The following is a 144,179-nucleotide window of genomic DNA, read 5'->3' as shown; positions in this document are numbered from 1 at the left end:
GTCGCTGTCGAAATCCGGTAAAAAAAATAAAAAAAAGACAGCAGTTGGCTGTTTTGTATTTACCAGTGCGGTATCTTATTAGGATTAATTTGTTTTATCGAAATTTGTGAAGCGTTTGATAAGTGACCTGATAGAATTACATGTTCCTGGAGACATATGAGACTCAACTTTATCTTTCATAAGGCCAGAAGCTAAAATACATCTTTGACGATATGTTCTTCATGTAATTACCTTACCTTCTGATGAATTCACCCTTAGACGTGACGAAACCTGGTCAAGGTCTATAGGAAACCTATGCAACCGATTGGCAGATTTTTACATATTTTTCAAAAATTAAAATTTGTGCCAAGGCTGGGACTTGAACCCAGGTCTCCTGCTCAGTACGCAGATGTGCTTACCACTACATCGCCGTGCCATTATAGCTACCACATTTGGACAGACTGCTGCAGTCCAGTTACCTTCCTAACACAAACTTAATTCACGCTTGCAACCCATTTCCTCTTTTTAAATCATCAGTATTGCCGAGGATCTCCGACATTAATTCATTACTTCAGTTCATGAGAAAGCGATAACTTCACACCATTCATTCTCGAATCGTGGCATTTGACTATTTAAAAGTCGTCCAACCGTAGTCAAAATCCTTGCAGAAAATTCTGGTTTTCGAATTGCGGCCTGTAGCACAGCAACGATTCATGCACATGACGAAGCATTTGACTACCTTAAGAACGTCCGATCACCTTTCAAATCTTACAGCTGATTCAGAGTGACTCAGCGTATTTTCAAATCTAAGCCTGTAGTGTGGCATCCATTAATGTCATTAACGAGGCATTTGGCTATCTTAAGATAGTCAGATGGCCGACAGATCATTACAGAAAATTCCAAGTGTGTCACCATCTTGAACATTTCATGTTGAAAGACTCGAAATTGCGGCCTACATCGAGGTAGCCATTCATACACGTGGCGAGGCATTTGGCTACGCCGATTATGAAATGCCCCCAAGAAAAACATTCACTGATATATTAGAAAGTTTATCCCATACTGTGTATATAGCTTATGAGACACAAAATAGCAATAGGTGGAACATATTGCTTTGACAACGGATATCTGGATGTCAGACAATAAAAAAGATGTTCTCATTTTGACCGACATTTCCATATAAGAAACAAAATTGCAATCCAACTAGTTCACACACTGTGCAGACTAACGAGAGAAATGACCGCTGTAACAATTTTCCTACCAACTCGCGTTGCTTGACTGACTTGAAACAGTCGCGAGTGAGAGAATGATGTTGAATGTTATCTTAGTTTTTTCGTCCCAACTCGGTTTGAACTCGGTTTACACAAACTTTCAACTCTGTTTGCGGAAAACCCGAGTTGATGCTTCGGTAAGCAGTAGACGGTTCCTTGTAGTATTTGATAGTCGGCTCTGATACGCCAACAAATCGTAAAACTTCATTCAAGTACGTTCGTTTCTGCCATTCTATTGCGTCAACAAATCGACCGATCTTACCGCACTGATTCCATAGAGCTGAATGGCACTTACACACAATCTGACTGTTATGATTTACGTCATGGTGGAGGTCACATGACCACTTTGTACCAATTCTACATCGTCTGCAGCGGCCCAAAGCAACCAGTGAGCTCTTTTAAATGGGATCACTACTATTTTGTCCAGTGATCTTAATAACTGCTGCCTCATATTCGTAAAAATGGATAACAGTGATATTCTACTTTTTTATTTTGGTCATCAGTCTACTGACTGGTTTGATGCGGCCCGCCACGAATTCCTTTCCTGTGCTAACCTCTTCATCTCAGAGTAGCACTTGCAACTTACGTCAATTATTTGCTTGACGTATTCCAATCTCTGTCTTCCTCTACAGTTTTTGCCCTCTACAGCTCCCTCTAGTACCATGGAAGTCATTCCCTCATGTCTTAGCAGATGTCCTATCATCCTGTCCCTTCTCCTTATCAGTGTTTTCCACATACTCCTTTTCTCTCCGATTCTGCGTAGAACCTCCTCATTCCTTACCTTATCAGTCCACCTAATTTTCAACATTCGTCTATAGCACCACATCTCAAATGCTTCGATTCTCTTCTGTTCCGGTTTTCCCACAGTCCATGTTTCACTGCCATACAACGCTGTACTCCAGACGTACATCCTCAGAAATTTCTTCCTCAAATTAAGGCTGGTATTTGATATTAGTAGACTTCTCTTGGCCAGAAATGCCTTTTTTGCCATAACGAGTCTGCTTTTGATGTCCTCCTTGCCCCGTCCGTAATTGGTTATTTTACTGCCTAGGTAGCAGAATTCCTTAACTTCATTGACTTCGTGACCATCAATCCTGATGTTAGTTTCTCGCAGTTCTCATTTCTACTACTTCTCATTACCTTCGTCTTTTCATCTCGTGGTCGTGCGGTAGCGTTCTCGCTTCCCACGCCCGGGTTCCCGGGTTCGATTCCCGGCGGGGTCAGGGATTTTCTCTGCCTCGTGATGGCTGGGTGTTGTGTGATGTCCTTAGGTTACTTAGGTTTAAGTAGTTCTAAGTTCTAGGGGACTGATGACCATAGATGTTAAGTCCCATAGTGCTCAGATCCTTCGTCTTTCTCCGATTTACTCTCAAACCATACTGTGTACTCATTAGACTGTCCATTCCGTTCAGCAGATCATTTAATTCTTCTTCACTTTCACTCAGGATAGCAATGTCATCAGCGAATCGTATCATTGATATCCTTTCACCTTGTATTTTAATTCCACTCCTGAACCTTTCTTTTGTTTCCATCATTGCTTCCTCGATGTACAGATTGAAGAGTAGGGGCGAAAGGCTACAGCCTTGTCTTACACCCTTCTTAATACGAGCACTTCGTTCTTGATCGTCCACTCTTATTATTCCCTCTTGGTTGTTGTACATATTGTATATGACCCGTCTCTCCCTATAGCTTACCCCTACTTTTTTCAGAATCTCGAACAGCTTGCACCATTTTATATTGTCGAACGCTTTTTCCAGGTCGACAAATCCTATGAAAGTGTCTTGATTTTTCTTTAGCCTTGCTTCCATTATTAGCCGTAACGTCAGAATTGCCTCTCTCGTCCCTTTACTTTTCCTAAAGCCAAACTGATCGTCACCTAGCGCATTCTCAATTTTCTTTTCCATTCTTCTGTATATTATTCTTGTAAGCAGCTTCGATGCATGAGCTGTTAAGCTGATTGTGCGATAATTCTCGCACTTGTCAGCTCTTGCCGTCTTCGGAATTGTGTGGATGATGCTTTTCCGAAAGTCAAATGGTATATCGCCAGACATATATTCTACACACCAACGTGAATAGTCGTTTTGTTGCCACTTCCCCCAATGATTTTAGAAATTCTGATGGAATGTTATCTATCCCTTCTGCCTTATTTGACCGTAAGTCCTCCAAAGCTCTTTTAAATTCCGATTCTAATACTGGATCCCCTATCTCTTCTAAATCGACTCCTGTTTCTTCTTCTATCACATCACACAAATCTTCCCCCTCATAGAGGCTTTCAATGTATTCTTTCCACCTATCTGCTCTCTCCTCTGCATTTAACAGTGGAATTCCCGTTGCACTCTTAATGTTACCACCGTTGCTTTTAATGTCACCAAAGGTTGTTTTGACTTTCCTGTATGCTGAGTCTGTCCTTCCGACAATCATTTCTTTTTCGATGTCTTCACATTTTTCCTGCAGCCATTTCGTCTTAGCTTCCCTGCACTTCCTATTTATTTCAATCCTCAGCGACTTGTATTTCTGTATTCCTGATTTTCCCGGAACATGTTTGTACTTCCTCCTTTCATCAATCAACTGAAGTATTTCTCCTGTTACCCATGGTTTCTTCGCAGCTACCTTCTTTGTACCTATGTTTTCCTTCCCAACTTCTGTGATGGCCCTTTTTTAGAGATGTCCATTCCTCTTCAACTGTACTGCTTACTGCGCTATTCCTTATTGCTGTATCTATAGCGCTAGAGAACTTCAAACGTATCTCATCATTCCTTAGTACTTCCGTATCCCACTTCTTTGCTGATTGATTCTTCCTGACTAATGACTTGAACTTCAGCCTACTCTTCATCACTACTATATTGTGATCTGAGTCTGTATCTGCTCCTGGGTACGCCTTACAATCCAGTATCTGATTTCGGAATCTCTGTCTGACCATGATGTAATCTAATTGAAATCTTCCCGTATCTCCCGGCCTTTTCCAAGTATACCTACTCCTCTTGTGATTCTTGATCAGGGTATTCGCTATTACTAGCTACTATGGGTTATCAAAGGAATATTGACAGAGGGAATGGAGATGAAATCACAACATACCGATCAGATCTTCCACTAACTCCAAAAGACCTGTGTATGTAGTGCAACAATAGATTCAGCCCCCAAATTACAGACCATCTTTCAAATTCCTTTGTCACTTAATTCTTGAGCACATTCTGAATTCGGATATAGTAAATTTCCTTGAGACAACAAAGCTTCTGTCCACCAATCAGCATGCACGTAGAAATCATACCTCTAAATTCAGACTGCCCTTTCCCCACACAATATCCTGTGAACCATAGATGAAGGGCAACTTGCGGATTCCATACACCTAGATTTCTGGAAAGCGTTTGACACAATGCTGCTCTACAGATAAATAACGAAGATCAGACAGTAGTAGGTGAAAGGGAGAATAAGCATAATTTGTTTGTGCAGATTGCATACATTCAGGGGCAAACTTATGGTTATGCTAAGTGATTTATAACTCCCTCTAGATCGAGTTATGACCCTCTGTCTGTCTTCTTGCTTTGTTCCCAAAACCACAGATTCATCAGCAGGTCAGTGGAAGCAGCTGCTCTATGTTCACACCCTACTCTGAGAGACTAGCGGAGTCAGTTCACCTGCAGAGGATGGTGGAAGAAGCAATCTCCCAACCAATCATCCCTCCAACTTCTCCTCTCCCTCTCGTCACTGTAGTTATTTCCTGTCGGACTCCTTTTACAGATTTTCCTTGTATTCTGTTCGAGAATATTTGCACAGTTAAGTCGTTTGGTGGGAAATCTATTACGTTGGAGGTAGCTGAAAATAATAGTGAGAAATTCAAATTTCAGCTCAAATGCGTTATGTCCTTAAAATTTGCAGGCGACAGCACAGGAGTTTCATTGGAGTGTGTGAATAATACCATTATCACAGACAAGAAACTGATTAATTGAGAATTTGATGTCGCAATTGGAAGCAGTACTGTATAAAATGATAGTTGCAATTTCAAATTTTTTCGGGAATTTATACTCTCACATGTGTGTAATGCCCAACCACCTACAGGTCCGTCAACTGCATTTTCTAAAGCGCTATAGAATTTCCAAGTTGGTTCTTCTGCTATAGAAGAACAAGGGGGAAGTTCTACCGTGTGATAGGATAGTAACAACAGCAAATGCACCTTTGTTTAAACAAATACTACTCCACCTTTCCACTGCAAGGCAGAGTCCACTGGGATGTATTGAGAAGCACTCAATGCAACACATAACAGCGGTCGTCACCTGGACAGGGCTTTTCTAAACACATTCACTTAAACCACAATCCATTCCATAGTAGCTGCCACAATTATATGCCATAGACCGCAGAAACATCTCTAGGCCGCCACCAACACAATTTGACCATGCCCACAGCTGAGCACTCATCTCCCGGCATCCACATTTCAGTCGTTCCAGATGTTCAGAGTTTGGAGAGAGTGCCACCACGACTACCCAGCCATCAACCAGTCAGTTTACGGGGGGAGAATAATAGTCCATCACAAACACTCACCATGTTCAGTCTTCTGAAATTTACACACAAAAAACCAGAGATTCTTCACAATATACGCTATCATGAAGGCTCACCAATGCCTACTGACAAGGGAACCTCCCCATCGCACCCCCCTCAGATTTAGTTATAAGTTGGCACAGTGGATAGGCCTTGATAAACTGAACACAGATCAATTGAGAAAACAGGAAGAAGTTGCGTGGAACTGTGAAAAAATAAGCAAAATATACAAACTGAGTAGTCCATGGGCCACATAGGCAACATCATGGACAATGTGAGCTCAGGAGCGCCGTGGTCTCGTGGTAGCGTGAGCAGCTGCAGAACAAAAGGTCCTTGGTTCAAGTCTTCCCTCCAGTGAGACTTTTACTTTCTTTATTTTTACATCGTTATTATCTGTCCGTTCGTTCATTGACGTCTCTGTTCACTGTAATAAGTTTAGTGTCTGTGTCTTGCGACCGCATCGCTAAACCGTGCGATTAGTAGACGAAAGGACGTGCCTCTCCAATGGGAACCGAAAACATTTGATCGCAAGGTCATAGGTCAACCGATTCCTCCACAGAAAAACACATCTGATATATTCTATACGACACTGGTAACGGCATGTGCGTCACATGACAGGAATATGTTGTCGACCCACCTAACTTGTACACTTGGCGAATGGGTAAAAAGATTCTTCTACCTTGCCCGATTTAGGTTTTCTTGTGGATGTGATAATCACTCCCAAAAAAGTGATGAAAACACAATAGTTTGTCACATAAACTGAAAATAAAAAAATTAAACTTTTCACTCGATGGAGGATTTGAACCAAGGACCTCTCGTTCCGCAGCTGCTCACGTTACCACGAGACCACGGCGCTCCTGTGTTCTTTAAGCCCTTGATGTCGCCTATCTTACCATGAACTACTCAGTTTCGCAGTGGTAAGACACTGGACTCGCATTCGTGAGGACGACGGTTCAATCCCGCGTCCGGCCATCCTGATTTAGGTTTTCCGTGATTTCCCTAAATCACTCCAGGCAAATGCCCGGATGGTTCCTCTGAAAGGGCACGGCCGACTTCCTTCCCCATCCTTCCGTAATCCGATGAGACCGATGACCACGCTGTCTGGTCTCCTTCCCCAAAACCAACCAACCAACCAACTACACAGTTCCACACAACTTCTTCCTGTTTTCTCAATTGATCTGTGTTAAGTTTTTCAAGGCCTATCCACTGTGCCAACTTATAACTAAATCTGAGGGGGGTGCGATGGGGAGGTTCCCTTGTGAGTAACATATTTATCAGTTAATTAAATTAAATATTACGATTGCAGCGCCAATCTGGTGACATGTGACAATGAGTGAAATATCGGAAATACGTCCCCCTGACGACTGTGGCTCTAGAAATATCACTTTCCCTTGTAAATTAATATCCTCCTTATAACTGGACAAAATTTATCATGCAAAATATTTTATACCTTTTACGGTTATCAGTGCGTTGAAATCACAATTCTCCATGTGAAATCAATACTTTCCCATTACGACTAGACATAGTCCCACCCACGTCATTTTCTTTGCACATGTAACAACACTGACCACAGTAGTAACTTTACTCTCCAACACATACACATTTGAGACAAGTAGAGCAATTACCGTTTATATGTGCACAGAATAAGAAAAAATTATGATATGTCATCACTCACACTGGCTATGTGTCTCAGTTCCCCTCAGTTCTAGGAAATGATGTAACATTTTTTTAGTCAGCGCTTCTGGAAGGTGCTGCATCCCACAAAGACAATCTCAAACAAGTGTTGTAAAGCACAGGTATCTGGCAGTATGCAATAATCAGCAGCGCTCGTGCAAATGGAAGGGTTGGAAAGATAAAACCAACATGGGTTGCTGTATTGTGATACACATAGCAGTCGATGTTGTGACATAGAACATGTGAAGATCTGTTTATTGGAGCCGGTGAGACGGCGTTGTAAGTATCCGTTATGTTACAGACGCATTGCCCTCCATGTTTGTACGCTATAGCAGATCCAGTTGACACTTGCATTGCTATAGTGTGCAGGTGTTTACGAAATTAACCTATCATCCCTTACGATCGGATATACTCGTCAATGCGATGAAATCAGAATTCCGCACGTCAAATCAATCATCCCATTACCCCTAGGCGCATGTAATTTTTTGCAGGAATAGTAGCGTGATCACGCACTTTTGCTCATATGTCGGAATGCTATCCACAGTAACGTTACGGTCCAATAACGTAACATACCCGACAAGCCGGGTGATTGTCATATGCTTGTATATAACGTCCAAGAAATTACGGTTTGTCCTCTCACACCAGCTGTATGTTGTTTCGCACGGCCTATCATGGCTTCCCAGTGGCAAAAATCCGCCGCCACATTGTCATTATCAAGTATTTGTCGTGGAACAAAGGGCCTAATTACAATCAAAACGCCCTCGCGCCTTTTGATTGTGTTACGTAGTTTCTCACACGATAGTCAGCGTTTGCCAGAGCAGGAATAACTCAAACATTTAATGGAGAAAGAGTAAGGCAGAAAGGTCCAGCTAACTTCTACGACATCATCATATCAGCCCTCCCAGATGCCTCAGCCCCACGATATATCTCGATTTCGTCACTTCTACGAAATGATTTAACATAAAGGTCTTCCAACCAATCAAAATAGAGAACATACTGTAGGTAGTCTGCTCTTGGGATGTCGTAAATAAATGGATCAGTCTCCAGATTTCACCATGAGTGCAGAGTCATCATAAATTCTCATCCACTCTGGCGTTGCGGTATAGTTGGTGTGATCCACGGTTCAATTGATGGTGTATATGCTTGAGTCCAGTAAAAAGTACGAACACGGTCTACAACACTTGTTGTCGATGACAGATAAGCAAACTGCCGAGGTCGGAGCTCTACACGACTCATTTTTGTCGTAGTTTTCCTCATGTAGGTACGAAAGGAGGGTTACTATACTTCCAGCTACACAGTTTCGCCTACTTTTCAAGGTCATCAAACTACCCACTATCTGGATCCGAAATAAATGCTCGTAGATCATAGTAAACATGAAAATTGTTGGCATTTTTATTAGATTAGCCAATAAGACAAGCAAATATTCCAGTAAAAAACTTTATTAATTTCCACACGTACTTTTACACGCAGAATACAACCCATGATTTATGCTTGTTTCCTGCAGTTTTAATAACATCCAGTTTAGTTTTTAAATTATAATTTATATCTACATTGGACTCTTCGAATTCTTTCTCCAGCCAGTAATCTGACAGGTACAAAGAAGGTAAGTTCTCGAATTCCAATAAATGCCTAGCTTTTTTTCCTGTTAAGTATCAGCTTCATGGCTTTAACAATTAGTTCTGTTCCCTCTAGCAGTTCTCCTAGACGACATCATTCGATAACCTTGTTCTTACTTCTTGCGTAACAGTTTGGCTATAACACTCCACGTCCTCCTGGGTGTACACTGCCACCTCTCCTGCTGCACATTCTTGTGGAATTTCTGTATAGATTTTAAGTTTACAACTTTTGCAAAAGAATTATCATTAAATATTGTTACTTCCTCAATTTAAGCACTGAAACGGTTAGTCCATTGCTAGGTGCACAACACCCAGTCCAACACACTTAGATACAATGTAACCATCCCTTTTAAGCAGATCCAGGTGAGAATGAAGCCTTAAAAGAGATTTTTTTCTGTTCCTCTAATGTGGTAAATGTTCTCCAATCCGTTTCGGCCAGGACTCCAATATATGGCCACTTACCATTTCTATTAACAGTAAATGTAGATATTTTGTATTTCCCAGTTGCAGCCTTCGCAATCGTGTGTGTTACAAGTATTCTCCGATTTTTCAAGGAAATTTGAGAAGATTCAATATGGCGTGCGTTTGCGCTGGATTATTATCCCCCACCTTAAAAAGATCGGTTGGTGGCTGGGCAGTCACAGTGGCACTCTCCCAGACCTCTGAGACTCCGGAACGGCCAGTTTGTAGATGCCGGGAAATGAGCATGGCCAATGCGTGGAGGTGCCTGACGGAAGTTTCCGCGATCTCTGACATCTAACTGTGACACTTTCTATGGAATGGACTGTGATTTAAATGAATATATTTAAAAAAGCTCTGTCTTTGTGGTGACCACTGCTATGTGTTGCGTTGAGTGCTTCTCAATGCATCCCAGTGGACTCTGCCTTGCAGCAGAAAGGTGGAGTAGTATTTGTTTAAATAAAGGTGCATTTGTCGTGGTTGCTATCCTATAACATGGCAGACCTTCCCCTACTTCTTCTGTAGCAGAAGAACCAACTTGGGAATTGTATAGTGCTAAAGAAAATGCAGTTAGCAAACCTGTAGGTGTTTGGTGTTTGGGAATTACACATCCGTGACGGCATAAATTCTCCCAAAAATTTGAAATTACAACTATCATTTTATACAGTACTGCTTCCAATCGCGAGGTCAACTCTGCGATAATTCAGTTAATTTTTTGCAATAGTGGTACTGTGAGCACATTCCTGTGAAACCACCTCACCTGCAAATTGTTTAAGGACATAGCGCAACCGAGCTAAAATTTGAAATTCTCACTACCATTCCAGCTACCTCCTACGTAATGGATTTTCCGCCAAACGACCTAACTGTGCCAGTATCCACCAATAGGGTGCGAGAAGAGCCCAGAAGGAGAGGAGAGTACGGTTTGGAAACCACGCGACTGCGTTGTCGAATCCTGGACAGCCCCAGAATTTCCCACTAAATATGCCATAGTATCTACCAATAGGAAAAACTGTCCCACACATAGGGTTCCGATTTAATTAATTAATCAGTCAATTTGATTGAATGGGTACAGCAGAAATGGACTATTTCCAAGAGATCATCAGCCCAGGATTTTGGAGAGGGCTGGGACTTTATCTGATATCCGCTACTTTATCGGACAAAATAGGGGTTAATGTGCTTTCCGAGAGGGAGAGGGGGAGAGGGAGAGAGAGAGAGAGAGAGAGAGAGAGAGAGAGAGAGAGAGAGAGAGAGAGAGACAGAGGCAGACAGACAGCATGTGTTTCTCCCCCAGGGGATCCACAACTCTTTTGTGGATACGTGCGTAGCGAGCACGGGACCCCGAGCTGCTGTGGCCTTCCTTCCTTTCCGGGCTGCATACCTTCCCTTTCCGCATCCTTCCCCATCCCCCATCTTCGCCCCCCCCCTTCACCTCTGGCTCTTTCTTTCACTTTCTCCCCCTCTGGGGTTATGGTTTGTGCCTACGTCCGGAGACGGACGCTTGTAAATATACTACATTCTTCGCCTTCCTTGATTGTAAGCCTTCATCCTTCCTTTGTCCTTCTCTTTTCCTTACCTCTTCTCTCTACCCTTTTCTCCGCTGCGGCGTTTGAGACCTCTCTTCTTTCCTTTCCCTTTCTCTTTCTTCCTCCCTGTGCGTGTCTGAAGGCCAACCCACGCACTTCCATGCGTAGCCGGTGACGGGGTAACGCGTAATTCCCCGCCCCGGGTAGACAGGTAGGACACGTACGTACCCCCTGGTAACGACCAGGCCCAGGGAGGGGTGATTACCCGAGCTGATACCTTCCTAAAGTGCCGATTGGTCCCTCCGTCCGTTTGTCGGGAGGTGTGACCTGAGGTGTGAACAATCACCTAAGGCGGGAGTGCCCTCAGAGAGGGCCCCCACAAGGGAGGAGCGCGCCATCGGAGACGCCGGTAATCATGGGGGATTCTTCCGCAATGGTTTCCTCACCTTCCACTATGTCTGCTTACAAACGTAAGTTCACTGAGTCTCAACCACAGTCAGTTCTTCCATCGTTGCCACAGTTCCTTGTTGTTTCTCGGTCTGACGAAGGTCACGACTTCTCCACGGTCAACCCTTTCATTATTCAGAAAGGTGTCGACGCAATTGCAGGTCCAGTAAAGTCTTGTTCCAGATTACGGAATGGCACCCCTGTTGTTAGAAACAGTCAGTGCCCTCCAGGCCCAAAAATTGCTGCGTACCTCACTACTACACACTTTCCCTGTCCGGGTGGAACCGCACCGTACCTTAAATTCCTCGCGTGGAGTCGTTTATACACGCTCCATCGATGGACTGTCTGACGAAGAAATTCAGTACTACCTGTCTGACCAGGGTGTAACGGCTGTTCATAGGGTTATGAAAAGGGTTGACACGAACATCATTCCAACCCGCACTGTCTTCTTGACATTTGACAAAGTTCAACTCCCATCGAAAATCAAAGCAGGCTATGAGATAATTTCCGTTCGCCCTTATGTCCCAAACCCTACGCGTTGCTATCGGTGCCAGCGGTTCAATCACACCAGCCAGTCCTGTTCCAATCCGGCCAAAAGTGTTACGTGTGGCAAGGATGCCCATGAGGGTGCTTGTCCACCTCCATCCCCTCGCTGCATCAACTGTATGGGTGACCACGCTGCTTCCTCTCGAGATTTTCCCGTTTTTAAGGACGAAAAGCTCATCCAGGAAATTAGAGTAAAGGAAAAGGTGTCGACCTTTGCTGCTCGAAAATTATTCGCCAGTCGACAGCCCACCGTGCCTCAGAAAGGAAAATACAGCGCTGTCCTTGCTTCTCATCGGCCAGCAAAGGAGGCGGCCACGCAGACATGCGACCTCACCATTAGTGCCACGGTCGTCAGATCGGCCAGCGCAAAGATCGCACGTTCAACCTCACCACTTTCGCCTGCCCACTCTTTGGCTCACCCTTCGTCGAGTTCTGCTAAATCTCGAGCCCAAAAGTCAGACACCAAGACTTCGAAAAAAGAGCATACTCGTGAAGAGTTTTTATGTACGGCAACTTCCCAACCATCGGTTCCTCCTTCCTCTAAACATCATACTTCCAAGAAGGCTACAAAGAAACCCAGTTCCTCTCCTTCTCCGCCAAGGCGTGTCCCATCTACAGCACCACCTGGCGGAAATCGCCCTCGGCCGTCTTCTGTGTCGCCGAGGCGCACTGCTGGCGGCCGATCAACCGGCCGGTCGCTGGTGGCAGGAGCTGCTCCTGACCAACCTATGGATCAGGATCTTCTGCCTTCGGCTGAATGCCATTCCATGCTGTCGGTCGCAAGCTCAGAGCAGTCGTTGAGTTTACAGCGACCTTGGTCACATTCCTCCATTTTCTGTTTACCCTATGTCCATTATCCACTGGAATATCCGCGGTATTCGAGCCAATCGGGATGAATTGTCGATCCTCTTACAATCCTACTCGCCGGTCATCTTCTGTCTTCAGGAAACAAAGCTGCGTCCCCATGACCGCATTGTTCTCCCTCATTTTCAGTCCGTCCGATATGATCTCCCCTCTGTTGAAGGCACTCCAGCACATGGAGGACTCATGATTCTTCTCCATGAAACTCTCCATTATCACCCAATCCATTTAAACACTTCCTTCCAAGCTGTCGCCGTCCGTCTTTCCCTTTCCGGATACACGTTCTCTCTTTGCACTGTATACATTCCATCGTCCACACCAATGGCACGAGCTGATCTCCTTCATCTTCTTGGTCAGCTTCCACCCCCATATTTGCTGGTTGGGGACTTCAATGCCCACCACCCGCTTTGGGGATCTCCACATCCTTGTCCACGTGGCTCATTATTGCTAGACGTCTTCCACCAAGCAGATCTAGTTTGCCTCAACACTGGGGTCCCTACGTTTTTGTCTGCCTCCACGACAAATTTATCTCATTTGGACCTTGCGGTCGGTACTGTTCCGCTAGCTCGGCGCTTCGAATGGTTCGCCCTTGATGATACACACTCGAGTGACCACTTTCCATGTGTCCTTAGACTGCAGCCTCAACAGCCATATATGCGCCAGCGACGCTGGAAGTTTGCCCAAGCCGATTGGACACTTTTTTCGTCTCTAGCGACATTCGATGACCGTCACTTACCCAGCGTCGACGATGAGGTCACACATATTACCGACGTTATTCTTACAGCTGCGGAACATTCAATACCACGCACCTCCGAATTGCCCCGGCGCCCCCCAGTTCCTTGGTGGAATGAGGCATGCCGTGATGCACTACGTGAGCGGCGACGTGCTCTCCGCGTTTTCCGCCACCATCCTACTTTGGCCAACTGTATCCGCTATAAGCAGCTCCGAGCGCGATGCCGTCGTGTCATCCGCGATAGCAAGAAGGCAAGCTGGAAATTCTTTATTAGCTCATTTAACACCTTCACTCCCTCCTCGGAAATTTGGAGTCGGCTTCGACGGTTCTCAGGCGCGCCTAGTTTCTCCCCGGTCTCTGGGCTCACTGTCGCGCATGACACATTAGTGGACCCCGTCGCAATTTCTAACTCGTTGGGTCAGCACTTTGCCGAGATTTCGAGCTCTTCAAATTACCCGCCAGCGTTTCTCCCGACGAAAAGTGCAGCGGAAGTGCGACATCTTGCTTTCTCCTCTCAAAATCGCGAAAGCTACAATACTGTTTTCTCCTTGCGGGAACTCCAACATGCACTCTCTTGTTCTCGCTCCTCCGCCCCAGGACCGGATGGTATCCACGTCCAAATGTTGCTGCATTTATCAACCCATAGTCTGCGTTACCTCCTTCGCCTTTATAATCGAATTTGGACCGACAGTACTTTTCCCAGACGATGGCGGGAAGCTATCGTCGTTCCTGTTCCGAAACCTGGAAAGGACAAACATCTCCCCTCTAGCTATCGCCCCATTTCTCTCACGAGTAGTGTCTGTAAGGTTTCGGAGCGTATGGTGAATTACCGTTTAGCGTGGTGGCTGGAATCCCGCAGTCTTTTAACACCTGCCCAATGCGGATTCCGAAAGCATCGTTCTGCAGTTGACCATCTTGTTGCTCTCTCCACTTATATCATGAACAATTTTCTCCGGAAACGCCAAACGGTAGCAATATTTTTTGATCTGGAGAGAGCATACGATACCTGTTGGAGGACAGGCATCCTCCGCACACTGTTCTCTTGGGGCTTTCGAGGCCGGTTGCCCCTTTTTCTTCGCGAATTTATGGCAGAGCGCACATTTAGGGTGCAGGTGAACACCACTCTCTCCCGCACTTTCTCCCAAGAAAACGGGGTACCCCAGGGCTCCGTGCTGAGTGTTGTACTGTTTGCCATCGCTATAAATCCAATTATGGATTGTCTCCTTCCTGATGTCTCGGGCTCCCTCTTTGTGGATGATTTTGCGATCTACTACAGCTCTCAACGGACCAGCCTTCTTGAACGACGTCTTCAAGGATGTCTCGATCGCCTCCACTCTTGGAGCATCGAAACAGGCTTCCGTTTCTCTCCCAGTAAGACCGTTTGTGTTAATTTTTGGCGACGTAAGGAGTTTCTTCCGCCCTCCTTACATCTAGGACCTGTCAACCTTCCGTTTTCAGACGTCGCTAAATTCTTGGGTCTTATGTTTGACAGAAAACTGTGCTGGTCCTCCCACGTTTCCTATCTTTCGGCTCGCTGTCTGCGATCGCTTAACACCCTCCGTGTCCTGAATGGTACCTCCTGGGGAGCGGACCGAGTGGTCCTTCTCCGCCTCTATCGCGCCTTAGTGCGCTCGAAATTGGATTATGGAAGCATAGTCTACTCCTCTGCTCGGCCGTCTATTCTTCGGCGTCTCGACTCTATCCACCACCGTGGATTACGTTTAGTGTCTGGAGCTTTTTACACTAGCCCTGTGGAAAGCCTTTATGCTGAGACTGCTGAACCTCCGCTGTCCAATCGGCGAGCAGTCCTTCTAAGTCGTTATGCTAGCCATCTGTCTTCCATGCCTGCTAATCCAGCCCATGACCTTTTTTTCGACGCCTCCTTTGATGTAGGGTATGCAGGCCGCTCCTCCTCCCTACTACCCCCGGGAGTCCGCTTCCGTCAACTGCTCCATTCTCTTTCCTTCCGCTTTCCTAAAACCTTCTTGACAACTTGGGGTACAGCACCGCCTTGGCTCCGTCCCCGGATCTGCCTGCTCCGTGACCTTTGTCGATTTCCCAAGGATGGTACCCCTACACTTGTTTATCGTCGGGCATTTGCTGCTCTATGTGCACAAATGACGGACGCCACATTTATTTACACCGACGGCTCGAAAACATCGTTAGGTGTAGGGAGTGCCTATATTGTTGGCGACACCCCAAATCAATTTCGGCTTCCCGACCAGTGTTCGGTGTATACTGCGGAGCTTTACGCTGTTCTCCAGGCTGTCCACTACATCTGCCGCTATCGGCGGATACAGTACGTTATCTGCTCAGATTCTCTCAGCTCTCTCCTCAGTCTCCAAGCTCTTTACCCTGTGCACCCTCTGGTCCACCGGATTCAGGACTGTCTATGCTTGCTCCACCTGGGGGGCGTCTCGGTGGCGTTCCTCTGGCTCCCGGGACACGCTGGTATCTGTGGGAATGAGGCGGCCGATATAGCGGCCAAGGCTGCAGTCTCTCTTCCTCGGCCAGCTATTCAGTCGCTTCCCTTCACCGATCTACGGAGCGGTTTATGTTGCAAAGTTGCTCATTTATGGCATGCGCATTGGTCAACACTTCCCCATAATAAATTGCGGGAAGTGAAAGCCCTTCCTTGCGCTTGGACCTCTTCCTCCCGAACGCGTCGTCGGGAGGAGGTGATTTTAGCTAGACTCCGGATAGGGCACTGTCTTTTTAGCCATCGACATCTTTTAAGCGGCGATCCTCCCCCACTCTGTCCCCACTGCTCTCAGCTGTGGACGGTAAGACACCTTTTAATTGAATGCCCCTATTTTAATCCGTTACGCTCCCGTCTACAGCTATCGCCTGATCTCTCGTCGATTTTAGCAGATGACACGCGCTCAGCCGACCGCGTTCTCCAGTTTATTAGTGACAGTGAAATGACGTCAGTCATTTGAAGCCTTTTTTGGGGACAACCAACCCCTTTCTGTAGTGGATTTTTAAGCATTCCTTCTGCTTTTAGTTTCTCCAATTTTATGACCTTGTTCCCATTGCTGCTGGTTTTCAATTTCGGTTTTTTACTGTTTCCTAAGTCACGGGCTGGGCGCTAATGACCATAGAAGTTTTGCGCCCTAAAACCAAAAACAAAAAAAAACAAAAAAAGCATGTGTTTCAAGAGGAATTTTCCAGGTTCAATATGAAAGACTTGCTATCATCTGATGCTTTGTTCGGCAGGCAGTAACTGGAATAGTGGGAAGGGGGAGGGGAAGGATGGGTTGGAGGGATGATGTGTGGGGAGGCTGCTTCTCCAAGGGTCCTCCGTTTGTGGTGTTGTGAACTAACTCAGCCAGTATCTGCCCAGCAGGCGAGCACATAGAACAGCTGTTTCCACTGACATGGTGTGGATCGTATGTGTGTTTGGGAACAAAACAGGAAGTGAGTCCGGAAGTAAATTTAAAAGGAAGTCGATGTCCAGTATAACACATTCCTCTGCATGCAACCAGTACCTCACAGTTCACCATTCTGGCCTCAAAGAGTTGCTGGCAGTCCAGCGTGTGTGGGGTGATGTGATGCATGCAAAGACTTGAACAGGAGGTTTTTGCCAGATATGTTTATCACGATCTGCAACAGTGTAATTACGTGTGGTGAGTGTTTTATGTTAATGTCGATTTCATGGTGGTATTTCTTGCATGATCAGAAAAGAGCAAACTAGTTATGTACTTAATTACTTCTTTTCAGTGTAGTTTACAGCACCAGCATCTCCCAAAATTAAATAAACACCAGAGAAAGATGAGCTTTTCCTGAGAGATCCAACCCCTGGACATTGGTATCCAAATTGAATTTTGTAAATAAGTAATATATTATTATGCCCTCTGCAATGTAGTTGAATTTCCTGTCATAGTATGTTTCCAGGCCATCGGCAGAGCGTGGACTGAGCAATTTTTCTGATCTTTTTTTTTTGTGGGAGGTGTTGGGGAGGGTAGGAGCGAATATGGAGAGTGGGAGGCCGTTGGTTAGTTGATTTATGGGAGGGGACCAAACAGCAAAGTCATTGGACCCATTGGATTATTGAAGGAAGTTGGCCACAACCTTTCAGAGGGACCATCCCAGAATTTTCCTGAAGCAATTTGGGGAAGTCACAGAAATCCTAAATCAGGATGGCTGCATGTGGGTTTCAACTGTTCTCCTCCAAAATAGGGACCATCCCAGCATTTTCCTGAAGCAATTTGGGGAAGTCACAGAAATCCTAAATCAGGATGGCTGCATGTGGGTTTCAACCGTTCTCCTCCAAAATGCGTGTCCAGAGTGCTAAACACGTGCCATCTCGCTCAGCTGGGTGGGAGATTGGGTGTCCTCTGGTGGTGGCATTGTGCATTAGTTCAGTCGGTCCCTGCATGTCAAGGTGAGAACACACATGAAATTTTGCCAACAAGACAACACATCCAATCTGCAACAGTGTAATTACTTAATTAGAATATCTAGTATCAGGGCAGACTAAGCGTTTTCCCATCATTTTTCGTGGTGGGTGGAGGAGAGGGGACGAGGGGACGAGGGGAGGGGAGGGGCGGAGCTTTTCCCGCCAATTTCCAACAGGGTAGCATCCAGAATAAAGAAAATAAACTACCCTCAACACAGACTAAGTCTTCTTGCCCACAATTTCCAGGTGGTGTCAGGGAGAGGGTGTATGGGAGGGGAGGGGAAGGCTGGGAATTTCCCTGAGGGGGAGGGGTTGATTAATTGACCAACTTAATTAATTAGTCAATTAATATGATATGAAAAGTATGCTTGTATTGAAGAGGTGAAGGGGGAGGGGTTCGGGATTTCCCAGAGGGATGGGGGAAGAGAACAGTGAGGGGGAGGAGGGAGGGATTCCTTAGAAGGACAGATTATACCCAGGGGGTCGTAAATCAACCCCTAGGGAACATAAATCAATTAGCATAACTATAGGTTTACCCCTGAATGTATGCTTGCCCCTGAATGTGTTAACCCATACAAACAAATTGTGTTCATTCTCTCTGTACCCTAGTACTTCCAACCGTATGGGATAGTTTCTCAGTGACATGAGCAGCTCGAAGACTTCGTAAGTAACAGAACCCAGTACGTATTCCTGGAAGGCGAGTGTTCAGTAAAGACAAGGGTATCGTTAGCTGTGCCTCATGGAAGTGTGATAGGATCGCTTTTGTTGCCTATACAGGTTGAGTCAGGAGGAAAGATACATCTTTTGGGTGGTAATAGTATTAATGATGCTCAACAAAAATTTCATGTGAAAATATGTCCTGTTCTTAACAGTTTCCGAGGAAACGAATGAAAATAGTGCGAAACAGGACAAATGCATGAGATAGCATATGAAACTTCATTATTTCATGTTTTGTTTAATAGCGTACGTTTTCTTGCAAAAGATGGTCACACTGTCCACAATCAACAGCAATGCATTTTGCGGATTTTATAGGTAGTCTGTGTCACTGATATGAGCTCTTTCGTACAGTCCTTTACTTGAGTATACGTAAAATACGAACGAGAACTTTCTCCTTTGTGTCCGCGATGCGCTTGAAGACTCGCTCTTAACCCTAGCATTACCAACGTATTTTTTGTTACATGTAATACCAACGGGGGGGGGGGGGGCCTCAAAGGCCCATAAAGAATACCACAATTTATTTTATCATAAATCAAGTTTATTTACTTCTGATACCTCTAATAACAATTCAAAATGCTTAGACATTGTTTTTGTATACTGGATAATAAAAGATGTTATTATAATAGGAATAAAATGAACAAATCACGAGATTCAGTTTAAATATTTTTTGGAATAATGTTTCAAAATAGTGTTTTCTTATAAAAACGACTTTTTTAATTCGATACCATACATGATGCAAACAAAATTTACTGTCTCATTCTGCAACGCATTTTTCACACAACACTGTCTTCCTGCAGTGTTTCCCACAGACGTGTTTGTGGCACTGAGAGCAGGTAACAGTTGACTTTCCCAGCTTGTTGTACTTGATCTTTTTAGATGCAGCTTCTTGGCAGCATAGGTGGCACCGTCCACGTGTTCCTGGTTCTGCTGTTGAGGATGATGGTTCTACAGAGCAGCTGAGCTTCCGTTGTGTGATGCTTTCCATTGCCATTATTACTGGCTTCTGAAGTCCATACAAATTTTGTGCCCGTTTATCGACTTGAGATCTTATTAGTTCGAGACCTAAGTTAGTGATAAAAACTCTTCTGCGGTTTAGCAAATTCTTTTTCCAATTCGGAAAGTTGAGGAGGAAGAGTGAATATGCATTTATTGCTGCTATGTCAATGAGTGTGTAGAAGAGGGACAAAGGCCATCTTCTTGTTCCTCTCTTTGTGCTGTAGTGTCTTGCCATCTGGTCTATGGTGTCCACGCCTCCCTTTGTAGAATTATAAAAAAGATTTATGTTAGTCTTTTTTGAGTCTTCATTCAACACCCCTTCTGAGTGATAAGTTGAAAGCATCAACAGCAGTCGTTTTGGCTTCTCGCGGACTAGCGTTGATGCAAGAGTAACTGGTGGCCTCTGTGTCTGAGAGTCAGTATAAGCAAAGATGGAAGAGTGTAAACTGCGGCCAGTTGTAGTCTTCAGCTCTTCAGGTATGTGTCGTCTGTTAGACTGTAGGGTGCCAACAAGTGTGAGGTGAAAATCAGTGGAGCTTGCTGAGACTCTATGGAATGAAGTATAGTACCGATCTGTGGTAACATTACGGCCTGATTTTTCAATAGGTTTTATTAGTCTCTTTACAATTTCCATCGGTCCATTTGAATGCTGTGTATTTCCTGACTTGCCTGTAAAGATGTCCAGGCTGATCACATATCTAGTCTCAGAATCAGACAGCATTCGAATTAGAATGCCGTATTTTCCAGGTTTTTCTTTTAGAAACACCTTGAATGGACAGCGACCACGGAACAAAGACAACATCTCATCCACTGTTGTATGTAGACCAGGAATGAAATACAATGGAAGTGAAGAATTGAAGCTTTCAAAAATTTCCCTCATTGGACCAAACTTGTCAGTCTGGCGACGAATTTCTCTTGTGTTCTTATCATCAAACCTCAATATTTTAGTCAATTCGAAAAATCGGGTCCGACTCATTGATCCATAGTACACTTGTCGGCCCTGAAGCAAAGACCATAAATCTTGGACAGGTATCTTATTGTTATCTTATTGTCATGATTTGAACCCATGATTAGTAAGAGTCCTATATAACAAAATAACTCATCTTCATCTGTGTGCTGAATACCTAGTCGAGAAGCCTCTTCATTTGAGTGTAGTTTTATTAGATTCATAATTTGAGGTGTAAAAAAGAGCTCTATAGCCTCTTTCGGAGACGCAATTCTTCCTTGTTGTCCTAGCCCCATTCTTTCTCGCACTATATTTTGTACAGAACGCCGATATTGTCGAGATGGCTTCGTAATATACTCTCGTCCACTTTTTGCAATGAATTTATCACATTCCGTATCATTATCATCTGGTGGATTGGCTTCAACCTCATCTTCATTCTCAGACGATGAATCAGTTCTAATTTCTTCCACATCATCATCCACTTCACTTTCCTCTAAATCTGATTCGTTCAAAACTTCTTCTAGCACTCTTTCAATGGAACTATCACGTAAACGATGTCTACTCATGTTGCTGGTTCAGCAGCAGCAGAAACACTGAAAATAACAATGGTCCGCTTCATAATAATATGTCTGAAGGCAACAATGCCAAAATTCGTTTCATGGTAAGAATTTGAAACGAGAGACTCAACCTCGTAAATCTTTCCTTGCTATTACCAACGGGTGGGCTTCTAAGGCCCACAGAGAATTAAATCAAGTAAATGAATTTTAATTACATTTTTATTCCGAAATTCTGTAATGACTCAATAGTACATTCAATAACGAACAATTACCTTTGCTTTCAAGTTCATATATCAAAGGGTGTGGATACAACATAGAAAAACTGAGTCAGTGAGCCTACGAGGCCCCCCCGTTGGTAATGCTAGGGTTAAGGACAGATGAAGAGTAAAACTGCGAGAAATTTCGATTTTTTAACTGCTTAATTTAAGAATAACATTGTGAATTTCGTAATCGAATTCTGGCTAGAAATGTTTTAAAAAAGTTCGTTTGGGCGCACCCACTCTTTCTGTGCTGTGACCCACACCTTTTCTGCGCTAGACATTTATTGTGCGTTCATTTCTCGTTCAGACAATCGAACAGCAGATGAGTCTAGAATGCTGCGAGAAACATTATCTTTGCTTGTTCCTTTGTTTATAACGTCCTTCTTTAATAGTACATGCTACAAACTTATTTCAGTTTTTAGTTTTACGTATGTCAACCTGTTTTGCTCGAAATGGGTGGCAACAGTGGACACATATTCAAAAAATTGAGGAAATGTAGAATTCCACATGTGAAAGCTACAGGAAATTTCAATAACAGTGTTACAGATTCTGCTTCTAAGTTTGAAAAAAATTTTCGACAAAGCCACTGACTTCATCGAGGAAGAAAATCAGTGAAGGAATTGATGATGCTGTGTACGGTGTGAAAGACGTGTTTTCCAGTGGATTTAGGTTAACTAGCTTGGAAATACTTGGTCATGTGATAAATGTTTCATGAGCGCGTGGTAATTTTGGGTCAAAGCGCCTTAGACTGCATGATGACAGAGACAGAATTGGTAACGTAGATAATACACATATTTTGTTTTAAGTTTGTAAATATGGTGTTCAGTTCAAGACTTCTACTCTCCATGGGAAGATGTATGAGACGAATACAAGACTGTGTTACGCCATGAGACGCTAGGGTGTAGGTAGACAAGGCGCAAATTTTGTTGTGTGTGTCTAAAATCAGTGATTACGGTAAACACACCTCAGTGCTGAAGTGAAGACAGATCTGTGTGTTTCTTGTGATGGAACCTGGATGAAGAAGGACTATACATCACTTCATCGTGTATCATCTGTGATTAGTGTGGATACAGGAAAAATCTTAGACTTCCAAATAACGAACAAATACTGCTATCAGTGTGACACAAGAAAGAACAATGATGGCAGTGATGAGGAAAGTTGGCAACAGGAACACAAGAAAGTGTGCAGCGAGAATTATAAGAGGACAAATGATTAAATAGAAGCAGCTGGGATGAAAGTAATATTCCAAAGGTCAGTTGAACAATATGGTGTTAGGAATGTGAAGTATCTAGGTGATGTAGATTCCAGTGCTTTTAAGACTGTTTCAGAGAGCAATCCTTATAGCTCACAAACTAAAATTGAAAAACTGTTGTGTGTTGGGCGTGTCCAAAAGCGAATGGGAGGTAGACTTCTCAGATTGAAGAAAGAAATGAAAGATATTAGAATACTGAAAGCCCCTGGTAGGTATTAACGGACTGACAGACAATGAAATTCACACTTTACAAATATATTGTTGGAAAGCTATCAAGGATAACTAACATAGTGTGAAAACAATGCCTCAAGCTGTGTGGGCGATATTCTTTCACAAACATTCCACAGATAATTCTCAGCATTCGCTTTGTGACATATCGTGGTGCAAATATCTTTTGACAGAAGCCTGTGGAAAGCCATACACTCAAAAACATGATTTGCCACTTGCTTCTAGATGTTATAAAACCAACTTTCAGGTACCTAGTAATTCCTGAATGTTGAAAAAAATATGTACATTGGAAAACAAAGAATACAAATGTGAGCTACAATCACCTTATATGAATGCATTGTCCAAAAACAATATTTGTGTCCTTAATTGTTGTGAAGATAGCTGCATGTGATACCTGCCTAGAGTTCAGTAGTGGAAGTGAAGATAAGATTAAGGGCCTGCAGAGACTAGACTTCCATCTAGGTGTATTCGCACTGAAGATACTCAGAAGCATCGATGGAGTGCGACTGGACAAAGTCAGGCACCAGAAGAAAAAAATGCAAAAGTTTGCTAGGCAAAGGAGTCAGGGGAAGAAATTACTCGAGGAAGAGGATAGAGATTATGGATATGGGCAGCATTAGTCACTGAAGGTATAGCAATATTGTCAGAAATTGAAATCATCATCATCATTTAAGACTAATTATGCCTTTCAGCGTTCAGTCTGGAGCATAGTCCCCCTTATAAAATTCCTCCATGACCACCTATTCAGAGCTAACATTGGTGCCTCTTCTGATGTTAAGCCTATTACTTCAAAATCATTCTTAACCGAATCCAGGTACCTTCTCCTTGGTCTACCCCGACTCCTCCTACCCTCTACTGCTGAACCCATGAGTCTCTTGGGTAACTTTGCTTCTCCCATGCATGGAACATGACCCCACCATCTAAGCCTGTTCGCCCTGACTGCTACATCTATAGAGTTCCCTCCCAGTTTTTCTTTGATTTCCTCATTGTGGACACCCTCCTGCCATTGTTCCCATCTACTAGTACCTGCAGTCATCCTAGCTACTTTCATATCCGTAACCTCAACCTTATTGATAAGGTAACCTGAATCCACCCGGCTTTCGCTCCCATACAACAAAGTTGGTCGAAAGATTGAACGGTGCACAGATAATTTAGTCTTGGTACTGACTTCCTTCTTGCAGAAGACAGAAGGTCGTAGCTGAGCGCTCACTGCATTAGCTTTGCTACACCTCGCTTCCAGTTCTTTCACTATGTTGCCATCCTGTGAGAATATGCATCCTAAGTATTTGAAACCGTCCACCTGTTCTTAGTTCCTCCTATTTGGCACTCAATCCTTTATATCTCTTTCCCACTGACATTACTTTCGTTTTGGAGATGCTAATCTTCATACCATAGTCCTTACATTTCTGATTTAGCTCTGAAATATTACTTTCCAAATTTCAATCGAATCTGCCATCACAACTAAGTCATCCACATATGCAAGGCTGCTTATTTTGTGTTCACATATCTTAATCTCACCCAGCCAGTCTACTGTTTTCAACATATGATCCATAAATAATATGAACAACAATGGAGACAGGTTGCAGCCTTGTCTTACCCCTGAAACTACTCTGAACCATGAACTCAATTTACCGTCAACTCTAACTGCTGCCTGACTATCTATGTAAAGACCTTTAATTGCTTGCAAAAGTTTGCCTTCTATTCCATAATCTCGTAGAACAGACAATAACTTCCTCCTAGGAACCCAGTCATATGCCTTTTCTAGATCTATAAAGCATAGATATAATTCCCTGTTCCACTCGTAACACTTCTCCATTATTTGCCGTAAGCTAAAGATCTGGTCCTGACAACCTCTAAGAGGTCTAAACCCACACTGATTTTCATCCAATTTGTCCTCACATAATAGTCGCACTTTCCTTTCAACAATACCTGAGAAGATTTTACCCACAATGCTGATTAAAGAGATACCTCTGTAGTTGTTACAATCTTTTCTGTTTCCATGTTTATAGATTGGTGTGATTACTGCTTTCGTCCAGTCTGATGGAACCTGTCCCGACTCCCACGCCATTTCAATTAATCTGTGTAGCCATTTAAGACCTGACATTCCACTGCATTTGATGAGTTCCGACTTAATTTCATCCACCCCAGCCGCTTTATTGCACTGCAATCTCTTGACCATGTTCTCCACTTCCTCAAATGTGATCCTATTTCCATCATCATTCCTATCCCATTGTACATCGAAATCTGAAACATTACAAAGCGTATTTTCAGCTACATTGAGCAACTCTTCAAAATATTCCCTCCATCTGCCCAAGGCATCAACAGGATTCACCAGCAGTTTTCCTGACCTGTCCAAAATACTTGTCATTTCCTTCTTACCTCCCTTTCGAAGACTGCTAATTACACTCCAGAATGGTTTTCCAGCAGCTTGACCCAAAGTCTCCAACCTGTTTCCAAAGTCTTCCCAAGATTTCTTCTTGGATGCTGCAATTATCTGTTTGGCTTTGTTTCTTTCTTCAACATAACTTTCTCTGTCTACCTGAGTTCTTGTATGTAGCCATTTCTGATACGCCTTCTTTTTCCTTTTACAGGCTGCCTTGACTGTGTCATTCCACCAAGCTGTTTGCTTCATCCTACCTTTACACATTACTGTTCCAAGACATTCTTTAGCCACTTCTAGTACTGTGTCCCTGTACCTTGTCCATTCCTTTTCCAATGACTGTAATTGACTACATTCAACTAACTGGAATCTTTCTGAGATGGCTGTTATGTACTTGTGCCTGATTTCCTTATCCTGAAGTTTCTCCACTCTTATCCTCCTACATATGGACCTGACCTCCTGCACTTTCCGCCTCACAATACCAATTTCACTGCAGATTAAATAGTGATCAGTGTCATCAAATAATCCCCTGAATACACGTGTGTCCCTCACAGTCTTCCTGAATTCCTGATCTGTTATTATATAGTCAATGACAGATCTGGTTCCCCTGCCTTCCCAAGTATACCGGTGAATGTTCTTATGTTTAAAAAAGGAGTTTGTGATTACTAAGCCCATACTGGCACAGAAATCCAAGAGTTGTTTCCCATTCCTGTTGGCCTCCGTATCCTCTCCAAATTTACCCATAACCTTTTCATATCCTTCTGTTCGAGTTCCAATCCTGGCATCAAAATCGCCCATGAGCAGAACACTGTCCTTGTCCTTTACTCTACCAACTACATCACTGAGTATGTCATGAAAACTATGCATCTTATCTTGATCTGTCCCTTCACAATGCGAATATACTGACGCAATCCTAATTTTCTTGCTAGACACTGTCAAATCTATCCCCATCAGTCGTTCATTTACATACCATATTGTCCGCAGCTCGTGGTCGTGCGGTAGCGTTCTCGCTTCCCACGCCCGGGTTCCCGGGTTCGATTCCCGGCGGGGTCAGGGATTTTCTCTGCCTCGTGATGACTGGGTGTTGTGTGCTGTCCTTAGGTTAGTTAGGTTTAAGTAGTTCTAAGTTCTAGGGGACTGATGACCGTAGATGTTAAGTCCCATAGTGCTCAGAGCCATTTGAACCAACATACCTTATTGCAACTACGCTGGGTTCCATTTCTTTCCTGGTGTAAAGCCCTACACCCCATTGTGCTTTTCCTGCTTTGACTCCTGACAGGTAGACCTTGTATTCTTCCACTTCCTCTTCTTTCTCACCCCTTACCTGAACGTCACTAACGGCTAAAATGTCCAACTCCATCTTACTTGCAGCCTCTGCGAACTCTACCTTTTTCCCAAAGTAGCCCCCATTGATATTAATAGCTCCCCATCTCGTTACCATTCGTTTGCCGAGTCGTATCTTAGGAGTCTCTGGTTTGTCAATTAGAGGTGGGACTCCGTCACATCCAAAGATCCGAAGCATTTTGCTCTGATTGTTGCCAGAAATTGAAATAAAAACTTTAAATGCAAATTGCCATAAACTGACTTTTTTGAGCTAAAATGTACTTCTCCACAGGAACTATAAAAGCTAACATCCTGTAATTAGGTATAGTTCTTAAGAATTACTTACTAAATAATACTGTGCAGCACTTTTCCGTTACCTTTTCTCTGAAAAAAGTTCTCCCTTAAAATTTAAGAAAAACCGAGCTGAAAAATTAATTTCATAGCAATTATGACCTTAAACAAGAATCTTTTCCACACGTTTTATTATTAGACTCTGATGCAGATGTTAACTGTGAAATTCCAGTTTTATTGCTAGATTAGTTTACTAGAAAAGGTACATTATAGAAACAATGGTAATTAAAAATTCAAGTCCTTATAAAACGTACGTCGAGATGCATTTTCTAATAAAAGTTGCACGGAATATCCAGCATTATGTGATTTCGTAGACTTTCCCGGCGTAATAACTGCTGATATTCTTCACGGGTTTGCAGACGGATCATGTCGTCGTCCAGACACAATATTTCGGCGGACCAGCTGGCCGCCATCTTCAGGTGAGTTAATGCTAGTGCACTGCCTCGCCGGACCTGAATTCCAGCCACAACGACGGAAACCTGTATACACCACGGACAGAGGACCGCGCGTGCGCGAGATGGTGGGCAGCGCCTCCTGGCGGCAAGTAGACACGCAGCGCCCCGGTGGGAGAAGACGGCGGAAACGACAAATCGCAGCAGCACTAGTTGGAAGAACCCAATCATCGAAAAGAAGACCGTTGTTGTTTAATGTCGCACAAAATCGGATTCCATATCTTACTTAGAGAAAAACCTTTATCCCTGTTAATAATATTACTGGATAATCTAATTTCAATGGATTCTTTAAGAACACATTCCCAATAGCGAGAAGCAGGAGAGATCAATTGTGTCTTGTCATACATCATCCTGTGTCCTTCGTGAAGGCACTGTTCCGCCACTGCCGACTTCTCAGGCTGGAACAACCGAGTGTGCCAATGATGTTCCAAGCACCGGTCCTGAATAGTTCGAATAGTTTGACCAATATACTTCTTTCCACAGTGACACGGAATTTCATAAGCCCCGGGCCTCCTCAAGCCCAAATTATCTTTAACTGAGCCAAGAAGGGCTCCAGTCTTGGCCACCGGCGTAAAAACACTTTTAATATTATATTTTCTTAAAATTCTTGAAAATTTGGATGATATACTTCCCGCAAAGGGTAAATAAGCAACAGCTTCAAAAGTATCCTCTATTGGCTCGCGTGACGGACCAAACTGAAGAGCATGCCGTATCTGTTGATCCGTATATCCATTCTGTTTAAAAACAATCTTCAAATAAAGTTCTTCTTTCAAATGTTCCTCGTCAAAAATGGCATAAGCTATTTTGACGAGAGTCCGCAAAACTCCACTACGTTGGTGTGGTGGATGACAGCTGGTCGTATGGAGATAGCGGCCAGTATGAGTTTCCGGTACACACTATGTCCGAAAGTCCCATCATCCTTTCTTTGAACTAAAACATCAAGAAATGGAAGTTTACAATCACTATCAATTTCCATGGTAAATTGAATACTTGGATGTAGACAATTAAAATGATCTAACAAGCGATTCAAATCATCAATTCCATGTGGCCAAACCCTAATTCCTGGAGTGCGTGAAAAATACGAATCCCTGATTCCTGGGGAGGGGGGAATGGCGGGAAGACAACACTCTTTTCGCGAAACGAAAGTGCCAGAACTTAGAGAACTGCCAATGTACATCTCGGGTAAGACAACGATGATAAGAGAAATTAGGACTAGTATGAAGGCATATAGACGGTAGTTTTTGCCTCACTCATTTGTGAGTGGAACACGAAAGCGAATGACAAGTAGTGGTGCAAGGTAAACTCCGCCGTCTATGTAGATGTACGAGGGGCGTTCAATAAGTAATACAACACGTTTTTTCCGAAAGCAGGTTGGTTTTATTCAGGATTTCAATACACTTTATTATTCCCCACTCTTCTGGCTGAAAAACTCTTTTTTTTAAAAAAAAAAATCTTTTTTCAATGCGAGACCTTACTCCACCTTACTAGAAGGATCTGTGTGCCCGCATGGAACCATTGTACTAGTCAACGTGGAAGCCAACGTCTTGCCGTATCAATAGCCTTCTCGTTATCCACTTACTTCTTCCCGCTGAGTACATCCGTCACTGGGCCAAACAGATGGCTGTCGGAAGGTGAGACATCCAGGCTGTTGGGTACATGACAAGAACAGTCCGAAGAAGTTTCGTGAGCTCCTCTCGTGTGCGCAGAATCGTGTGAGGCCTTGCGTTGTCATGGAGAGGGAGAAGTTAGTTTCCATTTTTGTGGTGACGATCACGCTGAATTCGTTTCTTCTGTAAGTAGGCTGTTTAGGTTTTTATGTTGGTAACGCCACGTAGCGCTCTGTATGAAAATCACTGACTGTGCCATGTGCAGTCTGTGGCTGGTTGGACTCATTGTTGGAATATTCGCTTGTGTAGTGTTGGGCAGTTGGATGTGAACAGCGCGTAGCGTCGGGCAGTTGGAGGTGAGCCGCCAGCAGTGGTGGATGTGGAGAGAGAGAGATGCCAGAGTTTTGAGAGGTTACTATGAGCGGACGATCTGGACGTGTGTCCGCCAGAAAAAGGAAATTTGTAAAGATGGTTGCCATGAATTGATATATACGATGATTTTTGAACACTATTAAGGTAAATACATTGTTTGTACTCTATCAAATTCTTTCATTTCCTAACTATGCCTATCAGTAGTCAGTGGCTTCAGTAGTTAGAATCTTTTATTTAGCTGGCAGTATTGGCGCTCGCTGTATTGCAGTAGTTCGAGTAACGAAAATTTTTGTGAGGTAAGTGATTCATGAAACAGAATACCCCTTCAGAATCCCAGAAGACCGTCGCCGAGAGAGCAGCTTTGGAGTTTTCTTCGGAGAAGAAATGATGTGACGCCACTCCATGTATTGCCGTTTTGTTTCCAGTTCTAAGTGGAAAAAAAGTTTTTACAAACTGCCCAGTAACGCGCAATCAATTCCGCACGGATGGTCCTTTGTTGCACCTTATGGGCTTCGTGGTCTTGTGTTAGGAAGCGAGGAACCCAGCGGGAAGTAGCCAAACAGATGGACGACTGTGCCAGCAGTACTAACAGAAACGTCCCGTTGTGCACAAAGCTCTTTGATTGTGACCTGTCGATCACGTCGAATGACTGTGTCCGCTCGTTCCAACATTGCAGGTGTCACAGCTGTGTGTGTGTGGAAGATCGGACACGTTTGCGCCACCTCGTTGCGATGACGACATACGCGCCGCCCAACGACTCTTAAGTGCTTTTGTTGAGTGCCAGGTCTCCATAGACATTCTGCATGCACGTATGAATATCTACGATGCCCTGGTTTCCGCCAAAAGAAAGTAAATGACAGTTCATTGCTTAGAATGCACTTCCGCTACATACGCTGTTTTGAAGGCTACATATTGGGTCGCCACCTACCGGAACTTCATGAAACTATAGGGTGCGGGCTTTCACACAAAATTATGAGTGGTGTCATGGCCCTCAACTACTCAAAGTTCAAATATTAAAAGTATGTGCTGGTTTCGTTGTCTAGGGGCTGGGACACGTAGTTGCCGCATTACAAAACAAATACTTCTGAGTCTACACTATACAATATGAATATACACATGAATCGAATGGTCGAAGGTTCCTATCACTCGGCAATTGCGAATTTTGAATGTAACCTATAAATTTATAAAAGAAAGACTGCAATTAAACAAAATCTGCAGGTACTATTTTTAACGACTTTAAATGATAAGTACGATAGCAGAAGTACCTTTAAGAATGCCGTTTATTACTACAAACACTTATTCGTGTCGATGGTCCGGCAGTTAAATGAAATATAAGTTGACAGGGAAACAATACATTCCTACTTCATGTAATTACACTCCTGGAAATGGAAAAAAGAACACATTGACACCGGTCTGTCAGACCCACCATACTTGCTCCGGACACTGCGAGAGGGCTGTACAAGCAATGATCACACGCACGGCACAGCGGACACACCAGGAACCGCGGTGTTGGCCGTCGAATGGCGCTAGCTGCGTAGCATTTGTGCACCGCCGCCGTCAGTGTCAGCCAGTTTGCCGTGGCATACGGAGCTCCATCGCAGTCTTTAACACTGGTAGCATGCCGCGACAGCGTGGACGTGAACCGTATGTGCAGTTGACGGACTTTGAGCGAGGGCGTATAGTGGGCATGCGGGAGGCCGGGTGGACGTACCGCCGAATTGCTCAACACGTGGGGCGTGAGGTCTCCACAGTACATCGATGTTGTCGCCAGTGGTCGGCGGAAGGTGCACGTGCCCGTCGACCTGGGACCGGACCGCAGCGACGCACGGATGCACGCTAAGACCGTAGGATCCTACGCAGTGCCGTAGGGGACCGCGCCGCCACTTCCCAGCAAATTAGGGACACTGTTGCTCCTGCGGTATCGGCGAGGACCATTCGCAACCGTCTCCATGAAGCTGGGCCACGGTCCCGCACACCGTTAGGCCGTCTTCCGCTCACGCCCCAACATCGTGCAGCCCGCATCCAGTGGTGTCGCGACAGGCGTGAATGGAGGGACGAATGGAGACGTGTCGCTTCTGCCTTGGTGCCAATGATGGTCGTATGCGTGTTTGGCGCCGTGCAGGTAAGCGCCACAATCAGTACTGCATACGACCGAGGCACACAGGGCCAACACCCGGCATCATGGTGTGGGGAGCGATCTCCTACACTGGCCGTACACCACTGGTGATCGTCGAGGGGACACTGAATAGTGCACGGTACATCCAAACCGTCATCGAACCCATCGTTCTACCATTCCTAGACCGGCAAGGGAACTTGCTGTTCCAACAGGACAATGCACGTCCGCATGTATCCCGTGCCACCCAACGTGCTCTAGAAGGTGTAAGTCAACTACCCTGGCCAGCAAGATCTCCGGATCTGTCCCCCATTGAGCATGTTTGGGACTGGATGAAGCGTCGTCTCACGCGGTCTGCACGTCCAGCACGAACGCTGGTCCAACTGAGGCGCCAGGTGGAAATGGCATGGCAAGCCGTTCCATAGGACTACATCCAGCATCTCTACGATCGTCTCCATGGGAGAATAGCAGCCTGCATTGCTGCGAAAGGTGGATATACACTGTACTAGTGCCGACATTGTGCATGCTCTGTTGCCTGTGTCTATGTGCCTGTGGTTCTGTCAGTGTGATCATGTGATGTATCTGACCCCAGGAATGTGTCAATAAAGTTTCCCCTTCCTGGGACAATGAATTGACGGTGTTCTTATTTCAATTTCCAGGAGTGTAGTTATGAACAACAATATAACTCGCGAGATATTCACTTCTAAACGCATACTAAGACTTCGCTGCAGAAGCCACGGAAGTCTCACAAGTGCACAAGTAGGCACTACGAAATATTTCTATCTCCCGCATACACAAGCAAACCGCTCCACACTCTCCAAGTCTCTCCTGCGACCGTGCGTCCGTCGTGCCGTACTGCCCAGAAATCTCTCGAAACGATGCCCCTGCCCCACCTCCATACGTCTCTCCAAGTGTCCTTTTTGGAAACGATCGCTGTGATTGGCTAGAGCGCTCCCGCCATGTCTCCAAGCCAACACACACTGACAGACATATTGAAACACATACGAAATACTGGATTTACTTTTAAATACCTTGAAATTGAATAAATATCCCTATGGCTGGACCATAAACACGCTCTAGCACACATTATTAAATACATAAACAAATTAAATAAACGTTTTTACGTTACAAAATGTATCTCTATTTAAAGCAGATAAATATATAACTTCATCCTGTTGTTATTATTAATGCTTACGTTATGCCTCAATCAGCTGCATCACAATTTCACGTGTCTAATTTTGAATGTACAGTAGCCTAGTTGTTTTCTGCGGCTACTAGATGGCGCTCGTAGCAACACCATGTTTACTTGCCCACACTTTCTAAAGTGGGCACCTCAGTCTTGTTGCAACCCTTGTTCACAGTACGAGCAGCCCTTAGCGGCTCGAAGTCTCACAAGTATTCATGACGTCGCCTTTCCAGCTTGGATCTTTTTTAATATGTGACTTGTAAGTACTGCATCTTTTCGAGTCAGTGCAAACTTTAATTTTATTAATGTACTATATACCTAATGTTTTAGTACAGTTAGTCTAATTCTGGAGACGACGCTCACAGTAGCGTCGAAACCAGGTCAATTTTGACTTAATATTTGTGACCGAGGGCTTATTTGTTCCAATATAATTCTGACACGGTCACTGAACCTTAGCAGCTATGTTCAAAGTTTTAAATGAACATATTTCAGAGGAATAGAACAGAAGGAAGCCAGTAGCCTAATGTCTCTGTGCTTTCTAAAACACAGTAAATAATTGACCAATTTCTTCAAAAAAAAAAAATGGCTCTGAGCACTATGGGACTTAACTGCTGTGGTCATCATGAAACGTCCCCTTTTAACAATTTTACATGACTGTGCTTAACCTGACACACAATATTTATAGCGCAACGCAATCTGACTTTCAAAATTCCCTACAAAAGAATGGCCCTGACTAACATTAAACTATACCTTTCACAAATCACTTACCTCACAAAAATCTTCGCTGCTCAAGCTACTGCAATACAGCGAGCGCCACTACTGCCAGCTAAATAAAAGATTCAAACTATGGAAGGCACTAACTACTGATAGAGATAGTTAGCAAATGAAAGATATTAATAGAGAACAAACAATGTATTTACCTTTATATCATCATTTATAAATGTAGCAGTTCATGACAAATTACAAAGCTCCGCCATCTCTCTCCCCACATCCACCACTGCTGGCGGCTCACCTCCAACTGCCCAACGCTACGCGCTGTTCACAGCCAGCTGCCTAACACTACAATGGTTGAGTATTACAACAATGCAAAGCAGCCACAGACTGCACACGGCACAGCCAGTGATTTTTATACAGAGGTGGAGTTACCAATAAAAAAAACCTAAACAGCCTACTTACATAGCCCCCATGCTCTCCACAAAAAATTTTACAAATTTTGTTGGGCACTGGCCAATACATATTTGTTAAAATTTTTTTCACAATTACAATAACAAAGAAATCAAATGCACACACTTATTGATACAATGTTGGTCAAAAGCTAAAATTTTCTCACAGTCCATAAAGACAGTCCTAATCGTTCATCACAGTAAAATATCAGTGTTTTTCTCAAAGTCTGAGCAGTAAAAGACAATGCTCATAGACGTAGTGGATTTCCATGCAGTCTTGAAGAAGTAGTGTTGCCCTTCCAACGGAAAGACAGTGCTGGCTCTTGACATGCTGACAGGTAATGGGCGACAACAGAGCAAACCCACAGCCGAGTCATTCGACGTTTTGAAGAGTATCGTTTGGTAGCTCATCACAGAGCAGACCCACTGTAGTCCTGGTAGAGATTACGGTATTGGTGGGCCACCAGAGGCGCAGACCCACTGCAGTCCCCTTTTAACAATTTTACAGGACTGATGAAACGTCCCCTTTAAACAAATTTTACACGACTGTGCTTAACCTGACACACAATATTTATAGCGCAACGCAATCTGACTTTCAAAATTCCCTACAAAAGAATGGCCCTGACTAACATTAAACTATACCTTTCACAAATCACTTACCTCACAAAAATCTTCGCTGCTCAAGCTACTGCAATACAGCGAGCGCCACTACTGCCAGCTAAATAAAAGATTCAAACTATGGAAGGCACTAACTACTGATAGGGATAGTTAGAAAATGAAAGATATTAATAGAGAACAAACAATGTATTTACCTTTATATCATCATTTATAAATGTAGCAGTTCATGACAAATTACAAAGCTCCGCCATCTCTCTCCCCACATCCACCACTGCTGGCGGCTCACCTCCAACTGCCCAACGCTACGCGCTGTTCACAGCCAGCTGCCTAACACTACAATGGTTGAGTATTACAACAACGCAAAGCAGCCACAGACTGCACACGGCACAGCCAGTGATTTTTATACAGAGGTGGAGTTACCAATAAAAAAAACCTAAACAGCCTACTTACAATCAGTCCCCTAGAACTTAGAACTACTTAAACCTAACTAACCCAAGGACATCACACACATCCATGCCCGAGGCAGGATTCGAACCTGCGACCGCAGCAGTCGCGCGGTTTCAGACTGTAGCGCCTAGAACCGCTCGGCCACTCCGGCCGGCACCAATTTCTTCATGAATAGTATATATCGGATATAAACAAAGACATAGATAAATAAATATGCTGCTACAGTTTTTTCGTGTAATTGTGGAGTACTTATGACCTCACGCGATCGATAGTAATCGGCCACTTTGACCTTCAATAACTCATGTACTATTGAAGTGAGCCGCGCATGGCTCGTGTTCATACCATTTATTGTTTATCATCTTCTATTACCGTACAGCCGCCTCGTTTTCTTATTCCATTTACGGGTGCCACTAACTTCCTGCCTCAATTGCCCGTGACCGGCAGCAGCAGCGCGTATCGATAAGTGCACTGTCGTGCCATCTCTGGAGCAACTGATAGTATTTCCGGGTCGTCGTGTGTCTAGCAGTCAGATCGAGACGGACCAGCAGGGAAGTCAGGACGCAGCAGCAGTGAAGTCGGGGATGGAGCGCCGGTGAGGCGCCGACAGCCAGTGCTCGCCGACCGCTGGCGACACACATGAACTGTCCGACGGAGGGAGATTGGAGCGGTACGACCGTTAGTTGGTCGTTATCTCATCGGCCGACGTATATTTGGTCCTTTCACCGTTTCCGGACCTGGGCAGTTTGTCGGTTGGCGTGGAGCAGCGAGGAAATCCCCGCAGCGCGTAGTTTTGGCCGAGGCCGCTGGCGGCGTCCACGCGCGGTCGGAGTGTGAGGTGCTGTTCCCATTGCTACGAGATCCGTGGCTCACCGATCCTGGACGCGAAAGTTGAGTTTTGACTTAATCTACCAGCAAGTCACGACTGTTCACATTGTGTCGTTTGGATTTCGTTGTCGGCTGTAGGGACATTCCCGAGAGCAACAACGTGTATGAAACTTCCTGGCAGGTTAAAACTGTGTGCCCGACCGAGACTCGAACTCGGGACCTTTGCCTTTCGCGGGCAAGTGCTCTACCAACTGAGCAACCGAAGCACGACTCACGGCCGGTACTCACAGCCTTACTTCTGCACGAAATATATCCAGCGGCAACGTTAGGTGACTCACCCTGTATACAGGGTGTTACAAAAAGGCACGGCCAAACTTTCAGGAAACATTCCTCACACACAAAGAAAGAAAATATGTTATGTAGACATGTGTCCGGAAACGCTTACATTCCATGTTAGAGCTCATTTTATTACTTCTCTTCAAATCACATTAATCATGGAATGGAAACACACAGCAACAGAACGTACCAGCGTGACTTCAAACACTTTGTTACAGGAAATGTTCAAAACGTCCTCCGTTAGCGAGCATACATGCATCCACCCTCCGTCGCATGGAATCCCTGATGCGCTGATGCAGGCCTGGAGAATGGCGTATTGTAGCACAGCCGTCCACAATACGAGCACGAAGAGTCTCTACATTTGGTACCGGGGTTGCGTAGACAAGAGCTTTCAAATGCCAACATAAATGAAAGTCAAGAGGGTTGAGGTCAGGAGAGCGTGGAGGCCATGGAATTGGTCCGCCTCTACCAATCCATCGGTCACCGAATCTGTTGTTGAGAAGCGTACGAACATTTCGACTGAAATGTGCAGGAGTTCCATCGTGCATGGACCACATGTTGTGTCGTACTTGTAAAGGCACATGTTCTAGCAGCACAGGTAGAGTATCCCGTATGAAATCATGATAACGTGCTCCATTGAGCGTAGGTGGAAGAACATGGGGCCCAATCAAGACATCACCACAATGCCTGCCCAAACGTTCACAGAAAATCTGTGTTGATGACGTGATTGCACAATTGCGTGCGGATTCTCGTCAGTCCACACATGTTGATTGTGAAAATTTACAATTTGATCACGTTGGAATGAAGCCTCATCCGTAAAGAGAACATTTGCACTCAAATGAGAGGATTGACACATTGTTGGATGAACCATTCACAGAAGTGTACCCGTGGAGGCCAATCAGCTGCTGATAGTGCCTGCACACGCTGTACACGGTACGGAAACAACTGGTTCTCCCGTAGCACTCTGCATACAGTGACGTGGTCAACGTTACCTTGTACAGCAGCAACTTCTCTGACGCTGACATTAGGGTTATCGTCAACTGCACGAAGAATTGCCTCGTCCATTGCAGGTGCCCTCGTCGTTCTAGGTCTTCCTCAGTCGCGAGTCATAGGCTGGAATGTTCCGTGCTCCCTAAGACGCCGATCAATTGCTTCGAACGTCTTCCTGTCTGGACACCTTCGTTCTGGAAATCTGTCTCGATACAAACGTACCGCGCCACGGCTATTGCCGCGTGCTAATCCGTACATCAAATGGGCATCTGCCAACTCCGCATTTGTAAACATTGCACTGACTGCAAAGCCACGTTCGTGATGAACACTAACCTGGTGATGCTACGTACTGATGTGCTCGGTGCTAGTACTGTGGAGCAATGAGTCGCATGTCAACACAAGCACGGAAGTCAACACTACCTTCCTTCAATTGGGCCACCTGGCGGTGAATAGAGGAAGTACAGTACGTACTGACGAAACTAAGATGAGCTCTAACATGGAAATTAAGCGTTTCCGGACACATGTCCACATAACATCTTTTCTTTATTTGTGTGTGAGGAATGTTTCCTGAAAGTCTGGCCGTACCTTTTTGTAACACCCTGTATATTGTGAGACTACAGTGAAGATTTCTAGCTCTTTAAATGTCTGCAAGATGATCTTGGATGAGCGCCAGCAATTATTCTGATTACATGCTTTTGTGCAATGAACACTCTTTTATTGAATGATTAGTTACCCTAGAATATGATGTCATACGAAAGCAGAGAATGAAAATAGGCGTGGTAAGCTAATTTACTCAGATGTATATCGCCAAAATTTGCAATGACCCTAATAGCATAAGTAGCTGAACTCAAACGTTTCTGCAGATCCTCAGTGTGTTTTTTCCACTTCAACCCCTCTTCAATGCATATACCTAGAAATTTTGAATATTCTACCTTAGCTACCGATTTCTGATCGAAGTCTACATATATTAATGGGGTCATTCCATTTACTGTGTGGAACTGTATATACTGTGTTTTGTCAAAGTTTAATGAGAACCCATTTGCAGAGAACCACTTAATGATTTTCTGATAAACATCGTTTACAATTTCACCAGTTAATTCTTGTCTGTTGGGTGTGATAGCTATACTTGTATCATTGGCAAAAAGTACCAGCTTTGCATCTTCGTGAATATAGAATGGCGAGTCATTAATAAATATTAAGAACAGCAGAGGACCCAAGACCGAGCCTTGCGGCACCCCATTCTTGATTGTTCCCCAGTTTGAGAAATCACCAACTCCGAACTTAGAATATTTTCAGGGCGCCACAACACACCTGTTACATCACAAGGGGCGAAAATATTTCAGGATGTCCCAAACAAAGTTCGCATTTTGTCAAGCGAAACTGACCGAGAAAAAAGTCTATTGCATTACTTATTGGACGTCCCTCGTAGCCAATGGAAATGGTGAAAGAGTCTGTAAAAATTTCCGCAGTCAGGAAAGCTGATGTGGGAGGGATTCGTACGGGATTTTTCCGCGGAGTATCTGCTCCCTGGCCGGAACACGGGGCAAGCGGACTGCTCCCTCGCACGCGGCTATCGCCACTCGCGACCTGGAACGTCCGCAGGCGACGCCGCCGTCAGGCGAGGCCCGCGTGCCGCCGCGGCGCTGGTGCGGTGGTCTGGCCACCTCGCCCCTATCTGGGGTCAGGCCCCAGGGTCCGGCCGCCGGCGCTCCGGCGCCACTGCCCGCTGCTGCCGCCTTACAAAACACGGCGCCGCCTGCCGGCGCAGCCACTGTACCACTTGCCGCGGCAGCCGCCACATCAGCCGCGAAACAACTGCAACACGCGGCGGCCGCTCAGACCGCGACACGACCCCGGAAGCGCGTCCTCCAACTGTCCGCTGCACGGAACACCAGGTGCCACGCTGCGTCATTTCGGCCATTGGAGACGTCTTTCGAGTACCTGCTATCTGAAACGGGAACGTCAGTGCAGGCTTCCAGTTCTCATCCTACCAGTTGAAGAGCTTCCTCCGAGCTACCTAACACGCAGCTGCCGTGTACTGTACAGGTCAGTTCAATAAAATTATTTTAGATAATCATCGTTATCATCCCACATCTGCATTCTACCTGTTACATTCCTGTTGTACACCTCCATGTGCATTACGTATGGGTTCATATGGCTCTCAGCACTATGCGTCTTAACATCTGAGGTCATCAGTCCCCTAGAACTTAGAACTACTTAAACATAACTAACCTAAGGACATCACACACATCCATGCCCGAGGGAGGATTCGAACCTGCGACCGTAGCGGTCGCGCGGTTCCAGACTGAATCGCCTAGAACCGCTCGGCCACAGCGGCCGGCCAAGTGCATTACAGATTTCGCCTACATCGACATACATACTCCGCTGCCCCCTATACGGTGCATGGTGAAGGGTACCTTCCACCACTGCTACTCGTTCACTTCCCAGTTCCACCCGCAAATGGAGCGAGCGGAAAACGACTATCTATACGCCTCCGCACGAACGCTAATTTCTCGTATCTTCGTGGTCCTTACGAGAAATGTACTTTGGCGACAGTAGATTCGTTCTGCAATCTACCGAAAACGCCGTTTCTCTTAATTTTCCCAATATCGTTTCGCGAAAAGAACAGGGATTCTCATTTGAGTCTTCGAAACATCTCCGTAACACTTGCACGTTGGTCGCATCTACCGGCTACTGATCTAGCAACACGCCCCTGAGTTCCTCTGATGTCTTCCTTTAATCCCAATTAATCGAGTAGACCTTTTATATATAAGAGGTGGAGCCCCTCCACGCCCACACCGGCATGATGGCCAACTCAACAGGTTTACTGCCATCTCTGCATAAAGGTTAGTTTTCACTAAAGTGAGGTGTCGCAGGATGTAGGTACTGCGATGTTTGCGTACGTCTGGCTAAGGTTAACCATTAATATGCGCTCATCTGGAGATAGGTTGGGTCGAAGTCGAACGAAGGGTAGCGGTTTGCAGGGCAGAGGAAAAAAAGTGCCAAGGGAAGAAAACCTCTGCGACAGTTAGGTCGGGTGGTAAGAGCAGTAGCGGATGTCTTGCTGCCTGCGATAGGTTGTACAAGGGTAGGTTTTGTTAGTAGTGGCTATCATGCATGTCGATACCTTTGACGTTGTGCGGTTGTGTTGTTCGGAGGCTGGCGCTGTGTGCCGGTGTAGAGCTCTCGTTCAACGTCAGCAGCCTGCGACAGTTAGGTTTACTATCGTTTTTGTGCCCGATAGGTCATATATCGGATGCATAGTGTAGGGTGATGTTGGCGGTTTGTTTGTGCGTCAGTGGGCGAGCTCGTCGGTGTCCATGCTGTGGCCTGTTGGTCGGTAGTACTCTATACACGGTCTCCTTCATAGACGAGCTACAGTTTCCTAGCATTCTTCCAATAAAGCGAATTCAACCGTACGCCTTCCACACTGCCGACCCTACGTGCTTGTTCCATTTCAAATCGCTTTGCAGCGTTACGCCGAGATATTTAATCGACGTAGCTGTGTCAAGTAGCACACCACTAATACAGCATTCGAGCAATATAGGTTTTTCCCGCTCATCTACATTAACTTACAACTTTTTACATTTAGAGCTAGCCGCTATTCATTATGTCCAACATAAATTCTCTCTTAATCATTCTGTATCCTCCTACAGTCAAACAGAAGACACTTTCCCGTACACTACAGCGTCATCAACAAAAGGCCACAGATTGCTACTCATTTTATCGGTCACGTCGTTTATATATACACTACTGGCCATTAAAACTGCTACACCACGAAGATGACGTGCTACAGACGCGAAATTTAACCGACAGGAAGAAGATGCTGTGATATGCAAATGATTAGCTTTTCAGGGCATTCACACAAGGATCTACATCTACATCTACGTCCATACTCCGCAAGCCACCTGACGGTGTGTGGCGGAGGTCACCTTGAGTACCTCTTTCGGTTCTCCCTTCTATTCCAGTCTCGTATTGTTCGTGGAATGAAGGATTGTCCGTATGCCTCTATGTGGGCTCTAATCTCTCTGATTTTATCCTCATGGTCTCTTCGCGATATATATGTAGGAGGGACCAATATACTGCTTGACTCTTCCGTGAAGGTACGTTCTCGAAACTTCAACAAAAGCCCGTACCGAGCTACTGAGCGTCTCTCCTGCAGAGTCTTCCACTGGAGTTCATCTATCATCTCCGTAACGCTTTCGCGTTTACTAAATGATCTTGTAACGAAGCGCGCAGCTCTCCGTTGGATCTTCTACCTGTTACATTTCTGTTGTACACGTCCAAGTTCGCCTTCACGCATCTACATCGACATACATACTCGCTGCCCCCTATACGGTGCATGGTGAAGGGTACCATGCGCCACTGCTAGTCGTTCACTTCCCAGTTCCACTCGCAAATGGAGCGACGGGGAAACGACTCCGCACGAACCCTAATTTCTATCATCTTCGTTGTCCTTACGCGGAATGTACGTTGGCGACAGTAGACTCGTTCTGCAGTCAACCGAAAACGCCGTTTCTCTTAATTTTCTCAATATCGTTTCGCGAAAAGAACAGCGATTCCCATTTGATTTTTCGAAACATCTCTGTAACACTTGGACGTCGGTCGCATCTACCGGCTACAAATCTAGCAGCACGTCTCTGAATTCCTCTGATGTCTTCCTTTAATCCCAGCCACTCTACCAGTACACTCTATGCGGTCTCCTTTATAGACGAGCTACATTTTCCTAGCATTCGTCCAATAAACCGAATTCGACCGTTCCCCTTCCATACTGCCGACGCTACATGCTTGCTGCATTTCAAATCGCTTTGCAGGGTTACACCTATATATTTAATCGACGTAGCTGTGTCAAGTAGCACACCACTAATACAGCATTCGAACAACACAAAATTGTTTTTCCTACTCATCTACATGAAGTTACAACTTTACACGTTTAGAGCTAGTCGCCATTCATTATGTTAAACAGAAATTCTCTCTAAATCATTCTGTATCCCCCTATAGCCACTCAGAAGACAGTTTTCGGTACTCTACAGTGTCAACAACAAAAAGTCGCAGATAGCTGCTCATTTTATCCCTCACGTCGTTTCTATATATAAAGAACAAGAGCGATCTTATTGCACTTCCCATGACGATATTCTCCTCGCCGATCAACACTCGACGTCCGGGATAACTTACACAACTCGCCATTAAAATTGCTACACCACGAAGATGCCGTGCTACAGACGCGAAATTTAACCGAAAGGAAGAAGATGCTGTGATATGCAAATGATTAGCTTTTCAGAGCATTCACACAATGTTGCCGTCGGTGGCGACACCTACAACGTGCTGACATGAGGAAAGTTTACAACCGATTTCTCATACACAAACAGCAGTTGACCGGCGTTGCCTGGTGAAACGTTGTTGTGATGCCTCGTGTAAGGAGGAGAAATGCGTACCATGACGTTTCCGACTTTGATGAAGGTCGGATTGTAGCCTATCGTGATTGCGGTTTATCGTATCGCGACACTGCTGCTCGCGTTGGTCGAGATCCAATGACTGTTAGCAGAATATGGAATCGGTGGATTCAGGGACGCCTTGCTGGATCCCAACGGCCTCGTATCACTAGCAGTCGAGACGACAGGCATCTTATCCGCATGGCTGTAACGGATCGTGCAGCCACGTCTCGATCCCTGAGTCAACAGATGGGTACCTTTGCAAGACAACAACCATCTGCACGAACAGTTCGACGACGTTTGCAGCAGAATGGACTATCAGCTCGGAGACCATGACTGCGGTTACCCTTGACGCTGCATCACAGACAGGAGCGCCTGCGATGGTGTACGCGACGACGAACCTGGGTGCACGAATGGCAAAACGTCATTTTTTCGGATGAATCCAGGTTCTGTTTACAGCATCGTGATGGTCGCATCCGTGTTTGGCGACATCACGGCGAACGCAGATTGGAAGGGTGTATTCGTCATCGCCATACTGGCGTATCACCCGGCGTGATGGTATGGGGTGCCATTGGTTACACGTCTCGGTCACCTCTTATTCGCATTGACGGCACTTTGAACAGTGGACGTTACGTTTCAGATGTGTTACCAGCCGTGGCTCTACTCTTAATTCGACCCCTGGGAAACCCTACATTTCAGCAGGATAATGCACGACCGCATGTTGCAGGTCCTGTACGGGCCTTTCTGGATACAGAAAATGTTCGACTGCTGCCCTGGCCAGCACATTCTCCAGATCTCTCACCAATTGAGAACGTCTGTTCAATGGTGGCCGAGGAACTGGCTCGTCACAATACACCAGTCACTACTCTTGATGAACTGTGGTATTGTGTTGAAGCTGCATGGGCAGCTGTACCTATACACGCCATCCAAGTTCTGTTTGACTCAATGCCCAGGCGTATCAAGGCCGTTATTACGGCCAGAGGTGGTTGTTCTGGGAACTGATTTCTCAGGATCTATGCACCCAAATTGCGTGAAAATGTAATCACATGTCAGTTCTAGTGTAATATATTTGTCGAATGAATACCCGTTTATCATCTGCATTTCTTCTTGGTGTAGCAATTTTAATGGCCAGTAGCGTATAAAGAACAAGAGCGATCTTATTACACTTCCCATGACGATATTCTCCTCTCTGATGTACACTCGCCGTCCGGGATAACTTAGTTGGTTCTATCATAGCAATGCTTTGAGCCACTCACTCACCTGATAACCTACTCCTCATGCTCACAACTTCGTTAACGGTTTGCAATGGGACATTCCCTAGGCTCAGTCAGTTCTCTGATGCCGTCTACCCACCTTCCTTCAGGTAGCTGAAATTAGAAAACTGCTACGGTCGCAGGTTCGAATCCTGCCTCGGGCATGGATGTGTGTGATGTCCTTAGGTTAGTTAGGTTTAAGTAGTTCTAAGTTCGAGGGGACTGATGACCACAGATGTTAAGTCCCATAGTGCTCAGAGCCATTTGAACCAGTTGAACCAAATTAGAAAAGAGTAGCCACATTAAAAAAAAAAAGAAATAGGCTACTATACAGCACATTCACACAGAATTTCAACAGAAGTTAACAGTTTCGGACGCCGCCTGCTTTCTTCAGGTCACTGGACGGAAACAGTAGTTCAAGCAAGGTCGCTAGCACGCGCATGCGCGTTGGCGATCGATTTGTAGGTTGACAGTGAGCGTTGCTTGGGAGTAAACTACTGCTTCCGTCATATGCTCTGAAGATGCTCGGTGACTGTGGTCGGAAATGAGCCTTTTTCTTAAAAAGTATTTCAACTGTTGTTGTTGTGGTCTTCAGTCCTGAGACTGGTTTGATGCAGCTCTCCAGTAAAGCTGCATGCCCTCGGGAAAAATTACGGCTGTAGTTTCCCCTTGCTTTCAGCCGTTCGCAGTACCAGCAGAGCAAGGCCGTTTTGGTTATTGTTACAAGGCCAGATCAGTCAATCATCCAGACTGTTACCCCTGCAACTACTGAAAAGGCTGCTGCCCCTCTTCAAGAACCACACGTTTGTCTGGCCTCTCAACAGATACCCCTCCGTTGTGGTTGCACCTACGGTACGGCCATCTGTATCGCTGAGGCACGCAAGCCTCCCCACCAGCGGCAAGGTCCATGGTTCATGGGGGTGGGGGGTATTTCAACCATCACTGTCGTACCCATTACGAGCGTATTGTCGTTCTTTCCAAAAAGTTTCCTTGACATCCTTTTCCTTCGGTTCCTCCTCCTCTAATTCCCGCACGCCTGCGTTTCGATTAACTGACGGTTGCTGGGACGTGCCCAACTCTTACTTTTCTCTTACCTATTTATTCAATTTTCTTCCAGTACTTGCTTGCAATTATCACGATAAAGCTTAATGTTCCCCAATAATCAACTCTCAAAATTTTGTACTTTTGCACCTTCAGGTTCCACATCGCATTGGAATATTTTATAACTCTATTGGGCCCATTATGACCAGGGGATATTGGCTGGTTAAGTAATTGTCAATGTCAATAAAATTCACCAACAGCCGTGTACTTTAAGATATTATTTTATTTTATTGTGAATGCTACCAGTTTCGGCATTTCACTGTGTCACCTTCAGGCCCCATACGCATCTATCCAAATAAACTACCTTGTCGTATAGCGCCCTAAATCTCTGGATATCGTCAATTCAGTGGCAGCGCCGTCTCCGCTATACTGTAGCAGTTATTTCTGCCGTGGTCCAAGTTTGATCGAGTTATGTTACTTGGCAGTGACTCATCATACGAACGTTAGTTTCGTGCTTAAGTTTTGCACGCCAGTGTATATACATATGGTAGTGAGGCAAATGGATTCCCAATTGAAAAAATTTGGGTTTCGAATCACGGAATTTTTCTTACAGTCGTGAATAACCTCTCGAGATCGGTCAGAACAGAGGAATGAGAACTATTCATAATTTATTCTGGAACAATATGTCCCGCACAATTATTGAAAGCCTAGTATATATGAAATTGTATTTGTTTGTAACTATACATAGAAAAGTCTGTCTGTGACTTTTCGACTCGAGCAGTCTACGTTTAACGCCGAAAGAATACCACTTACATTCATCAGTCCCTGTCCAGTTTCTCGCAAAAGTCTAAAGAAATGTACCCCTTCTTTCCCAGGGATCTTGTAGTAAACTACGTACAAACATACGTTTAAATTTTACAGAAAATCGCGCACGAGCCACTTAAGGCCTTGAAATCCTCTGCTTTCTCGCTCTAGTAACATACGTGGTTGTACATTGCTTATCTTTCTCGCAATAAGTCGCGACCTCTCCGATATCCGATTTTTCGTTACGCAAACATGAGACCATATGACGCAACAGACAAGTCGTTGAGCTCCATGGTCCATTCAAAAGATGGTGAGAGCTTGGCAGCGTTAAAAGATGTGTGAGAAACTATTACTCATTCTCATTATAGTACAACGTTTGTGTGGCAGCGCGGATCTGTAACCGATGCTCGAGCAGTAATGTTGTTCTAGTGTTCGAAAACCAGTCTCCGTAGTCGAGGTCGCTAACACATGCTTATGCAGTGACACTCGACTGGGATGTTCGTCGGTTCGAATCCTGGTGGTCGAAAATTTTAAACTGACATTATTTTTTCGGCAAGCGAAAGTATGTACAATGAAACAGTAGATCCAATTACTATGGACGTATGACAAGAGGCTTTGAAAGGCATGAAGAACAGAAAAGCTATTGGAATAGATGGAATAAACGCACAGCTAATTAAATGTGGAGGGTTGCCACTAGATAAAAGGCTTTTACAATTAATAAACGAATGTTGGCCGAACTGCAAGATCCCATACCCTTGGTATACAGCAGGAGTAATCTCTTTTGAAAAGAGGGAAACGTAATGACTGTAAAAACTACCATGGCATCAGTCTCTTAAACACTGGCTACAAACTGTACTGAAAGCTAGTCAATAATTGCCAGAAGAATATCACGGAAGCTGTTATTCCTGAAGAACAAAATGGTTTAGGTGAGGTCGTTCATGGACAGACAATGTATCCGTAATTCAGAAATCATAGAGAAACACTGAGAATGTAATACAGAAACCCATATGGCCTTTATCGACCTTGAGAAGGCTTTTCATGGTGTGAGCCATGATAGCCTATGGAAGACTATGTTTGAATGTGGATTTCCTATCACCTAACAGAGGTTGGGAAATGTCTTTACAAAGCTACTCGCATTGTAATAAACACAGCTAGGGGTCGAGTAGAAGAAACAATTATTATCCAAAGCGTTAGGCAAGGGTGTGGACTATTACCCACCCTTTTTAATATTTACACTGACTTCATTCTTCGCAAATCGAAATTTAAGGTAAACAAGTGAATTAGGATAACGAAGAGGAATATCTCAAGGTACTTTTGTTTGCTGATATCTTTATTATTCAAAAGAATGAGAATGACCTTCAAAGAGCAGTATACCAGGTGAACAAAATTTGCAAGAAATACAACTTTAAAATTTGCAGCAACAAAACAAAAATAATGGCATTCCGAGGAAATATCCAGTCAGATCAAAAATTGTTTTCGATAGTTCAGTTTTAGAACAAATGTCTAAAATCTCTTATTATTTAGATTGTGCTACAAGTTTTGACTTTCACCTTGATATTGAAAGTAAAATACACAAGTCCCAAACTGTCTGTATTACCATTAGCAGAACATTGGGCCATAAAGTACAAAAAAGAAACCATTATGAAATACTATAAAGTAATGACAGTTCCTACGTTTTACTATGGAAGCGAAAGCTGGGATACCACAAAGCGACAATAAAATAAAATTGAAACAGCGGAGGTGAGGTTCCTAAGAAGGACGAAGGGCTGCACAAGAGGAGATATGATTAGAATCGAAGATATTAGAACAGAATGAAATATTTTCAAAATGAATGAAAAAAAATCAAGAATAACCTGAAGATTTGAGACAACACCTCAAGACGATACCGGGTCACAGAATTCTTCAGATGATCCTGAAATACAAGCCGAATGGGAAAAGAGATATTGGAAGAACTCGAAAAAAGATGGGAATGATTTTTTTGTGATTTCGTAATAAGCAATAGCCTGTAAAGATGATGATGATGATGATGACGATGATGATGATGATCTGTCTTTGTTCCAGTGTTCTGGATTAAACTCCAACCCACTCCGCAATGTTTCATGATGTGAGGCGTTTGACACTGTTTGCCCCGCGGGGTAGCCGCGTGGTTTGAGATGTCTTGGCAAGGTCCGCGCGGCTGCCCCAGTCGGAGGTTCGAGTCCTCCATCGGGCGTGGGTGTGTGTGTCGTCCTCAGTGTAAGTTAGTTTAAGTTAGGTTAAGAAGTGTGTAAGCTTAGGGAACGATGACCTGAGCAGGTTGGTCCCATAAGACCTTACCACAAATTTCTACTTTCCATTTGACACCGTTTATGGCAATCCGTCCGTCGGATGGGGACATTAAGCTTGACCGCCCCCTCCCGGCGATATTCCAGACGGGTAGCTTTTTTGTGGCATCCCAGGTTTTGCTCCCATAGGATAACACAGGAACAGCCATTATTTTATAGAATTTCGTTTGGCTTTCCAATGTTCTGCTAATAGTACCACACACAGCTTGGAATTTGTGTATTTTAATGTCGTGGGTGAAATGTTTCGTGAATAATCTAACAACAGAAACTCAAAATTAGTGTACAGGCACTTATCACTGTTACCCATACGACACAGATACGCGCTTGATACTTCGTAACAGGTTGGATGAAGGCCACGGTAACAACTCTGCTAGGACCTTCCCTAGAACGGCGATGAAGAGTTGTTGCATCCACTCCCCAACGTCCATTACCTGAGGATGGGACTAGTAACGTACCGAAAGTAATGTATCGCTGGCGCAGCGCTTGTGCCTTTCGCTGAGTCGTCTCCTTTATTCCTAAATGCTGAGTGTGGGGCTACTTTGAGTGTTCGAGATTTCAGGATAATTAAAAAAAGAGAGACCGTACACCCTCAACACGTTGTTCGAAAGGGTACAGATTATCCACGAGACATTTCACTCACAACAGTGTTAAAATATGATTTTAGGTGACTGAGGGAAGATCAAAAATGAGACTAGGGGAAGGTTACCAGCTGTGTCCGTTTCAAGCGAACCGCCTCATTATTTGTATCAAGCATTTCAAGGAATCCACGAAAAACGTAAATCTACACTCCTGGAAATTGAAATAAGAACACCGTGAATTCATTGTCCCAGGAAGGGGAAACTTTATTGACACATTCCTGGGGTCAGATACATCACATGATCACACTGACAGAACCACAGGCACATAGACACAGGCAACAGAGCATGCACAATGTCGGCACTAGTACAGTGTATATCCACCTTTCGCAGCAATGCAGGCTGCTATTCTCCCATGGACACGATCGTAGAGATGCTGGATGTAGTCCTGTGGAACGGCTTGCCATGCCATTTCCACCTGGCGCCTCAGTTGGACCAGCGTTCGTGCTGGACGTGCAGACCGCGTGAGACGACGCTTCATCCAGTCCCAAACATGCTCAATGGGGGACAGAGCCGGAGATCTTGCTGGCCAGGGTAGTTGACTTACACCTTCTAGAGCACGTTGGGTGGCACGGGATACATGCGGACGTGCATTGTCCTGTTGGAACAGCAAGTTCCCTTGCCGGTCTAGGAATGGTAGAACGATGGGTTCGATGACGGTTTGGATGTACCGTGCACTATTCAGTGTCCCCTCGACGATCACCAGTGGTGTACGGCCAGTGTAGGAGATCGCTCCCCACACCATGATGCCGGGTGTTGGCCCTGTGTGCCTCGGTCGTATGCAGTCCTGATTGTGGCGCTCACCTGCACGGCGCCAAACACGCATACGACCATCATTGGCACCAAGGCAGAAGCGACTCTCATCGCTGAAGACGACACGTCTCCATTCGGCCCTCCATTCACGCCTGTCGCGACACCACTGGAGGCGGGCTGCACGATGTTGGGGCGTGAGCGGAAGACGGCCTAACGGTGTGCGGGACCGTAGCCCAGCTTCATGGAGACGGTTGCGAATGGTCCTCGCCGATACCCCAGGAGCAACAGTGTCCCTAATTTGCTGGGAAGTGGCGGTGCGGTCCCCTACGGCACTGCGTAGGATCCTACGGTCTTGGCGTGCATCCGTGCGTCGCTGCGGTCCGGTCCCAGGTCGACGGGCACGTGCACCTTCCGCCAACCACTGGCGACAACATCGATGTACTGTGGAGACCTCACGCCCCACCTGTTGAGCAATTCGGCGGTACGTCCACCCGGCCTCCCGCATGCCCACTATACGCCCTCGCTCAAAGTCCGTCAACTGCACATACGGTTCACGTCCACGCTGTCGCGGCATGCTACCAGTGTTAAAGACTGCGATGGAGCTCCGTATGCCACGGCAAACTGGCTGACACTGACGGCGGCGGTGCACAAATGCTGCGCAGCTAGCGCCATTCGACGGCCAACACCGCGGGTCCTGGTGTGTCCGCTGTGCCGTGCGTGTGATCATTGCTTGTACAGCCCTCTCGCAGTGTCCGGAGCAAGTATGGTGGGTCTGACACACCGGTGTCAATGTGTTCTTTTTTCCATTTCCAGGAGTGTACGTCTGGAAGATCCTTAGAAAACATGTAATTAGTATGAGAAAATAAAAGTTTTGGGAATCGAGCGACAAAGATTGGATTAACTTTTTAGTGCATTCCAGGTCCATAGGATGGATTATCTTCATCCTCTGCAAACTCCTCCTCCAGCTTCCTCTTGTTCCTCCTCCTGTTTACTCTTGCTTGTATTTCTAGACTCTTTACAGCCCTGTCTGCAGCCCGAAGGCGTTCCTTGTCTAAAGCAAGCATCGCTCGTACCATGTTAGAACCTATCTTCATTCGCATATTTCTAAATACCTTGCACCTTACAATGTTGCCATCATTGAAAGTCGCAACAGCATCATACACACCAAACTGAAGTGTTTCTATTCCAACAAATACAATCTTGGGGATTCTCGACCGTATAACACTATTTACACTTTCATTGGGGTTTTGAGTTTTTCCGTGACTACACTTTTTCAACAGTTCAGGTGCTGCTAAGTCTCTGAAAATAGATTTTATCACCTCCATTATTGCATGAGGCAGACTATGCTTATGAGTGTACACTTCACCAGTTAGCAATCCTTTGTTATATTTACACCAACTGTCTTCTTCTTTGGGACACAAGCTATGTTGAGGATTTTCATCGTCTTTATTGTTTACAGTAATAACACATACCTTTGGCTTTCCAACATTTCTCCTTTTCTTAAAAGCCTTCAGAGGATTTCTAATAACTTTACTTTTACTCATTATTATACTTCAACAAAACAGAGACTCAAGAAACAGAATTAATTACGAATATTTTCGAGATAACGACAGAGTAAATAAACATGAAACAATCGACAATCACACCAGCGATATATATTGAACCATCACAGGTTAGCCACAACACATACTTTATCTCACATCACTAAAATGTACCTGATGAACACGGACGTTAATAATAACACCATTTGACAGCAGTTTAACAGCGCCACAGTGGGTCACGCCCATGTAGAACACATTTCAAAAAAAAAAAATTAAAAATAGTTGTAGTCTTCGGAACTGAATAAATTATATATCTATTGAAAGGTAATAGTTTGCAGATTCAGAAAACGCAAAAAAGTAAAAATTGAACTTTTCATGATTTTCAGCCTTTCCGGACCCCCTTAAAGCAAATTCCGGGATAGTTGCTTCGGTACTTCCCTCTCCACACTTCTCCTATCTGAACTTGTGTTTCGGCGCTGATGACCCCGTCGTCGACGAGGCGAGACGTTAAATCCTAATCTTCGTTTCCTCCTTCTTCCCCTCTTGATCGTACTTAACTTCTGTATACTACAGTGCTCGATGATGTGTTGGCAGAAGAGCCAACACCGTGTTACTAGAGGAGGCCGAAATGCACGCGTTTAAGCTCACGCAGACTGGCGTGAGGTCTGGAACAGTTAATGAGATGAGTCTAGTAAATAAAGTACGTAGTTGCTTGAATACTTAACTTTAATCCATAATTGGAGAACATCGCTCTTGATGATACATTAATTATAATCTCAATATAAACTGGTAATGGCGCCTTGCTAGGTCGTAGCAAATGACGTAGCTGAAGGCTATGCTAACTATCGTCTCGGCAAATGAGAGCGTATTTGTCAGTATATCATCGCTAGCAAAGTCTGCTGTACAACTGGGGCGAGTGCTAGGAAGTCTCTCTGGACCTGCCGTGTGGCGGCGCTCGGTCTGCAATCACTGACAGTGGCGACACGCGGGTCCGACGTATACTAACGGACTGCGGCCGATTTAAAGGCTACCACCTAGCAAGTGTGGTGTCTGGCGGTGACACCACACTCGAGTTCCTGTAACTCAGGTTATCAGGGCAAAAGATTGAGCAGAAACACACGAAGCTAATCGTAGGCGGCGCCTCGGGGCAGGAAAGACCAACCCCAAAAGATAAAGCAACAATACTATCACCACAACGGCATCATCAGAGAACCGCTGGAAGCTACAACTAGGGATGTCCGTACACAGAGTAGAAATCAGCTCTGCCGTACTGTGTACCCTGTACTCCCCGCTTGATCTGTTTATACACGGTGGCAAAAATAAAACTGACCTCGAAAATACACAACTGGCCATTAAAATTGCTACACCAAGAAGAAATGCAGATGATAAACGGGTATTCATTCGACAAATATATTATACTAGAACTGATATGTGACTACATTTTCACCCAATTTGGGTGCATAGATCCTGAGAAATCAGTACCCAGAACAACCTCTGGCCCTAATAACGGCCTTGATACGCCTGGGCATTGAGTCAAACCGAGCTTGGATGACGTGTACGGGTACAGCTGCCCATGCAGCTTCAACACGATACCACAGTACATCAAGAGTAGTGACTGGTGTATTGTGACGAGCCAGTTCCTCGGCCACCATTGAACAGACGTTCTCAATTGGTGAGAGATCTGGAGAATGTGCTGGCCAGGGCAGCAGTCGAACATTTTCTGTATCCATAAAGGCCCGTACAGGACCTGCAACATGCAGTCGTGCATTATCCTGCTGAAATGTAGGGTTTCCCAGGGGTCGAATGAAGAGAAGAGCCACAGGTCGTAACACATCTGAAATGTAACGTCCACTGTTCAAAGTGCAGTCAATGCGAACAAGAGGCGACCGGGACGTGTAAGCAATGGCACCCCATACCATCACGCCGGGTGATACGCCAGTATGGCGATGACGAATACACCCTTCCAATCTGCGTTCAACGCGATGTCACCAAACACGGATGCGACCATCATGATGCTGTAAACAGAACCTGGATTCATCCGAAAAAATGACGTTTTACCATTCGTGCACCCAGGGTCGTCGTTGAGTACACCATCGCAGGCGCTCCTGTCTGTGACGCAGCGTCAACGGTAACCGCAGCCACGGTCTCCGAGCTGATAGTCAATGCTGCTGCAAACGTTGTCCAACTGTTCGTGCAGATGGTTGTTGTGTTGCAAACATCCCCATCTGTTGACTCAGAGATCGAGACGTGGCTGCACGATCCATTACAGCCATGCGGATAAGGTGCCTGTCGCCTCGACTGCTAGCGATAAGAGGCCGTTGGGATCCAGCACGGCGTTCCGTATTACCCTCCCGAACCCACCGATTCCATATTCTGCTAACAGTCATTGGATCTCGACCAACGCGGGCAGCAATGTCGCGATACGATAAACCGCAATCGCGATTGCCTACAATCCGACCTTTATCGAAGTCAGAAACGTGATGGTATGCATTTCTCCTCCTTACACGAGGCATCACAACAACGTTACAGCAGGCAAAGCCGGTCAACTGCTGTTTGTGTATGAGAAATCGGTTGGAAACTTTCCTCATGTCAGCACATTGTAGGTGTCGCCTCCGGCGCCAACCTTGTGTGAATGCTCTGAAAAGCTAATCATTTGCATATCACAGCATCTTCTTCCTGTCGGTTAAATTTCGCGTCTGTAGCACGTCATCTTCGTGGTGTAGCAATTTTAATGGCCAGTAGTGTACATTCTAACAAAGAAAATGGCACATCACGGTGGAATTATCCGAACTGGACAGATATAAAGAGATGTTTGTGCACGTACAGACAAACAAATAACTACAATTTCAGATGAATTTGATGATTTATTCAAGAGAAAAAACTTCGCAAACTGGGCACGCCATCATTGGTGCACCTGTGGTCTTTATGCAAGTAGTTATTCGGCTTGTCATTTATTGGTAGAGTCCTTAGAGTCCTCAGAAATATTGTGCAAAATTCTGTCCAACTGGGACGTTACATCGTGAAAATCCCGAGGTGGTTGGAGAACCCTGTCCATAATCCTCCAAAGGTTCTCAAGTGGCGAGAGATCCACCGACCTTGCTAGCCAAGGTAGGATCTGACAAGCACGAAGACGAGCAGCAGAGACTCTCGTTATGTGCGGGCGGGCATTGTCTTACTGAAATGTAAGCCCTGGATGGCTTGCCATGAAGGACAACGAAACAGGGTGTAGAATGACGGCGACGTACCGTTACTCTATGAGGGTGCAGCGGATGACAACCAGAGGTGCCGAGCTGTGAAAAGAATTGGTATGGAAAGAAATGGTACCCCTGACCATCACTTCTGATTATCAGGCCGTATGTCGGGCGGTATCCCACCGCCAGCCCGGGCTTCTCCAAAACGTCTATGGCCTGTAATCTCATTGACTGGAGCAGAATTGTCTTCATTGATGAACCCTTCCTCGAAATGAGCCCCGATGATCAGCGAAGAAATGTCTGGAGACGCCCCATGCGTTTGGATGCCAAACGTCTACTTAAGCACCTTAGTGAAAATAACATACTGTCAAAGTCACAGTTTGGGTTTCTTAACGGTTCTGATATTGAGAAGGCTATTTACAATTAGAGTGAAAATGTCCTTAATTCATTAGACTACAAATCAGAGGCAAGTGGCATATTCTGCGACCTGTCAAAAGCTTTTGACTGTGTGAATCACAGCATTCTCTTAAGTAAAATAAAATATTATGGCATCACTGGTAGTACTGCAAAGTGGTTTCAGTCATATCTTACTAATAGAAAACAAAGGGTGTCATTCCGTAATACTTCAGCAGTAGACAATCAGACATCATCTCACTGGGAAGAAATTATATGTGGTGTTCCCCAAGGTTCCATACTAGGTCCACTACTTTTTCTTGTGTATATTAATGGCCTGTCATCTGTTGCATTACCAGATGCCACGTTTGTCTTATTTGCAGATGATACAAACATTGCAATACATAGTAAATCAAATATAAATTTAGAAAGGGCAGCTAATCAAATTTTTACTGACATTAATAAGTGGTTCATAGCCAATTCACTGCCATTAAATTCTGAAAAGGCCCACTATATGCAGTTCAGAACTTCCAAGAGATTTCCTTCTAGTGGGTGTATAAAATATGATGACATGGAAATAGGAGAAGTTGAGAGTGTAAAATTCTTGGGATTACAACCTGATGATAAATTCAATTGGGAGCGACATACTAACGAACTGCTAAAGCGCCTAAACAAGTCTGTGTTTGCAATGCGAATGACGTCAGACATAGGAGATAAAAATATTTAAAAAATGGCATATTTTGCTTATTTTCACTCCATTACGTCATATGGTATCATATTTTGGAGTAACTCCACAAACTGGGGAAAAATTTTTAGAGTACAGAAGCGTATAATAAGAGTAATGTGTAATGTAAATCCAATGTCGAGACCTATTCAAGTAACTGGGCATACTAACCGCAGCTCCTCAGTATATTTATTCCTTAATGAAGTTTGTTGTAGGTAATACATCTATTTTACTAACTAACTGCTTAGCACACAGCATCAATACTAGGAATAAGAACAATATACATAAAGATTTAAAATCACTTACTCTTGCCCAGAAAGGAGTCCAGTATTCAGCAACGCATATTTTCAATAAGTTACCAGCAACCATTAAGAGTTTAGTTTCAGACAAGGCACAATTTAAACATAATTTAAAACTATTTTTGGTGGCCAACTCCTTCCATTCCATCCATGAATTTCTCAACAAGTCCAGTAGACCATTTTAATGAAAATTTACTGTGCCTTAATTTTTGACAATACTCGGTTGTAACACCAAGTAACTACCTAATGCGTGAATGATGGATGTATGGAAAGCATATGTAAATAGCGGAAGTTTAATTTTAAATCTTGTACATAATTTGACTGTTCTTAACTGAGGATCATTGAAATGAATAATTTACTTTAACTTTTGACATTACTTGGTTGTGACAGCCAAGTAACTACCTACTGTGTGAATGATGGATGTATGGAAAGCAGATGTAAGTCTTAAGTCTGTAAATAGTGGAAGTTTAATTTTAAATTTTGTACATAATTTGACTGTTCTTAACTGAGGATCATTGAAATGAATAATTTACTTTAATTTTTGACAATACTTGGTTGTGACAGCCAAGTAACTACCTACTGTGTGAATGATGGATGTATGGAAAGCAGATGTAAGTCTTAAGTCTGTAAATAGTGGAAGTTTAATTTTAAATTTTGTACATAATTTGACTGTTCTTAACTGAGGATCATTGAAATGAATAATTTACTTTAATTTTTGACAATACTTGGTTGTGACAGCCAAGTAACTACCTACTGTGTGAATGATGGATGTATGGAAAGCAGATGTAAGTCTTAAGTCTGTAAATAGTGGAAGTTTAATTTTAAATTTTGTACATAATTTGACTGTTCTTAACTGAGGATCATTGAAATTAACAATTTCTAACATTCTGCGTGGTGTCTGTTGTTCTATATCGTGTCTCCCTACCACTTTCGCGCAACGACGCTCTGAGCGTGTTTTTTAGGGAATTGACTAGTTTGAACCTGGGACCTGTTGCTGGTAAGGAGACGCCAGACCACACATGACATGTAGAGTTCAGAAGAGTTCAGTGAGACTAGCGATGATATAACCAAATACTTAATGATTTCAACGTCAGCTCCACTGCACTCCCTGTAAAAGAATCTTAATACTAACTAAATTTACTGGAAGGGGTTCAAGGCTTTCCTATTTTTAGTTAGCTGGTAAAATTACGTCGAAAAAGCAGTTAAGTTTACCATTGGAAATTTTATTCTACTCACAAAACATTGTTTATAAATTGCACTATTGATAAAAGGAAATGTTTTAATACAGGATGGTAAAAACCAACTGCGTTCAACAAAAATGTGAACGAGTATTCCCTGAATGGGTTTCCAAGTTCTACAATGGATCGAAGGATGACCTATGCCATATCACATCTATAATCTAGGTTTAAATTAAGTTTCACAAGAGAGAAATCTATCAAAATGGTCTACAGTGACTCTCAATTATCTTTAATTACTTATCTAATTTGTCGTAAATTACAGTGACTGATGTGGCTTCTCAATAACTATATAACAGAAAAATCATCGCGTTTCAGATTTTTACTTCAAGTGGCAAATGTGAACACCATGAGCTTTAATTGACGATCGACACTAGTATTACGCAAAAAGGGGGTGTAACAGATGAGACTTCTGCAGTTCTGAGTGAAGCTTTATGCACTGTTATGCGGCATCACATGCGTTCATTACCTTGTCGGTGTTCGTCAGGGGGCGGCGGGCAGCACAGCTCCGCTCACCTCGCCGTCTCGGAAGCAACTCTCTCCTAACTTCTCCTAACTACAATTTACCGAAGTTGGTTTAAAAAAACTATCTGGCTGTGTTTTCATCTAACCAATCAGGGTCTCAATGTTAACCTTAAGCTCCGCCTACAAAAATTCTGTCTATCCAATGAGAAACGTTATACTTTTCATGGTGGAGCAATGTTTTTAACGTTTGCAACGTAACAGAGACGCGAAAAACTCTCACGCTAAAACTTGCGGCTGGTGTGGTCCTTTTTGTGTTATCGTAAGATCTATACTGTTCTTCTGGAGGGCTCTAGCTTTTAACATGGGCTGGGGTTGGTCCTGTCGGTTAGCTGGCGACGTAGGTGTCCGTTCCTTATCGTAGGCTTATCGTGGCTTAACACGGTTCTGCTCTCGGCTTATGTTCTCTTTTCTCCCCTCGGAACTGCGTCTGTCTCACGGTGGGAAGGTATGACATGCATTTAGGCATTCTTGTGTTAATCTGTGGTATTCCATTTGCTCACTCGTTACTCGTATTACTTTGGTTAATTTAATGTCACGATTTATTCGGAGCTATGTGACATACTACTGGATTTGCTTATCATGTCAGGGTTTTCATGGAAGGTGTTGGATTTGCCTGACACCTTACAAATTTACTTTAATTTTTGACAATACTTGGTTGTAATAGCCAAGTAATTAGCTACTGTGTGAATGATGGATTTAATGAAAGCAGATGTAAGTATTAAACCTGTAAAAATTAGAAGTTTAATTTTAATTCAAATGGCTCTGAGCACTATGGGACTTAACTGCTGAGGTCATCAGTCCCCTAGAACTTAGAACTACTTAAACCTAACTAACCTAAGGACATCACACACATCCATGCCCGAGGCAGGATTCGAACCTACGACCATAGCAGTCGCGCGGTTCCGGACTGTAGCGCCTAGAACCGCTCGGCCACTCCGGCCGGCAATTTTAATTCATGTACATAATTTTACTGTTTATTGACTGAGGAATATTAAAATTAATGGAACTCAAGTTTCTCTAATTACATTTTTGTAATGTGTTTATCTGACATTTTCCACGCCTAGGAGGATCCCTTTCTTTTTTGGGTCTATGGAATGAATAATTAATCTAATCTAATCTAAAACTGACTGTAGCCCGCCACACAGGCCGTCAACTAAAAGTGACTGTTTGGAGCGCCGTTTCCATTCATAAAGGACCCCTTTGGTTGTCACCCGCAGCATCCTTACAGCACAGCGGTACGTCAGCCATATTTCATGGCCCGTTTTATTATCCTTCAAGACAAGCTATCCTAGACTTAGATTTCAGCAAGAAAATGCACGCCCGCCTACGACGACAGTTTGTACTGCTTGTCTTCGTGTTTGCCAAACCCTACCTTGTCCAGCGAAGTAGCCGGTTCTCTACCCAATTGAAAACATCTTGAGCATTATGGGGTGGGCCCTTCAACCAGCTCGGGATTTTGACCATCTAACGCTCCAACTGGACAGAATTTGGTACAATATCCCTTAGGAGAACAACAAATCGATCAATGCGAAGCCGATAAACGGCTTGGTTAAGTGTCATACGTGGACCAATATGTCACTGACTTGCTCATTTTGTGAAACCCTTTCTCTTGAATAAATCATCCAATTTTTCTGATATTATAATCATTTAGAATGAGATTTTCACTCTGCAGCGGAGTGATTCACTATAATCATTTGTTTGTCTGTATATGTACATCATAGGCAACGGCCTTGCCGCAGTGGATACACCGGTTCCGTTAGATCACCGAAGTTAGGTGTTGTCGGGCGTGGTCAGCACTTGGATGGGTAACCATCCAGGCCGCCATTCGCTGTTGCCATTTTTCGGGGTACACTCAGCTTCGTGATGCCAATTGAGGAGCTACTCGACCGAATAGTAGCGGCTTCGGTCAAGAATACCATCATAACGACCGAAAGAGCGGTGTGCTGACCTCACGCCCCTCCTATCCGCATCCTACTCTGAGGATGACGCGGCGGTCGGATGGTCCCGGTAGGCCATTCGTGGCTTGAAGACGGAGTGAGTATATGTACGTCATATCTACCGATTTCCGTGCCATTCGGATAGCTCCTTCGTGGTGCTGGATGTCATACAGAGTGAGGTCAACGTGACTGTAGCGCCAAATGGGGCTGGCTCCGCAACACGAGGCAATGGAAGAAATGGGAATGTGTCAATCAACGAGTAGTTAGGGTGCACTATGGTGATGTCTTTCATTACGTTAGGGCCCGGAGACAACATCTGGAAGACCTAGACGATGAAGAATCATCGGAAAACTGTAACAAGGACTAAATGTGACGAGTATAACCAAGTAGTTTGGTGTTGCATACAGCAATCGTGGCACACATAAGTGTCACAGGTAGCACACATATGCACAGGAAGTAGATATTTGAGTTTTTAGTCTAAACACTTTATTACACAGGCATATTAACTGCAGAGACTGTATACCTCTCTTAAATTCGTGTTTATCAATAGAAACACAAAAATGGCTCTGAGCAGTATGAGACTTAACATCCGAGGTCATCAGTCACCTCGAACTTTGAACTACTTAGACCTAACTAACCTAAGGACATCACACAAATCCAAGACCGAGGCAGGATTCGAACCTGCGACCGCAGCGGTCGTGCGGTTCCAGACTGAAGCGCCTAGAACCGCTCGGCCACTGCGGCCGGCTCAATTGAAACGCATTTCCTTTTTCATATTTCATGGATCTTATCCATCATAGGAGCTGCAATGTCGAGCTATTTCAAGCACCATAAGGAGAAAGCTATAGGCTATAGACTTTACTTGTTTATAGTAGCAAAGTACACTTTCCGTGGGTAATACGAGTAATTAACCAATGGAAACAGCAGAAACCTGTACACCGGTTGCGGAACTGCGGGCTTTCACACTAAAAGGCGATTTTCTAGCAAACAGCTTGCATGTATGTAGTGGCATAGAGGCGTCATGTTGTCGCAATGTTTCGACGAGCTGCGTACTCGTTATCTTGAGGTGAAGTGTCGGGTTCGCTTCCAGTTCGTTCCTTTACAGCTGCTGGACCGCACACCCTTTGCTGATGGTCCAGTGGGTAATTGACGGAAAGTCATCGAGTAAAACAGAAGTGATTTCTGGCGTTCCTCAAGGTAGTGTTATAGGCCCTTCGCTGTTCCTTATCTATATAAACGATTTTGGAGACAATCTGAGCAGCCGTCTTCGGTTTTTGCAGATGACGCTGTCGTTTATCGACTAATAAAGTCGACAGAAGATTAAAACAAACTGCAAAAAGATTTAGAAAAGATATCCGAATGGTGCGAAAATTGGCAGTTGACCCTAAATAACGAAAAGTGTGAGGTCATCCACATGAGTGCTAAAAGGAATTCGTTAAATTTAGGTTACACGATAAATCAGTCTAATGTAAAAGCCGTAAATTCAACTAAATACCCAGGCATTACAATTGCGAACAACTTAAATTGGAAGGAACACGTAGAAAATGTTGTGGGGAAGACTAACCAAAGGCTGCGTTTTATTGGAAGGACACTTAGAAAATGTAATAGACCTACTGAGGAGACTGCCTACACTACGCTTGTCCGTCCTCTTTTAGAATATTGCTGCGCGATGTGGGATCCATACCAGATAGGACTTAAGGAGTAAATCGAAAAATTTCAAAGAAGGGCAGCACGTTTTGTATTATCGCGAAATATACGAGAGAGTGTCACAGAAATGATACAGGATTTGAGCTGCACATCATTAAAAGAAAGGCGTTTTTCGTTGCGACGGAATCTTTTCACGAAATTCCAATCACCAACTTTCTCCTGGAATGCGAAGATATTTTGTTAACACCGCCCTGCATAGGGAGGAACGACCACCAAGGTAAAATAAGGGAAATCAGAGGTCGTACGGAAAATATAGGTATTCGTTCTTTCAGTGCGCTATACGAGATTGGAAAAATAGAGAATTGTGAAGGTGGTTCGATGAACCCTCTGCCAAGCACTTAAATGTGATTTGCAGAGTATCCATGTAGATGCAGATGTAATTGTAGACCTACGCGAAGGGGTGGGCGGGGTGCGGGGGAGGGGGGGTGTTCGGGCGTCGAGTCCTCAGAGCACTCCTGACGTTCTTTTGCTAACGCCCCATCGCATGCAGAGCTCAGGTGGAAACATCTGTCCCAGTTGGCAAGATCGTGACGTACTCTTATCTCCATTGCCTCACTGACAACCGAATTCCAGAATCCGTTGGCGTGACATAACAACTTTTCCTATTCAAAAACAAACAAGTTACCTTCCTTAATATTGTACTCAGTCTCGGAAACTTCGCCTGAAGATGGCTAGTAGGAAACTCATCGAAACGTTGCGATATCACGACCCTACGACTCGGCTGATAACCCGAGAAGATTTCATCAGTGAGTCTACTGTGTTCATCAATATGGTCTGTTGTTACTGTTGATTGACATCACCAAGACTAAGCTTTGCAAAAATGTGTGTGTGTGTGTGTGTGTGTGCGCGCGCGCGCGCTCGCGCGCGCTAGTGAGAAGGAGAGGGAGAGAGGACTGAGAGAGAAAGGGGTAAACGAGAGAGAGAGAAGTTTAAAAAAAAAACATTTATACGTAGATTCAGTTGCCAGACAGACGTAAAAGCGTCTGCGCATTTGATGGCACGTTGTTTCGAAATCTCGCTTGCGTTAAACGTGTCAGCGAAACTGAAGCTTGTGTCAATAACCGCAACTTCTTTTCGCTTGCAGTTTCAAAACTTCTCTATGCCGCAGCATATGTGCAAATTTTTTTCTAGAAAATTGCCTTTTACTGTGGTAGTTTGCAATTCTGTAGTCTGTGTGTAGTTTGCTGCTATCATCCTTGGGTAATCATTGCCCACGGACAGTGTTCTTTGCTACTGTAAACAAGTGAAGTTGGCAGTACTCTCCGCGATCTAAAACTCTCTCCTTTGCTGTTAGCTCGACACTGCAGTTTGTATGATAGATACGATTCACGAAATATGAAAAAATGTGTTTCAGTCGATAGACACGGAATTACGAGAGCTGTACTACATTTGTATTTAATACGTCGGTGCAATGAAATGCTTACACTAAAAAATTACAGCTTTTGTATTAATTAATATACTGAGTAGTTTCGTTAGCCATGTGCGAGAGTTCTCAGAATTGTGGAAATTATGTAACAGTACCATGAGATAGAGGTAATTTATGCGCTTCCTGTGATACTTTATGTGGGCCACGAATGCAATTGGGTGCAAAGTCGTGCGTCTTACAGAGCGTGACTACATTAAACTTGTGTCTACCTCATATTGCAACATTAAAATACTTAAATCAAGAACAGGACACCTTCAGTAGGTTTCTTTTCATAATTTTTGACAAATGAGACAAAACTACTCTATGGAACAAGTTTATTGATTTTTTTCGACTGAATTTGTTACGCTCATAAGATATGTATAGAAATTATAGATTCGAACAGTGAGCATTTATCTGACCACAGCAGCTTTTGTATTAATTAATACACTGAGTAGTTTCGTTAGCCATGTGCGAGAGTTCTCAGAATTGTGGAAATTATGTAACAGTACCATGAGATAGAGGTAATTTTTAAAACTTAATATTGAACATAGTAATTTACTGTCATTGCCCTGGTGTAACGCGTCACAGATTTAAAGCACTGCACGCACCATCATCAATGCGAACTGGTCTGTAACATTTATTATAAGCTCTTTGACTGGATGTATGATCAAAATCGCAATGTGGAAAGTTACCACATCACACCGGGAAAGTAAGAGCCGTATCGATGACGAAGGTGAAAATTGTTACATGACGGAAACAATATTCACACTGGACTAAAACATAAAAAATAAAAACATGCACGCTAGCACAGTTATCAAACACCTTGTGAGCTGTTACTGGTTCCACTTTCCTATTTTGTGAGCGTGCTTGGGCAGTCAGTGTTCATCTGTTTCTATGCTTTTTTGTAAGGGAAACAGGAGCCGATCAGTGCTTTAAACCACCGACGTATTGGCACTACGGTAATGAAAGTAAGTTACTAAGTTTTAATTTGTGTTTTAATGATTCTTTTTATGTGATGCTGTTGTTGTTTTTGTCCGAAGACTGGTTTTATGCAGCTGTCCACGCTAATAAATCCTTTTCAAGCCTCTTCGTCTCTGAATAACCGCTGCAACCTACACCTCTTTGAATCTGCTTGCTGTGTTTGAGATTAGGTCTTACATGAAAAATTTTACTTGTTAAATTTTCTTGTTAAATTTCCAGTTTGACTATTCTTTGATGTCTCAGTATAAGTCCTGTCAACCGATCTACATTTTTTACTCAAGCTCTCCCATAAATTTCGTTTTTGCCCACTTACATTCACTACATCCTCATTACTTATTCGATTCACCCGTCTTCTTTTCAACATTCTAACGTAGCACCACATTAAAAAGCTTCCATTTTTTTCTTATTTGAACCGCTTATCGTCATTGTTTCACCTCCATACAATGCTAGACTCCAGACAAATACCTTTAGAAAGCCCATTAACGCCAGTAGTGTCCTAAGGATACGTACGTTGTATATCCCACATTGATTTTTGCTGTTATTTCACGCAGAGTTGCCTGTCTGTTAGCACTGACCATTCTATGCAAACGCCGCTGTTCTCCGTCGTTAAGTGAACGCCGTCGGCCACTGCGTTTTCCGTGGCGAGTCTTGAACTCTGAATCTCGGAATACTGAATTCCTTAAGGATTTCCGAAATGGAATGTCCCGTGCAACAACCATCCCATGTTCAAAATCTGTTAATTCCCGTCGCGTGGTCATAATCGCGTCGGAAATCTCTTCGCACGAATCACCGAGCACAAATGACAGCTCCGACAGTGCATTGCCCTTTCATACCTTGTGTACGCGATACTACAGCCATCTGTATAGGTGCATATCTCTATTCCAAGGCATTCGTCACCTCAGTGTAATTCGTTTCATTTTTTTCCAACCATGACTTACTAGCCTGATAGTTCAGGGTGTTTATAAATGAATATCGGGGTTTTAACGTTTTATAGCATTTATTACATTAAACTTATAGTTATAAATGATATGTCAAATGAAAGAGCAACTCAAACAGTTGTGTTTGGCAACAGTGCGCATGCGCAGCGCGCAATGTTTACGCCGCAATCCGCTAGACATCGGTAGTAGCGAAGATGGCGACTACTGAACAGAAAGCGTTTTGTGTTTTGCAGTTTGCAAAGACCGAATCAGTAGTTTCTGTGCAACGTGCGTTCCAGCTGAAGTTCGGTTGTGATCCTGCAAGTGATAATAACATTCATAGATGGTATCATCAATTCGAAGATACTGGCTGCCTTTGTAAAGGGAAGAGCACAGGACGACCAAGAGTTAGTGAAAAGATTGTTGAGCGAGTGAGAGAGTCGTTCACTCGTAGCCCAAAGAAATGTCCGGAAGGCTAGTTGTGAATTACAAGTTCCCGTATCGACTGTTTGGAAAGTTTTAAGAAAACACATACAACTATGTCCTTACCGTTTACAGTTAATACAGCCTCTAAAGCCAGCAAACCACGGATTACATTCCAACTTCGCAAACGAAATGTTGTTACATGACGATGAAGATTTTCTGGGTCATGTTGTCTTCGGTGATGAATCGACCTTTCACCTTAGTGGACATGTTAACACTCACAAAGTGCACATCTGGGGCTCAGAAAATCCTCACGAGGTGGTACAAGTGCAACGAGATTCCCCAAAAGTGACTGTTTTTTGTGCCGTATCCCGGCGGAAAGTTTATGGGCCTTTCTTTTTTTGGTGAACATACTGTACCTGGCACTTCTTACCTTGATACACTAGAGCAATAGCTCTTTTCTCAGTTGGAAGAAGATGAGCCAGAGAACTTTATATTCCAGCAATGTGGTGCACCACCTCACTGGCATAGCGAAGTATGCAATTGGTTGAACTTCACTGTACCCAAACCCTGGATAGGCCACAAGGGGCCAAATGACAGGGCTTGCTTTGCATGGTCTACACATGCACCCGACCTAACGCCATGCGATTTTTTCCTTTGGGGCTTCATCAAGGATCGTGTGTACGTGCCTCCGCTACCAGTAGACGTCCCTCAATTAAGAAACTTATCAACGTTTGGAAAGAACTCAGCTGTAGACTTGTGCGCTGTGTGACAAATGGTGCTCACATTGAACATTCATAAGGTTCTTGGTAAAACTGTTTCAGATGCTCTTTAATTTGACATATAATTTATAACTGTAACTTTAATGCAATAAATATTATATAGCGTGAAAACCCCGATGTTCATTTATAAACACTCTGTATTCTTATATCCTCTAAGTTCCGCAAGCCGGCCGCTGTGGCCGAGCGGTTCTAGGCGCTTCAGTCCGGAACCGCGCTGCTGCCATGATATCCGAATTCTGCCTCGGGCATGGATGTGTGTGACGTCCTTAGGTTAGTTAGGTTTTGGTAGTTCTGAGTCTAGGGGACTGATGACCTCAGATGTTAAGTCCCATAGTGCTTAGAGCCATTTGAACCAACTTGAATTTCCCCAAGAATGTAGACGTTCGCGTCTGACAAGCGGAATTAGTCAGAAAATAAAAACGACGTAATCTATGGCGGTTCTCTCTGTACATTAATTACAACTGTCGCTGAGCCCTCTGCAAGAGTCTAGTGTACATCAAATAAGGAAAAAGCTCTGTCAATAATTTTCTCCTCCCGGAGTGAAGAACTTCCAGGAACTGTCGACACTCTACGAAAACAGGCAAACACAAAACTTCAAGTGGGGAGCCTCCGTCCAATGTCAGCGGCAGATCGGGGAAAACCCTGATCGAGTGTAAACAGCGACTTCGTACCGCCGGTGCGACGCTTGCCCTAAGACCTCGTGACGTCGGAGCGCTCTTTGCACACTTTCCGTGGCTTGAGTACTCGCGGCCACGTATGACGTCAGCTGGGCACCGAATCGTAGGTCGCAACTTGTCTTCCGTTCATAACGACGCTCTGCTCGTTTGATCTAACATCGTCACAAATATTCTCCTTTTAAGCAAAGCAGTGCAGGAGTGAACGACATGCTGTTGACCGAAATATCAACGTGATCAGAAACTTTAGCCACCTGAAGGTGGGCATGATAGCCCGAAACCATTTATGGCATTGAACTTAAGCACTTTAAAAGTTTTTGTGGCTGACTACGTTATTGATCAACAATTATTATCAATCACAGAGTCAGCTGGCCGCGGTAGCCGAGCGGTTCTAGGCGCTTCAGTCCGGATCCGCCCTGCTGCTACGGTCGCAGGTTCGAATCCTGCCTCGGGTATGAATGTGTGTGATGTCCTTAGGTTAGTTAGGTTTAAGTAGTTCTAAGTCTATGGGACTGATGACCTCAGATGTTAAGTCCCATAGTGCTTAGAGCCATTTGAACCAATCACGGAGTCCATGAGATCCAGCATGGATAAAGTAATATTAAAAAATATAAAATCAGGAATAAAATGAATACTGGTTGACTGGATAACCAGGTAGTACAGCGTAAGGCATAGCTCTCTAGCTTGTGACATAGATGGGTGATCCAAACCCGAATCAATCCGTGCGGTTGATTCATGACCGTGGGCTGGAGCAGCGTCTAACCTGAATGTGGTTTTTAGGCGGTTTCCAAGGCTAGTTTAAGCGAACGCTGGACCCGTTTCTAACATCCGCCTCAGAGATTACGATACACAAACAATAAAAATTCGACAACACACAAAACAAAGTTTACCCGATTTATAAACACGTGGCGCAGAGACTTGCCTCTCTTTGGTTACCTTAACGACTGAGCGTCAGGAAGAGCAGCCTGCAATAAAGTTAAATAATAAAGTGAAATTTTTCCAAATCCTGAAATAGTAGACCCTATACTAGACGAGATAAAATTTATGGAAAAGGAAGTTCAAAATGATTCAAATGGCTCTGAGCACTATGGGACTTAACATCTGAGGTCATCAGTCCCCCAGAACTTAGAACTACTTAAACCTAACTAACCTAAGGACATCACACACATCCATACCCGATGCAGGATTCGAACCTGCGACCGTAGCGGTCGCGCGGTTCCAGACTGAAGCGCCTAGAACCGTTCGGCCATAGCGGCCGGCGGAAAAGGAGGAAAGACTGGATACTGACAATAATGGTGATAAAGCATTTTGCTTAATTTACCCCACTCATGGTCTCAGATATCTCAAAAGGAGTGAATATTGCTCTTCGAAGCAATACACTTTACTAAAAGGACGCTATAAAACCAGCAGACAAATCATCATCACAACTTCCTTGCAAGTATTTGGACACCTCACTGTTACAGTCCCGTCGAGTTCTCCTGAGCTCTTTTCGTTGGTCGACCTAGCGGTCTTACACCTTTTGAGTTATAATGTAGCAGGGATTTTGCGATCCTCTTTGAACTGATCCGTTGTGAAGTTTCTCCAGTTGTTTTGGTAGTTCTGACGATAATGTGTTCAGAAATGGCTCTGAGCACTATGGAACATCTGAGGTCATCAGTCCCCTAGACTTAGAACTACTTAAACTTAACTAACCTAAGGACATCAAACACATCCAGGCCCGAGGCAGGAGAACCTGCGACCGTAGCAACAGCGCGGTTCCGGACTGAAGCGCCTAGAACCGCTCGGCTACAGTGGCCGGCCGATAATGTGTGGTGAGTCCCATTTTGAGTACCTCCAACGCATCTTCATTCCTTTTGTGACGCTGTTCGGTGTATCCAGCTGTTCGTCTGAAGGATTTCATTTCATAGGCTGTTAGTCTTTTCGCATCTTATGCCTTTCTACGCTTCATTGCCATAGCACAGTACAGGTCTTGCTTTGGTCTTATAAAGGCGTATTCTGCTGCGCTTCTGGGCTAGGGGAGGGGTCATATTTTTTGTATGCCAGGTAGTTTTTTCAGCTGGGTCTGTTTCTCCCACAAAGGATATTTTTATAGGCTAAAAATGTGAATGTGTTCACGCTTTCTAGAATTTTATTTTTCAAAAAGATCTTACGTTCTACTGGGTATTTTCTAAAGAAATCCACAGTTTTTGTTTTTCCAGTGCTGACGTCCATGCTGTGTTTCAAGGACATAATTTCTAAATTGTGTACAGAACCTTTCAGGTCATCCTCTGGAGATGCTACAAGAATAAAATCACCTGCAAAAGTAAAACAATTATTTTCGCGTTTCTGTTGATTTGGATGAAGTCGTGTGGATTTGTCTCCACACTTGGATGATTTTGACAGATCTTCTCAGCTTTATCGTTATTTCAGTAGACAACTGCGCACAATGTTGATCACAGTAAACAATGCAATCCATCGCGTCCTGCGATGGCTATGGGACCAGAACTGCAGTCAGCTGCTGCCAAAATACGAGGGTTGGAACATATATAGTGGCAATAGTTACATGTTTGCACCCGTTACTGTCCTTCAAAGTAGTGACCAGCGTCGTGTAGAATCCGTTGCCAGCGATGTGGAAGCCGTAGTATACCGTTAGCAGAGCCTGCTCTGTTGATGGTGCGAATGGAGCGGTCTACTGTCTATCGAATCTCTGGAATAGTTCTGAAGCGAATGCCACGAAGTGGTATCTTCATCTTCGGAATCAAATCAAAGTCACAAGGATTTAAATCCGGGGAGTATGGTGGATGGTAGAGTACTTCCCAGTCCCATCGGCCGAACAGAGCAGCCACAGCTTGCTCTGTATGCGCCCGCGCATTGTCGTGCAAAGTGATGGGTGGGTTGCTCAGAAAGTGTCGCCCCTTCTTTCGCAAAGCTGCTCGCACGTGATGCTCCAAAAACGAACAGTAATACGACTTAAGTCGTTGTGACTTTGATTTGATTCCGGCTATGATAATCTATTCTTCGTCAAAGTCACCTATCAGTGGATTTCCCCATTTTGAGCCTGCATCTTCCCTACAATGATTTCGTTTTTTTTTCCTTTATTGTTATTTCAATTCCCCACGAACGGAAAAGTTGGCAGCGGATAAAACCGCTCCTCAGCCGAAGGTGAGACATATTTATAAACTGTTTCAAAATGTACAAGAAACAGATCATTATAAATGATATTTCTTTTAAAAAAATCACATTAAGGGGCATCGACAATATTCATGATTTTTAAAACTTTTCTCATAGTGTAAAGCCATTTGGCACTGTTGGGAGACCCTGAAGGGCAGGTACAGACGCGTAATTGGAAAATTTTCCGTCTTTCACACACAGTGTGAAGTCTGAAAGTTGTCTGTTTAAGTGTATCCGGTAAGTGCACGCATCTGTAATGTATTTGTGTAGTGTGGTGCTTTGTTTGTATTGGATAATGGTGAGAGAAGGGAGCAGGTGAAACCTGGTGTCAGTACAACCTACTGCTCTCGCTCAGCATCAAGGTGTCTGGCGAGCTTAACGTCCACATCCAATGGATGGGTCACCATCGACAGTGTCATATGCCCTCACTTCCTGAGTCACTGAGCTATGGTTTAGAAATTAATCCTGGACATGGGCATAAAAATCTGTGATCAGAGACTTTACGTCATCACCCCTCCTCCACTGTGCTGTAAACCAACAGCACGTGGCCTACCCAGGTGGTACCTATAAAAGTACTTCTTCACTGCTGGCGCTGCATAATTTCTGTGATCTGGGGGGAACCGGTGAATGCAACGATTCTATGGTGTGATGGTGATGCAGGTGGGGGATGAAAATGATCACGCTCTGACGGAAGTGGAATGACGAGTACGACCATGGGCCCTGTGGCACTGCAAGTAGCGACTAAAAGTCAAGGAGGTGGAGGAAGGGGGTAAAACGAAAAATGGTGTGAGGTGGAGCATTTTGAGTAGGGAAGGAAAGGAAGGTATACCTCGGAGCGGATTTCTTCGTTGGATAGTGGAAGCTGATTGAAATTCCGGCGAAAGAGGATGGATAAGGCACGAAGGTGCATGGAAGGTGGAATACAGATGTAGTGGCGCAACAGGGTACTTGGCTGGTGATTAGTGGGTGGGTTGTCGAGATTAATGCACTGGGTCCGAAGGTCTCTGTACGTCCATCTTTTTAGAAATGGTTCCGGGACTCGGCTGTCCGATGCAGGATGTCAAATTAAACACCTTTCAGCCGTATAGCTTCCAACTTATTTTATTTCGCAACCAGTTTCAACGTTTTACTACGTCATCTTCAGGCCCCTGACCGACGTGTAGGAAGATTGTACCTCGGTTGTGATCAAAACAGGGGCCAGGGGGCCAGGAATACTTATATTAGTAGATTTTTGCTGCAGTGATCACTTCAACCATGATCCGCCGACGGATTTGGCATCCTAGATCCTATTCGTTTCTGCTCCTCTTGAATGCTTGCCTCACCGCGTTACGTGCTATCACGGTATAAGTGTATATTTTTATTTTTATAATTATATATTTTATGGTTTTGGTTGGGGTGGCTTTAAATATTGTGGGCTAACATGAGACTTTTAATTAACTTATACCGCGATAACACTCGTACGGGCATCGGCTGCCCCGAAGTACGTACTATATAATATTTTTTTTAAACACAGCGCGCGACTCACCGCCTTCTAATAAATAGTTTACGTGAGCGCTGCAATTTAGAAAAGAAAATATGCGTATTCTTACGCAAACTGTAATTATTAATATGGGTCTCAGGGGCTACGGGTTACTTATGTACCAGATTACATAAAGATTAACTGAGATATTGCGGAATGTAATGATTTTCAATATTTATTATTCATTATTTGCAAGGCAAAACTGGAGAGAATCTCGTCTGCCGTTAGGCGGCCAAAATAAAACGTACTGAACTCATTCAGTGCTGTGAATTTTGGTAACTGAAATTAATTTTAACTTCGAAATTAATGAAAGATCAAAATTGAGAAGTCTCCCGCATTTACATTTAATAACATGAATCGTCAGCGTAATGGCTGACTAAATCCTGCTAGGGGAGATGAGCTCCCTGCACTACGAAGTCCTGTAAAAACTTTCTTAATTATAATTGATGGTTGCGTTCATGAGAGGTGACAGCTAAGTCCATAATACACACTTTCTAATAACAATTTCTATCTTTTTTTTAAAATACAGTTAAAACTTACGTTAATTATCAGACAGCACTACAATGGCGGCCTACCGCTAGACGAAACAAAACAGGAGAGATAGTTCAATCAAAGCATTGTCTCTGATCTTCATGACCTGTTTTACACAGAGATTATACCAAAAAAACTGTGTTTTGTTAATTACATCGATATTTGTGTTTTGATAATAATAACTTACGTTCTTTACTATTTGTCATACATCGCGCACACGTACACAGTCTTGAAATAATTTATAATTCACACGTCTCATAACAAAAACTTCCTTTCCCTTTCTCCAAATGTCCATTTATGTCACAAGTTAATGCTATCTGATGGCGTTTCGGGCACGTAACGCGGTGAGGCAAGTATTCAAGCGGAGCGGAAACGAATAGGACCGACGTGTAGGAAGATTCTACCTCGGTTGTGATCAAAACAGGGTCCAGAGGGCCAGCAATGAGTAGATTTTTGCTGTAGTGATCACTTCAACCATGATCCGCCGACGGATTTGGCATCCTGGATCCTATTCGTTTCTGCTCCTCCTGAATACTTGCCTTACCGCGTTACGTGCCCGCAACGCCATCATATAGCACTAACTTTGGCTCTGGACAGTAGTCATAATGCTTTGGCTCATCTGTGTTCGTGTATGCTCGGAATCAGAGCGCAGTGGTGTAGAGGTGCTGGGTGTGTGTTGCAGGAGCGGCCACCATGTCGGGCCACGTGCTGCAGGAGCAGAACAGTCGCACGGAGCTGATCATCGCTGCGGATGGCAAGGGGGCGCCACAGCCAGCCAGCCGCCTACCCCAGTACGCTGCAGCCGTCATAGGTGAGTAAGCAGTGTGGCCTGTCTCAAGCGCTAGCGGCAAACGTGCCACACCCGAAACACTGCATGTTTAAAAAAGATTCACACACAAACTGCATCTTCCAACGGGTTCCGCCACCACTCACAACTCTCCTTTTATTTATACACTCCTGGAAATTGAAATAAGAACACCGTGAATTCATTGTCCCAGGAAGGGGAAACTTTATTGACACATTCCTGGGGTCAGATACATCACATGATCACACTGACAGAACCACAGGCACATAGACACAGGCAACATAGCATACACAATGTCGGCACTAGTACAGTGTATATCCACCTTTCGCAGCAATGCAGGCTGCTATTCTCCCATGGAGACGATCGTAGAGATGCTGGATGTAGTCCTGTGGAACGGCTTGCCATGCCATTTCCACCTGGCGCCTCAGTTGGACCAGCGTTCGTGCTGGACGTGCAGACCGCGTGAGACGACGCTTCATCCAGTCCCAAACATGCTCAATGGGGGACAGATCCGGAGATCTTGCTGGCCAGGGTAGTTGACTTACACCTTCTAGAGCACGTTGGGTGGCACGGGATACATGCGGACGTGCATTGTCCTGTTGGAACAGCAAGTTCCCTTGCCGGTCTAGGAATGGTAGAACGATGGGTTCGATGACGGTTTGGATGTACCGTGCACTATTCAGTGTCCCCTCGACGATCACCAGTGGTGTACGGCCAGTGTAGGAGATCGCTCCCCACACCATGATGCCGGGTGTTGGCCCTGTGTGCCTCGGTCGTATGCAGTCCTGATTGTGGCGCTCACCTGCACGGCGCCAAACACGCATACGACCATCATTGGCACCAAGGCAGAAGAGACTCTCATCGCTGAAGACGACACGTCTCCATTCGTCCCTCCATTCACGCCTGTCGCGACACCACTGGATGCGGGCTGCACGATGTTGGGGTGTGAGCGGAAGACGGCATAACGGTGTGCGGGACCGTAGCCCAGCTTCATGGAGACGGTTGCGAATGGTCCTCGCCGATACCCCAGGAGCAACAGTGTCCCTAATTTGCTGGGAAGTGGCGGTGCGGTCCCCTACGGCACTGCGTAGGATCCTACGGTCTTGGCGTGCCTCCGTGCGTCGCTGCGGTCCGGTCCCAGGTCGACGGGCACGTGCACCTTCCGCCGACCACTGGCGACAACATCGATGTACTGTGGAGACCTCACGCCCCACGGTACGCAATTCGGCGGTACGTCCACCCGGCCTCCCGCATGCCCACTATACGCCCTCGCTCAAAGTCCGTCAACTGCACATACGGTTCACGTCCACGCTGTCGCGGCATGCCACCAGTATTAAAGACTGCGATGGAGTTCCGTATGCCACGGCAAACTGGCTGACACTGACGGCGGCGGTGCACAAATGCTGCACAGCTAGCGCCATTCGACGGCCAACACCGCGGTTCCTGGTGTGTCCGCTGTGCCGTGCGTGTGATCATTGCTTGTACAGCCCTCTCGCAGTGTCCGGAGCAAGTATGGTGGGTCTGACACACCGGTGTCAATGTGTTCTTTTTTCCATTTCCAGGAGTGTATCTTGTACGACACGTTTCGGGAAATGATTCCCACTTTCAAGTGCATTGTCCATGTGCTATGCCATTTATTCATGATGTTTTCCACATATGAAGCGCTGCATTGTTCTCTTATCTTTATTGTAGTGCACAAAAATAACAGTCGATCTTTACAAAGAGTTACTGATGAACTTTGGAAAGAACCTTGCGGTCTTCTTGTGGTCCACTTGCGCAGAAACTAAACACACATTAAAAATCACTCACAATTTTCTGTTTACAGCAAGCAACGTTTGCTAATTTCATTGTGTACTGTGCACAGAAAATTGTACGTGATGTTTGATACGAGTGACTTTCTGTACTGACGCAAATGAAACTCTTGCACACCCTTAAGGGCGGACGTTGATGAAAACACACACTGTTTCAAAAGTGCACCAAATCCACTGTTTTGGAGATATGGCAATGAAATTTTCTACCACGCTTTACATGAAAGTAACACATTTACATATAAAATCCTTTTATTATACATATTCAACTTTTTTTAATGAAATTTGAAGTTTTATTTTCAAAAAATAATGTATGTTCCTTTTTCTCAGAAAGTATTCAAGAGATTTCTACAAAAATTTCTCTGTTTCATCTCTTTATATGTTGTAAGCTCCTCTCATGAGGGTTTTGGAATAGGTCAAATAGGACAATTTTCATAATTTTTACTTATAATTCCACAAGTACAATTTTAGATTCATGCAAAATTCCAAGCACTTTGCCCCGTATCTCAACTTGCAATCATAATTTCAAAATTTTCTCTTGAGACAAAGTTTATTAGGTTCACAGAAATATCTGTACAAAATTTCATAATTCTAGCATTCATATAGTCTGAGGAAAAGGTACATAAATTTTAAAAAACAAACTTTTCAGGAAACGCGATTTAAAGTTCAACCTAACTTTTTTCCTTATGTCACTTGTTCAGAAGGCACCATATTTGTACTCTGGGTCGTCTTTCCCTTCAAGGCTTCTCTTCTGGTTTCTTGTTGTCTGTCTTCTTTCCTTTACCAGGTCTTCAGCTGACCTTTCAACTGCAGAGACGCGCTGTAAATCTATTTTTCTCAGGGTGTGTTGAGCAAAATTTCCTATTTTGAAGCCCATTCTTTGTAATACCTTCATCCTCCCGACGTTCCCATTATTAAATACAATAACTGAATCATAAGTTGCAATTATGACAACTTTAGCAGATGCAAATGTGTTTTTAGGGCATCGTTTCCATATGAATGAATTTAGAGACTCATTTGGATTTTGGGTTTTGTCATGAACACACTTTTTGAGAAATGCAGGATCAGGCAAAGATGATTTATAAAACCAAAGAGTATGTATCACAGTCTTCTAGATGTATCCCGCACACGTTTGGTTGAAAGTAATACACAGAATTGTTGTTTACTGAGCTGGCATTGAAGTGCTGCTTCAAAACGTGGGCGTAGCAGGGAGGCCGCGTCACACTTTTAATTAATTTTTAGGCACTTCTGATGCGATTTCAACATTGAAACTTCGGTAACTTATTGTCCATGAAGTGTGCTAACAAATAAAAAATAAATAAAAAATTTGCATATTTGGTCAATTTCATCAACGTCCCCCCTTAAGCATCGAAAATCTTAAGTTTCTATTCCAACGATTGTACTAAACGTTTAATCTATGTCACTCCTGTATCGGATCTCGTTGGGCAATCGGTTTCGCTGTGCCTGCCAGTCACGCCCATTTGCGTTTATTCAACCTGTTTACAAAATTATAAAATATGCTAGATCTGCTTACAAAAGGTTGCAGGAATGGGCGGATTTTGCAGTTCTGCCAGGGTATGGCTCTCGTCCGGAGCAATACTGTAAGACATGTCCAATCGAAAAGAGACCTTGGCTGTTGCGGCGCTGTATGTAATCCCAGCGAGTGAATGTGTTTGCCGACAGATGCCGTGATTGTATTCTCAGTTGCACAAGGGTAGTTAACGGCTTCGGCACCAGTTTCCTCGTTTCTGGAGAGTTGTTTCCGCAGTACGCTGCGTGATGGATTCCTCCAGATCAGCAAAAAGAGCGGTTATGGAGTTTCTTCGTGCAGAAGGGGAACGACCTCAAACATTTTACAACTCACTACAAGTTCAGAAACACTGTGCACTCTGCCTCGGCTCCCACGCACATCTTCCCTCTCCCACACATATCCTCTACTATCTGATCAAATTGGCCCCTCTCTTCAAATTCTTTGAGCATTTATCCAAATCCCATACACTCTGTAAACTTTAAGATCAGAACTCCATTGTCTTTCGCAATCCTTAATCCTAGGCTGCCATACCGCCAACACCAACATATATCCTTTACCCTCCACCTCCACACCCTTCTAATCCTGTCGGAAAGAAACTTCATGTGGCCCTCCGTTCTTCACCCAGCACTCTGCGATGACGTTCACCCGTCCTTCCAGCTATAAACTTACCCCCACATCCTCTCATCTCAACCTCTTGACCAACATAACCCCACACTCGTTACGGAGGGAGGTGGCGCAGTGTTTAGCACACTGGACTCGCATTCGGGAGGACGACGGTTCAATCCCGCGTCCGGCAATCACTCCAGGCAAATGCCGGGATGGTTCCTTTGAAAGGGCACGGTCGACTTCCTTCCCTGTCCTTCCCTAATCTGATGAGACCGATGACTTCGCCGTTTGGTCTCTTCCCCCAAACAACCCAACTAACCCCACACTCGTTCTGCTTGCTCCAGCTCTCGACTCTCGATCAGACACTTTCCAGCCCAGTATCGTGCCAATCATAAGTCAGACGCGGGTTCGAGACGCTGTCTGAAACACAATTTTACTTACACTTGACATTATTCAAGTTTGTTAGAGATCAGAGTAATGTAAAACACAGAAGTAAAAAGTTCAACAGCCAAAATTCTATCTTTGGTGACTAGATTCAAAAATGGCTCTGAGCACTATGGGACTTAACTTCTGAGGTCATCAGTCCCCTAGAAATTAGAACTACTTAAACCTATCTAACCTAAGGACATCACACACATCTATGCCCGAGGCAGGATTCGAACCTGTGACCATAGCGGTCGCGCGGTTCCAGACTGTAGCGCCTAGAACCGCTCGGCCACCCTGGTCGGCTGACTAGATTCGGTAAGTCGAAGTTGTCATTATCGGATCGTATGCAAGTATATCTCAATATACCTCCATTATATGTAAAATATATCGTATCAAGTCATGACACGTCATTCCAGGAACTTACAGAAAGCTGTACGTCTTCATTTCAATAATAATATTTTTTACATAAAATATGATGCTTATTGCATTGACTACACAAGCTCATGTTGAAACAAGAGAGGAAAGGAGCTCCTTTCATCTACTGTGTGAACAAGAGTTTGTGCAGTCAATGCAATAAGGATGATATTATATGTAAATCTTGTTTTATTATTGAAATGAAGACGTATAGCTGTCTGCAAGTTCCTGGAATGACGTGTCGTGACTTCATACAATATTGTGTACATATGATGGAGGTGTATTGAGATGTATTTGCTTATGATCTGATGATGGAGACTCAGATTTGCCAAGACCAGTCATCAAAAACCAAATTTTAATTAGCGATACTGACGAAGAGGCAGTATGCGTAGGTACAGTGTGCTTCCTTTGTTCACCATTACACCTCACACTGATTTTCCATGCAGCTAACCGCCGTATTCTCTTAGTCATATGGTTAACAGGACGTTAGGCCCGAATGTTTCTCCCTTCCTTGGCTCTGCACTCGGCGCATTAGGCAGTAACTTGTGCCTACGGATCGCTGTTTGCCCAGGCCTCGTTTAAGTTGACAGTGTTCGCCTGGCAGGACCTACACTACTGGCCATTAAAATTGCTACACCACGAAGATGAATTGCTAGAGACGCAAAATTTAACCGACAGGAAGAAGATGCTGTAATATGCAAATGATTAGCTTTTCAGAGCATTCACACAAGGTTGGCGCCTGTGGCGACACCTATAACGTGCTGACACGAGGAAAGTTTCCAACCGATTTCACATACACAAACTTTAGCTGACCGGCGTTGCCTGGTGAAACGTTGTTGTGATGCGTAACATCACGATTCCGACTTTGATAAAGGTCGGATTGTAGCCTATCGCGATTGCGGTTTATCGTATCGCGACATTGCTACTACCGTTGGTCGAGATGCAATGACTGTTAGCAGAATATGGAATCGGTGGGTTCAGGAGGGTAATACGGAACGCCGTGCTGGATCCCAACGGCCTCGTATCACTAGCAGTCGAGATGACAGGCATCTTATCCGTATGGCTGCAGCGGATCGTGCAGCCACGTCTCGATTCCTGAGTCGACAGATGAGGACGTTTGGAAGACAACAGCCATCTGCACGAACAGTTCGACGACGTTTGCAGCAGCATGGACTATCAGGTCGGAGGCCATGGCTGCGGTTACCCTTGACGCTGCATCACAGACAGGAGAGCCTGCGATTGTGTACTCAACGACGAACCTGGGTGCACGAATGGCAAAACGTCATTTTCTCCGATGAATCCAGCTTCTGTTTACAGCATCATGATGATCGCTGGTGACATCGCGGTGAACGCACATTGGAAGCGTGTATTCGTCATCGCCATACTGGCGTATCACCCGGCGTGATGGTATGGGGTGCCATTGGTTACACGTCTCGGTCACCTCTTGTTCGCACTGATGGCACTTTGAACAGTGGACGTTACATTTCAGATGTGTTACGACCCGTGGCTCTACCCTTCATTCGGTCCCTGAGAAACCCTACATTTCAGCAGGATAATGCACGACCGCAAGTATCAGGTCCTGTGCGGGGCTTTGTGGAAACAGAAAATGTTCGACTGCTGCCCTGGGCAGCAGATTCTCTAGATCTCTCACCAACTGAAAACGTCTGGTCAATGGTGGCCGAGCAACTGGCTCGTCAGAATACGCCAGTCACTACTCTTGATGAATTGTGGTATCGTGTTGAAGCTGCATGGGCAGCTGTACCTGTACACGCCATCCAAGCTCTGTTTGACTCAATGCCCAGGCGTATGAAGGCCGTTATTACGGCCGGAGGTGGTTGTTCTGGGTATTGATTTCTCAGGGTCTATGCACCCAAATTGCGTGAAAATGTAATGACATGTCAGTTCTGTTATAATATATTTGTCCAATGAATTTCTGCATTTCTGCATTTCTTCTTGGTGTAGCAATTTTAATGGCCAGTAGTGTAACTAACGTCCTGCGACGAGTCTCCGCCCCGAGCCGACATACCCTGGAGCCAGCTCACAGTCCCGCTCCTCTACTGTCGGCAGCGACCGCGGGCGCGCTGTCGGCGGGCACGTGCATGGGCTACACGTCGCCGGCGCTGCCGCTGCTGCAGCGCGAGACCAACCCGTTCCCCGTGTCGGAGTCTGCGGGCTCCTGGGTGAGCGCGCTGCTCAACGTGGGCGCCGCGCTGGGCGCTCTGCCCGCGGGCTGTCTGGCGGCCCGCGTGGGGCCTCGCAGCCTCATCGCCGCCCTCCTGCTGCCCTTCATCGCCTCCTGGATGCTCATCGCCCACAGCGACTCCGTGAGTAGCTCGCCGAAGCACCAGCTGCACGTCGTACCGATGATGATGATGATGATGATTTCGGGACTCTGAGTGACTCTCTGACGATTGCTTGGTCCTCACCTTCTGTCACCTCTCTAGGTCGACCGTTTCCTTCTTGACGCCGTGCTCGATCATGGTTTACCCATTCCTGCCTACACTGTCGAATGGTGGCATCGCCCCTCTGTCCACCTGCTTAGCTGGGTGGTAGCGAGCTTCCCTCCCACGCACTAGGCTCGGCTAAAATGGCTCTGAGCACTATGGGACTCAACTGCTGAGGTCATTAGTCCCCTAGAACTTAGAACTAGTTAAACCTAACTAACCTAAGGACATCACACACATCCATGCCCGAGGCAGGATTCGAACCTGCGACCGTAGCGGTCTCGCGGTTCCAGACTGCAGCGCCTATAACCGCACGGCCACTTCGGCCGGCACTAGGCCCGGGTTCGATTCCCGGCCAGGTTGGAAATTTTCCTCCACGGGTGTTGTGTTGTCCCCATCATCATTTCATCCTCATCACCGGCCGCAAGTCGTCCAATATGGCGCCGACTGAAATAAGACTTGCACTTGGTGGCCGAACTCGAATGGGACATCCCAGCCAACAATGCCATATGATCATTTCATTTCATCGCTCCTATTCCAAAGGTCGAGCGATTCGCGGACTACTCCAACCGGCCTCTTTGAGACCAGCTACACGTCATATGGTTCAAATGGCTCTGAGCATCATGGGACTTAACATCTGGGGTCATCAGTCCCCTAGACTTAGAACTACTTAAACCTAACCAACCTAAGGACATCACACACAGCTGGCCACAGAGGCCGAGTGGTTCTAGGCGCCTCAGTCTGGAACCGCGCGACCGCTACGGTCGCAGGTTCGAATCCTGCCTCGGGCATGGATGTGTGTGATGTCCTTAGCTTAGTTAGGTTTAAGTAGTTCTAAGTTCTAGGGGACTGATGACCTCAAATGTTAAGTCCCATAGTGCTCAGAGCCATTTGAACCATCACACACATCCATGCCTGAGGCAGGATTCGAACCTGCGATCGTAGCAACAGCGCGGTTCCGGACTCAAGCGACTAGAACCGCTCGGTCACAGCGGCCGGCTCGGCTTACACGTCATCACCCAAGTTCCGACAACTGCGAGTGTTGTTCACGCGTCTGTCTTCGAGGCTTAGTAACTGTCCAGCTGAGTACACGGAATGAAATTCGTGAAGACGTAAAACACTTTATCGACATGTCCCCTCTTTACTACCCTTGCCAGCTGCGAAACTGCGCTGCAGCGTCACACATTCATACATTGGCCGCCAAAGTTTACACTTTTGGCGTTTTCCGACGATATCTGTATGAATATCAATTTATGGCTAATTTATGTAACTCCTTCTCGATTTCAGGTCTTTTTTCTTTCCTTTTAGAGTCTCTAGCCATTAATTGGCGATGATTTACTTTCGTCGTAATTTTTTATATTTAAAGATATTATTACATTTGAATTTATTGAACATTGGTGGTCCGTTGATAGTGACCAGGTCAAACATCTCACGAAATAAGCGTCAAACGAAAAAACTACAAAGAACTAAACTCGTCTAGCTTGCAGGGGGAAACCAGATGGCGCTATCGTTGGCCCGCTAGATGGCGCTGCCATAGGTAAAACGGATATCAACTGCGTTTTTTTAAAATAGGAACCCACATTTTTTTACATATTCGTGTAGTAATTAAAGAAATATGAATGTATTAGTTGGACCACTTTTTTCGCTTTGTGATAGATGGCGCTGTAATAGTCACAAACGTAAAGTACGCGGAATCACGTAACAGTCCACCAGTGCGGACGGTATTTGCTTCGTGATACATTACCAGTGTTAAAATGAACCGTTTACAAATTGTGGAAAACGTCGATATCGTGTTGATGTATGGCTGTTGCGATCGAAATGCCCAATGGGCGTGTGCTGTATATGCTGCTCGGTATCCTGGACGACATCATCCAAGTGTCCGGACTGTTCGCCGGATAGTTACGTTATTTAAGGAACCAGGAAGTGTTCAGCCACATGCGAAACGTCAACCACGACCTGCATCAAATGATTATGAGCAAGTAGGTGTTTTAGCTGCTGTCGCGGCTAATCCGCACATCAGTAGCAGACAAATTGCGCGAGAATCTGGAATCTCAAAAACGTCGGTGTTGAGAATGCTACATCAACATCGATTACACTCGTACCATATTTCTATGCACCAGGAATTGCATGGCGACGACTTTGAACGTCGTGTACGGTTCTGACACTGGGCACAAGAGAAATTACGTGACAATAACAGATTTTTTGCACGCGCTCTATTTAGCGACGAAGCTTCATTCACCAACAGCGGTAACGTAAACCGGCATAATATACACTATTGGGCAACGTAAAATCCTCTATGGCTGCGACAAGTGGAATATCAGCGACCTTGGCGGTTTAATATATGGTGCGTCATTATGGGAGGAAGGATAATTGGCCCCCATTTTATCGATGGCAATCTAAATGGTGCAATGTATGTTGATTTCCTAAGTAATGTTCTACCGATGTTACTACGAGATGTTTCACTGCATGACAGAATGGCGATGTCCTTCCAACATGATGGATGTCCGGCACATAGCTCGCATGCGGTTGAAGCGGTATTGAATAGCATATTTCATGACAGGTGGATTGGTCGTCGAAGCACCATACCATGGCCCGCACGTTCACCGAATCTGACGTCCCTGGATTTCTTTCTGTGGGGGAAGTCGAAGGATATTTGCTATCGTAATCCGCCGACAACGCCTGACAACATGTGTCAGCGCATTGTCAATGCATGTGCGAACATTACGGAAGGCGAACTACTCGCTGTTGAGAGGAATGTCGTTACACGTATTGCCAAATACACTGAGGTTGACGGACACCATTTTGAGCATTTATTGCATTAATGTGGTATTTACAGGTAATCACGCTGTAACAGCATGCGTTCTCAGAAACGATAAGTTCACAAAGGTACAACTACCACATTCGAACAACCGAAATAAAATATTCAAACGTACGTACGTTCTGTGTTTTAATTAAAAAAAACCTACCTGTTACCAACTGTTCGTCTAAAATTGTGAGCCATATGTTTGTAACTATTACAGCGCCATCCATCACAAAGCTAAAAAAGTGGTCCAACTAAAACATTCATATTTCTTTACGTACTACATGAATATGTAATAAAAATGGAGGTTCCTTTTTTAAAAAACGCAGTTGATATCCGTTTGACCTATGGCAGCGCCGTCTAGCGGTCCAACCATAGTCCATCTGGTTTCCCCCTTCAAGCTATACAAGTTTCCTTCTTTGTAGTTTTGTCGTTTGACGCTCATTTCGTGACATATTTGGCCCGGTCACGGTCAATGGACCACCCTGTATATACTTGAATTTTTCTGGTATCTCAATTGCAGATTTTTCAGCGCTCATTAAGGGGGGTAGGACGTCAAACGGGCCGACTTGGAGCAGGAGATGCACCACAGGACATTTTAATTTCCACTGTCTATACTTTTACAAGTAAATTCATAAAACTTTGTCAGCATGATCAGGAAGGATTCAGGATTCACACTCGTAGCAGCGGAAGTTCAAAAACGTAACAAAATAAATTTTTTTACATGTGAAATTTCATCATTTTTTCGCTTACTATTGACTGCATTTGTTGCTATAAGTACATTTTTCCTCACAAGTAAGAGAGACTGTTCGATGTGTATGAAACTCTAGAATCTATTTAATTTATCAAAAAATGAATGAGATGTTACGTTTTAAACTTTATGTTTACAAAAAATCAAATTTTGTAGTTAATTATCTCAATTTTTACCACAGTTTTTAATGGATTTGGAAAATTCTAGAGTTTCATACACGTGTAAGCATGGTTTGTATGCTGTGCAAAATTCATCAAAGAATATCTCTTACTTGTGAAGAAAAATGTACCTATAGCAACAAACGCAGCCAATAGTAAGAGAAAAAATGATGAAATTTCACATGTAAAAAAATTTATTTTGTTATGTTTTTGAACTTCCACTGCTATGAGTGTGAATCCCGAATCCTTCCTGGTCATGCTGAAAAAGTTTTATGAATTTATTTGTAAAACTATAGACAGTAGAAAATAAAATGTCCTGTAGTCCCTCTCCTGCTCCAAGTCGGCCCGTTTGACGTCCTACCCCCCTTAACTTTAGGACACTGTATCTTAGAATAAAGAAAAATGGACTTGTACCACTATTGAAATAAGCCCTTCATATCTCTCTCTATTTGAATACGCATACCTATTCCAGTTTCTGCAGAGCTCCAGTGTATACAGAGTGTTACAAAAAGGTACGGCCAAACTTTCAGGAAACATTCCTGACACACAAAGAGAGAAAATATATTATGTGGACATGTGTCCGGAAACGCTTAATTTCCACGTTAGAGCTCATTTTATTACTTCTCTTCAAATAACATCAATCATGGAATGGAAACACATAGCAACAGAACGTACCAGCCTGACTTCAAACACTTTGTTACAGGAAATGTTGAAAATGTCCTCCGTTAGCGAGGATACATGCATCCACCCTCCGTCGCATGGAATCCCTGATGCGCTGATGCAGCCCTGGAGAATGGCAAATTGTATCACAGCCGTCCACAATACGAGCACGAAGAGTCTCTACATTTGGTACCGGGGTTGCGTAGACAAGAGCTTTCCAATGCCCCCATAAATGAAAGTCAAGAGGGTTGAGGTCAGGAGAGCGTGGAGGCCACGGAATTGATCCGCCTCTACCAATCCATCAGTCACCGAGTCTGTTGTTGAGAAGCGTACGAACACTTCGACTGAAATGTGCAGGACCTCCATCGTGCATGAACCACATGTTGTGTCGTACTTGTAGAGGCGCATGTTCTAGCAGCACAGGTAGAGTATCCCGTATGAAATCATGATAACGTGCTCCATTGAGCGTAGGTGGAAGAACGTTGGGCCCAATAAAGACATCACCACAATGCCTGGCCAAACGTTCACAGAAAATCTGTGTTGATGACGTGATTGCACAATTGCGTGCGGATTCTCGTCAGCCCACACATGTTGATTGTGAAAATTTACAATTTGATCACGTTGGAAAGAAGCCTCGTCCGTAAAGAGAACATTTGCACTGAAATGAGGATTGACACATTGTTGGATGAACCATTCGCAGAAGTGTACCCGTGGAGGCCAATCAGCTGTTGATAGCGCCTGCACACGCTGTACATGGTACGGAAACAACTGGTTCTCCCGTAGCACTCTCCATACAGTGACGTGGTCAACGTTACCTTGTACAGCAGCAACTTCTATGACGCTGACATTAGGGTTATCGTCAACTGCACGAAGAATTGCCTCGTCCATTGCGGGTGTCCTCGTCGTTATAGTTTTTCCCCAGTCGCGAGTCATAGGCTGGAATGTTCCGTGCTCCCTAAGACGCCGATCAATTGCTTCTAACGTCTTCCTGTCGGGACACCTTCGTTCTGGAAATCTGTCTCGATACAAACGTACCGCGCCACGGCTATTGCCCCGTGCTAATCCATACATCAAATGGGCATCTGCCAACTCCGCATTTGTAAACATTGCACTGACTGCAAAACCACGTTCGTGGTGAACACTAACCTGTTGATGCTACGTACTGATGTGCTTGATGCTAGTACTGTAGAGCAATGAGTCGCATGTCAACACAAGCACCGAAGTCAACATTACCTTCCTTCAATTGGGCCAACTGGCGGTAAATAGAGGAAGTACAGTACATAGTGACGAAACTAAAATGAGCTCTAACATGGAAATTAAGCGTTTCCGGACACATGTCCACATAACATCTTTTCTTTATTTGTGTGTGAGGAATGTTTCCTGAAAGTTTGGCCGTACCTTTTTGTAACACCCTGTATGTATTTCTACTATATCCAAATACTAGAGAAATGTGTATGAAGTTATCTACGGCCCCGTATCAGTAGGAGCAGCAGTACGAGTGATCGGCCCTTTGCAGGTGTGGGAGCTGTACGTGGGGCGGCTGGTGGCGGGGCTGGCGGTGGGCGCGACGTCGGTGGCGGCGCCGCTGTACGTGACGGAGGTGTCGGAGACGCGCGTGCGCGGCGCGCTGGGCTCGCTGTTCCAGCTGCAGGTGACGGCGGGCATCCTGGCGGGGTACGCGGCGGGGCTGCTGGCCGACCACCGGCTGCTGGCGCTGGCGCTGGCCGCGCTGCCCGCCGCCTTCCTGCTGCCCGCGCTCTGCTGGCTGCCCGAGTCGCCCGCCTACCTGCTGGCCGCCGGCAGCGACCGCGCCGCCCGCAGAGCGCTCGCCAGGCTGCGCGGCGCCCGCTACGACTACACGGACGAGATCGCCGAGCTGCAGGACGCCGTCAAGGTAGGCAACCGCGCACGGCCGACACCGGCTCAAAGGAAGGCCTCGGCGCTTGCTCGTGACGTCACGTCAGCTAGGACCGGCGAACGCCAGGTCTGTTGCAGGCGTACTCGTAATGGTGGTGTCTCCCTCCCTGACACAGGAAAATGTGAAACTATTGGCGGCAGTTGACCGACACACATTGTTCCGAGAGATTTCTGCAATCAATTAATTGTGCAATTCGTTACACTTCTTAACAAATAGTGTACTTGTGAACTTAAATTTCCACCTGTTTTAACTATTGCCATACAAAAACAACTTCATGGTCCAGCAGCAACAGAATTCGTGCTTCTTTACCTTATTTGTAAATCTGCGCAAGTTACGTCTGTACTGGGTTGCTTTTACAGTAAACTGTGAACAGATTGGTACTCTTCTTTAGGTATCTCAGTTGACTATGAGGTGAGGAGCACTGAATGTTAACCCTTTGAACGGAACATCGGTCTGAGATACCGCCATAGTTGACATTAACAATGCTAACGGCGCTGCATTGTTCGTGAGGGTGGGGAGAAGCCCAGTAATCTTCAGTCGGGTCCCGAACCGCAGCTGGCCAACAACGTATTGTCGGCGCATGCATTGTTTTCAAGTAAGTAGAATTTTTGTTACGTATTGTCGGTCTGTGAGACCGTGTTCCGAAAAAATGCATTCCCCTCCCGGTCTGACAGACCGGGTGTTCCTAAAAGTGTCAAATTTTTGCCGGTCTCCCAGACCGGTGTTCCTAAAAGTATCACGCATTTGTCGGTCTGTATGACCGATGTTCCACTCTTTGAACTCTTCTGTTTTCTGTGTAGCAACATTTCATCTATTTGATTGAAATTTTTGCCACCACACGATGCTTAATACTTTTGTGTTCATAGAAGAACGAGAAAAAAGTGTAACAACTCGTATTTAACGTTTTAATTTTTCCTCTTTCCGTTTTTCACACACATTCTCCAATTTACCGCGCAAACTTATTACAGCGATAGAATTATCCCCATTAAATTTCGTTAAAACTCATTTTTCCCTTTTTCCTTGCAGGTTTACAATGGAAGGTCCGAAATATGTTTCAAATCGGTCGAAAAGAATTGTAGCCCTTGCACGCTCTCAAAATTACCTTGAAGAATCAGACTCGGAAGTGGATTCAGATGAATCATGCATTCCAGATGAGGACCTTACTATCCAAGATCCTCGCAATGAAACAGATAATGACGATGACTCTCCCAATGATGATGATCGCGATGATGAAACTATTCGAGAAATATTTGAAGTCGAAAATACCGCAGTTCGCGAAGAAACTGGAGAGCAACCACAGTCTGACATAACTTCTGGTGGAAGCAGACTAATCACTCCACAGAAGCCTGCTGATGTTGCTAGCTCATCTACGCGTTCTGATGACACTCTAGATGAGAGTCGTCTTCCAGTTTCTTACTACGGAAGAAACAAGTGTTTCACATGGTCATCAACTCCTGTTCGCTCTAAGACGCGAACAGCAGCATCCAATATAATAAAGGTACGGCTATCAAAGATACAAGGGCCTGCTCTTACCGTGGGGAAAAACCCACTCCCAGGTGAAGTGTGGCGCCTTTTGTTTACTGACGACATGATTGAGACGATTGTAAAGCATACTAATGAAAAGTTGGCCAAAATTCGTTCTGTTATTGAACTAAAAGAAAGTGTAGCTTACAGAGACACTACTGTGCAGGAAGTGAACGCTGTGATTGGAGTCACAGTTCTTTGCAGCATATTCAAATCTGCGAGGGAGCCTATGACCTCGCTGTTTTCCACTTCGGTCTTGGGGAGGCCAATTTTTCGATCAATAATAACAGAAAAGCGATTAGGAATATTGCTTAGGGCATTTAGATTCGATGACTCGAGCACGAGGGAACAGAGGGAAAAATATGACCCAGCTGCTGCCATTACAGACATATTTAATAAGTTTATTTGGAACTGCCAACAAATTTATAGCCCTGGAGCGCATTTGACAGTTGATGAAACTTTGGTGCCTTTCAGAGGGAGGGTTAAATTTCGTATATATATGCCGAATAAACCGGCTAAATATGGCATTAAGGTCATGGGTCTGGCAGATGCACACAATGCATATATTTACAATGCCTACATCTACTCCGGCAAAGGCTGTGATGGAGCCACACTTTCTACAGCAGAAAAGAAAAAGAGCATTCCCACGCAGTCTGTAATCCGCCTATCTAAAGGGCTGTATGGCACAAACAGAAATATTAGTTGCGACAATTGGTTTTGTTCTGTGGAACTTGCCCAGGAGCTACTAGCTCACAATTTGACATTAGTTGGGACACTAAAAAGAAACAGACCCCAGATACCAGCAGAATTTCAAGCAAGAAGCGATCGTGAAATTGGGTCCAGCCTTTATGGCTTTACGAAAGAAATGACTCTGCTTTCTTATGTCCCAAAAAGGAATAAGGCAGTCCTACTTCTTTCGTCAATGCATCATTCCAATTACACTGACGTTTCAAATGATAAACCTGAAATCATATCTTTTTATAACGCCACAAAAAGTGGAATAGACACGCTAGATATGAAGTGCAGTGTTTATTCTACTAATCGCAAAACAAGAAGGTGGCCGTTGGCTATTTTTTACCACATGGTGGCCATGGCTGGATCAAACGCAAGTATACTTTATGGACTTTTTGGAGAGAAGAAAACCGTATCACGTTTTGATTTCCTGAAAAGAGTTTCTCTATATTTGGTCTACGATTTCGTAAAATCCCGACTGGCAATCTCCAATCTGCCTCAAGAGCTACAAAGTATTATTTCATCTTTAGAAGAAGAGGCAGCAAAAGAAAAGCAAATCGTTAGCCAACGGAATAAATTTGTTGTTCGAGTTGATGAGTGTCCGACGGACACACTTGGTAAAAGAAAAACCTGTCGATTTTGTCCATATCAAAAAAAGAGGAAAACTGCCTACAAGTGTATTTCTTGCGAAGAACCAACGTGCTTGGAGTGTTCACGAAAAGTGTGCAAGACTTGTGCAATTAAAAATAAAAGTTAAATTTTTTCTTTGCATTACATTTTAGTATTCATTTTCTTTGTGTTGTAACTATAATAATGTAAAAAAAAAGTATTTCTAAAGGAGTAATGTGTAAACAACAAAACACTGCAAATTAAAGTTTTTCCTAGTAATAAACTTGAATTTACTGGTATTTTAACAAATATTATGGTTCAAAAACCTATTATTATGTTTAATTACACCTTAAAGAGAGAGAGAAGCAACGTAGAAGTGCGGAAAAGTCATAAAAATAGAGAAAAATACACTTTAAATGTCCTAGCGGTCTAGCAGACCGATGTTCCATCTTACCGCCGAGTAAAAGATGTTCCGGTTAGAGGGTTAATGAAATATCTTGCGATTGTACACGATGGGGGATGGGGTGGGGGACAGAAGAAGAGGGAAAAGAGAGATACTTGTTTTATGAAATAAAATTTTTTTATCTTATAAAGGTTCTCCTTTCAGTTGCAAGAGGTGAATATTTGTCTTTTCTAATGTGCATGTTTAAAAAAGTTTAAGCACAGCAGTATTTTCGGTGTATGAAGCTATTTTGTTTCCTGTTTAGAGTTCCTTTCGTTGAAAACGACCGTAATCTAATGACTGGTAACAGTTGGACATTTACGCATGTAAATTAGTTCACATTTCCAGTGACAATGTCAAACGAAAATAAACAAAAGAAACGATTTCATTGTAAGGGGGTTGGGGTAAGTTTCGATAACAAAATAGATCAAGTAAATATAGTTACTTGAATGTAACATTTCCGAAGCTTGCAATGGGGCAAAGCGTCTTTTCATACGTTTGTTTCGACAGGATTCAGTAATGCAGAGATATGGTCTTCATTTGTAGCTTTATGATAGTAAGAAAATCTTTCATCTAAATAAAACTGGAGAATCCAAAACAATGCCAAACATTTTGTCCAAAAATAAGAGATTTATAGAGATAAGCACGCCCAGGCGTTTCTGCCTGCAACAGACCTGGCGTTCGCTGTGCCTAGCTGACGTGACGTCGGCAACAAGCGCCGAGGCCTTCCTTTGAGTCGCTGTTGGCACGGCAGGCACTCCACCACAAACCGAACCGGTTACCTAGCGCTCTAATTCTGTGCTGTTTATACTGACATGGTTCAGTAGGTTAACCTCGGTAGTGACGTCATTCTCGTTTCGTTAGCCAAGGCTGGTATTCTGTAAGCCTCGCCCGCCGATTTTTCCAACAGCTGCACCGTGAACTGATTAGGTTTTGGTATGGCCACATGTTCGGTGTGATTTGTTTGTAGCTGGAATTTGTTATTTCAGAAATATTGAGTGGGTTTCGTGCCAGACTTATTTACACACATAAAAAAATGTTCAAATGTGTGTGAAATCTTATGGGACTTAACTGCTACGGTCATCAGTCCCTAAGCTTACACACTACTTAACCTAAATTATCCTAAGGACAAACACAAACAGCCATGCGCAAGAGAGGACTCGAACCTCCGCCAGGACCAGCCGCACAGTCCGTGACTGCAGCGTCCTAGACCGCTCGGCATTACACACATCAAAAAAACTTTTGCATCACCCCAGTTCCCAGAACTCCTGAAGACAGACGTCGACTGTGGATATTTTATCACAAACACAGTCCCTTTGAGTGTTCAGAGATGTCACTAAACTCGCCCAAAGATGTAAACAACCATGCATGAGCAGCGCCTATTAGACCTATTAGATGGAGATGGTCCGACAGCCGATCACTTCCTGTCATTCCACCAGGAAGGAGGTAGACGGCTCGTGTTGTCTGTAGTTCAACCATGCCTAGACGATCGCGTCCGCATTGTTACTTTGTGCCAGGAAGGGCTCTCAATAAGAAAAGTGTCAAGGCATCTTGGAGTGAAACAAAGCGATGTTTTTCGGCCATGGAGGAGATACAGAGAGACAGGAACTGTCGATGACGTGCCTCGCTCAGGCCGCCCAAGGGCTACTACTGCAGTGCATGACCGCTACCTAAGGATTATGCCTCGGAGGATCTCTGACAGCAACGCCGCCATTTTGAATAATGCTTTTCGTGCAGCCACAGGACATCGTGTTACGACTCAAACTGTGCGCAATATGCTGCATCATGCGGAACTTAACTCCCGAAGTCCATGACGAGGTCCATCTTTGCAATTGCGACACCATGCAGCGCGGTACAAATTGCCCCAACAACATGCCGAATGGACCGCTCAGGACTGCCATCGCGTTCTCTTCACCGATGAGTGTCGCCTATGCCTTCAACCAGACATTCGTCGCAGACGTGTTTGGAGGCAACCCGGTCAGGCTGAACGCCTTAGACACACTGTCCAGCGAGCGCAGCAAGGTGGTGTTTTGGGGTGCCATTATGTGGGGCTGACGTAATCCGCTGGTGGTCATGGAAGGCGCCGAACGGCTGTGCGGTACGTGAATGCCATTCTCCGACCGATAGTGCATCCATATCGGCAGCATATTGGCGAGGCATTCGTCTTCATGGACGAAAATGGGCGCCCCCATCGTACACATCTTGTGGATGAATTCCTTCAGGATAACGACATCCCTCGACTAGAGTGGCCAGCATGTTGTCCAGACATTAACCCTATCGCACATGCCTGGTATAGATTGAAAAGGGCTCTTGATGGACGACGTGACCCACCAACCGCTTTGAGGGATCTACGCAGAATCGCCGTTAAGGAGTAGGACTCTCTGGACCAACAGTGCCTTGATGAATTTGTGGATAGTATGCTACGACGAATACAGGCATGCATCAATGCAAGAGGTCGTGCTGCTGGGTATTAGAGGTACCGGTGTGTACAGCAGTCTGGACCACCACCTCTGAGGGTCTCGTTGTATGGTGATAAAACATTCAATGTGTGGTTTTCTTGAGCAATAAAAAAAAGGGCGGAAATGATGTTTATGTTGATTTCTTTTCCAGTTTTCTGTACAGGTTCCGGAACTCTCGGAACCTTGGTGATGCAAAAATTTTTTTATGTGTGTATTATGTTTTACTGAAGAATCACCAGTACGCATCCGAGTGGAAAGTGAGTTCATAATAGACTGTTTTCCTTTGTTAGGAATACAGTTTGTATTGTTGTTACAGTGAATGACTGCGACATCAAAAAATAAGTTCGGTCAATATTCTCACAAGATATCTGATTTTTTTGTGTAAATAAGAACTTAAAAATCATTAAATTTCAAGAGGTCAGCTCTGCTTACGTATATGACATGAGTGTTAGCTGAAATTACTAGTGACTTTGCGTACTTTTTCCTGCGATTGGTTTCGTTATTAATATTCGAAAGGCGTTTACAACTTTTAAGTAACAACGGAAAGCAATTTTGTGATGTCTGGTAATGGAAACCTTCCAAAATTTCATGCTTTTACGGCATACGCCCACATCGTTCGGCATCGAAGTCAACCTAGGTCCCTCTCCATTAAAATCAGCTGGAATATAGCGCTCGCTCTGTGTGAGTCGTTGTGGCTAAGTGGTTAAGGCAAGAAACCGGTTGTAGGTTCGCATCTCGCTGGGTATAAAGATTTATTATCCTCTTTATATTTTTAACATGCTCTGAGACTTTGTTATTTGTGAAATTTAAGCAATTTTCTGCGATATTCGTTATTTACATGTAAGAGCGCGCTTTCTCAGTAACGAGTATCTTCGATTTCATGACTTTCGCATGCTTAAAAGATGAAAGATGAAATTCCGTGGTTGAAACAACCGACAGTGACATTTATATTTTTTCTCGTTACAAATAATTCACAATTTTTTTTCCGAATACGTAGCGATTTTCGAGTGTATGGTTAGACAAGAATCTAACAGCACCACTTTAATTACTGCAAATGAAACTAGCAGCAGTCATCTTTATAGTCTTGCTTGACACAAGTACTTATCTGCGATTGAATTCGTAACAACAGTATACAGAGATGAAAGATCCCCGCCATAATATTTTTGGACTATACAATCATATAAGAAACATTTTGATTCACCAGATGCGTGCAATAAAGTACGACGAAGTTCAATAGCTGCACTCACCCCACGTTCTCGGAAAGCGTTTTTTAAATTTTGTTTTTAAGACCCAAATGGTTGATATATCATGCGGATAAGTAGAGCTAGTTACAATCACATTGTGTGCAACTTATTCTTCGACACTCTCTTCGACACACTTTTATAAGTGTGTTTGTGCAGTGTAGTACAACACACCATTCCTAACTCATATTCCGAAACGTAAAATCCAAAACAAGATGTCAATGTGAATGAGAATAAAATGGCATAATACTGAATTTATGACGATTTCCAGAACACAGTCAAATACCCTATCGTTAGTATGTATGCATGTAAACCCGTGGTCAGAGAAATTTAAGCAGTACTACGTACTCTAAACAAACTTTGTGGTACTGCGAACAATAGTGTTCCTGTGTCCGCTGCTAGCCGATATGGGTTTGTGACTCTGTGGACGCTGTAGTGCGCATGCACAGATCTACGGCCGCTTGCTTTTGATTGGTTGGCGCGAAGATAACTGACAACATCACCTTGGTTCGCTAGAACCGTGCAGCATCTCTTCCGAAATGCTTATAGAATAACGTGGTGGCCCTTCTTCGTAAACAAGGCCGTTCGGACCGCTCGCCTACCGGTTGGATCGACAGAGCTGCCAAAAGATGCAAAATAGGTCCCCTGGCCAGAGCCCAAGAAGCAGAGAGTAGGGGGGGGGTTATAGATGTGAAAAAACCGGCTGGTCGAAACCGATACCGGTATTATAGTTCTGAATAACCGGTATTTTTCAGTATTTGTTGGGTCTTGGTTATAATGGGTATTGTTCATTTTTTACTAATAACCGACTAAAACACTGAAATATCAGTTAGCCACAGCAGCAGTGTTAAAATTGAAAACAGGAATATACGGAAAAATGTTTCTTCTTACAAGGGAACCTCCCCATCGCACCCCCCTCAGATTTAGTTATAAATTGGCACAGTGGATAGGCCTTGAAAAACCGAACACAGATCAATCGAGAAAACAGGAAGAAGTTGTGTGGAACTATAAAAAAATAAGCAAAATATACAAACTGAGTAGTCCACGCGAAGATAGGCAACATCATGAACATTCTGATATAAGGAGCGCCGTGGTCCTGTGGTTAGCGTGAGCAGCTGCGGAACTAGAGGTCCTTGGTTCAAGTCTCCCTTCGAGCAAAAAGTTTAATTTTTTATTTTCAGACAATTATCAAAGTTCAGGCACTCACACGTTATCAACTTCGCTCTCCAAAATTCCAGGACATGTTCAGATTTGCTTGGACATATGCAGGATTTGACGGTCTACACACGGAAAAATTTGAAAAGGTAAAAAACATATGTTTTGACAGAGCACAGAGAAAAGGGTGCGAGTGTGAGACTTTTGGATTCATTTGTTGCAGTTTATGTGACAAACTCTTATGTTTTCATCACTTTTTTGGGAGTAATTATCACATCCACAAGAAAAACTAAATCGGGCAACGTAGAAGAATCTTTTTACCCATTCGCCAAGTGTACAAGTTAGGTGGGTCGACAACATATTCCTATCATGTGACGCACATGCCGTCACCAGTGTCGTATAGAATATATCAGACGTGTTTTCTGTGGAGGAATCGGTTGACCTATGACCTTGCGATCAAAAGTTTTCAGTTCCCATTGGAGAGGCACGTCCTTTCGTCTACTAATCGCACGGTTTTGCGGTGCGGCCGCAAAACACAGACACTAAACTTATTACAGTGAACAGAGACGTCAATGAACGAATGGATAGATCATAACTTTGCTAAAATAAAGAAAAATTTTTTCACTTGAGGGGAGACTTGAACCAAGGACCTCTCGTTTCCCAGCTGCCCACGCTAACCATGGGACCACGGCGTTCCTTATCTCAGAATGTCCATGATGTTGCCTATCTTCGCGTGGACTACTCAGTTTGTATATTTTGCTTATTTTTTTATAGTTCCACACAACTTCTTCCTGTTTTCTCGATTGATCTGTGTTCGGTTTTTCAAGGCCTATCCACTGTGCCAATTTATAACTAAATCTGAGGGGGGTGCGATGGGGAGGTTCCCTTGTTAGAAAGAGTGAAATGAAACTGATTTCAGGTTGCATGAGCGAGCGGACAACATGCAAAATTCATTTCAGGACCGAAAATGTTCAGTTCAATGGACAATGTTCAGGAGTATTGTGCAACACGTCCTAGACAGATATGCTCAAGTACTGTGGAATGGATGGTACAGCGCTCAAATGGTTTAAATCATACCTAAGTGGAAGAGTGCAGAAAGTTGAAATAAACAGTTCACATAATATGCAAAAAACTGATGATTTCTCAAACTGGGGAACAATCAAGAATGGGGTGGCGCAAGGTTCGGTCTTGGGTCCTCAGCTGTTCTTAATATATATTAATGACCTGCCATTCTATATTCACGAAGATGCAAAGCTGGTACTTTTTGCCGATGATACAAGTATAACTATCACACCCAACAGACAAGAATTAACTGGTGAAACTGTAAACGATGTTTCTCAGAAAATCATTTAGTGGTTCTTTGCAAATGGACTCTCATTAAACTTTGACAAAACACAGTATATACAGTTCCGCACAGTAAATGGAATGACATCATTAATAAATATAGACTTCGATCAGAAATCGGTAGCTAAGGTAGAATATTCAAAATTTCTAGGTGTATGCATTGATGAGGGGTTGAACTGGAAAAAACACACTGAGGATCTGCTGAAACGTTTGAGTTGAGCTACTTATGCTATTAGGGTCATTGCAAAATTTTGGCGATATACATCTAAATAAATCAGCTTACCACGCCTATTTTCATTCTCTGCTTTCGTATGGCATCATATTCTGGGGTAACTCATCATTGAGTAAAAGAGTGTTCATTGCACAAAAGCGTGTAATCAGAATAATTGCTGGAGCTCATCCAAGATCAACCTGCAGACACTTATTTAAAGAGCTAGAGATCTTCACTGTAGCCTCACAATATATATATATTCACTTATGAAATTTGTTATTAACAATCCGAACGAATTCAAAAGTAATAGCAGTGTACATGGCTACAACACTAGGAGAAAGGATGATCTTCACTACTCAAGGTTAAATCTAACTTTGGCTCAGAAGGGGGTAAATTATGCTGCCACAAAAGTCTTTGGTCACTTACCTAATAGCATCAAAAGTCTGACAAATAGCCATATAGCATTTAAAAGGAAATTAAAAGAATTTCTTAATGGCAACTCCTTTACTCATTAGATGAATTTTTGGATGTAGTAAGTGAGTAAATTACTCAACCCCCACAAAAAAGAAAAATTAAAAATATTAAGTGTCGTGCAATATTTTGTGTAATGTAATATCTTGTATAGACACCTTTTATTAACCTGACACGTTCCACATCATTACGAAGTGTCGTATTCATGATCTATGGAACAAGTACTAATCTAATCTTATCTGTGCCGAGCAAAGCTGTGAGGGGTGGGCAACACCCGCCGTAGTTCGACAGTTCAGTGTCAGTTTTACTGTAGCCAAAGCCCCACAGACAAACAAAAGCTGAACGAAGCCGAAACTGGCGTAAGGAGAGCCGTGTGCGAACTGTTCGTACAATTCGAAAGCAAAAGTCTATCTGCCGACTTGACAGAAAATCCTAAAAAGTTTTGGTTTTGTCGAATCTGTAAACGGATCGAGGCTATCTGTTCAGACACTGTGTGGTCATAATGACATCGAAACGTAGGATGATAGAGAAGGATGAAGCACTCTTCTTTTTCCAAATGTGGCAGAAGCTGTATTGGACAGTGGTGGCGCCATTCTGTCTTAAAATTTTCCACATTTTCTTTGTTCGTTTGCAATAGTTGCCTAACCTAGCGTAGTAATACACTCCTGGAAATTGAAATAAGAACACCGTGAATTCATTGTCCCAGGAAGGGGAAACTTTATTGACACATTCCTGGGGTCAGATACATCACATGATCACACTGACAGAACCACAGGCACATAGACACAGGCAACAGAGCATGCACAATGTCGGCACTAGTACAGTGTATATCCACCTTTCGCAGCAATGCAGGCTGCTATTCTCCCATGGAGACGATCGTAGAGATGCTGGATGTAGTCCTGTGGAACGGCTTGCCATGCCATTTCCACCTGGCGCCTCAGTTGGACCAGCGTTCGTGCTGGACGTGCAGACCGCGTGAGACGACGCTTAATCCAGTCCCAAACATGCTCAATGGGGGACAGATCCGGAGATCTTGCTGGCCAGGGTAGTTGACTTACACCTTCTAGAGCACGTTGGGTGGCACGGGATACATGCGGACGTGTATTGTCCTGTTGGAACAGCAAGTTCCCTTGCCGGTCTAGGAATGGTAGAACGATGGGTTCGATGACGGTTTGGATGTACCGTGCACTATTCAGTGTCCCCTCGACGATCACCAGTGGTGTACGGCCAGTGTAGGAGATCGCTCCCCACACCATGATGCCGGGTGTTGGCCCTGTGTGCCTCGGTCGTATGCAGTCCTGATTGTGGCGCTCACCTGCACGGCGCCAAACACGCATACGACCATCATTGGCACCAAGGCAGAAGCGACTCTCATCGCTGAAGACGACACGTCTCCATTCGTCCCTCCATTCACGCCTGTCGCGACACCACTGGAGGCGGGCTGCACGATGTTGGGGCGTGAGCGGAAGACGGCCTAACGGTGTGCGGGACCGTAGCCCAGCTTCATGGAGACGGTTGCGAATGGTCCTCGCCGATACCCCAGGAGCGACAGTGTCCCTAATTTGCTGCGAAGTGGCGGTGCGGTCCCCTACGGCACTGCGTAGGATCCTACGGTCTTGGCGTGCATCCGTGCGTCGCTGCGGTCCGGTCCCAGGTCGACGGGCACGTGCACCTTCCGCCGACCACTGGCGACAACATCGATGTACTGTGGAGACCTCACGCCCCACGTGTTGAGCAATTCGGCGGTACGTCCACCCGGCCTCCCGCATGCCCACTATACGCCCTCGCTCTAAGTCCGTCAACTGCACATACGGTTCACGTCCACGCTGTCGCGGCATGCTACCAGTGTTAAAGACTGCGATGGAGCTCCGTATGCCACGGCAAACTGGCTGACACTGACGGCGGCGGTGCACAAATGCTGCGCAGCTAGCGCCATTCGACGGCCAACACCGCGGTTCCTGGTGTGTCCGCTGTGCCGTGCGTGTGACCATTGCTTGTGCAGCCCTCTCGCAGTGTCCGGAGCAAGTATGGTGGGTCTGACACATCGGTGTCAATGTGTTCTTTTTTCCATTTCCAGGAGTGTATTTGTCTCACCCAGACATTTACCTACCTTTTCTCTGGACGTTACTTTCCTCAGGCAGCGAAGCTGCGTAGCAGTCGTGTGTGCGACCTGTGGGGATCGAGAGCCGCCCGGCGCGCTATGGCGTGTGCGCTGGGCCTCATGGTGTTCCAGCAGTGGAGCGGCGTCAACGCCGTCATCTTCTACTCCCAGAAGATCTTCAACAACGCGGGCGCCTCCTTCATGTCGCCCTCCACCGCCACCATCGTCATCGGTGTTGTGCAGGTAAGCTCAAGCTGGCTACGGTACATACACTACTGGCCATTAAAACTGCTACACCAAGAAGAAATGCAGATGGTAAACGGGTATTCAGTGGACAAATATACTAGAACTGACATGTGATTACATTTTCACGCAATTTGGGGGCATAGACCCTGAGAAATCAATACCCAAAACAACCACCTCCGGCCGTAATAACGGCCTTCATACGCCTGGGCATTGAGTCAAACAGAGCTTGGAAGGCGTGTACAGGGACAGCTGCCCATGCAGCTTCAACATGATACCACAGTTCGTCAAGAGTAGTGACTGGCGTATTGTGACGAGCCAGTTGCTCGGCCACCATTGACCAGACGTTTTCAATTGGTGAGAGATCTGGAGAATGTGCTGGCCAGGGCAGCAGTCGAACATTTTCTGTATCCAGAAAGGCCCGTACAGGACCTGCAACGTGCGGGTGTGCATTATCCTGCTGAAATGTAGGGTTTCGCAGGGATCGAATGAAGGGTAGAGCCACGGGTCGTAACACATCTGAAATGTAACGTCCACTATTAAAGTGCCGTCAATGCGAACAAGAGGTGACCGAGACGTGTAACCAATGGCACACCATACCAGTGTGCGATTTGCAGGGGGGGATTCCCCCCCCCCCTCTGCATCAGACCATCCCCTCCTCTGGTTTTAGTTTATGCATCCCAACCTGGGATGTTTATTTCCCACTCACTGGAGTAAGACTTTACATATAATTCAAATTTGTGGAGCCGGACACTGAAACTTTACTATTAATACTATTAATAAGTTTGCTTATTAATTTTGAAAAAGTGTTATGTAGTAGTTAAGCATTTCAAAACATTTAGAACTAAATGACAAGACGACGTACGCCACATTTCCATAGCATGCCACAATGTTGCAAGACGTCGCCCCAGCGTAAACGAGGCTTTAGAGCCATGTCTGTATTGTATGGTGGATGTGATGTGTTGCATACGAAACTAATACCTGCAATCAGACCAAACGTCGTGGAAAACTGTGAATAGGTGTCATCCTGCAGCAAGATAACGCTCACCCACATTCTGCCAAACGAACAGCCGACGCAATAAAGGAGTTGAGATTCGAGGTGCTGGAACATCCACCAAACAGTCCAGACCTGGCTCCAAGCGATTTTCACATGTTTTGACCCTTAACGGAAGCACTACAGGGAAGAAGATTTGAAAGTGATGAAGACGTTATTGCTGCGGTGCAAAATTGGTTACAGATGCAACCGAGAAACGTATTTGCTGAAAACTCGTAAAACGTCGGGAAAACTGCATTGAAGTCCAGGGAGGTTACGTAGAAAAATAACGCATGTTTCAGTTTTCTGTCATCAGAATAAGTACAGCTTTTCACAAATGTGCCTTTACTTTTTGAATTCCCCTCGTATACCTGTATGCAGATGATTCTGTAAATAAGCTTTACCTATAATGTACTTTTAAAGATACAACAAGGGATGGCTTTTCTGATAGTGCATACGCATGAATAGTGAGTTTCGGCATTAACATCTATTTATAAATAACTGTTTAACCATGGGTAACGCGACGGTCCAAGCTAGTAACATGTACATTTATACTAACCCCATAAGACATCCCCCCTCCCCCCACTGGTAAAACCACAAATCGCACACTGCCCCTTACCATCACACGGGGTCGTACGCCGGTATGGCGATGACGAATACACGCTTCCAATGTGTGTTCACCGCGATGTCGCCAAACACGGATGCGACCATCGTGATGCTGTACACAGAACCTGGGTTCTTCCGAAAAAATGATGTTTTGCCATTCGTGCACCCAGGTTCGTAGTTGAGTACACCATCGCAGGTGCTCCTGTCTGTAATGCAGCGTCAACGGTAACCGCAGCCATGGTCTCCGAGCTGACAGTCCATGCTGCTGCAAATGTCGTCGAACTGTTCGTGCAGATGGTTGTTGTCTTGCAAACGTCCCCATCTGTTGACTCGGGGATCGAGACGTGGCTGTACGATCCGTTACAGCCATGCGGATAAGATGCCTGTCATCTCGACTGCTAGTGATACGAAGCCGTTGGGATCCAGCACGGCGTTCCGAATGACCCTCCTGAACCGACCAATTCCATATTCTGCCAACAGTCATTGGATCTCGACCAACGCGAGCAGCAGTGTCGCGATAAGATAAACCGCAATCGCGATAGGCTACAATCCGACCTTTATCAAAGTCGGAAACGTGATGGTACGCATTTCTCCTCCTTACACGAGGCATCACAACAACGTTTCACCTGGCAACGCCGGTCAACTGCTGTTTGTGTATGTGAAATCGGTTGGAAACTTTCCTCATGTCAGCACGTTGTAGGTGTCACCACCGGCGCCAACCTTGTGCGAGTGCTCTGAAAAGCTAATCATTTGCATATCACAGCATCTTCCTGTCGGTTAAATTTCGCGTCTGTAGCACGTCATCTTCGTGGTGTAGCAGTTTTAATGGCCAGTAGTGTAGATTGTAAACGGTGTGCCGTGTTATAAGAATGATATATTATCATGAGAAGTGAGGTGAAGCCCTGGTCTATTAAGCTGTGCTGTTTTACAAGAGTATTTATACCCCTGTACAGAAATGAAAACACCATCTAACCACGAATGATTAACAAAGTAGTCACACACACACACACATTTAATTAATATAAATGCAGTGGTAATTATGATGCATAGCTATTTATTCTAACATTCAATAAAGGGCCAGCAGTCATCAACAACCTGTCGACAAGCTATACAATATTTATGCTTACAGCTTACAGCCAAAAGCACTGCAATGAGGCTGTTTCCCCGTGTCGGCCGGAGTGACTGAGCGGTTCTAGGCGGTACAGTTTGGAGCCGCGCGACCGCTACGGTCGCAGGCTCGAATCCTGCCTCGGGCATGGATATGTGTGATGTCCTTAGATTAGTTAGGTTTAAGTAGTTCTAAGTTCTAGGGGACTGATAACCTCCGAAGTTGAGTTCCATAGTGCTCAGAGCCATTTGAACCATTTTTTGTTTCCCCGTATCTGTAATCACCGGATGTAGACTCGAGAGAATAGTTAGTCAAGTGCTTGATTAAACTCATGAGATCATGACTTAATTTGAGAAGAAATCTACAACATGCTGTTGAAAATAGGTAACTGCATACTAAGTTCCACGAACTGTCTCAGTATTACACAAATACACAATGCCCAGTCTTCCGTGGTAATCACTATTCTAGCACAGCGTTCAGTGACCTACCTTCCTCCTCCTGAAATTTGATTCATTTAGTAACGCGATATTTATTATTAATGGCTGCTACAGCAGCGTTGGTTTGGATCATTTACCTAATCATGCCATGACAGTTCACTGATAAGACAAAGCTTGTAACAACAAGTCTTCAGAAGATGGCAGCCTGGAACTACTTTACGCCCGCATCTCGTGGTCGTGCGGTAGCGTTCTCGCTTCCCACGCCCGGGTTCCCGGGTTCGATTCCCGGCGGGGTCAGGGATTTTCTCTGCCTCGTGATGGCTGGGTGTTGTGCGCTGTCCTTAGGTTAGTTAGGTTTAAGTAGTTCTAAGTTCTAGGGGACTGATGACCATAGATGTTAAGTCCCATAGTGCTCAGAGCCATTTGAACCATTTTGAACTACTTTACGTATGATAATAAAGAAATGACTTCGGTTGAGCGAAATAATGCAGAGAAATAAATGTCTGTTGTTCTAGAAACACTGCAGACAAATAACAAAAACCACAAGGGTTCTCATGTATTTAATGCGAAGAGAGACTCTAGAAAACCTCACGAAATTACATATTCTCAAGACACTACTTCGAACGAGACAGCAAACTATTTACAATGCGAGAGAGGACGATAAGTTTGAATCTATAAGGCAACGAACCGAAATGATATTACTCGATGCTATAAATCGGCTTCCACTTTACGAAAAGCGAGAAATTTATGAGTCTTTGTGTCGCTGCTCGCGAAGATACTATTTCAGGTTATAATTCGCTCCAAGTTCTGTACGCAGAATGATTACAAAATAACTGTGCGAAAGTTTAGAACACACGACTCTGGAGTAACATACACATCGTTTATTTTTCACAATGGCAAGCAGTTGTAAAAACCTCACCCAGAATCTACATCATCGCAGGGCTCCAACTACAGTAAACCGAAAACCAACCAGGCGAGAGTAGAATGAGACAGAATCGCGAGTTCTATGCGAACTATATGGCCTCGTGGTTAGGCACCGCTAACGTTTCCTATTGGCTGAAGGCCCAGCAGCACTCCAAAGATGGGAACATGCTTCAGTGGAGCACAAAGAACTTGTCTAGACTATCGAAACTCACCATAGTATGAACCCGCAAAACATTGCAAGGATAAACTCGCAATTTTAGAAAGCAAAAATATTGCTAGCAAAACGAAAGCGCAATTAAACAGACAACTTCCAAGGCTCAGTCAGGGCATTTCTTTCTTCTATCTTTTTAAGTATCAGGGGCCTTTCACAGCGAGTTGCTCTTCTTTTTCCGGGTGCAGCCAACTGAATCAACGTGAAGATTTGGAAGGATTGTGGCTTCATTATTGAACGTTAAAGGGGCTTTCTCGAAGTAAATCTGTTTTGAGGTACTGGTGCCAGCAAACTATACTGGGGTTCCTTAGCTTGATAAGGCACAAACCAAGTTATTTTCCCAGGAGCAACATGACTGACATAATTTTGTCCTCATGAGCGATGACACTGTACACATATCTCGTAGGAGTCCGGTAGTAGCTCGATTAAACCATTCCTAGATGATGGGTGAGCAGAAGGGGGTAACAAGATATTGAAATTGTGTACTGGCTACATTGTCAGGAGAACCCACGAGATATCTGCCTACAACGTCGTGGCATTTACACCTTGGAAAGTCTGCCACAGCAGCAGCGCAGTGTGTTCAAAATGATTCAAATGGCTCTAAGCACTATGGGACTTAACATCTGAGGTCATTAGTCCCCTAGACTTAGAACTACGTAAACTTGACTAACCTAAGGACATCACACACATCCATGCCCGAGGCAGGGTTCGAACCTGCGTCAGTAGCAGCAGCGCGGTTCGGGATTGAAGCACCTAGAGCCGCTCGGCCACAGCAGACGGTTAGCACAGTGTGTGTCGACCCATATCTCAAGCACAAGCTCGTTTCCAGACCATGTCGGGTTGAAGTTCTTGTGTTATCAGATCTACACATTGTAAGGTGTAGACTGGTCTCTCAGCCCATCAGTGCCAGAGAACAAAGAACAGGTTTAGTGCTGTTAATACTTACAAGAAAAGCATACATGCAACCCCATCATCTTTCACAGAGTTGCGATACATACTTACGAGGAAGACTCCCCATCGTACCACCCTCAGATTTAGTGGTAAGATGACCCAGTATAGCTCGTCAAAAACTGTACATTTGTTTCGAAACCAAATGGTGTCATCTTCAGGCCCGAAGCGTAAGCTGCCATCCCCAACCGATTTCATGTGCACTGAACAGAATCGTATATAGCTGGCAAAACGTAACTACATTCCGTAGCTTCCGTGGCAATAACAAGTCTAGCATCGTCAGACAACTTGAACCATTTTTTCGGCTAGCGTATGGCACAAAAGTCATTCTAGAGTGCTTACATACAAAGAATTTAACAGAGGAATAAAACTCATTTTAAGACACAAAAGCCGGCCGCGGTGGCCGTGCGGTTCTGGCGCTGCAGTCCGAAACCGCGGGGCTGCTACGGTCGCAGGTTCGAATCCTGCCTCGGGCATGGGTGTGTGTGATGTCCTTAGGTTAGTTAGGTTTAAGTAGTTCTAAGTTCTAGGGGACTTATGACCTAAGATGTTGAGTCCCATAGTGCTCAGAGCCATTTGAACCATTTTTTAAGACACAAAAGTAATTACATACGTTGGCTGCAAGCGGGCATTGATTGAAATCAATGGGAAAAGTTGAAAATTTGTACCGGAACTGGAATCAAACCTGGGCCCCCTGCTTCTGGACATATGCTCTGACCACTTTTTTCTTCCCTTCACTCAGTGTTTTTTCCTTTTTTTCCCTTGTGAGTCATCCGGACACAGTGGTCAGTGTAACTGCACAGACGGACTATCTTAGCTCGCCTTCTGTCAGAACCAAATTCTCAACTTAATCATCACACACACACAATATATATATATATGTTATGTTTGATTAAAATTCCCCCATGAACATGGACCTTGCCGTTGGTGGGGAGGCTTACGTTCCTCAGCAATACAGATAGCCGAACCGTAGGTGCAACCACAACGAAGGGGTATCTGTTGACAGGCCAGACAAACGTGTGGTTCCTGAAGAGGGGCAGCAGCCTTTTCAGTAGTTGCAAGGGCAACAGTCTGGATGATTGACTGATCTGGCCTTGTAACAATAACCAAAACGGCCTTGCTGTGCTGGTACTGCGAACGGCTGAAAGCAAGGGAAAACTACGGCCGTAATTTTTCCCGAGGGCATGCAGCTTTACTGTATGATTAAATGATGATGACGTCCTCTTGGGTAAAATATTCCGGAGGTAAAATAGTCCCCCATTCGGATCTCCGAGCGGGGACTACTCAAGAGGATGTCGTTATCAAGAGAAAGAAAACTGGCGTTCTACGGATCGGAGCGTGGAATGTCAGATCACTTAATCGGGCAGGTAGGTTAGAAAATGTAAAAAGGGAAATGGATAGGTTAAAGTTAGATATAGTGGGAATTAGTGAAGTTCGGTAGCAGGAGGAACAAGACTTCTGGTCAGGTGACTACAGGGATATAAACACAAAATCAAATAGGGGTAATGCAGGAGTAGGTTTAATAATGAATAGGGATGCGGGTAAGCTACTACAAACAGCATAGTGAACGCATTATTGTGGCCAAGATAGATACGAAACCCACACCTACTTCAGTAGTACAAGTTTATATGCCAACTAGCTCTGCAGATGACGAAGAAATTGAAGAAATGTATGATGAGATAAAAGAAATTATTCAGATAGTGAAGGGTGACGAAAATTTAATAGTTATGGGTGACTGGAATTCGAGTGTAGGAAAAGGGAGAGAAGGGAACGTAGTGGGTGAATATGGTTTGGGGGAGAGAAATGAAAGAGGAAGCCGTCTGGTAGAATTTTGCACAGAGCATAACTTAATCATAGCTAACACTTCGTTTAAGAATCATGAAAGAAGGTTGTATACATGGAAGAACCCTGGATATACTAAAAGGTTTCAGATAGATTATATAATGGTAAGACATATTTTGGAACCAGGTTTTAAATTGTAGAACATTTCCAGGGGCAGATGTGGACTCTGACCACAATCTATTGGTTATGACCTGTAGATTAAAACTGAAGAAACTACAAAAAGGTGGGAAGCTAAGGAGACGGGACCTGGATAAACAAAAAACCAGAGGTTGTACAGAGTTTCAGGGAGAGCATAAGGGAACAATTGACAGGAACGGGGGAAAGAAATACAGTAGAAGAAGAATGGGTAGCTTTGAGGGATGAAGTAGTGAAGGCAGCAGAGGATCAAGTAGGTAAAAAGACGAGGGCTAGTAGAAATCCTTGGGTAACACAAGAAATATTGAATTTAATTTATGAAAGAAGAAAATACAAAAATGCAGTAAATGAAGCAGGCAAAAAGGAATACAAACGTCTCAGAAATGAGATCGACAGGAGGTGCAAATTGGCTAAGCAGGGATGGCTAGAGGACAAATGTAAGGATGTAGAGGCTTATCTCACGAGGGGTAAGGTAGATACTGCCTACAGGAAAATTGAAGAGACCTTTGGAGAGAAGAGAACCACTTGTATGAACATCAAGAGCTCAGATGGAAACCCAGTTCTAAGCAAAGAAGGGAAAGCAGAAAGGTGGAAGGAGTATATAGAGGGTCTATACAAGGGCGATGTACTTGAGGACAATATTATGGAAATGGAAGAGGATGTAGATGAAATGGGAGATACGACACTGCGTGAAGAGTTTGACAGAGCACTGAAAGATCTGAGTCGAAAAAAGGCCGCGGGAGTAGACAACATTCCATTGGAACTACTGACGGCCTTGGGAGAGCTAGTCCTGACAAAATTCTACCATCTGGTGAGCAAGATGTATGAAACAGGCGAAATACCCTCAGACTTCAAGAAGAATATAATAATTCCAATCCCAAAGAAAGCAGGTGTTGACAGATGTGAAAATTACCGAACTATCAGTTTAATAAGCCACGGCTGCGAAATACTAACGCGAATTCTTTACAGACGAATGGAAAAACTGGTAGAAGCGGACCTCGGGGAAGATCAGTTTGGATTCCGTAGAAATATTGGAACACGTGAGGCAATACTAATCTTACGACTTATCTTAGAAGAAAGATTAAGAAAAGGCAAACCTAAGTTTCTAGCATTTGTAGACTTAGAGAAAGCTTTTGACAATGTTAACTGGAATACTCTCTTTCAAATTCTGAAGGTGGCAGAGGTAAAATACAGAGAGCGAAAGGCTATTTACAATTTGTACAGAAACCAGATGGCAGTTATAAGAGTCGAGGGGCATGAAAGGGAAGCAGTGGTTGGGAAAGGAGTGAGACAGGGTTGCAGCCTCTCCCCGATGTTATTCAATCTGTATATTGAGCAAGCAGTAAAGGAAACAAAAGAAAAATTCGGAGTAGGTATTAAAATTCATGGAGAAGAAGTAAAAACTTTGAGGTTCGCCGATGACATTGTAATTCTGTCAGAGACAGCAAAGGACTTGGAAGAGCAGTTGAACGGAATGGACAGTGTCTTGAAAGGAGGATATAAGATGAACATCAATAAAAGCAAAACGAGGATAATGGAATGTAGAATTAAGTCGGGTGATGTTGAGGGTATTAGATTAGGAAATGAGACACTTAAAGTAGTAAAGGAGTTTTGCTACTTATGGAGTAAAATAACTGATGATGGTCGAAGTAGAGAGGATATTAAATGTAGACTGGCAATGGCAAGGAAAGCGTTTCTGAAGAAGAGAAATTTGTTAACATCGAGCATAGATTTAAGTGTCAGGAAGTCTTTTCTGAAAGTATTTGTATGGAGTGTAGCCATGTACGGAAGTGAAACATGGACGATAAATAGTTTGGACAAGAAGAGAATAGAAGCTTTCGAAATGTGGTGCTACAGAAGAATGCTGAAGATTAGATGGGTAGATTACATAACTAATGAGAAAGTATTGAATAGGATTGGGGAGAAGAGAAGTTTGTGGCACATCTTGACCAGAAGAAGGGATCGGTTGGGAGGACATGTTCTGAGGCATCAAGGGATCACCAATTTAGTATCGGAGGGCAGCGTGGAGGGTAAAAATCGTAGAGGGAGACCAAGAGATGAATACACTAAGCAGATTCAGAAGGATGTAGGTTGCAGTAGGAACTGGGACATGAAGAAGCTTGCACAGGATAGAGTAGCATGGAGAGCTGCATCAAACCAGTCTCAGGACTGAAGACCACAACAACAACAACGTTGATTAAAATTAATTAACCATTGACTCACAACCACTGTGGAAGGACGCATAAGACATTATTGATTGATCTGTAGCAATTGTTTATGTCATTTATGATGACAGTCCGAATCGTTTCCCTATCAGAGTGGTGCAAGTAGCATAACATGAAATCAGTCAGTTGGTCAATTGCCAGACTCAAATTGACTGACGAGTTTCAAATGTGCCACATGGTCGATCGTCTCTCTTACCACATGCTCGCAGGCCACCTGGCTGTTGCTGATACTCGGGTCATTCTCAAAGATCCTTTACCTTCTAAGAATTTGCAGCATATTGCAGCCCCGACAACAACTGTGATAGACTAATATGCTGAAAAATCCGCCTCAGTTGCGAAAATTTTCTGGTCTTTACCCAGGTTTCGGCTGGAATAATCTAGCCTTCTTCAGAAGCATAAAATTACTGTAACATGCCAGAGTAAGGCCCAGTCAAAATTAAAAATTAAAACCTTTAGTACCGTGGTACCATGACGAATTAAAACTACATTACTGAAGTCCAGCTCCGGCATTCTTCCGCATACAATGGTAAGTGCCAGGGTAGTCAGCGTCATTGTTTTGGGACCTAAAAGGCGCGATTTTGGTCGAATTTCTGCCTCAGGGGGAGACCATCAATGCACAGTGATACTGTGAGACTGTGAGACCATAAAAAATCTCGAGAGGAACATTCGAAAGCAAATGGGACTGCTGACAACAGGAGTGTACTCGTTGCACGACAACGCGTTTTCTCACACAGTCTTAGTCACCAAGGTGCTCCTGGACTCATTTGGTGACGATGACGTTTGGTTTGTGGGGTGCTCAACTGTGCGGTTATCAGCACCCATACAAATTGCCAACGTTTGCGCGGCCCAATCTCGCCACTTTCATGAATGATGATGATGATGAAATGATGAGGACAGCACACATCCAGTCATCTCGAGGCAGTTGAAAATCCCTGACCCCGCCGGGAATCTAACCCGGGACCCCGTGCTCGGGAAGCGCCAACGCGCCCCGTACGACCACGAAATGCGGTCTGGACTCATTTGGGTGGGATGTCTTGAGCCAGACCCACCCACCTCCCCATATTCCCCTGACTTCGCGCCTTCAGATTACCGTCTTTTCACCTCCCTAAAAGTACACATGAGTGTAAATTTTCAACCGTCGAGCATGTGCACGGAGAGGTTTGGAACTGAGGGAAATGGGCTGGAGTGAGAGTTCTTCAATGAGGATATAAAGAAGCTTGTGCCACGGCTTACCTCATGCCTTGAACTGGATGGCGATTATGTGGACAAAAAAGGCAAGAACATCCTGTAATTTTTTCAAATACGTCTTTTTCTAAAAAAAATACACTCCTGGAAATGGAAAAAAGAACACATTGACACCGGTGTGTCAGACCCACCATACTTGCTCCGGAAACTGCGAGAGGGCTGTACAAGCAATGATCACACGCACGGCACAGCGGACACACCAGGACCCGCGGTGTTGGCCGTCGAATGGCGCTAGCTGCGCAGCATTTGTGCACCGCCGCCGTCAGTGTCAGCCAGTTTGCCGTGGCATACGGAGCTCCATCGCAGTCTTTAACACTGGTAGCATGCCGCAACAGCGTGGACGTGAACCGTATGTGCAGTTGACGGACTTTGAGCGAGGGCGTATAGTGGGCATGCGGGAGGCCGGGTGGACGTACCGCCGAATTGCTCAACACGTGGGGCGTGAGGTCTCCACAGTACATCGATGTTGTCGCCAGTGGTCGGCGGAAGGTGCACGTGCCCGTCGACCTGGGACCGGACCGCAGCGACGCACGGATGCACGCCAAGACCGTAGGATCCTACGCAGTGCCGTAGGGGACCGCACCGCCACTTCCCAGCAAATTAGGGACACTGTTGCTCCTGGGGTATCGGCGAGGACCATTCGCAACCGTCTCCATGAAGCTGGGCTACGGTCCCGCACACCGTTAGGCCGTCTTCCGCTCACGCCCCAACATCGTGCAGCCCGCCTCCAGTGGTGTCGCGACAGGCGTGAATGGAGGGACGAATGGAGACGTGTCGTCTTCAGCGATGAGAGTCGCTTCTGCCTTGGTGCCAATGATGGTCGTATGCGTGTTTGGCGCCGTGCAGGTGAGCGCCACAATCAGGACTGCATACGACCGAGGCACACAGGGCCAACACCCGGCATCATGGTGTGGGGAGCGATCTCCTACACTGGCCGTACACCACTGGTGATCGTCGAGGGGACACTGAATAGTGCACGGTACCTCCAAACCGTCATCGAACCCATCGTTCTACCATTCCTAGACCGGCAAGGGAACTTGCTGTTCCAACAGGACAATGCACGTCCGCATGTATCCCGTGCCACCCAACGTGCTCTAGAAGGTGTAAGTCAACTACCCTGGCCAGCAAGATCTCCGGATCTGTCCCCCATTGAGCATGTTTGGAACTGGATGAAGCGTCGTTTCACGCGGTCTGCACGTCCAGCACGAACGCTGGTCCAACTGAGGCGCCAGGTGGAAATGGCATGGCAAGCCGTTCCACAGGACTACATCCAGCATCTCTACGATCGTCCCCATGGGAGAATAGCAGCCTGCATTGCTGCGAAAGGTGGATATACACTGTACTAGTGCCGACATTGTGCATGCTCTGTTGCCTGTGTCTATGTGCCTGTGGTTCTGTCAGTGTGATCATGTGATGTATCTGACCCCAGGAATGTGTCAATAAAGTTTCCCCTTCCTGGGACAATGAATTCACGGTGTTCTTATTTCAATTTCCAGGAGTGTAACAGAAGTCTAGTACACTTACTTTCTGAACGTGTGTCGTACTGGCCCGCGTCCAGCAGCACGTGTCGAAGCTTCGGAGTAACTGTCGTGCGTTGCGCAGCTGGCGGCGACCGCGGTGTCGGCGGCGCTGGTGGACCGGCTGGGGCGTCGCGCGCTGCTGCTGGTGTCGGCCGCCGTGATGTCGGCCTGCCTGGGGCTGCTGGCGGCGCAGGTGTCGGGCCTGCTGGCGGTCACCTGGCTGCCGCTGGCCGCCGTCGCGCTCTTCATCGTCGCCTTCTCGCTGGGCTTCGGCCCCGTGCCCTGGCTCCTGCTCGGCGAGCTCTTCACCCCGGACAACAAGCCCACGGCCGCCGCCATCTGCGCTACTGTCAACTGGCTCCAGGTGAGCTGTCCCCGCTGTTGATGTTGTTCTCGCTGGTGTGGTCTTCACTCTGAAGAATAATACGGTGTAGCTCTGCACAGTACTCGATTCAGCGTAACTACTGCAACCTATATCCATCTGAACTCATGAACAGGTGAAACAGCGCTTCCCAACTGTTAGGCGACCACCCGACTATATCATCTGACCTGATCTTGAAGTATCTGTAGTAACCAAAACCAACCTCGGGAACGCCTTGGGCTGCGGCATCGGAGCCGCCAGGCGGGGAAGCCGCCGGAGGTGGAGAACGCACCACCGGGTAAACACAAGGACGAGTCGGACGACAGACCAACGACAACTGACAACAACCGACAACGACCGACTATGACCGACACAACAAGGAATAGATAAACAATGGAGGCTTGTAGAAATCACAACACCAAACACCAACAGTAAAACCACTGGGAACTAGAGCCAGGCAAATGCCAACAACGAGCTACGACCAGAACGCAGTACCGCCGAGATAGAGACGCAATCCAGAGCGAGTACCAGACTGCCTGGACTAGGTTTTTTTTTTTTTACTTTATTGTTATTTTAAAACCTGTACAAATCAGGTAGGCTGGCAGCGGCACACTACGCCGCTCTTCAGCCATAGCGTTTTACAAGAGTATAAAAAATGGTGAATGACAATGAACAAAATGACGGGCAAAAGAGAGAGGTCACAAAAAACACGGAGTCGTTCACATGTGACGATAACAACACTGAAAACACGTTGGCACGGCGCACAAAACACTGATGAATCCGACGGCACAAGTGAACGTAGTAGTGGGACGGCGGACACCAAAAACACTATACGACGTCACACACACGAGACACAGAAGGCGACGTTCTCCGGCGCGCGAATGTTCACTATGCGTGTGCGAGTCCGGGGACCTGCCAAGAGAGGAGGAGGAGGAAGGGGAGTGGGAGAGCGAGAGGGGAGAGCAGAGATGCCACGGGCAGGGGAGATAGGGGGGAGGGAGGAAGGGGGAGAGGAAGCCCGGGGGAAGAGGGGGAAGGGAGGGGACGGGGAGATGGAAGAAGAAGGGAAGAGAAGAGAAGGGAGGGAGGGTGCCGAAAGGAAAGGACACGGGAAGTGGGGGGCGGGGCAGGGTCAAAGTTGATAGGAGGGGTAGATGGAGGGGACGAGGACATCATCAGGGAGAGGGAGCTGGCGGAAGCCACCTTGGGAGAGGGTAAGGAGGGTGGACAGATGGAGACCGGGCGGTGGGACTAGGGCAGAGCGGGTCCCTATATACGAAACCGGAGGGAGCGGCTATTGGCCGCGGTCTGCACATGGTGTAGCGGTGGCGCCCTCGCTGCGCGAGAGCCGCTGCGCGGAAGAGCAGCCGCAGACGCGGAGCCCTCTATGGGCTGGCCACGTCCATTTGTTCTGGCGCGTGTTCGACTTCCGCGGCAGGAGGTACTAGAGTATCGAACTCATCTCCACCTTGACTTCACAGTCATAGTGAAGTAGATCAAGGATGAGTAAAGGTTAAGGGCTGAAGGGGACAGAACACCTGACTTAAATAAGAGTAGAGTACAGACTCAATGAGGTACACTAATCCTCATAAAAGATTCTGCGCCGAGGAGGATTCGACCAATCCACTGCAGACTGGGTGGGTATGTTGTACAGCATCGTCTATGCCAACAATTAAGTTTGCACAGTCGGCCGCACAACTGGGAAGCTTAGGCTTGACTCAGTCATGCCCATTGGCTGATATAAGATGGTCCCAAATGACCATGTCAGCCCGTACTATAGTTGGTAGTGTCATTAGAGCATCAACTGAATGCGCAGTTGACACGTGGACTGCCTTGTTAGACGAGTTCGAGAGGAGCCACACCATGGGGCTGTGAGAGGCTCTGTAGTCCTGTCTTAATATTGCATGCTGCACCAGTTGTACAGAGACCACCTTTGTCAACTGTTGACAGAAATAAAGGAAGGCGTGCATGAACAATGTACAGCATCTGAAAGTCTGAAACACACCACATGAAGGGAGGGCTGACAGATTGTCCACCATGCATCAACGGATCCAAGAACAAAGATAGGGGCCATTCAGTGACCTGTGTTCTGTTCAACATTCCATATCTGCTTGTACCATTGGCAAGCTGTTGCAGGTCTGACCACACACTGACCATTATGAAGCATGCCACTCACAGCCAAGCAGCGTTACACCCGACTCACCTATGTCAGCAATGATGGATATGGAGCCCTGCAGACAGTCACTGAGTCATTTTTAGAGCCTTCGAGGCGATGAGCTCTGGGTCCATGTCCGCAGGTGCAATGGAGAGCGCTATGAGCTGTGGCTTACGGTTTCCCATCACAAATACCACCATCCTAGTATGATAGTGTGGGGAGCGATATCCTATGGTGTCTCTTCAACACCAGTGTTCCTAACAGCCTCTGTGACAACAGGACAGCAGCACATGGAGGGCACAACTGATGGCTCCACCGTTCATAAACGACCACGCCTGTGCCTATTTCAACTGAACAACACTTATCCTCATCTGCTGCCACCTCCCGAATGTACCTTGCCTTTGTGAATACTCCTCCATGGCCAACCACATAGCCCAGTCTCACACTGCTCGAGAATGTCTACTGAGCCATGGAGCAAGACATCATGACTCCAGCTCCATTCAACAATTTACAGGAACTAAGCGCTCAGGTGTAAGCGACTTGGGATGCAGTACCTCAGGAGTGCATCCGATACCTGTACAAGTCCATGCCACAACTTCTCGACACTCGTATTCACAAGCTAAGGGACACGTATTAACCTGTACTTTCTGGGGCCATGTAGTGCAATAAACTTTGGTTGTTGGAAGCTGAAAGTGTAATCATTTTGCATACATGGTAGCATCTACCTGCCTGCCAACAACGATTGCAATCCGCCTTGGCCTTCTGGGTGCAACCCTTTTTGTGATGATCAGTGTGTCTGTATATTGATAAAACACCCACAAATACATTAATTATGAAGTCGCACGATTGGAAAAGGAAAGGCAGGGACGGAAATAGGTGGAAAAATGTCACAATACGAGATGGTTATTAGTGAAACAGTAGAAAACACTTGATCTACTCGAGAGAAAATCACACAGGTAAGTAATCATACACAACTCAAGACACCAAACACATAACTCAGAACGATTGCGAGAGATACTGTCTAATGGCGGCGCACGATAGTACAACGTGGCAGATTAGTTCAGGATCCCCGTGGAGGGTAGTCCATATGATATCTTAATTATGAGTTGCCATAGTCATTCTGTATGTTCCGATTATCGTAACTAGCGGGAAAAGAAGTCATTAACTAATGTTGATGGTGTTAGGACAGCAACCAGCCACAAATTTACTTTCCGTTCCTTTATTCAGAGGAAACCATTACCGGTTTCGAATCGTTGTGATTCATCCTCAGACGGTTTACATGCATTCTTTATGACATTTGGTGTGTTTTTACATATTAATTGTCGTGAACCGTCGGTTTCGAGTGTTCGTCCAACAGATGTAAATGCATTCCCACTGCATCCTCGTTGTTGCACACGTAAATAGTTCTCACTGTACACTTTAGATTTGTCGCTGAGATCATTTCAACCACGCACCACATGTTTTGATACATGCAAAGAGCTTACAAACATATGAGTATCACAGGTGCTATGATATATCGTAGCATTTGACGATGATGTCCTATGTTTGGAAAGGATCATATATTCATTTACACAACTAATGCCTTTTACATTAGTACAGAGACATTGAATTTTTGAGTTGATATTGCTAAATTAATTATATAAAGTTTTTTATATACATTTAGAACTGTATAGGTAAAATAGTATATTATTTAATTACATTTGGCATCATGAGAATTATAGTAACATATAAATTTGCTACTTGATCTGCAGATAGGTGTATTAATATTATTTGCTTTGGAGGCTGGAAAGTAATTTTTGGAAATTTTTCAGGGGTGTTAGCTAACTCTGTTTGTTCATTAAGGATATAGTCTGTGGTGCTGTTTTTGTGCGTGCGTATTTCTAATTCTTCTAATATATTCATAGTGGCTCCTTTTCCTGCTAGATGCAAAATTTTTAAGTTGTCCTCAATGTTTCCCACTGAATCGTTTTCTTCAGCAATATGGGCTGCAAATGCTGATTTGTTCAAGTTACCAAGTCTTAGAGCATCAATATGGTCTTTGTATCTAATTTCAAAACTTCTGCCTGTCTGTCAAATGTAGAATTTTGGGCATGTATTACATTTGAGTTTGTATATTCCTGATTTACGATAGGGACTCTTGGAGGTATTTACATAATGGATTACAAATAATAAATTACAACAAAGAGTGGCACCTTCTGCGCCATGTTGCTGCAGTCCCAACTTGGAGAGTCTCGCCATAGACATATGTGGAGAGTAGCAGCTGTTACCCCTGTCCCACATCCGAACTGATTCAGTTTGCACCAGGTGATATGAACAAGAGCCCTTGTGAGGTCAACTGAGCAGTTACTTGATTGAGAAGTAACAACTCCGGTCTCGTAAACTGACATTCGGCTGGGAGAGTGGTGTGCTGACCACGTGCCCATCTCTATCCGAATCCAGTAATGCCTATGGGCTAAGGATGACATGGTGGCCGGCTGGCACTGTTGCGCCTTCATGACCTGGTCGGGAGGAGTCTAGTTTTAGATATGAAGGAGATTGAAGCTGGGAGTCTGGTAGTTGGGCAGAGACAGGATTGGCTCTTACTATAGGCACGTGACGGTTATCCATGTTGATGAGATTTGTTCAAATGTGTGTGAAATCTCATGGGACTCAACTGCTAAGGTCATCAGTCCCTAAGATTACACACTACTTAACCTGAACTATCCTAAGGACAAACACACACACCCATGCCCGAGGGAGGAGTCGAACCTCCGCCGGGACCAGCCACACATAACGGGATTTCAGTCAGGTTGTAGAACCCTGCTGAATGATATTATGCATAGAAAGAGACTGATCCTTCTCTGTTGTTGTCCATAACCGAGCGAATGTGAGGTGGAGTGACGCTACTTACACCATGCTGCTGGTCAGAAATGGTTACATTCTTCACAATACGATAGGCAACAAAACAAAGGACACTGAACTGTAGATTCGCCGCGAAGCAGTTAGTCTCAAAACAGATAGCTTTGTTTTGCGCCTACTGATCATTTTGGCATTTCTTCTGTGTTGCAGGCGTTTACAGTGACGAAGGTGTTCGTGAACATGGAAGCTGCACTGGGCCTTTCGGGAGCCTTCTGGGTGTTCGCCGGCAGCTGCGCGGCTGCGGCTGCATTCGTGGCGCTGCTGGTGCCCGAGACGCGCGGCCGCTCGCTGCCGGAGATCCAGCGCCGCCTGGCGGGGCTGCCCGACGCCGTGGAGGCCGTGTGATTCCCCGTGCAGTGCCACGCCACCAGGGCAGCCAACCCACTCACTCTCAAGACTGAGGACGCGGCCCGCCGCTGCATAGGGTGCGTCCCGGCGTGACGCAGCCCATCGTTGAGCTCCTCTGTGCAGTTTCTCTGCTGTCGCTCGGCGTCACTCAAATAACAACTGCAACAAAATACACTCCCTGTCGCTGGAGTTCCTACCTGACTGATAGCACTGTAATGTAAACTAGTTCCTTCTTTAGATAATGTTGTCTATGTTGACTGTCTACCTTGGACACATTGATCGATATATGTTTGTTTCTTATTTGTTGTTTTTACTACATACAACATTTTTTAATAAAACAATTTTAATTAAGTAAACAGATTGTTATCTTTTTGTAAAAGATGGAACAGAAACAGCACTCTCAGCTGGAGGCATCGTCCTCAAACTTTGAAGGACCTAGAAACAAAACAAAGCGAGGTGTAAAAATTGATGATATGCATTTGAAGCAACATGAACATTGGACTTTTCAGTGACTTCAAAAGGTGAGTGGCCATGACGTCTTGCTGTTTCACTCCCTTTAACTGAAGGGATTGGAAAAGAAACTGCTAACCCACAAAAGCGTTTTTCAAGTAACTTCATTTGATATGTTAGATTAAGGGGGGTAGGACGTCAAACGGGCCAACTTGGAGCGGGAGAGTCACCACATTTTAATTTCTACTGTCCATGCGTTTCCAAATAAATTCATTAAACTTCGTCACCATGACCAGGAAGGCTTGAGGACTCACACTCATCGCAGTGGAAGTTCAAAAACGTAGCAAAATACCTTTTTTTACATGCGAAATTTCATCATTTTTCCACTTATTGCTGGCTGCATTTGTTACTATAGGTACACTTTTCTTCCTAAGTAAGAGAGATTCTTTGATGAATTTTTCATAGAATACAAACAGTAGTTACAGGTGTATGAAACTCTAGAGTTTTCCAAATCTATTAAAAAACTGTGGAAAAAATTGAGATAATTAACTATAAAACTTGAATTTTTTCTAAACATGAAGTTTAAAATGTAACAGTTCATTTATTTTTTCATAAATTAAATAACTTCTAGAGTTTCATACACCTGAAACTATCGTTTGTATGCTGTGCAAAAGTCATTGAAGAATCTCTCTTACTTAGGAAGAAAAGTGTGCCTATAGCAACAAATGCAGCCAGTAGTAAGTGAAAAAATGATGAAATTTTACATGTAAAAAAATGTGTTTTGTTACGTTTTTGAGCTTTCACTGCTGTGAGTATGAATCCTGAATCATTCCTGGTCATGCTGTTAAAGTTTTATGAATTTATTTGTAAAAGTATAGACAGTGGAAATTAAAATGTCCTGTGGTGCCTCTCCTGCTCCACGTCGGCCTGTTTGACGTCCTACCCCCCCTTAAATTCAAAGACAAGGGTATAAATAAAATAAGACAACACAATGTATGTAGTAGACAGCGTTTTCTAGCAGTACCTATGGAACTAACTGTTATCAGCATACAGCACATTTAAAACGCACCAGATGATGTGTTAAAGATAATCCTAACTAAACTGAGTGTTAGCACTTTTTCCTACCAACCATGTCAGTTTTTCTGTAGTTCCAAAGATCAATAATTACCAAAATATTACTTTTTTGTACTCCTAGTGGAAATAATGTTTCATAAACTTTTATTATGGCTCTAAATTCAAAAATGCTAGTTTAGTTGATGGGTTAGCTACTAATTTCTTTTACAGTCATTGCTATTCAGACTTTCTCTGAAACATGGTGCTGTCTTGCAGTGTGTGGAAGCATGTTGCAGTATGATAAAGGGCTGTTTATCTAAAGGTTTTATATCTCTTGATAAAAATGTAGTATGAGCTGTAATATGGGAAAAACGTAGAATAAAATTGAAATATCATCAAATAAATCCTATACATTGCTATGGTGGCTGTTCTAATGAAAATAACAGTAGTGGAATAAATTTAGGTATAACTTTGATTCTTATCAATGGTTTCTTAATTTTTCCTTGCTGTTCTTGAAAGGTATATGTAAAGCAAAGTGTTAGTCTAGCTTTCAGATTCTTAGAAAGTATTATTTACACAAATAGAATAATAGTGATTTTAATTCGTCGTTGTAACACCATAAAAATCCTGATCAATCACTGATAGATACCAAAAATCTCTTAGGAAGTGCCTTGTCTTATATGTTGACTTATAAACTTAGTGTCACTAAATAAAATAGTCAGTACATTAACCCATCTCTATTCTTTGGTGTTGCTGACTTGAAGACAGCTTTATATTTTTTTACAAGAACATTTAAATCAAAATAAACAACAAAAATACATATCTTACATCCAAAAGAAACGCAGCTGACTGTTCTATAATAGTATTGTACCTTACAAGTAGTTTGAGACATTCTTAGACTGTTGGTAAACTATTGAAATTCATGTTGGGTAGTCACTACATTTCATCAAATAAGATTGAAAATGACAGAATAACTAACAATAAGATGAAAACTGTGCAGGCATTCTAAGAGTTCTTTAAATTTTTGTATAGTTTAAGAGATAGATATAACAGATAAAAACAATGGCATTCCAAAACTAATGCCAGATGAAGTATACAAAGCCATTCAGGGTATGAAGAAAAGAAAGGCACTAGGATATGATGGTGATTCAACAGTAATTATTACAGCTGGATGAAAAATTTAACAAAAGGAACCTACACAGTTATTCACAAAACGTTTTTGCCTTAAGATTGCTCAGTAACACTGGAACACTTCTGGAATTATGCTACTTCACAAACTGTGAGTTATCCTGAAGAATAGAACAATCAATATAAATAACTTCTGTCCTAGGATTCACAGACTTCAAGAAAGCCTTTTACACAGTTACAACTTATTCTTTACTACATGGTCTTGAAAACCAAGGCATTGATTCATTCAGTATTAGTACAATGAAGAAGATATACACATGCACATTCCATTACACTTCATCAATACAGAAGTTAAGGAAGGTCACATAAGGTGCTTTCATATCACCAGGACTAATGTCAGAAATTGCAGACAAAGTTTTCAGATTCTTAAACTAAGGAAAAGAGCAATTACGTGTTAATAGATCTTACTTGAACATCTTGCAGTGTATGGTTAACATTATGTTGTTTGCCTCAGTGCAAAAAACCTCAACAATTAATCAAATAGTTTCATAGAGGTATTTTGAAGACAGAACTTAAGTACTGAAATATTAATTATGACAATGCAATGATAGAACAAGTTCATTAGTTTTTGCATTTAGAGTAGTTAAAAGAGACAACTAAATAGACAGCAAAAATAAATAACAGAAGATTAAAAAAGATCTGAATTAATTTGATAAACTAAACAAAGTTTTCAAAATTAAGCTCCCATTTTATCTATGAAGGGAAGTTAACACTCAAGCTACATTTTATATTTTTATTTGTGGCAGTGTGGTATGTACTTCATGTTGAAACCATTGGAAAACTAACGGTTTCCCATTGAACATTAGAACAAAGCACGATGGGATATACTGGAAGGGACAAGGAAACCAATAAATACATCTGGGAATAAAGTGTATCTGAAGACTTAATTATGACTCATGAAAGGAAATTGATATGCAGTCAGGCAAAAGGGCAGTACATGGGACAAAGATATATTTGATTAGATTCAAAGAGATAATAGAAGACTAAGAAGGAGAACTACTTGAAATTGGTTACATGAGCCTACAAAAAAGCAGAAATAACATAAAGCCACGTACCTGAAGACAAAAAGGTTTGGAGAAACCTGGAGAAACCTTTAACCAGCAGTGAATGTTATATGATGGTGGTTGTGATCACAATGAACAAAATATGTTACAACACATGAAACAGAGAGCTGCGAGTACTTTCTCGTGGAAATGGAATGACTATGGCGTGCATAGCAGTAAAGTCAGATTGGACAAGAGTTACACAAATAGAAACTACGAGATATATGGTCCTAGAAAGAATGGAGTTTGAGAAAAGAAAGATGAAATGCCACTGTGAGTAAGTGAAAATGACAAGTTAAATGAGGAAGTAAAGTCAGGTGGGTGAGAGTACACAAAGGAAAACAATACAAAGGACAATTACTCAAAGCTTAGTAAAAGAATAGAATCAAGATTATGTGAAAGTAAATAAGATAGCTAGAGTTTTACAGGACAGCAGAAGTCTACATGTGAAAATAAGATGAAATTTTAATGGTGTATTGACAATTAAGATATTAGAAATGAGGCATCTCGAATAAGACGAAAATAGAGTAAGGAATCAGTCATGGTCTTTTGTAGGCATCATCTTGAAATTCGCCTGAACTGATTTAGAAAATCACAGAAGATCTAAATATTGATGGCTGGATTGACAGTTCATATCCTTGCCTTCTGAGTTGTAACTACTACCTTGTCTGCTTGTGAAGGTGGAAGGAAAATAAAGAATGTAAAGAAAGTAGTTGTAATCACCTACCACGTCCCAGCAGGAAGTCAACTCAGTATTTTTAACTGAAATTAGCTGAGCAGTGCTTGTTGATTCTTGTTGTGATTTCCTATTTCTCAAGACTGGTGATGGAGAGAAGTGAGAAGTTACAGATATGGCCTAATATAATTTCGAAAAGGTGAGTGCATAACGGAATTGGTCAATCAAGTTATTCTTTATGGTTAATTGAGTGTTGGACTTCTTTTCTGAGAGATTACAGGTTCACTGGTGCAAAAGGAAAGATCTGAAAATTTTCTAATCAGTCTTTCGATCACATCAATGGTGGACAGCTCCATACCACCACTTCTGCATTTCTTTAACAAACAGCTAACAAATCTGGTAATTATATGAGGTCAATACAAAGGGATGTGTTTGGGTTGTTAAATAAATAAATTTGAAAGGTATTAATCTAAATATACATTAAGATATTCATGGTTCTTAAGAGCTAACAAGATAAATGCTCACATAGGGAAAGCTGAAAAACAAGACAATACGAAACACCAAGGAATCTGTTTGCTGGCAAAAGAAAAAATTATGCTGCACCTTCCTTTATTAACACAGAAAGTATTACAAGTACTTATTAACATTTGTGGACTCTGTGGTCCATTCATTTCATTCTTCATAAACATAAGGAAAGGAAAATATTCTTCGGATCTTATGCTTCCTAACACTAACCTAGTGAAAAAGCAAATCATAACAACTCAATGTACCTTTACGAACTGGAAAAAGAAAACGAGTTTGAAAGTCATGTCATCTTAAAATTGAACAGAAAATATATAATCTATCTAGGTATTTTCTCAAATATTTAGAACAGCTACGTTTTAGAGCTAGAAGCTTAACCCTACTTCCAAATAAAATTCGTGAAGAGAAGTGTGACATTATCTATCAATTTTTCTTAGTTAATTTTGTGCTCTCATTATTAAGTTCTGTCTACAACTAGCTTAATTCTGACAACGTCAGTGGATATGGACTATGAAATAATTTTGTGTATCATTTTGAAGGGGTCAAGAGCTAAACACTGAAAGTTCATTGCATTTTATTTATAGTGATTATTATGAAGAGAAATTTTCATAATTATTTTGCCAAGTTCAATACAGCACAGTCGGCTTCACCAACAGATGATGGTCTAACTATAAAAAAATTATACTGTGCTATAAAACACCCTAGCTGGATAGCAGTTTATTTTTATGTATAATTTTCAAGCTCATTCCATGGTGTGCATATCACAGAAATCCTAATACTGTAAATTCAGAAGGCTGCAATGCATTCCAGAATGGTCTCCAGAAGAATCAGCTCATTTATATTGTGGCAAAAGAAACTATAACTGTCAGTAAACGTTTATAAAGACTGCAAACCAGACCAGAGAGAGAGTTTTATGTGTGACAAGGCTGAGTCCACATCTATCACATCAAAGGTATCTGGAGTGACGTTTTAGTCTATCGTGGGCTGTGTTTATTTTTTCTTTCACTGTTAGAGACACAGAAGCTACAGACTTTCAATGTTCTTCCATTATTATTGGTTGAAATTGGAGTTTGGGAGTGTGTCTGGCTTGAAGTTAGGAAAGCTCTCAATTTAAGTTTTGATTATTTTTCTTAGGACTACTTCTAGACACAGAAATTTCTGTTACAAAAGCACTTTTATTACTTTCAAATGGTTCAAATGGCTCTGAGCACTATGCGACTCAACTTCTGACGTCATCAGTCGCCTAGAACTTAGAACTAATTAAACCTAACTAACCTAAGGACATCACACACATCCATGCCCGAGGCAGGATTCGAACCTGCGACCGTAGCGGTCACGCGGTTCCAGACTGAAGCGCCTTTAACCGCACGGCCACACCGGCCGGCTTTATTACTTTGATAATTTTCTGGCAGAAGTGTTGGTGAGATAATAAACATTTTTCAAGCCAATATGAATTCTCTGTATTCACTGAGAAAGTCATTCTACACATTTCCTGGTCGCTTCTTTGCACTCTTTCTTCGGATACTGTCTGTGACAGGTTCGGGTTTTGGGGGGGAGGAGGCTTAATTCAGCCTGATCCTCCTAAATGAGCTACCGAGCGAGGTGGCGCAGTGGTTAGCACACTGGACTCGCATTCGGGAGGACGACAGTTCAATCCCGCGTCCGGCCATCCTGATTTAGGTTTTCTGTGATTTCCCTAAATCGCTCCAGGCAAATGCCGGGATGGTTCCTTTGAAAGGCCACTGCCAACTTCCTTCCCCGTCCTTCCCTAATCCGATAAGACCGATGACCTCGCTGTCTGGTCTTCTCCCCTAAACAATCCAATCCAATCCTAAATGAGCTGTACCTAGAGCCTTATACAGCACTCCCCTTGCGTTGCAAGAGCAGTGTCAGTCTCTGTTTGTACTAGAGCACCTGTACACGGCGAGGTCGTCGTTGTAGATATGCGGTCCGTCACATATCGCGGTTGTTGATCTGAATACCAGTAACCTGCTTCTTTCAGGCGATATCCCTTTCGCTTCAATGGAATCGGAGGTCGTGGACTCTCCGGCTCTTTATGAGAAGGTATAGCTGCAATGGAGAATTATGAAGGGACTTCTCTACTAACGGTGTAGTCAGTAGAGAGTATATACAATTTAAAAAGGGATGCCATATAATTCCATATATGCAGAGCCATTGTCATATACACTGCACTTTACATTTCATTACACAATTGCATCCAGTCTGCAATCGTTGGCAGATTCTCCAGAATGCACTTGTATGGTGCACTGATGCGATCCCATACTCACAGATTTCAAATATGCAATGTGAGCAATAAACTAGATTGTAATTACCAGAATGAGGTTTTTACTCTGCAGCGAAGTGTGCGCTGATTTGGATATTTACACCTGCAAGAGACCATACACCTCAGTATGTGACATCAATCTGAACTTGATACGCCAACCTGCTCCAGACAGAAATAGTGTTAACAGATGGACAGACAAACAAACATACAGATGGATAAAAATGACAAGAGGTCTCCTGGCAGAATCACTGTGCAGCATGACATGTGAACAATCGCTTAAAACCTTGTGAAAGACAACAGGGTGTGGTGTGTCATGCGTAGCCAATGCTTGTCGAGTCTTTCCCATGTGATCCAAAATCCTCTGTAGCAACAGGTCTACATCTGTTTGGTCCAGTACGGGTGCAAAGGTGGAAGACTCCACTGGGGTACTTAATGTGGTGCTGGAATCTGCACAGTTTAGCCATATCGCTGAAAATGGTGGATTCAGACTGCATACCCTGGTCTGTCATTATGTGCGAGGACAACCAGTGTGTGACGACTGACTGTGCAACTGTCTTGGCTGATATGTCCAGTATTGCTATGGCCTCAGCCCACATTGTGCATATATCCACTGACCTGAGCAAGTATCTGTCACCATCAGAAAGCAGTATGGGTCCCAAGATGTCAAGGAGGATACGTTCAAATCTCGCTGGCAGAGCGGAAAAATGCCCAACTTCAGTCAGAACATGAGGTTCCACCTTACATTATGGACAGTGGCGGCAGGTGTGAAGTTGCTAGCGTAATTCGTAAGCAATGGCCATGCGACATGCTCCATGATCCTCTTGACAGAGGTGTTTGCCTCTGCGTGTGCCAGGTTCAAAATGGCTCTGAGCACTATGGGACTTAACTGCTGAGGTCATTAGTCCCCTAGAACTTACGACTACTTAAACCCTAACTAACCTAAGGACGTCACACACATCCATGCCCGAGGCAGGATTCGAACCTACGACCGTAGCGGTCGTGCGGTTCCAGACTGTAGCGCCTAGAACCGCTCGGCCACACCGGCCGGCTTGCGTGTGCCAGATTGTGTACGCTGTCAAACACTATATTGTGAAATTGCGCTCCGATACAGGGCCGCAGCACATGCTAAGAGATGTCGCACCATATCTTGACGCCGCAGTCTGGTGCCTCGACCTGCTGGAATCACAGAATCGATGACTGATCCATCAATAAGTCCTGTAGCTGATGATCTGTCATCTGTGCCTCGGCGAGGTCGTCATACTTCAGGATCGCGACCACACCACACGCATAGGTGAGGCTTGGCTACCGTGTCTTCAGCATCTCGAATACGTCGAATATCCATCGTGTACTTACAAACATACTCGAAGTACCTGAACAGTCGAGGTGAAGATTTATTGCTGGCATTCTGTAATGCGGATACAATCAGATTGTTGTCTGTGTAAATCGTCATTGGATCGGCTTCGACGTGAGGGTGGAAATACTTCACGCTCTCACAAATTCCAACACTTCCCTATTGTAGGCACTCCAGTTCGTTTGGCATGTCAGTAGCTTCTTTGAAAAAAAACTTAACAGCTGCCAACAGTCGTCCACTTTCTGGTGTAGCACCGCCCTAATTGCAGTATGACTGGCATCAACCACCCTAGCTAACGGAGCGGTGAACTGGGTGGACAAATGAAACTGCTTATTCAAGACTGTTCATGCAAAGCGCGAAAGGCCTTGTCAGTTCCGAAGTCCAATTCAGAAAACAATTCCCATTACTGCAGTGACCAGCAATAGAGTCCACAAGAGGTGTCTCAATAGCCGCTGTTGCTGGTAACTGACGGCGATAAAAATTCACCATGTCTAACAGTCGCTATAGTTGTCAGTAATTCCTCGGACGTGAGAGCTCTCGTAACAAAGCCAGCTTTTTCAGTAGTGGGGCAATTCCATCACGTAAAACTCTATCACAGAGGAAGGTCACTTTATTTTATTGTTGTCATTTAGTACCACACAAGAGTCTTGTAACCTTTGTCGAACTTCGACCACATGCCTGACATGGGATTGTGCATCAGTAGAATATACCAAAATCTCGTCGAGATACGCAAAACAAAATGGCAATCCATGCAGAACTTCGTCAATGAAGATTTTTCAGATCTGAGCTACGTTTTTAAGTCCGAAACGCATCCGCAAGAACTCGAAAAGGGGGGAAGGCGTGATCACTGCTACCTTTGGACCACTGAAAGGTGCTACAGGAATATGACTGTAGGCCTTGCGTCAATCCAGAACTGCAAAATCTCTTTCACCGGTCAAAGCATATGTAAACTCTTGAATATATGGAATAGTCCTGGCATTTAATCCTCCGGTAATCACTGTCATGTACCATATTTCTTTCTGACCACATGTAGTGGAGAGGCTCAGGCACTGTCAGAATGCCTTATGATGCCAGAATGAAAGATCTCTTCAACGACTGTTTTAATTTCCATCGCGTATCTGGCGCGTTTCTGTGGATGCGCCACACCAGTGGCAGTCCTGGGATTGTATGTACGAGAGGGGTTCATAAGGTAAAGCAACCATTTTTTCTCATTTTGGTTTTATTCAGGGCTCCAATACACCATATCATTCCCCACTCTTTTGGCTACAAAACCCTAATTTTCAACAAAATCTCTGTTCAATGTGACGACGTTATGCCACCTTACTGGGAAGGCCTACCATTCTACTGGTCAACGCCAGAGCCAACGTCTTGCTACATCAATAACCTCCCCGTCATCCATGCACTGCTCCCCTACAGATGGACCTTCATTGCTCGTAATGGTCTTCCATTAGCTGGTGAGGAATCCAGCAGGCACACACCTCTGAGTACCCAAACTGCGAGTGTGTCAGTACTACCAACAGAGACATTCAGTTGTGCAGCGAGGTGTTTGATTGTGGTCCGTCAACCATCTCTAATGAGAGTGTCCATACGTTCCAACACTGCGGGAGTCACAGCTGTGCATGGTTGGCCAGCACTTTGGAGATCTGGCAGGTTTTACAGTCTTGTTGTGATGATGATAGACGCCTCGCCCAACAACTCACCACGGTTTTGTTCACTGCCAGGTCACCTCAGACATTCTGCAATCACCTATGACTATTTGCGATGCTCCGGTTTTCCTCCAAAAGAAACTCAGTGACAGCTCTCTGCTTGGAAGACACCTTCATTACAGACGCCATTGAAGACAATGTACAGCGCCTCCACCAATCGGAACCGCATGAAACTATAGGAGTTGAAGCAGGAATATTCCACGATGTCCCTTAGCAAATTCTGCATTTTTTCAAAGAAAAGAAGCCAGAAAAGGAATTGTGTTGTATTACTTATTCAGTTCCCCTCGGATGTAGTGTAACGTCTCATGCTTTACACAGTGCGGCAGAACAAGTTACTGATGTATGAGGGCTATTCGGAAAGTAAGTTCTGATAACTTGTGAAATAGAACCCACAGTGAAAATCCGGTGAGCAATGCACATATGTGTTGGCCAGTGTCTCTAGTACGCCCGTCGATGGCATCGTGTTGCTCTTTTCAGTTCTGAACGCACAATGAGCACGTAAAGGTGCCTAGAAAATAGTGTCTCCCGCCAAGTATGAGGAGCTGGTGAGAGATTTCGTCTGATGTTATGCAGCCCACATAACAAAACTGTCACGCGTTTTCTTCTTCATGGCGATTCCCACCCACGCTCTGCTGGGGCAATGGAGATGCCCTACAGCGTTTTCAATGGGAAATGTTCAATCACACAAACTACAGCACGTAACTGGCTCCCCCTGCGTTTCACCTCTGCTAACATGACCACTAGCTATGATGACAACACTTTAACACAGACAAAGAGTTGTAGACCAGTGCAGTGAATTGGCAGAAATCACAGGCGGCTGCCTTCTGCGACGGGGGTATTGGAAAGTAGGTACATCGCTACGACAAGTGTCTAAGTCGGAACGGCGATTATGTAGAGACGTAGCTTGAAGGTGCAGCTAATTATTGCAAATCAAAGATTTTTCATTTCCACAGTGGTTACGATTACGCGACCGATCGGACCTTACTTTTCCGAATAGCCCTCGTGTACTGCTGACCGAACATATCCTACTGGCTGCAGGACTTTAAAATGCAACTGACTCCCCTACTGCTGGATCTACACCCCTGGAAATGGAAAAAAGAACACATTGACACCGGTGTGTCAGACCCGCCATACTTGCTCCGGACACTGCGAGAGGGCTGTACAAGCAATGATCACACGCACGGCACAGCGGACACACCAGGAACCGCGGTGTTGTTCGTCGAATGGCGCTAGCTGCGCAGCATTTGTGCACCGCCGCCGTCAGTGTCAGCCAGTTTGCCGTGGCATACGGAGCTCCATCGCAGTCTTTAACACTGGTAGCATGCCGCGACAGCGTGGACGTGAACCGTATGTGCAGTTGACGGACTTTGAGCGAGGGCGTATAGAGGGCATGCGGGAGGCCGGGTGGACGTACCGCCGAATTGCTCAACACGTGGGGCGTGAGGTCTCCACAGTACATCGATGTTGTCGCCAGTGGTCGGCGGAAGGTGCACGTGCCCGTCGACCTGGGACCGGACCGCAGCGACGCACGGATGCACGCCAAGACCGTAGGATCCTACGCAGTGCCGTAGGGGACCGCACCGCCACTTCCCAGCAAATTAGGGACACTGTTGCTCCTGGGGTATCGGCGAGGACCATTCGCAACCGTCTCCATGAAGCTGGGCTACGGTCCCGCACACCGTTAGGCCGTCTTCCGCTCACGCCCCAACATCGTGCAGCCCGCCTCCAGTGGTGTCGCGACAGGCGTGAATGGAGGGACGAATGGAGACGTGTCGTCTTCAGCGATGAGAGTCGCTTCTGCCTTGGTGCCAATGATGGTCGTATGCGTGTTTGGCGCCGTGCAGGTGAGCGCCACAATCAGGACTGCATACGACCGAGGCACACAGGGCCAACACCCGGCATCATGGTGTGGGGAGCGATCTCCTACACTGGCCGTACACCACTGGTGATCGTCGAGGGGACACTGAATAGTGCACGGTACATCCAAACCGTCATCGAACCCATCGTTCTACCATTCCTAGACCGGCAAGGGAACTTGCTGTTCCAACAGGACAATGCACGTCCGCATGTATCCCGTGCCACCCAACGTGCTGTAGAAGGTGTAAGTCAACTACCCTGGCCAGCAAGATCTCCGGATCTGTCCCCCATTGAGCATGTTTGGGACTGGATGAAGCGTCGTCTCACGCGGTCTGCACGTCCAGCACGAACGCTGGTCCAACTGAGGCGCCAGGTGGAAATGGCATGGCAAGCCGTTCCACAGGACTACATCCAGCATCTCTACGATCGTCTCCATGGGAGAAAGCAGCCTGCATTGCTGCGAAAGGTGGATATACACTGTACTAGTGCCGACATTGTGCATGCTCTGTTGCCTGTGTCTATGTGCCTGTGGTTCTGTCAGTGTGATCATCTGATGTATCTGACCCCAGGAATGTGTCAATAAAGTTTCCCCTTCCTGGGACAATGAATTCACGGTGTTCTTATTTCAATTTCCAGGAGTGTATTTATCAGCCGGGCCTTAGCCAAACCCTCCGACAGCGCAAAATGTGTAAAGAAATCTGCTTCTAAGGTGTGGGGAAATGGCTGCCACTACTAACGTCCACTTGAAAAGAGTAGCAAAACCAATAGCAGTTACCAGCTCCTTGTGACCCAGTGTCCTGATGCTACAATTATTAACGGCTAACAGCTGCAGTGGCCCAGCACTGTCGTGTCCAATGCGTACGAGGTCGGCAGAGAGCTGACTCCCGAACCGGTGTCCACCGAAATACCAAACCACTTCATCCGTCGCCAATGTGACGCCTATGTGATGATCTCACGTGTTTCTGTTGAACCACCTGAGACGCCCTGCTAAACCGGCAGGAAAGGACAGGTAGTTTACATTGTGGAAAGGGGCCAAAACAAGCGGCTGTTAGTTACACTCAAACATACAACTTTATTTATTTGACCAACGTTACAAAAGCCAAGGAAATTTAAAAAAAAAAAACAGCATTAATTTACTAGCTGAATACGCCATACAGTCTCATGCCTTAAGGGCAAGACCACTTTAATTTGAAATCGGCTAAAAGCCAATAACTTAAAACTCAAACCAAAATCAGGAATTTAAAACGCAGATGGCCATATCTTAAATCAGTCCTTTCAATTAAGCTGAAGGCCCAAACAATCTGACACCTTAAGAGCAAAACAACTTAAATTAAAAATCGGCTAAAGGAACATCACTTAAGACTCAACAAAATTAATTTTTTTTAAAAAAAAGGCCAAATGCGTTACTTAAAACAGTTCTTTAAATTAGGCTAAAGGCCCAAACGATCTTACGCCGTAAGGGCAAAACAACCTTAATTTAAAAATCAGCTGGAAGACATACAAATACAAACAACAAGCACAAATAAGAAAAGGCAGTACACCCAACGGCTCTAAGAAGTTTCCGAGGGTCAGCCTGGAATTCAAACACTAACTCTCGCTTAGGTGAGACAGGCAGTCTGCCCAACCATTCTCGATCCAACGACAACCCAACCGACAGACAGTCAACGGACCCAACGACAAGATAACTTCTGATCCACCCGACCAGGACACCACAAGGAGTTCAATGGAACAACATAAAAATGGTTCAAATGGCTCTGAGCACTATGGGAGTCAACATCTTAGGTCATAAGTCCCCTAGAACTTAGAACTACTTAAACCTAACTAACCTAAAGACATCACACACACCCATGCCCGAGGCAGGATTCTAACCTGCGACCGTAGCAGTCCCGCAGTTCAGACTGCAGCGCCAGAACCGCACGGCCACCGCGGCCGGCAATGGAACAACATAGAAAGTATTGGCGCCTACAACCAATTATACATTGAGCTGTCAAACTCCACACTGCGCTGGACAGCGACAACGCGATGAGGAAAATACACTGCTTGAATGTACGTCAACTGCCAGGGCAAGTAACCGGAACGTTAACGGCCACAAGGCAGGAGATTCCGCTGATGCACTTCAATTTAAAGCAACCAAGTACAGTTAAACTCCACCCGAGGGTGGCTAAACTTTGCCAACTTGAAAAACACACGTTGTTGCTCACGGGAATGTCCCAATAGCCGACAACGAAATCCAAACGACACAATGTGAACAGTCTTGACTTGCTGGTAGATTAAGTCAAAACTGAACTTTCGTGCCCAGGATCGGTGAACCACGGACCTCGTAGCAATGGGAACAGCAGCACACAAGTGACCGCGCATGGACGCCACCAGCGCCCTCAGCCAAACTACGCGCCTCGGAGATTTCCTCGCTGCCCCACACCAACCGACAAACTGCCCAGGCTCAGAAACGGTGAAAGGAGCAAATATACGTCGGACGATGAGACGACCAACCGAACGACCAACCAATGGTCGTCCCGCTCCAATCTCCCTCCGTTGGACAGTTCTTGTGTGTCGCAAGCGGTCGGCGAGCACTGGCTGTCGGCGCCTCATTGGTGCTCTATCCCCCGACTTCACTGTTGCTGAATCCCGAGTGCACTGCTGCTCCGTCCCGAACTGACTGCCAGACACACGACGACCCGGAAATACTATCGGTCGCTCCAGAGATGGTACGACAGTGAAGTTATCGATACGCACAAACGCGAGCCGTGCATGGCTCACCACCGATTGACTTACGAGGACTGGTGGTTCTGTAGCCTTCACGGGTCCGTTAATATCGCACTATGATTCAGGAACTATTGCTAGTTGGTGTTTCACACGTCGTCGGCGCCTCGTTGAGGTGCTACGGTCTGTGGTGCCTATTGCTGACTGCTCTCGCCATGTGGATAATCACACTGGCTCTTGACTTCGTAGCCTGCACCCCAAACAGTCTATGGCACCAAGCGATGACCAATGCGCTATCTTGGGCTTGGGTGCGATCCTGAGCTGATGGATTAGTAGAACGTCGTGCCCGCGGGCGTCTGTCTGAACCCGCTCGAAGCTCCATTGCCTGCGATCTGTAGGTGGGACATCTTTTCCAGCGCGGTTTGTAAATCTTGGTGAGTTCCGGTCCTAATCGGTCACCGAAATGACGCAACCAAGCAGCAACGTATTTGTTCTTCTGAGCGGCCGACGCTCGACTATTACGAGCGGCATCAGTACACGCTGGTGCTACAGCCGTTACAACTGCGGATTCTAACGTGTTATGTACGCGATCATCTACCCGCAACAATTTATCCAAGGGCTGTCCCTCCTGCACTATCGGGTTAAATGCATCTTTGGGGGCAGTTACTGTTGCCACGTGAGGAGTAGCAACTCTTCGCAGACCACGCTGCATCTTTGGGGGCAGTTACTGTTGCCACGTGAGGAGTAGCAACTCTTCGCAGACCACGCTGCATCTTTGGGGGCAGTTACTGTTGCCACGTGAGGAGTAGCAACTCTTCGCAGACCACGCTAAGTTCCACCACAGCCCTTAAGTTTCTCCAGAAGCCGGCCGGAGTGGCCGAGCGGTTCTAGGCGCTTCAGTCTAGAACCGCGCGACCGCTACGGTCGCAGGTTTGAATCCTGCCTCGGGCATGGATGTGTGTGATGTCCTTAGGTTGGTTAGGTTTAAGTTGTTCTAAGTTCTAGGGGACTGATGACCTCAGAAGTTAAGTCCCATAGTGCCCAGAGCCATTTGAACCCATTTTAGTCTCCAGAATTCCGATGGAGTTCTGTCACTTCTTCGCTCGTGAACAGTACCTCCTTAATCTTTTATTCGGGTCACATGGTGCAACGAGTGATCAACGCCATCTTGAAGCCGTGGTAGGTCCGTCGGTGGGGAGGTTGCAGGATAATATCCGTAACTACGGCGATTGCTCTCTGGTCTAAGTTACCGAACGTTAACATAAATTCTCCTGGTCCTCCGTGATTTTCTGTTGAGTTAAAAATACCTTCTAAAATTGCGAACCAAATCTCAGATTGCGCAGACGAAAACGGCGGGATCAGTAACTGTAACCGCGGCGCGGATGGCACTAATGGGACGGATGGTGGACTGCACGCAACGCGTGGATGCGTTCGCGGTATTGAAGATACCGTCGCAGTGGATAAGTTCGCTGTGCCTGAGCTGTCGTCACTCCTCAGTGTAGAAACGTCCGTTGCAACTGCTGCATCTCCTCGCCAATCGTAAGTAACAATTTAGCCGCATCTTCCACGGCTACGAAAAAATTACGCAAATCGCGACCGTACTTTCTGTTCGTGAACTGTTTTCGTCTAGGGGTCCTGAGTTATGTATGCAAATTATAATACCCAGATACAGACTTTACTATCAACAGAAAGCAACTTGGAACAACAGCACAATCAAAGAACAGTTATAGCCCACTCTTCTCGCAGGTAACACTCGTGTCACAACACTTTCTGCAAATTGTAAGGAGTGCGTCAGAACTCTCCACTACATAAAACAATACATCCAACTTAACGCTGTTCTTTGAAATGTGTAAGCGCTCCAATATCGATAGTAACAATCTAAGGGCGAAACATGGGAGCGCGATTCTAAGTATTGTTGTGAGACGAGGTCTGTCTGCGAGAGTGGAAGTAGTAGTGTCGGTCTAGAGCTCGGAGACAGAAGACGTGTCATGCAGCCCTCATGTCGGTGATGGCAGATCTTACCACACTCAAGGTCTGATTTCATTTACATAGCTAGGAGACATTTAGATGTCTTATCTACGCTTGAAGATGGAATTCAAGGTAAAATTCGCAAGCATAGCGCAAAAGCAATTGCAGGGTTAGGCTCGTGATCGTTAGTCCAAGTTTGCAATAATCCCATGTTTGTTTGCCAGTTAAAGAAGCCTCCTTATCCTCCAAATAATAATAATTATTCTCCACATCTAATTAATACGTAAATGATGTGGGTATTAAATGTTAATGTAACTTTGAAACCGAAATAATTTGTTAATCTGGCACTCAGCCATTATTGATACCTAAGTCATTGCAATTGTCATTGTCTATAACTGGTTGTGAGTTATGATGATCCTGAAGTTTTTAAATAGACTTAATTTATGAAATCCCTTCTCACAAATTATTTAGTAGTTAACAAGACCCAAACAAACTCCTTTTTATCAAATTCATTCTTAGTAACAATACGCTTTAGCCACTGCTGCTGCATGCTGCTGCGAATTATTGTAAACCACATGGAAAAAGGTAGTCGTCTTAAGAGGTGAGTGCAAAACTTAGGGCCAAAATAGAGACACTGACACACCACAATATCAATCCAGTAAATTACATTTCACGAGCCAGATTCTGTATCATTTGTAAATTCTTACTCAAATACGCCGTCTGATAGCTTACCCAAATGTTAGTTTTAAGTTTTTCATGTAACGATCTGTTGAGGGCTTAAATGACAGTGAAACTGACACTCATACAACATGCACATAGTGTTATGCAAGGTTAGATTCCGTTTACTGATAGCTCAGGTTGCTTATCGAGTCCATTGTCACAGACGAACATAAGCATATTTGTTGTAGCTATGTTACAAAATGTGACGTCATTTTGACATTACGGACCTCTCACAATACTTCATGTACCCGTATTAGAGGTTTATAGAAATCTGTCATTATTGGATTGACTTGTTATAGTAATTGTGATTAAACGTCACATAATGACTTACAGGAGGTTAATGCCTTCATAAGAGAATACTATCTCAGGAGTGAGTTGTTATTGTCAATAACTCGCAAATTAAACACGAAACACACTTGTGTTATAAACTGCAGTACGCCGGTTCAAGGAAACGGACCACTGAAAATTTATCACAAACACGTCACCATTATCATTAAATGTCAGTCAGTAACGCATCAACAACATAAGCCTTCAAGAGATACTATGATAACCAAGACAGAAGACAAATAAAATAAGACAAAGTGCTAGTGTAATGGCTAACGTCATGGTTTCTCCGTTGAAAATATGAAGGTTCGCATCTGGCCATATACAAATATTTTTTTTCGTGTTAGATTAGAGTAAAACAGGGAGCAGTAAAATTCATAGTCTTCCTTCTCACAAATATTTGGCTTTTTATTTCCGAATATGTGGCGCTTTCCGACTGTTTGGTTAGGCAGGAACGTAAGAGCACAGCTTAAATTGCTGCAAGTGAATCGAGTAGTAATACCAATCATATTCCTCCTTGTCTCAAAGTTGAAGCAGATCATGCGGTTGTCGATATTGCGCGTGATGTCAAAATGAAGCAAGTGTTGTGAAATGAGTGTTGTTCACTGTTTGCAAATTCCAAAGATTATCTGCTGCACTTCACTTAGGGTCATACCTATTCTTACAACACATTTATTTGTAGGGGTAATACTGTCTTGAGCAAGTCGGATAGGGAAGTTTATGATCGATACCAAATTATAAGTGACTAAAAGCATTTATAAATCACGCTTCCTGTCAGATTCCTTCAGGAAATTTGTATCAAAGTCACCACAAATTAATAATCCCTTCTTTCTCACTAAGTGAATAATAATTTATCAAGCTGTTTCATGAAAATTTCCCAGATACTCAGTTGAGACATTGTAACCGAACCCACTGATTCCATGTGTGACTGATTTGTCACTTACCTTTAAAGCACAAGTGTCGCATGTAATCTAACTTCGTTTTTGTAGCAGGGAAAGTACACCGACTGAAAAAAAAGCGCAACACCAAGAAGGAGCTGTGCAACATAAACGAAAATTGGTAGGGGTGTTTCTACATGTGAAAGATGATGTCTAGTCAACTGTCGTACCACTCGCATAAGAGAATGCAAATCAGGTTTCCTTTAAATACACACTGTAACGTTCGTTACCTTTGAGATTGGACGTGGTGAGTTGATGTTAGTCAGGAATGCCTTTAAGGTAAGAAGCTGGATGTTGCTTCCACGACACTGCAGAAAGACTTGGCAGGAATGGAGTCACTGTAAATGATAGCTGCCAGCGGTGGTCACGAGAATGTATGGTCTCAAGACGCCTGGTCTCTGTACGGCCACGTGGCACTACCGAGAGGGACGACCATCGTGTTCGCCACATGGCTCTGGTGCATCAAATTGCATCTGCAGCAGCAATATGAGCACCATTTGGCAGCTCTGTGCCACAACGGACTCTTACGAATAGGTTACTTAACGGATAGCTCTAAGCCAGACTGTTTGTAGCCAGCAATCCACTGACCCAAAACCGCGGCCTTTTATGACGTCAGTGCTGTCAAACGAGGGCTTATTGGAAAGGACAGAGTGGAAGTCTATTGAGTTTTCTGATGAAAGCCGGTTCTGCCTCCTTCCAATGAGGGCAGCGTGTTGGTTAGAAGAACACAAGCTGAGGTCCTGCAACCAACCGGTCTGTGTACTAGACACACTGGACCTAAACCTGCAGTTATGGTCTCGGGTGCAATTTCATATGATAGCAGGAGCACTGTTGTGGTTATCCCACGCACCTCAATTGGAAATGTATATATCAGTTTGGCTATTAGACCTGTCGCACTGCCATTCATGAACAGCATTCCAGGGAGTGTTTCCCAACAGGATTGCTGTGTTGGCAGAAGAGCCAACACCGTGTTGCTAGAGGAGGCCGAAATGCACGCGTTTAATTACACGCAGACTGGCGTGAGGTCTGGAACAGTAAGGGAAATTTTAGTAGCAAATAAAGTACGTACTTGATGTAATACTTAACTTTAATCCATAACTGTAGAACATCGGTCTGACGGTACAGTAATAAGAAGCTCAATATAAATTGGTAATGGCGCCTTGCTAGGTCGTAGCAAATGACGTAGCTGAAGGCTATGCTAACTATCGTCTCGGCAAATGAGAGCGTATTTGTCAGTGTAGCATCGCTAGCAAAGTCGGCTGTACAACTGGGGCGAGTGCTAGGAAGTCTCTCTAGACCTGCCGTGTGGTGGCGCTCGGTCTGCAATCACTGACAGTGGCGACACGCGGGTCCGACGTATACTAGCGGACCGCGGCGGATTTAAAGGCTACCACCTAGCAAGTGTGGTGTCTGGCGGTGACACCACAAGGATAACACTCGCCCACATACCACAGTTGTAACCCAACGCACTCTACAGAGTATCGCATGTGTCTTGGCCTATTTGGTTACCAGATCCGTCTCCAATCGAGCATGTATCGAATATCATTGGACGACAACTCCAGCGTCATCCACAAATAACATCAACCATTCCTGTATTGAGCGATGAAGTGCAATAGCCACGGAACTCCATTACACAAACTGACACTCTGCACTTGTATACTACAATGCATGCACATTTGCTTGCTTGGGTGCAACATTCCCTTGGTTATACCGGTTACGAATGTACCAGTATTTCACATTTGCAACAGCTTATCTTGCACTAACATTAACATGTGATGTTGCAATGTTGAATCACTTAAATATGCACCCAGACCAATGTATTCTTGAAATTTCATTACACTACACTAATTATTTTCGGTGTGATTTTTCTGTCAGTATATTTCTTTTCAACTACACAACTACCAATTTTTAGCTGCTTTAATAGTTGTGTTTGCTTTCTACAACAACTCAAGTCTTTGAAGTACACATTCCAAAAACTAATTCAAAGAATCCAGATATTGATGGCTCCAGTATCCAGGTACCAATATATCTGACTGACTGAAGATAGCATTATTAAGATGCCAAAACTGGTTGTCTAAATAAAATAACTTCTCAAAATATACGGCTGTTTGGCGATTTTCCTTTGTAAATATAATTTTATATTCACATGAATAAAGTTAAAACTGTATTTTACAGCTAAATACACCTGAGAAAATCTTGCATAGTCGTAATTCTGAAATTGTTTTATATGATCTTTTGACTATTTAGATCTACTTATAATTATTTGAAAACAGTGACAAGGAAATTAGGATTTATTTTGTGACTTTATAATAATGACATATCTTAAAAATTTTAAAAGTAACTCTACCTATTCAATAATTAGAGCTACGGTTTATGACTGCAATATTCTTTACACTTCTTATTACTTAGATATAATAAACAGTCTTGCCTTGTTTATCACAGTTGTTACGGTACTGTAGTTGAAGATTGCTGAATTATAATTATCCAGGCTTTTTACGTGCCCAGTGCAACAGAATTAATTTGTTATACCAGTTTGCTTGCAGTAGCCATCTTCCTTTAAGTTGCGTTGGTTCCAAATTCTATCTTACATTACTGTTGGATATTCCTTATGTTCAGAACCTAAAGTATCTGGAGACAGCTTTATACACAAATGCCACTGCCACACCAGTTTTTAATCAAATAAGCACAGTTTTTTCACTCACGAAATTTTCACTTCACCAGACATGACACAGCTATGAAAGCACATCAGGCTACCCCACCTATGACTACTGTCTTTTTGATTGCTCCATCCTTACCACACCACTTAGCGTGAAGGTCATTCACACAGCTGTGGGTTAAAAACCCAAAGTGGATTCCCGACTTCATTATCTGTGTTAGCAAAAGTAACATACATATTCAAGTAACCTATGAATATTACAGTCATTATAATTATACAAAACATCCATTAGTATGCTTTTGATTTCTTTAAATAATATCTATTACTCCATTTTCTTTTGACAAATTGTCAAAGACATTTAACATCAATAGGAAACATATATACATTTAACATAATTTGAAAGTATCGATACTTATATATGTATATATATTTTCCGATTCAACTGTGAGTATAAAAATCAATATATATATATATATATATATATATATATATATTCGATATATATATATATATATATATATATATATATATATATATATATATATAATCGATATATATATATATATATATATATATATATCGATTTTTATACTCACAGTTGAATCGGAAAATTTTAACACTTTTTTGGTCAAATTTAAGCTGTTACGTTAAAATCTGTATTCTTCACAATCACAAATATTACTTTTCCCAATAGTAACTCTCAAGCACATGAATTTACGTCCTAAGCTATTGGCAATTTACTTATTCCCTACACTTTTCTATTTATATCCCTTTTTATGAATGTGGCACCTCCTCCATCATCCATACTGGCTCTACACAAATATAACCAACTACACTGAGATTTTATATCCCTGTGGTTACATGATGTTCAAACAGACAAATGACATCAATTTCTTTCCAACTACTAATATTTTGCAACAAATGAACAACTCATTTCCCCTAACATTCTGATGAAGCAAGTTAATTTCATTTTTCCTTATCATTCTTACAAGATGAACTGGGAGGTCCGTCAATTTAATTTCCTTTGCTGTTGTCTGTCTGAATTTGTCCTAACGCCAGTGTCACACTTGGCTGATATAGCCATAGCGATGTGCCTTTGCATGCTGGTACCCCCTTTCACCTTATGTTTTCTGCTAATAGATCTGCAAGCTTGTGTTTAACCCTCTGATTCATGTATAGGCCATTAGAAATACATCCCCATCTTGTATACCAATTACTGAAACAGCATCAATATGAGATTTTGCATCCATCTGAAGGAACAGCTCTCAACTCCATGTCTACTCACTTTATGCCAGAGTTAACCCAAGGCTAGACAAGACGCTACACAACCCACCACAAAACCCGCACTTGTGTGCTCATATCAGGCTCTGTAGGATTCCTCGATGGCTGCCATCTCCCACAAAACCTCTTACGTCGCTGAGAATAAGAAGTGGTTCCGACTTTCAGTACACATTAGTAAAGCTAAAGCTAGTAAAGGTTTTTCTAAAAGAAAAACCAAATACAAAACTTCATACCACGTGAAGAAAGTCGATAAAGTAAATATAAGTTAAAGGATCAACATGAAAAGGGACAGATAATTTCAAGCAATTTTCTGTAGTGGCCAAAAGCGTCTGTTATGCTATGTCAGAACCAAATTTTATTAGGTAGAATTTAAGTTATGGCAAACAAAACAGTTTTCATCTGAAGGAAGGAGGGAAGATTAGAATTTAGTGTCCCATTGATACCAAATCATTAGATATGGAGTTAGCATCTGAAGCAATCAATTTAGAATAGATTGATTGTCCATTATCAATCTCTAATTCATGGAAAGCACAGCAAAATGAATAGAACTATATTGCAGAATGCGTCACTGGTTTTGTAGCTAGTTATGGAAATTTTCTAGTAAATTGTATGTTATGCTTATGGAACGTAAAACACTTTGATGATATGTACAGTTGTGTAACCATTTAACATCTTGATACAGTATCTGATTATGAAGTGTAATGTCCAAGAAATCAGAGCAAAATTTTCACTCTGCAGCAGAGTATGTGCTGATATGAAACTTCCTGGCAGATTAAAACTGTGTGCTGGACTGGCACTCGAACTCAGGACTTTTGTGTTTAGCAGGCAGGTGCTACCCTGCAGTTGCCCATGTATGACTCACGACCCATTCTCACAGTTTTACTTCTGCCAGTACCTCATCTCAAATTTCACAGAAGTTCGACTGTGAAACTTGTGAGACTAGTATTCCTGGAAGAAAAGATATTATGGAGACATGACTGGGGTATGTTTCCAGTATGAAATTTTTAATCTGTAGCGGAGTGTGCGCTGTTATGAAACTTCCTGACATATTAAAACTGAATGATAGACCGAGATTCGAACTCGCCTGTGGCTAAGTCTTAGCTCCGCAATATTCTTTTTTTCCAGGAGTGCTAGTCCTGCACGTTTTGCAGGAAAACTTCTGTGATGTTTGTAAGGTAAAAGACGAGGCCCTGGCGCAAGTAAAGCCGTGAGGACAGATCGTGAATTGTGCTTGAGTATCTCAATTGGTGAGTGCTTGCCCGCAAAAGGCAAAGGTCCCGTATTCGAGTCTCGGTATGATAACAGTTTTAATCTGCCACGGAGTTTAGACTCTGAAATCGACCACATTTGAATATACGATCACAAAGTTGTCAATCTGCAGAAATGGAGAGAGACAACTGATGGCACTACATAGCTGTTCTTCGATCAAAAACATTTATAAAAATATACACAACACTAGTCTGAGCCTGCCTATAATATAACTCAAGTGTATCGGATCCATACAAAATATGCCTGACTACACAAGTGGCAGTTTTCTTTGATCCATGAGCGAGAGTCACAGAAATACTGACAACCCAATATTGTCAGACGCTTGAAGATATAAGAGGTATTCAGATGAAAACTGGACACCCACCATAATACAAAGTCCACACACAACAGGTGGCCCTACTGTTATTACCCGGATACTGTCACCACTGTGATAGGGGAATGATGCAGTTCCACATCAGAGGTACATACAATCGTTGGGTTAAGATCTTGGTTGTTCGTGTGGTGGTCTAGTGTGTTTGTCCTGCTGATCACATGGAGCCAAGCAAAGGCGAGTAGAGAGGTGCAGTTCACCTTCTGGTTGCTGAAGATACTCGGGTATGCGAAATTCATTGACACAGGTCCACTATGTATGGCAAACACTAAATGTCCGTGATGCGTGTGCATGAGTGGCAGAGTAGGTTCCGTGGAGGGCGTACATCTCTGCAAGATTATCTGTACCCAGGACTAACCTATCGAGCCATTAGCCCTGATGGGGTGGATTGGCCAGATGGGACAGACTGATGGCCTTATCCGGGGAGACCAACGAATCACAGACGATGAAATTAGTGTCCAGGTCGGCACTAGCCATGGATCCATGCATACCATCATCAAAGATCACTTGCATTACTGCACAATTTGCTCGCAATGGGTACCACGTCACTGGATGGAGGGACAAATGAGGTACAGAACGGCATCAAGTCTGAGTCATCTGCTTCAGTACCATGAGCAAAGGCACGCGTTTTTGTCCCACATCGTCACATGGGACAAAATGTAGTGCCACCATTTTGATCCTGAGGGCAAATAGCAAAGCCAACAGTGGAAAAAACACACATCTCCCCCACCATATAAATCCAAAGATGTTCACACAAATTAAGTTCATGATGCCCTTCTTCTACGACTACAAGGGCCCTCTGCTCATTGAGCTCCTGGAGTATGGAACCACAATCAATTTGCAGCTCTATGAAGACAGTTTGCAGAAACTGTGACTCATCATTAAGTTGGTTGGCTGATCGGTTGGTTGATTTGAGGGAGGGGGCCAAACAGCAAAGTCATTCCAGAATGAGATTTTCAGTCTGCAGCGGAGTGTGCGCTGATATGAAACTTCCTGGCAGATTAAAACTGTGTGCCCGACCGAGACTCGAACTCGGGACCTTTGCCTTTTGCGGGCAAGTGCTCTACCAACTGAGCTACCGAAGCACGACTCACGCCCGGACCTCACAGCTTTACTTCTGCCAGTATCTCGTCTCCTACCTTCCCAACTTTACAGAAGCTCTCCTGCAAACCTTGCATAACTAGCACTCCTGAAAGAAAGGATACTGCGGAGGCATGGCTTAGTCACAGCCTAGGGGATGTTTCCAGAACGAGATTTTCACTCTGCAGCGGAGAGCTTCTGTAAAGTTTGGAAGGTAGGAGACGAGATACTGGCAGAAGTAAAGCTGTGAGGACCGGGCGTGAGTCGTGCTTCGGTAGCTCAGTTGGTAGAACACTTGCCTGCGAAAGGCAAAGGTCCCGAGTTCGAGTCTTGGTCAGGTACACAGTTTTAATCTGCCAGGAAGTTTCAGCAAAGCCATTGGTTCCATTGGATGAGGGAAGGATGGGGTAGGAAATTGGTCATTCCCTTTCAAAGGAGCCATCCTGACATTTGCCTCAAACATTAGGGAAATCACTGAAAACCTAAATCAGGATGGCCAGACACGGGTCTGAACAATCGTCCCCCCAAATGCAGGTCTAGTGTGCTAATCACTGTGCCACCTCAGTCTGTCCATCATTAAGTCAAGACACCCAGGTATACCGTTCTACAGAATCATCCTGTTGTATGATAAGCAAACCACCACTCCATCAGACAAATGCTACACTTCAGCGATTTGGTTGGAAAACACTGCAACATACTCCATACAGCCAAAACCTGTCACCATGTGATTTTCACATCTTTGGCAACCTGAAGGAAAGACACGTGTGGATGTAGGTTTCACTCAGATGAGGAAGTACAAGAGTGGGTGCAGTGGTGGATCCGTCAGTGGCAACTATGTTCTACCAAACAAGAATTGATCTACTCATTTCCCAGTAGGATAAATGTTTTAATGCGTGTGGTGATTACTTTTGAATGGGGTCATTTCCTCGTCATGTTATGGTGAATGTTCAGTTTTCATTTGATTGCCCCCGGTGGATACCAAACAGCCAGTAGATGCCTACTTACAGAGTTTCAAGAGCCACTGTTAAATAAAGTGTATACTACTGCCTTCTATGTGTCGGTCCTGTAGAAACACAAAAGCAGACTAACTGCCATGCACACAGAAGAATTTAAGTATTCGTTCATCTCATGATCCAATGTTAATGGGATGAGAAGAACGACTACTATGTAGAAAAATGAGAAGTACATCCCTGTCATGTATTCCACAGTTGTTTGCAGAGTACAGATGCAGATGTATGAAGATTAGGCTATACTTATGGAGAAACAAGGAGATAATAGGGTAGAAAAGAAATAGAAAAACTGATTGTAACAAATGATATGAAGGAATGGGTTATATATGATAAGGCTGATGAATATAAGGTTAGATATCATTGTCTATTAGTGGGAGGCCTTTGGAAGGTGTGTATATTTGGATTCTGTGTGATGTGCTGGTACAGGTTTGAATGCATGCCAGAGTTGGTAAGCAGGGGAGGAATGATACATTTGTTGGAGTCAAGTTTGCAAGGTGTCCAGGATATACAGAGATGTTCAGTGTTAATGAAGATGGAATAGAAGTAATAGGAAATAAATTTTGTGAATAAAGAAAAGTGAATAATCCAATATTAGTTGATATGCCTATTTCATAGGTGTTCGCATACTATGTAAGATGCTCCAACCTGGGCGTTCTTAAGAGGTTGCAAGACTCATCACACTTAACTCTCATCTTTTATTTTCACATTTTACTTTGCAATTGCTGAGGTTTAGTGAAAAACAAACATCTGCCAATTTGAAGAACCTAATGTGCACCATCATTTCACAAAGACCGGACACATACTGAATACAAAAATACAGGCCCCAGATATTAAATACACCAAAGATGTAAAATACATCAACACTCTTCTTCATTTAACAACTTGCAAATTCCAGTATTATTGCACAAATACTGGAATCTAACAGAAAACAATGGTCTTATTAGTATAGGAGCAAGTTGTTCTTCAGAGTCTACTTTTTAGCCTAATTTTGCAAGCATTAACTAATTCTTGAATAAAGGCATGCCTTTTATGAATATTTTTCGTTCTACAATGAAACTAAGGTTCTGGTCAAGCCGATAGCAGCCTTGTGGTCAGTCTGTAAATTTGATCTTTCTTTCAACCGGCCCAATTCTGCCAAAAGCCTCTTGACACAGCTTACATTGTGGATGCAGCAACAGAAGATGGCCTTCCACTAATCCAGGAAATAGGTGCCCCAGAATGGAAACAAAGAACACCTGATGTTGAACGCCATGAGCCAAGATCATCACCATGGTCAGCATCACTATACAGTTCTATAACTCCCTTTTTAGAACTATTTTGTAAACAAGTACATGATTTCTTGTGCTTCTCAGGTATCTTGAGCGCATTCTAACTCCAATTACATCATGATCTGTTGGTTTCTCAAGATTTCTTGATAGCATATGCAATATCAATATGTGTCCCACACATCAGAAACATTAGTGTTCCGACAGCTTGCCTGTATGGAAATTCAGAGTTGTAACACTGTCCTTTGCAACAGGAGTACTTACAGCCTTAAAAGTCCTCATGTCG

The 144,179-nt window shown here is 44.3% G+C and overlaps 1 protein-coding gene and 1 non-coding gene across 2 annotated transcripts; one reads left to right on the top strand and one right to left on the bottom strand.

Moving 5' to 3' along the window:
• The first annotated feature begins 39,064 nt into the window (after positions 1 to 39,064).
• Positions 39,065 to 116,538, top strand: LOC126253633 (facilitated trehalose transporter Tret1-2 homolog). The gene is made up of 7 exons (XM_049955118.1): positions 39,065 to 39,203; positions 72,016 to 72,144; positions 78,991 to 79,247; positions 85,253 to 85,630; positions 97,980 to 98,186; positions 110,503 to 110,784; positions 115,985 to 116,538. The coding sequence occupies exons 2-7, from the start codon at positions 72,027 to 72,029 to the stop codon at positions 116,177 to 116,179; spliced, it is 1,437 nt and encodes a 478-aa protein (XP_049811075.1). The 5' UTR covers positions 39,065 to 39,203; positions 72,016 to 72,026; the 3' UTR covers positions 116,180 to 116,538.
• A 25,011-nt stretch (positions 116,539 to 141,549) lies between these two features.
• Positions 141,550 to 141,624, bottom strand: Trnal-caa (transfer RNA leucine (anticodon CAA)). Its single transcript has one exon. It is a non-coding gene; the product is annotated as a tRNA-Leu (tRNA).
• Between the last annotated feature and the right edge of the window lie 2,555 nt (positions 141,625 to 144,179).

Source organism: Schistocerca nitens, chromosome 4 (assembly GCF_023898315.1).
Source record: "Schistocerca nitens isolate TAMUIC-IGC-003100 chromosome 4, iqSchNite1.1, whole genome shotgun sequence".
NCBI lineage: Eukaryota > Metazoa > Arthropoda > Insecta > Orthoptera > Acrididae > Schistocerca > Schistocerca nitens.
The sequence above is the reverse complement of the archived record's forward strand: the minus strand, read 5'-3'. Positions and strand labels throughout refer to the sequence as shown.

Coding starts and splice junctions, on each gene's coding strand:
- LOC126253633 (XM_049955118.1), top strand. CDS start 72,027: ATGTCGGGCCACGTGCTGCAGGAGCAGAACAGTCGCACGGAGCTGATC. Junction 98,187..110,502: donor TCGTCATCGGTGTTGTGCAG/GTAAGCTCAAGC, acceptor TGCGTTGCGCAG/CTGGCGGCGACCGCGGTGTC. Junction 110,785..115,984: donor CTACTGTCAACTGGCTCCAG/GTGAGCTGTCCC, acceptor TCTGTGTTGCAG/GCGTTTACAGTGACGAAGGT.